Source organism: Scleropages formosus, chromosome 6 (assembly GCF_900964775.1).
Source record: "Scleropages formosus chromosome 6, fSclFor1.1, whole genome shotgun sequence".
NCBI lineage: Eukaryota > Metazoa > Chordata > Actinopteri > Osteoglossiformes > Osteoglossidae > Scleropages > Scleropages formosus.
Genome location: NC_041811.1, coordinates 13,752,419 through 13,889,925, shown reverse-complemented (window position 1 = coordinate 13,889,925; position 137,507 = coordinate 13,752,419). Strand labels below are relative to the sequence as shown.

Genomic DNA, 137,507 nt, shown 5'->3' with positions numbered 1-137,507 from the left:
CTGTGGGCTCATATCTCTGTGCTCCTTTAGCTGCTCTCCTCAATTATAGCAGCAGCAAAGTGGGCTGCTGCGCACACCTTGTGTGAGTTTAGTCCGTGAATACCAGCAGTCATGATTAAATTTGAAATGCAAATTCACCAAAGTTCCTCACCAGCTCTTATGTTCCTGAAGTACAGTGGTTGGCAAAATGTAAATTAATGCTTAATACAGGACTGAAGAGTTCAGATTTTGACATATGTCAGTGAGTGCAGGTTTTGCAGCTCTTTAAACTAATCCTAGCTGTAGTGCTGAGAGTGAAGGTGAAATTCTCTTAATCTGAGAAGTAATTTGTCATAACGTGTATATAAATGCTTTGCTAGAACAGATACGTGCATATAAATGAGCTCTACCGGACTGGGAAATTTTCCAGAGTCAACTGACTGGTCCTTTACTGATGTGCGAAATACTGTTTTCTGTACAAATATTTAAATAGCATTTTAAAAAGATAATTTTAAAAGATCACTAGGGGTTGCTAGCAGTACACTTTTTACACATTTATTTAGGGAGCGTGGCAGAGAATTCATGCAAATTGGACGTGCACCATATTCAGCACCTACAAATGGTTTATTGCTGCACTACGAAACTGAAATCCCCACATTGCTGCTTTTTCAAACAACGGTGACGCTATATGTTATTTTGTTGTTTTTTGCTTTTGCCCAAAGAAACTTAAAATTTTACCCATGTATACATCTGGGTATTTCATTTTTGCAGTTCAGGTGAAGTACTGTGCATTGCTTGAGGGTATGGTGGCAGAACCAAATGTATACAACTACAGGGACAAGGCAAAACATATCCTTATATTAAATTACAGTATTTACATTTCTCCCCATATTTAATTATTCATAGGCACTCCTTCCTCTCAGCTGGGGGGAGAAAGTGATATTTTGCAGCAAATTGGATAAATGCAATAAACCACTCATATGGTAGTTATTAATGCTGAAAATGAATCCTTGTTAAAAACACAGGAAATACTCATGCTAGGTAATAACCCTGAAAATGGATCTTTGTTTTAAAAATTAAGTACAGTGGTACCATCTAATTTTTTTCATGGGTGTATTCTTGAACAGTAATGAGGCACAACATGCGCAGATCCCAGCCCACTCTAACTGCGAGCCCACAGAAAGGATCCAGCTGGTGGCATACGGTGGAGGGCAGCAGTCAGAGAGCTCTGGGGCTGCATCCTGCTCCGGTGTTGCTCTCACAGAAGGAGGACCGTGGCAGAACCATCGCCCATAGGCTGCATCTTGCTGCTGCAGGTTGGCAGTGAATAAACTGTGTTTGACATAGAGTGCGGCAGCCATACAGCTATGAGGCTGTGAAAGCCTGGCTGGCTGAGAGGGTGGGGTTTAACCGTCGCTGCTCCTGCAGAGCACATTCTTTGCTAGCCGTCACATCGCTCACGGCCAACGGGCAAAGAGTGGTGCCGCAGAGGGGGATCGGCTGCCGTTTGAAGTGTCGCGCGCCAGATGGGTGCGAATGTGTGACTGAACCTGGTTTGAAGCTCAGCCAGAGGCCTGTACAGGTTTTGCTGAGGCCTCCCTCCTAGAGCGCCATCTCCTGACTCAACCCAGATGTCTGAGGTCCTCTGCCACCTGATGTCTCTGGGCTGCTTCTCTTCCAGAGAAAGTAAGACGTCATCTGGTTGGAGGACGATTGGCTGGAAATGACAGACCCCATCGGCCTGGAGGGCATTTCTCAGATCCTTCACCCCCATGAGGAGGAACGAAAGAGACAGAAAGACTGTTGGAAGAGTGAAAAAAATGCTTTAGTGGAAATTCTCCTGCATCTCTCCCCTGCTTTTGCTAGTGCGGTGAATTGGAGATGGCTCTTCCTGCTGGCGCATGGAAGGCCCGCGGCATGCTGGAACTCCACATGGAGGCATCGAGGACTTTGAATAGACGTGCCCCAAGTGAGAGGAGCCTCTCCCCTGCTTCCTGCTGTGAGAGAGACAGTGCATGGAGCAGAACCAACCTGTACCTCTTGCCTTTCTAGATTAACCCTCTATGTGATAATAGTTACTTTTATAACATGTCTCACATAAAACACTGAGATTTTTGCTGCTGAGTATGGGAAGCAAAGCCAACATTTCACACTTGACCAACTCCTGAAAGGCAGCTCTCCAGGAAGGAGTTGAGGTGTTGAGGACATGTGGTCTTAAGGCTCCTTCTGTAAGGCCAGGGCTGGAGGAGTAGGTGAAGGAGGACATAAGGGCAATACTGTCTTACTATGGCCCCAGTCTGCTAATGCAGCTAAGGTCACAGGATGGTAAACATTTGTACCATGTGCAGGAGGTCCACAATCGAAACCAGAAGATTCTCAGTTCAGACTCACTTGTGATGGAATGAACTCCCTCTCCCACTCAGAACTGCTGAATCCCTGTCAATATTCAAGAAAATCTCAAAATTCATTGGTTCTGGACCCACTTCTCTCCTTAAACCTGTACTACATCACAGTATCTATTTAAACACTTTTGTTTTCCTTACAGAGCTGGGGTGGGATGGGTGGGGAGGCCCAGAATTCATAAGTACACTTCTGATTCCCCATCAATTGTACAGTATATGCAGCTACTCATGTAATGTTTGTTGCTTTTGGATTCACTGACTGTATTTCAAGAATTGCGTTGTAACTGTATCTCTCTGTTGGTTCACGTGCACGTTTGTTTACGTCGAGTTGTACATCGCTTTGGAGAAAAGCTTCAGCTAAATAAATGTAAATGTAATTTTTAACTTTTTTTTGCTTTCAGGCTATTTGTGGCCTATGAAGCTCCTGCTGTGGCTCTCCCATGTGTGACGTGCGGTGGCGCCCGTGGTCTTGGTGCGACTCTTCTCTGCCTGGAGGGCTTTGCAGCGAGTGGGTGGCACACACTTCTGTAGAGGCTGCTCTGGGGCCTCCTGCGTGGTACGGGGCTGGGGTGTGGGAGGCCTCGAAAAGAGCCCTCGAGCGATAGCTGAAGGTCGGTACTCAACCATTCGGAGATGTGCCCGTTTCGTCTTGTACCCATCCACTGTTTACAGTAGTATTAGAACTGCGATGATGACAACAACAACCACATCAACAAGGCTATAACAGACATTCTATTAGCATCACACCACACAAAAAAAGGCTATTATTCACTCACTGACTCACTGTCAATAACTAGTTGTTTAAGTCAGGGTCCCGGTGGTCCGGAACCTATCCCAGAGCAGACATGGTTCCACCATGGATGCGACGCCAGTCCAATACACTGCTATTATTATATTTTCTTTATTCTGGCCATCTAATTTGTGGTGAGGGAGGTGCGGTGGCGCAGCAGGTTTGGTCGGGTCCTGCTCTCTGGCGGGTCTGGGGTTCGAGTCCTGCTTGGGGTGCCTTGTGATGGACTGGCGTCCCGTCCTGGGTGTGTCCCCTCCCCCTCCAGCCTTACGCCCTGTGTTGCCGGGTTAGGCTCCGGTTCGCCACGCCCCCGCTTGGGATAAGCAGTTTCAGCCAATGGGGGTGTGTAAGTCTGTGGTGATAGGTCCTTCATAGTTCATGTTAAAAAGCAACAATTCCAAGATAATGAACATTTTGAAAGCATGTACACAGAAGTGTCGTATTGTCATGCTTCATATCCTCATCAGAACCTTTTTTGCTTTTTTGTGAGATCTTTAAGTAGTGTAAGAGAAGCTATCTGGCAGCTTTATAAAAACTTTGAAAAGATGAATATCCCCAAGGTTCTCAGGGCAGCACTGGGGCCAGTTCTGTTTTGAGCTCAAGAGGTGTGAAACGTAGGTGGACCATTGGTAACAGGTACTTGGTCCTGATGCTTCTACTGGACACTAAACTACTGGATGCTAGTGTGTCCCTGGGGGTCATTCCTCACCCTTTCTTATCTTTAGGGCTTCTGGTAAGGGGTGTCTCACAGGTAAATACAAATCGCAGAGGTGAGGACAAGAACCCGGGTTCTGGATCTCAGCTGGTAGCTGCGTGCCGACTGCAACGTCTTATGTTAGAAATATTCGGCACTGTCCACTTGGCCTTGACCTCCTCTGTACACATTTTGGTTAGCTGTACTTTGGCCATCTCTTGCTATTGGCAAAAAAAGAGAAGGAAAGAAGACATATGCTTTGTAAGTAAGTGTTTGCTGAGTCGGATGTAGACATGATTGTGTCCCCGCTGATAGCGAATTACGTTTTAATCTTCTGCGGGCGTAAAGTCCTGTCAAAACTGACAAGACTACTTACTTATCACACATCCACTCATGAATGAGATTAAGTTCCCAGCAAAGTTAAAACTTATCTTTCAATATTTGCAGTCACTGTCCAGCTGTTTATTATAAACGAACTTGGAAAAAATGTCCCTGTCTAACGTAAGATAAAGAAGAACTGATGTAAAACAGCATGGTGGAGGTGTAAGATACCCTGTCCTGTGTCACTTTTCGTGCTTTATTCTGCGCACCCCGATTTTTTTGTTTGCCAGGGAGGAGAGTCAGGGTTCCAGGAAGGAAACCAAAGGAGGATTTAGTCAGTAACGTGCTAAAACAACGAAGAAAAGTGGGTAAAGGGAGAGAAAGTTGCACCCTCGGTTCAATACGCCGTTACAGTGTTGCAGGAGTTTTCTTAACCTCAGGGTGGGACCGCATAGCTTGAACACGGAATAAATGAACCCTGACGACACCGTCAGCTGGCCGCCGCGTGCGTGCGTTAATGTGTGACCTTGCCCTCACTGCGGCTGCCGGGTCACCCCGGCTTTTCTGCCCCCTCCAAGTCCAGGGTGAGGTGAATAAATACCTGCTTTCTGCTGCCTGAAAAGCCAAGAGCTACACTGTGGGTGGTTTTTATTATCATTCTGAACTTGTAACTTCCAGAACTTGTACTCTTAAGGAGTGTTGTTCACTTTACTCTGACCTTTCTGCAGTCAGCCTGCTTCCTGTTGGTGTTTTCTAAATCTTTGTGGGTGGGCAAATATTCAGAGGTCAAACAAGCTTTCATCACAGAAATGTGAAACTTGCCAGAATGAAACACCACGGTTTGGAAATTCATTTAAAAAATGATGCGTGCTATTACCGATAGAGCCATCCATCCATTCATCGATTCATCCATCTGTCCATCCATCCATCCGTAGGGAGACAGTGCAAACCCTTGCTGGTATGTCGATCCATCACACAGTGATGTCACACACTCATTCACTCTCACACACACACACACACACACACACTAGAGGCAATTCGGAGTCACCAGTATATCTGAAACTCATCTTTGGACTGTGGCGGAAAATGCATGCGAGCGTGAGGAGGACATGCAGACTCCACCCAGGCTGAGCCTGATTCGAACCCACATCCAATCCCATGGCCCAGGCACTGTGTGCCTGTCCTACAGAGTGCCGGACACTTAACTGGCACAGGATTCGAGAAATGGTTCGCATCTAGCGTATATGCGTAGTACATATACGCGCTGCTCTTGGAATTCAACACAAAGAAAGGCACCGATAGTTCCGGATAAGAGTATTTTTCATATCATCTTCACTCTTGGTACGTTTTGCCTTGATATTAAGGATTAGAAATAGAATACATCAGCATAAATATTGCGTCTTATACAGGGAGTCTATTTCGAAGCAAGTGACAGAGAGTGACAGTAAACACAAGGTGCTGATTAGTCTATCTACGGTAAATTACTGAAATCATTGCCCTTTTCTCAAATTTGAGCGTAATTTTCATTTCGAACATGCACTCAGGTGTATGATTAACCTGATCATTATTGTCTATAACCTTTAAATTGGCAACGACACTATTTTAAACCCAGCTTTTTTTCCCTAACCTGCTATATTATCGAATTTTCCCCGAAATATAGGCTCCATGAACACTCAGATGAAAGGCAGGAATATACCGTATATTATTTGGAATTTGATGATATGTAATATTTTCTATCAGTTTCACCACATTCATGTGCTTCATTTACATACAAATCTACCAAGTCTCAATGACCACTGAGTCTTGGCTGATTCAAAATGAAAACTTACCTAATGCATTTTTTAATGCCCTAAAAAATAGAAAAAAAGTTAAAAATTAATGCATCCGTAAAGTACTCGTACATGTAGCGTCTACTTTTGGGAAATATTTAATCCATCAAAATGTAGTCTTCATGGAAAAGCTTTAATAACTGCACTTGACGCTAAAATTAGGATGATACATAATTTGTGGAGACCACCTGGGTCCTCATCAGATGACTGTGTTTCGTACTTTTCGGCCCCCAGCCCGGAGCAAAGGGCAAACGGAAGCGCCGGTTAATGGGGGGTGCGTTAAATGCAACGTTTCATAGTCTCTGTCCCAGCAGACCATTAAAACCGCCCTTTTTGACAAGTCTCTCGACGTAAACTTACAGCGTACATATTTAGCAATGGTTTCTGCCCTACCCGCACCGGCGGCCACTGAGGGGGCTGCAAATGGGCGACTTTTTACATGAATACGTTGTACAGTGCTCTCCAAATTGCTGCGCGCTGTGCATTTTTTATACAGGGAAAAAAAAAGGCACAGGGAAGGGAAATTTCGCGACGAAAAGCGCGTCCGAAAAAGCTTGCGTTCGGACCTCCTCAAGCCCTAGTGCTCGACGGGATCCTCTGAAATACCTTCCAAATGAGAGTGCAGCTAAATATTTCGTTGATCATTTTCCCCTTCAGAGGGGGGCGCGGAGGCGCAGTGGGTTGGACTGGGTCCTGCTCTCCGGTGGGTCTGGGGTTCGAGTCCTGCTTGGGGTGCCTTGTGATGGACTGGCGTCCCGTCCTGGGTGTGTCCCCTCCCCCTCCGGCCTTACGCCCTGTGTTGCCGGGTTAGGCTCCGGCTCCCCGCGACCCTGTATGGGACAAGCGGTTCAGACAGTGTGTGTGTGTGTATTTTCCCCTTTAAAGTGCACTGCACACTATAACTGCATTTTTCCAAGGCTCCCTTGTGCAGCGGACAGGTTCCAGATGTTCCCCATTGTTTTCGCAGGACGTTCTGGATCCGCTGGAGAACCTCAGCTCTTCTCGGCGCTAAATCAGCCGCACCTCGGAGCACCGGCTACCCCCAGTCGCCCTCGTGTCTCAGCCGCCCTTAGGGGTTTGGTTTTAAACAAGCTTTCAACTCCTCTTACTCCGTGGAGGGTAGAGCAGGGTATGGCGGCCAAGGCCTCGGACTTTCAAGAGGCTCAATCTTCAGACGGAGCTGCCGTTTTGCGCCACAGCTGGACATGTGCTCGGGATTCCTTCGAACAAACACCCCGCGTGTAAAGAGACAGGTGTAAATTCATGTGCTCTGCAGCTCACTTTAGCTTGGAGTGTCAGAAGAAATATTGCTTCCAATAAAACCTGAAAACATTTTCTTTCCGCAAGACCCATTTGCAGTCCGCGTGCAATCGGTCCCTTTTATTGCGCCCACAGCAGCTCTCAGGTCCCGGGCAATATGCTAAAGCACTGCGTACTAAATTAAGCAATTTTTTACACATTAAACCCAAAACAATATGCAACTATCGAGCAGCCGTGCTGCATTGCAGTGCTCCAGCCTGCAGGTACCACCTCAGCGGCTGGCAGAGCTTCTTATTATTATCGCAAATATTATGGAACAGAGGCCACGGATCAGAATGTGTTTATGCTTCACGTATTCTGCTAAGCTGACATCCTGCTTTATATTTTATACTCATCTGCCGGTAATCCGTTTGTCTCCTGAGTAAATCCCAAGCGTTCAGCCTCATCTGCGCAGAAGTTTGCGCTCTCGCCCATTCTGAGCCCCGGATTACATCATCTCTGCGTTTCTGCTGCGATTCGGAACCTACCGCTCTTCCGCCTTAGCGCTGACGATTTCGCTGAGGGTGGGGAGTGGCGTGCGGAGGCGAGGTGACAGCTTCAGCTGAAGCGCCTGTAGACACACGGGGACTCGAAGTGGAAGTGTTGCCTGGCAGCGTGGTGGCACAACGAGTAGCGTTGCTATGTCACAGCGCATGGGTGGTGTGAGAAAATGTGGGTTCGGTCCCTGCTCAGTCTGTATGGAGTTTGCATGTTCTCCCTGCCTCTGTGAGGATTTCCTCCGGGTGCTCTGCTTTCCTCCCACATTCCAAAGATATGCTGTTCAGGTTCCCATGTAGTCTGAGTGACACAGAGAGAGTGTGTTTCACTGATGTATGGATGAGTGACCCAGTGTAAGTAGGGTATCTAGCAGTGTAAGTCACTGTGGTGAATAAGGTGTGTGGGCTCATAACACTATAGTGTTAACTGAGAGTTGCTTTGGAGAAGAGTGTCTGCTAAATGAAGTAATGTAGGAGGATGTGATGAGTAAGAGGGTGGGGCCCTGGCTGCTCGTGAGGTCTAAACCTGAGCACTAACCAACTGGGTGCAACTACCTGCCCTTGGTACCTGAGCAGCAGGTGGTGTAGCGGTTAAAGCTGTGGACTTGTGATCACAGGGTAGTGGGTTTGAGCTCTTACTGATACCGTAGTACTGTTGATCAGAGTAATTACCTTGAATTGCTCTCATGAAAATGCCCAAGTGTGTACATGAGCTATAAGTCACATTGGACACAGGCATCAACTGTGAATATGAAATATGTAAATATTTTATATGAATATGTAAATAAAGAATGCCTGCAGTGCTAGTTACATGTCCAGCCACTGCTCTGGTCAGGATTAGCAGTGTGTGTCAGACTTCTGCAGCAGTTTTACCGACCGATACTCTGAGTTATCTTACCGGAGCTTTGAAATTAAGAAGACACCGACGCGTCTGATTGCGTGGATCCAGATTCGTGAGACGAATGGTCCCAACTCGAGTCCAAAGTGAGGCCCCCGAAAAGGTGCGATAACTTTCAGTAAAATCTCAGAGCTCTTTTCGCTCTTCGAAGCACCAGCTGTCATCTTCCAAGTGTGTATGGTCTCTAAAAAAGACAGACATTGAACCATTTGCAGACAGGCAGGCTTACAGCTACTTCATAATACATCGTATTCGATTCGAATAATTTTCTCTACACTTGGCTTTTATTGTTAGAAATAAAAACAAATTCCATGCCGTGCAGCACTCGTCCGTTTGCAGGAACTCAGCGCTCCGTGCTCTCTTCTCCGAAGCACGTGTGGAAATATGAACATCAGCACAATAAATAATCTGTTTGTAACAGAGATTCGTGCTCTTATTTGAACGGCTGATTAACCGCTGTTACAGCTGCGGTGCCATTTGGACTAAGTCCACATTCATCCGATTTCAACAACTGCAGTAGCTTCACAGCTTACGCAAAGGTCACATTTTGGCTTTGTCCCTAATCAATAAGATACATATTTGGGAGAAGTGAGCCATATACACACACACGGCTGCTCCAGTAGCTCGGCATTTGAGTCAAACAAACTACTTGGAGGGATACAGCAGCACTTCCGTTTCTTATATTTAGCTGATGCTTTTCTCCAAAGCAGCTTACAGTTATTTAACCATCAGAACATCTGGGTTACATTACTAGAGCAAGTCAGGGTAAGTACCTTGCTCAAGGGTACAACAGCCAAAGGTGGGGATCAAACCTGCAACCTTTGGGTCCAAAGGCAGTAGCTCCAACCACTGCACTACCAGCTGTTTTCTTAGGGTATGAACACGACAAAAGTCTTGAATGCATAATGTGGAACACAGGGCTCATAATGAATAGGGACTTGTTCCCGAGGTTAAACTGCAGAGAAGGAGAAGCCACATTTTCAGCCATCGCACCACATGTACTTCCTGTTGCTCTCATACAGTTTTTCAGGCCTTTCAGTGTCTGAGCCACTGACTCAGCGATCAGCGATCGGCAGTCAGCGGTCAGCATAGCATAGCATAATAAAAACATCCTCATAATAAAAACTTGCCCAGTTCCTCGCTTTCTCTGTGCCTCGTTGCATTTAAAACCCTCCATCAGGGGCGGTGATAACGTGCACACGCTCTTATATTCAACAGCTCTTCCTAAAGTAGCGAGAGGCAAATTTCCATTTTTCCAGAAAGTTCCATCGCTTTCCTCACTGAGGACAGTGGGTTATCATCAAGAGGGAGCGCTCCGAGGACCTGCGGTCACATTACCGTGAGCGCCCTGCCGGCACATCCCAAGCCCTTGCGCTGCTGCTCGCTCGAACGGGTGTCGCACACCTAGGGAGATGCCGCCTGGGGGAGCACTTAGAGCGTATTTATTTTAAAGTCACTTGCTACATAAAGCCATATGCAAATTAATTTGCCACGAGAAGGCCGTCATGTGCTGATTGAATTAAAGCTGCATTAATATTCTGCTTCTGAAGCGGTTCATCGTCCCGCAGCCACTTTGCTTCCGAATGGCTGTTGCCCGCGTGCCAGGAGGCTCTACCCCACGAAGCACTTAAACTGTCTTCCCTAACAAACGGCCGCCAGCTAATGAGACATTCTGCCGTGCTGCGGATGATGGACTTCGCGGTGCCGAACGCCTTCGGAACATTCCTCCGAATATCGCTGAATTAAAGGGCGGTTGAGGTTTTTGGATTTTGTCGAGTGACCTGTCACAACAACAAGATGTGGACGAAGATCTCACCCCCTCCCCCCGCCGGAGGTGTCGCATTTGCGGTGTTTTTGTTCACTTATCTATGCTAGGGCAAACTACAAAAAAGTAGTGAATGCAAGTTATGGAGTAACGAAATCTTAAGCAGAGCTACGGAATAATATATGCTTTCCCAAGCGACAGCGGAGAAAAAGCAGCACGAATGACGTGATTTCTATTTTTCTACTTAGAGCTTCAATTTATTTCCAGCTAAAATAAGTGCAGCAACTACTGTAGGAATAAATCCTTCAGCATTTCGAAAAAAATGTAGACTTTCTGCAATGTACTCTCTGTACGGAACTCTGCTGTCACGTCGGTACTCTTCAGACCGAAGCGAGTCCCACATTTATCGTTAGGGCATTTTAAGAACATAATTCATTATCTTTAAGATGGACAGTTTTCATACCTTCCTTTTTCTCTAGTGAAAACCTTAACTAAAATTATAGGGGTTTTTGTCTTCCAGTAAAACTGCCCGTGGAATAAAACCTGGAGCATCCGTACTACGGGGAAAAAAGAACACAGCTAAAAAGGCAGAAAGAAAAAAAGAGATTAAGTGCAAAGTATGTCCAGTTTCTCTGAGAATAATTCAATGGATGGGAAATTACCAGTAAGGTATAGGACAGTGAGAAAAAAATCCTAGTCTTCACTGGTACAAACACAGTATTCTCTATATTACAGGTTTGCTAATTACTTCCTTTCCTTTGCCACTTCCCAGGCATGAAGTTGAAAACATTTAGGATTCTGGCATCCCAGCCAGTGGTTATGTTTTGTTGTGAAACACCGGAGTTAAACATTATTTTTTTGTACGTCTTATGTTTTTGAATTTAAATAAATTGCACACTGTGCTTTTGGTGGAGGGTGGCTCAGTGGGTTTGAATGGGTCCTGCTCTCCAGTGGGTCTGGAGTTCAAGTCCCGCTTGGGGTGTCTTGCAATGGACTGGCGTCCCGTCCTGGGTGTGTCCCCTCCGGCCCTACACCCTGTGTTGCTGGGTTAGGCTCTGGCTCCCTGTGACCCCGTACGGGACGAGCGGTTTCAGATGATGTCTTCAGATATGACCGTGCTTTTGCAGCTTGGGACTGAAATGTGTCCCGTCCATGTTGCAGTCAATTACTTCTGCTAATCGGGCTGCCACTCAGCTAATGAACTCGATCCTGCCAGAAGAAATGTGCTGTGATGCAAGTGCTGGGGAAGGTTGTTGAGAAGCCCAGCGTCATTCAGCGGATTTTTTTTGTTTTTACGTAGTTCACGCCGACCCGTCACACTTTCAGAAGTGAGGGCCTCCACTGCACTCCGCACTCAGATGGGCACCGATCCCTGGACAGACCGTTTGCGCCGTATTGCCTCTCTCCTTTCGTTTATCACTGCAAGTCTGGGTTTTATAACTGGCGCCAATAATGTATATTTCAGAAGACTCACTTTTCTGATGTTATTGAAATGAGGACTTTGTGCACAAAATCAAACATCATTCTAGCTGCTGCGATTAGTATCGATGTTGAAATCTTCCCGTAAGAAATTAAAAGGGACCAATTCGTTATTAATTAGAAGCAGCAACAATTTTCAGCACAATTTCAACATTTGTAACAATGGAGACAATCTGAGAAGAAATGACAGCTTTAAACAGGATAAACTCATCAAAGGCTGCATCCTTGTCTTATAAAGAATGGGTATGGATCAGTACGTCTCGGGAGTTGGGATTTGTTGGTAAGGGATGTGGGGGTGGTTCTCTGCCTCGGGACATTTTCTCTTTCAGTGGGTAGAGCAGTGCTGGGACACCAATGGTGGATTTGTGTGGACACGACACACACACACACACACACACACACACACACATTGACTGAAACTGCTTGTCCCGAGCAGGGTCGCGGTGAGCCGGAGCCTAACCCAGCAACACAGGGCATAAGGCTGGGGGGGAGGGGGGACATCCATCACAGGACACCCCAAGCAGGACTTGAACCCCAGACCCACCGGAGAGCATGCACAGGCCCAACCCGCCGCATCACCGCACCCCCCATGGACATTACAAGAGTGACTTTTTTTTTTTGGAGGTTGTGCACAAGGGAGTCATATTTCAATGCTATGTTAACTATGTTGTTAGCAGTTTGGTTATTATGAGCTTTGGAATAAACACCTGTCTCTATGCACTCTGCACTCTGCAGTTGCGCTTCAACGCGTAAAACTTTTACTCAGATCCAACATCGAACCGGCACCGAACGGCTCCTCTCCCGATGTTATTAAATGATACTGACTGCAGCAACTCCTTTTTAAAATGGGACATGCTTAACAAAATAAAGCACCGATGAATGCGGTAAGCAACACTGCTCTCGGCGATGCGCGGCAGTTACAGGGACCATTCGGGAAGCTCCAAGCTGGAAAAATTGATAGAGAACAATAGAAAAAGCTGCGTGCTGCAAAACGCCGTGCTCCTTGTAAGTGCCGCTTGACATAAAGTCGTTGAACGTCATTAAGCACATCGAAGTTGAGCCGAAGCTCCGGTAAATTACGCTTACGACTTAAGGTAACGTTGAGGTAGAGCCGTTGAGGGCGAGCGCAAGGCGACGCTAAGACACACGTGCGAGTCGAGAGCTCCCGCGATGGATTGGTAGACTGTCAAGCGCGAGCGTGTAATACCGTGAACGGAATTTGCCCGGCCGGGCCGTCGAGACTTTATTTATATATTTTCGTCCAGAGCGCAGAGGACAGCTGCGCTTATAGGGCATAAATTTAACAGATGGGCCTGACAAGGACGCAGGTTTTACAATTCATGTGAGCTTTCGCTGTGAGCCGCTGCTCGACTTGGAGCTAATCTCATTTGCCGTTTGTGCTGCGGAGACAGGAACGCATTAGGTCAAAGAACGAATTGTGGCTCGGCGACTGATTGCCAAGACCTCGGCGTGACATGAAATACATACTGTCACAGGGAAAAGTGAAATAATAGCTCCCGAACACTGACTTATGCTGACTTCATAAGAAGAAAGTAATTATTTTGAAGCGAGGAAGAAACAAACGGGGGGGGGGGGGAAATAACCCTTTGCGTTGCTTCGAAATGATCTTTGAAAAGTCTTCCCGCAAATAAGTTCGTTTGCTCGTGAAAGATGCTCCTCTTCGTTTTTTTTTTTTTCTAGTTTCAAAGGCCGTCTTATAGGCCGTTCGAAGAGATGAAAACCCACAAGGCAAAACGACGACTCCCTTTAAAGGTCAATCTTAAATTGCGTTTGCAGCAGGCTCATTTAAACGGCACCGTCGGATTGCGCGTCGACGCTCGCCTGCTTTCTATTTGTCGTGCATTTATGCGTTTTGCCGAGAACTTTCCCGTAGACTCCTTGTACGGCGTTTGAACCGTTGGGGCAATTTAAGCTCTGTGTTTACAGTGGTCCGTGGAAGTGTGTCTTATAGGCCTGGCCCATTTGCTAATGGTATTAAATATTCAAAGAAGCAAGGCAGCCTAACAGCTCCTCCCAGTTGTGCTTTTTTTATGTTCTTAATAACGCGCTTCAAATAATGTGAGTGGAACGAACTTGAAAGGTATTACGAGAAAACTACCGAAAAGGAATAATGGAAAGGATAACACGCTCTTCCGTACTGGGGATCCTGTAATCCCCATATCCCTCCTAGTCATACGCAGATGCTCTAAGGATTAAGGACTTGGCGTCTTACACGTTCTGACTTTGCACTAAAGCGCAGTTGGAATCTCGTCTGGCGCTGAGCGCAACGCAGCTGCGTTAAAACAATGGCAAATGTAATTCTTCAAGACGAAAACACCTTCATAATATCGCATTACACCAGGCTATGCCTCTTCAGATGCTTTCAATAGTTCATGTCTCAAAACTCAGATCTAGTTTTAACTGAACACAGAATTAACATAATGAGATCCTGCACAACAGCAACAACATTAATAATAATAATAATAATAATAATAATAACAAATTTTGTCAAGTGGCACCGCTGAAACGGAAGATAAACACAGATGGTTCCGTTTTACTGTAAAAGACTGTGTTCACTATTTACTGTCTGTAAAGATTCTCCTAGTCTTTTCTGGATAAAAGCCACTAACTGTGCTTTGAAACAAACCTGAAATAGGCAATAATTGGTAAAATGTTATATTAAAATGCAGCTGCTTCACAGTTTTTAGTACTTGATCATAAGCCATATGCGTTTAAAAGCTCAAGAGACATACACTCTGACACACAACGCTTGGAAACTGTTTTAGATGCATAACGGATCCTGCTGTGGAATAAACTCGTGGCCTTTTCTGTATTTAAATGCTTTTCTGAATGTATCTATCACAGCAATCAACTACATTGTTCGCGAAAGACACTTAGCGCAGTCGCATATATAGGGCTCTTTTATAACGGTCATAAAACAAATGAATTCGTGGAACAATGTTTATGTTCAGAATGGGATGTTTTGCTGAGAAAAATATGCTATGAAAATGATATTTTGGCACAGTTTATTTCTGACAAATTCAAGTGGCAGGATTTACTACTGAGACAAGGGAAATAACAAATAATGAAGAGACTTCAGTGTTAACCGGAGTGATTATGGACCAAAGAGGAATTGCCTTGCATATGGCTTTTGGTCAAACCCTGATCAGGCAGTCAATTATACTTAGGAAAGCTGATAATTTCTTTGTAAAAGCTTGACCTTGTTATCAGTAAGTTGATTCTTTCCTCCGGTTGTTTTTTGTTGAATCCCGATAATCGTGTCAAGTCCTTGCTTGGTCTCCGCAGTATTTCATCCCGGCCTCTCACCTGATTACTCTGCAGTACCCTTACACTCACTTTCCTGCTGTACGAAGCAAATAATTTGGACTGAGGAGTTAAATAAATAGCTGTCTTAATAAAAATGGTTTTACCGTACAAAGACAAACAAAAGCAAAAAACAGCACAGTAGTTTTAGGAGTAAATCTGCAACCACATCAGATAATTAAAATAATAATATAAGAAAATAATAATAATAACACAGCATTACCAGAGAGTTCTTTTTATTATGAAACTGGATAGCATTTAACAAGGAGGCTGGACCTTCACTTAAGGACTAGAGGAACAGGTGACAGTGAGAATAATATTAAGGGTTGAAAATGGAAAAAAGGATGATTGCAGAGACTTGTGTGGTCAAAAGTGACTAAGATGACTTGAATCTCAGTTAAATGTGGTTCATAATGTTTCATTACGTTGAGGTAGAAAAAACAGTCGAAACATTCTAAAGACACATATTATACTCTGTTATTAAGTTTGTGGTTGACTAATTAAAATCAGGGACAACTTGTCGAAGTACAGCAGAGCGCTGATACTGTAGCAGTATTAGTAGTCAAAAACATTGCTCATGTTCTCGAAAGATCTGTTAAAAAGGGCCTGATAAGACTTTGGTGACTAATAAAGCGTTCGATAGGAAACGCTTGGCTGGAGATGGGAGGTTGGCAGCTCGCCACCAATCCATTGCAATCTCTCCTATTAGTGAAAGGTCAACTTGGGGTGGGCAAAGTGGCTTGCTCATAAAATGTATGGTTCCTTGTCTGCCCAACCCGTGGCAATGCAGTAGTGATGCCAAGTTGTGGACACACATTCTGTTCAATGACAAAAGTAGGTTTACTTTGTCCAACAGTTTTTAGGAATGTAACAGCACACGGTTGGCATGTTCACGTGTCAGATCTGCAGATCAACGGATGTGACAATACTAACGGCATGAGGTATTGAGGCAAGTCTGGAAAAATAACCATCAAGTCTTTGTAGCACAGAACAAGAGGGAGGAGACACACCCGGTTAACACACACACACACCTAGTTACAGTAAACAAACATCTAGTCGCCGTACCTCCCAGTTGCCTATTTAAAACCCTGCTTTACAGTGAGGAGATGCAGAGTAAGAAAGAGAGGAAGAAAGAAGCATTGACTACAGTTCTGATGTGTTCAGTCTGTACTGCCTGTTTGTGATTTGCCTTTTTCCATGAACCCTGTGCCAGACCTCTGCTCTCGAAAAGAAAAACCCTGCACAACAATTATCTTCCATCATCTTATTGGAAAAAATCAGGGAAGTGTCACACTTCTAATTGTGTCCGCGTTTGTTTCGGCTACTTATTCGGGGGAAAATAATCTGTGTAAACTTGGGAAAAAATAGTAATAACAAATGATAATTTCACCAAGCAGGCAGTGAAATGAGTTCCAGTAAAGATTAGGATACACACAGCTGGTAGGATGTCAATTTGAGTTTATGGAACAGCATTGACTTAGAGCACAGCAGCAAAATAGCACCGATTCTCACTTTAATAAATGATTCCTAATCCAACCTCAACAAAACGTGTTTCTACACCTCTCAGAAATTTCCACCAAGGTTACAGAGAACCACGGGTGCACCTTCGAGATTGCAAATGTGGCTGTCGAACCTTGACGGCTTTCCTTTTCCTCAGATTGCAGCCCGGGACATGGAGTACAGTTGAAAGATCATGAACCATTAATGCTGATGATTTCCTTCAACGCATCAACACCCAGTGCCCACCAAAGGCATCTAGTAATTGGCATCAACATGTAACCAAATTTTTATGCAGTGCAAAGTCAGAAAAACACACTAAAAACACTTTTTTCGAGTTTTGATGCATAAGGTGCACTTTAAAACTTTACATATAGATCCCCCAAACTATGGTGTGGTGGGTTCACCTGTGGGGTGTGGTGGCACAGTGGGTTGGACCACAGTCCTGCTCTCTGGTGGGTCTGGGGTTCAAGTCCTGCTTGGGGTGCCTTGTGATGGACTGGTGTCCTGTCCTGGGTGTGTCCCCTCCCCTTCCAGCCTTATGCCCTGAGTTGCTGGGTTGGGCTCTGGTTCCCTGTGACCCTGTATGGGACAAGTGGTTCTGAATGTGTGTGTGTGGGTGGGTGGGTTCACCTGCTGTGTGGTGGGTCTGAGGTTCAAGCCCTGCTTGGGGTACCTTGCAATGGACTGGCATTCTGTCTGGGGTGTGTCCCTTGTGCCCTGTGTTGCCAGGTTAGGCTGCGACCCTGCTTGGAACAAGTGGTTGTTGACGATGGGTGACTGGCATATACCCCAGAATAATGGTTAGTATTAATGTATAGAAAGATCAGGTAGTGGAGTGGACTGTCAAGACACAACTTTGTAAGCTCAGAGTTTTTGGGTTAAGTCCCAAGAGGTGTCCTGATGTTATATCCTTGAGCCAGATATCTAGTCTGAATTTCTCCACTAAAATATGTCGCTGCATGAACATAGGTAGTAAGTTGCTGTGAACAAGCTGTGTTTTGGGGGCTTTCAAAGTCTGATATTTCCACGAATTTCCCTTTCGGTTCAGTAACAACACCTGAATGAGTGGAGCGTCATGCAGCTCTGAATTAAAAAAGCATTAACGTCTCCAATCAAGCCAACTATAGTCTGATTTGTCAATACATGCAATCAAATTACCTAATTTTATTAGGTCGATAGTTTTCTAGGAGAAGAACATTGACTCTGCTCCTCATTACATTTGGGGAGGGAGGGGGGGTCCCACTCAATATATCCATCTGACTCGAGCCTCCTCGGTGAGATAGGGCTATACGAAGGGACAGGATGCCCCGAACACGGAGCTCTGTAAAACCCCATGCTGGAATAATGTGCCGTCTGCGAGCGAAATAAATAAATAAAAAAGCAAATTTAATATCAAAACCCCTGCAAGTCAGGCCCTTTGAATCTCATTAGGAGCTCAGGAACTACTCAGAGAAAGAAAATTAAGTTTGGAATAGAGGCTCATATAAAACCGACTCATTACAGATGCTTCCTTCTACTGTTCGTGTGTTATTAATATAGCGTTCCACATTTTTTCAGCGGAGAAGTTATTCCGAGCTCTTCAAACTTAATATTACATGGGTTAAGAGACTTTTTGTAGGCATGTTTTATATAACATATGATTATGCAGCATATAAGGAGAAAACGTACTTGAACGCATGCATTTAACCTGGTAGAAGACATGTTCACAGCACAGATTTTGAGTGAGGTTTTACATTTGTTGACTTGTGAGCGTAAAACCTTCGGGACTCGTGGACCGGTCTTTTAAAATTAGCTGCCCCCCTTTCAATTTGGGGAGGGTTGGAAATGAAGGTTCACAACATGACCTGTGGAGCAGACAAGAGGAGATGACGCAGGTGGGCTGGAGACACAGACAGTCCGGGGTTTATGATTTGGCGCCAGTTGGGCGTTCGGGATCCAGTGACTGCAGAGCCCTGGAGCGGGACCATGAATCAGCAGGGCTGGCGGGACTCCACGACTCGTCGCTTGTGCGCTTCTGGCGGCCACGATCTGGCATGATGCCGTGGACTCGGGAGCACCCCCGCTTCTCCACAGCTTCCTGCTGGAGAGGAGCCGGATGGGCAGGAAGTACAACACGCACACACAAGAAACGAAACAAAAAGCCACATCGATGGTCTTTGGTTGTCTTTTACAAAGCTAGAAGCATAAAAGCAAAACTATATAACAGAAGCAAAAGCATAGAGCTGTTAAAATGAGGGACTCTGGCTGTTGCACATTTACCCTCTGCAGAAGTACGGTTATTAACTGATCTGACACCTTCTGATACCTTCCTCCAAAACCACTTAAAATGTTTTACCTGTTCATACAGCTGGCTGATTTTTAAAAACTTTTCTTTAACCGGTTAAGTATACCTTGGTCAAGGGTTCTGCAGTAGGTGGGATTTGAACCCAGCTCCTTTGAGTGTAAAGCCACAACCGAAACCACTTCAGCATCTTCTGTCACTTTGTGGTCTCTCACCTACGTAGCAGAGGAGGTAAAATGATGGTTAGGGGCACAGATTTGCAACCAGACGGTTATGGGTTGATCAGAAGTCCTGGGAGAAGCTGTGTTGTGGAGCCCATGAGAATGGCAAGTGACTTGAATTTGTTCTATATAGCATGGCTCCGTTTAAATTATGCCAGGGTAGCTACACACAGAGCAACAACATGATATTCAGCTACCACATGACATTAGAACGATTCTAACATTTTCAACAAATTCTCTTAGTGCATTAAAATCGCAGAATCGAGAAGTCAGTCAGGTTGTTACACCATGATGTGTGCATTTATTGCTTCAATTCTATGTCAGCGTAGATAATGAAGTGCAGATTCATTTCTCTAATGGGCTCCCTCACGCATACCCTAATTGAAATCCATCAGCATGCGTGTAGACATACTTGAGCGCTACTCTCAAAAGGGCACACAATGCTGTCCCGACGAGAACGGAAAATTAGATCTAGCCACACAGCCCATGTTCTTTCTGACATTTCCTATACGGTCATGAAATGAATACAAAATAGACACTAAATCATCACAGGCCAGCGTGCTCATTATGAATTTATGATTAATTCTGTAAGTAGCCAGTGTTTCTATGGGACAATAAATCAGCGCCCATCACGGACGCATTGACAACACTGAAATAAATGAATGGCGGTATTGATGCAGAAAGCATGTGTCCTGGAAGGAGAAATAATATGAACTCGCTGCCTTATCAGCATGGATATCAGGGCCGCGAAGCAGGCTGGGCTGCGGAAACGCTTCTGCTAAAATGACGGTTAATGAGGGATGTAATTAAGCCTTTGTTATTGACCTTGGGTAACAAGCGCCAGAGTCCGTATCGGGGGTGGGGGACGCTTTTGCTCGAGAGCAAATTGCCTCCCTCGCGCTCTGATTTACAGACCGTTCGGAAAGGCTCCTCTCCAGGGTCATGTTGAGTTGACAGGACCCCCTCAAAATGCCAGTAAATTTCCCCTGCAGAATTCAGTGGCAAAATTGACACCTTGTGGTCTTTATCCGTGAGCTTTGCCAGAGATTCCCTTAAGCTGAAATCCCTCCCAAGCTGAAAAAAACAAACCCACCATTTAGGATTAAACCCCAGCAGTAATGAAGAGTGAATGCTGAATGATTACAGCGAATTCTCCAGTTCATAAAGTCGCATTACGTTTACGATGAAAGCCAGTAAGGAACATTGCAGATGACGCTGCAAGGGATTTTCACAAGGGGGCAGTACAATGTGTCAGCTGCAGGAAATTCAACCTTCAGGTCAGGGCGATACTCCATAAATTAATAAACATGTCGCTCCATATCGTCGGCTTGATATGGGTGACATCGGTCGTCGCGCATCAAAACAACAGTATTCGAGGGCTCGTATCTGTTACCATGACAACTCCTCCGGGTACCTGCTCTTCGCATATTTCGAGCGCCGAGCTTACGTACGTGGAGTTCCGGACCCTTTCCGTCATCGGATCCGTGCCCTCCTGGGAATATGCGGCACTTCAGCCCCGCGCAGAATGATATTTTATTGCTGTGGTTTCAATTTTCTGGCCACTATTATCATCTGTATTTTGCAAAGATAAATTTTGCCTCCTTTTCCCTTCTCAAGTTAGCAGCGGCCAGTTACGCTCGATCCTGACGTACGCACCGGCTGAAAAGGGCTGAACGCAGGCACGCGGATTCTCCGGCGTACGTGTGGGTGGTCGGCTGCGGTGCCCCGATTCCAGCCGTAGCGGTACGGGAAGAAGAGCCGAACCCCGGCCGTCTCACCGACCCGGTGGATCGTGGGTCGGAACACGCTCCCTTACCTTCCGTGCCACAGGGGGCTGGTGTGGTATGCTGAACCGCTGCTGACGATCGCCTTTCTGATACTTACTGGAGCCCCTGGATCTCTCATTGTCATCCTCACAGCGGAGGACTGGAGAGGCCATGTGCGGAGTGAACGAGCACTCAAACGTCCTCCTTCATCCAAACACACTAGGACATTTTGACATTTTGGGGTGGGAGTAAAAAAAAAAAAAAAACAGTGTAATTGCTGCTTCTTGCATGACCTTGCCTGCTTTTATGCTAAAGACGTGAGGGTGGTTATTTCATATTCTTTTTGTTCTCCAGGGTTTTTTTTTTTTTTTTAAATATTCAGTGACATGCCAGCGTCAGTCCTGTAGAGTGCGAAGGAGTGGCAGGCCACGGGTTCTCATCATTAAACTTCGATGCGGCTCCTGCTCCCTAACGCCGACTTCAGGGAAGAAAGAAGCGTCTGGGTAGTGCAAGAGGATGTGGGTTTGATCCCCACTCAGTCTGTGTACAGGTTGCATGTTCTCCTCGTGTATGCTTGGGTTTCCTGCGGGTGCTCTGGTTTCTTCCCACAATCCAAAGACCTGCTGTTCAGGTTCACCCATAGTGTGAGTGACTGAGAGAGTGTGTTCCACTGATGTATGGATGAGTGACCCAGTGTAGGTAGTGTATCTAGCAGTGTAAGTCACCCTGGTGAATAAGGTGTGTGGGCTGGTAACACTACATAGAGTTCATTGGAAGTCGCTCTGGAGAAAAGTGTCTGCTAAATAAATACCGTAAATGTAAAAGAGGAAAGGGTAACAACAACGCCGTAAAGAATCCTTGAAAAACGACTTTCACATGTTCACTTTTCACTACCTCCAGGTGACCTCTCAGAGACAAAAGCTCCACAACAACTAATTGCTTCGCCATGGCTCGGCCTTCAGCGTAACGCTACTGGAAAACGCCACTCAATTCTCCTCGCGCGATCTATTCGCGGAACAAAACATAAACAACGCAGCCGTCAGCCTGTATACTTAAATAATTAGAGGAAGAGCTCATTTATTTGGCAGCCCGATAATCACCGTATGCGACATCCATGCAATCGGGTACCCGTCCAGTCCCGCGCTAAGGACAAGTACGGCACATTCTCTTTGTATTTGTTCGTGTCGCTTCTCCGCCGTCGTCATAGTTGCGCGTATCGATTTGAACTGCGTAACTCGGGATTTTATCAAACCCGCTTCATGGCTGCTGCAGACTCATTAACCAGTCCAGGCACAAGTGTCACCTATAAAATGTATAAGGCTGTCATTATATAGAATAGAACAGGTGAAGGGAAGGTGCCCTTTGCTCAGTATCTCAACCCAAAGGACAACAGGTACCATAAGGCGTGTCGTTATGGCGGGTTTTCGGAGATGACATTTTTGAAACGGCCCATCTATTATTAATGCGATACACGCTGGTTTTCACATGTTCCCCAGTTCCATAATGTGGGTGGACAAATTTTCCGATTTTTTTTTTTTCCCATTTACATGTATTCACGCAGATGTGTGATTCTCAAGTACGGTTAGTTTGTTTCTTTCCACCGTACGAACCGACGTTCCTCACACGAGCAGTTGCGTAAAGGCAAATCCGAATATCGACGATTCCTGATCGCATTCCTAATTAATATATTATTTCGATCAAACATTTACGTTACATGAGTAGCTGTGTGAAAGTTTATCCGTCATTCAGCAGTTATGACCTCAAAGTTAAAGCGCGTGAACATTTACACGTTACGTGAACTTCGGAGGTCGTGGCAGAAGGGATTCCGGAAAAGGTCAGTTTTTTCTTGAGCTCTAGACGTATTTGTGGCGTGTGCTTTTGGTGTACGGTAACATTAGCTCTTACTGCGGTACAACGTTCCTGACCTCAGCTCTCCTGGGCCCTTTGAAAAGGTTATGGGACACGCAGATGTTCAAATCATTCTACGGCCGAAGCCGTGTCCTTGGGGCTATCCTAGGGCTAATCCTACGGCTGTTCATGGCGTCACTTTATTAGCTGTTGCACGACTCAGATCCAAGCGAGGCCTGGCGAATTGCACAAGCCCAGCGAACACAAATCGGCTCCTTTTCTTCGAGCTACGCTCCCAGCATCCGTCATGTCAGCCGCCGCAATGCCTCACGCTGTTCTCCTGCGGTCTCATCCTCGATAGTTCGGTGAAAGTTCACTTTAAGGAAGGCAAACAGTTACTCCAGTATGATAAACAGACTCCTCTTACCATTTGATGTCTCTGCTAGAAAAAGCACAGGTCGAATAAATGTGCTGAGAAAAGTCACACGGGCCCCGAAGAAGATTTTCTTTATTTTTCATACCCTCAGAAATCCTATTTTTTTCAGTGAACCATGGATGAAAAGAACCATAACCAATTAAACTTGGTTACAATATACATCTCTGTACACAGGTCACAAAATCAGTGCAGAAGGAAATGAAAAATGAAAAAGCCTGCTGTTACATTAATCAAATGACATATTTCAAACAAAGCACTTCTTGAGCAGCACAGGTTAGGGAATGCCTTGTTTGACCAATTAATACTAACAATAAGAATTTTCATTTTTCAGCTCGTTTATCCGGCGCCCTCGGTGCCATTAAACGAGAATTACAAACTGCCGTTGGTTACTGGAGCCAGAAATAGACATTACGAAGTAAATGGCCAGAACCCACTTGGTTTCTTTGGACGCTTTCCTCCGCGCGGTTAGCAGGTGTTTCAGATAACCGTACAAATTATGACATGCGTATTTAACTGTGGCATCACGACAGTGGTTGTGTCCTGCTTTGTGCCCCGAGTCAACAGTTATGCCATGGAGTGCCTGTTCATTAAAACTTCATAAATGTAGGGCCGTGCAGCACAGCGGGAGGCACTCGTGCATCACGGGCCTCGAGCCGAGGGTTTGGACGTGCGTTTGAGTCTGCCTCGCTCTATGTGGACTTCGGATGTGTTCTCCGCGTTCATGCGGGTGTGCTCTGGTTTCCTCCCACAGTCCAAAGACAGGTCTTTCAGGTAAACTGGTGACTCTGAACTGTTCTGAGAGAGTGTATATGCGTGATTGACTGTGTGAAATTGCCCTGCGATGGACTGATCTCCCATCCACATTATATTCTGCCCCATGCCTTACACCTCCAGGATAGTCTCTGGACCACTGGACCATTGGACAAGCACTTTTTGCTAATGGATGGATGGAAATCTAGGGCTCGTCAACAGACAAATAGCGTGAATCCAGTAATAGATGTCTCTATATCCAGCTGTCATTACATATTGCAATAACAAAAGGGTCAAAAAGATGCTTAACGTGGCCAGCAGTCCAATATTTAGAGGCAGCATCTTTTCTGCCTTCAAAATAACTGCCTCTCGGTTCCATCGCCTCTAGTAACCTGAAGTAATCTCAGGGTAGAACTACGATGCTCCACAGTGCTGAAGTGTCTTGGCACAAACGATTCATTTAATATACCTGAACCCTGAGGGGCTCTGCCGCCCAAGGTAAGCGCTTTGGCTGACCAAAGCACATTTAATCCTTTGGATTTCAAATTAATTTGAATCCTGTTGACAGATTTTTTTTTTAAGATCCTCGATCGCTCTGGGCCTCTGTGAAAAGCAAGGCTTCGGCAAGCGCGCATTCCCGGGTAACCTAAACAGCAGGGAGGCGTAAAACAAGGGCAAAGGCAAGCTATCCATTACAGCGCTCTCACACTCCGCACGAGTGAAGTGCTGCACCGCTGCATGCCTGGCACTGATAACGGCGCGGCGACCCGGGCGATCGCTTCGCTGAAACGAGGGCGTAATGACCAATACGCCTCTGATTTGTTACCGAACCGGATTGTGCGCACACTCCTCCGAGAGCCCCCCAAATGTTATTAGCACCCCATCGCTGGAGGTGTCGGCAGATGAATTCTTCTCCATTGGAGGAACGGCCAGCGTCATCCATCACCAAGGGCATCTGGAATTACCTGGAATCAATTTGCTTTACAAGTCTTGCTGCAACCTCAGGTTGGGTGAACAAATGCTGCCCCGCATTTCATTTCGTTTCGCACACCTGCCGTCCTTATGTCCTTTTACATGGAGACGATGTAAATGGTGCCTCCAGCAATGACCCTTGCCAAACTCAGCTTGTTGCCTTTGCAAATCTTTGTTTTTTTAAAGGATTTCATTTTGCAAAAAAAAGCCCTGCTCTTCTAGTGGCCTTGTTGTACCCCCTCGTCCCGCAGGAGAACAATTTTCTCCACGCACGCTTTTTGTCTTGATATAGGACAAGCGTACAGCCTTCAGAATTGCCCTGCTCTGTGAATTGCAGTATGATTTAGTTTTGTTCTTCACATGCATTGCTGTGCTATCATCGATAAATTGAAAATATGCTGCAAACCTAATTTTATCCACCGCTGGAACATTGTCCTGGCCTCTAGACTATTCTGGCTGAGCCCCCCACTGCCCAGGAGCAGGTCCGGATGAAGGCCTCGGATGCATTTATGCAACGCCTTTGACGTCAGTCACGGCTTCTTGCGAGAGGGTGCTTGATGTAATCAGAAGCCAAGAGAACAATGGTAGGTTCTATAAATACCATCTGTCTACAAGGCCAGAAAGACGCACAGCGGGGGGCTGCCGGAGGGGAGGAATGTGGAGTGAAATTCGGTAAAGGTGTGTCACTGTTCCCCATCATGGACTGTTGAGTTAATCGGTAATTTTAGTGACAGGACAACTTGAGGGGAAATTCTGAAGTGGGGTGTGTTTAATTTAGGTTTCTGGTGGGCGTCCAGGAGCGCTACAGAAGGTACACGCTTTACCCTCATGCTTTGATTTCGGTATTTCAAGTTCAGGGTCAAGTTGTTTTTATTGTCGTTCCTCTATATGCTGTAGCTTGTATAGAGTGGAACGAAATGTCGTTTCTCCGGAGACCACGGTGTTCCGGAAGACAATGGTGTAAGAAGGCGCGAACGTGTCCAGTAATTCTTGAAGCAAGTCTAATTCGTCCCCACCCCCAGCCCAATATTTGCGCACAACTCCTTTGAGTTCTGCTGAAAATATTTTTTGCTCCTTCAAGTACCTGACGAGTTGTGACGCACCTGCTGGAAGGCACCCATTTCCCGCATGGGAGAAGTTCTGCAGATGATTGCACAGGAAGGTGAAGTATCAAACTGAATTAAGTCTACCTTCTGATGGAGCACGTGAACCTTGACTATGGCTGAAAGTATGTCTTACCCATGCTGTTCTAACATCAGCGGAAACATTAAACTGAAGCAGACCCCTCCAGGTTATGGATTTCTTCCTGTTGTCATCCCATATGAACACATCCATTTGTTGAGAACACAGATAATGACAGTGTGTCAAAGCGATCTAAACTTCTCCTAGTCAGAAGTCCAAATTCCAGGGTGGGCCGCACACTCACCTGCTTGTGGTATGCATTCCATCGAGTGTGCTTCAGACCTTTCATTGACAGAAGATGCTCACGAGTCCTGTTGAAGTCTGGCGGCCGTCGCTCTTGCGTTTCACATTGCGGCCTACGCTTTGGCCCGTACCCTGCTGTACCCTTCCGTACCCTGCTGTTTTGGAAGATGTGTTTCTGCTTCGCTGCTCTTCGGTGATGAAGAAGTCCTATCTCCAAGGGTCCTGGGATGACATTGCCTGCTTAAACACAACGATACACAGAACACAAGAGGACTGCTGGAAGGAGATTAGTGCATTTGCGGCGACGTATTGTGCAGTCACGTTGTAATCTGCACGCAAGCTGCATTGCTTTTTCTGTCTTCTATCAGGAGCAGCTACAGCCTTTCAGGCATAACTGTGCCTTTGAAGTGCAGTAAAACTGACAGTCTTTTCTCCTTGCACCTTGTTTCTGAAGCTGTGCGTGCGCTCTGCCTCATCGACTTATATTGAAGCAGAGCTCCGCTCGCAAAGCCTCGCTAACAAAGATAACCTGGCAACGATCCCCTCGATCCCAGTCGTTCCGAAGTTGGAACGAACTCAAAACGCAGAACGGGTGGTCTCGCCGGGCACCTTCATCGACGAGACCTGCTCCTCATCATCCCGCATTCCTGAAAAAATACCGACATGTCATTCGGAAAGATGAGCTGCACGCGCAGGACTTCTCTGATAGCTCTTTTAAATATCGGCCGATTTAATGGAGCGCTCGGTGAATCCTGCACTGCAGAGGGATATTTCAGCATCCCCTTCTGCTCTGGCACTCCACAAGCAGCCCATCTCCTGAGAGCGATGCCATTACCAAAACCTCTGCTATCAGATGTAATCCAATATTTCTTTCATTTCTCCTTCCTTGCCTTTTGACCCAGGCCGGCCAACCCGGCAGAATCAGTCAAGGCAAACTACTCTAGAATTTAATCTTGCAAAAAAAAAAAAAAAAAAAAACGAAAAGAAAAAGCCAGCACCACGACCCATAAAGAAATAGTTTTATTAGAAGTGAAAAAGAGCAATAAATCAAAAATAAAATATGAGTGCAGTATACGGCGAAAAACACGTCACTTGGGGCAGTTCGCTTATATGTAATCGAAGAGCGAATGACTCAATTTTGCAACATAGAGAGTAATGCGTGCCGTGTGCAGCAGGGGAGAGACAATACAAAGACGAATTTATGGCTCTCTCTCTACTGTCAATTCAAGTCAAATCCAATTCAAAAATGCTCCCATCTCTCTTCTACCCCCGCAGACCATGGAAACGGGAGAAAAACGACCCTGGAGCAGCTACTTGCCTTCACACGCCTCAATGCGGGGTTCGCTGCCTGCCCTTTGAGGTCAATGACGCTGATTAATACAGCCATCTTATTGTGACAGCGCGAGCGGCAGGTGCTGTGATGTTCGCAGGAGGCAAATTCACGCCCAGCGTTCGACGCTAAACCAAGCACTTCTGAAATCGCGAGATCAACCGTCCTAATTTGTGAGAAATCAGCTGAGGATCTTCACAAACGAGCCACCGACATAGCTGAAGGGAAAAGTATTATGTGTATCATTAACATCCCAACACTTATTATTGAATTTTTCCATCTGTGGCAAATGAAATGAGCGCCGAGAGCCATTAAGTGCTGATTATTCACGCCCGGATATTGTGCCATACATGCAAACGGACACAGCGCACAGAAGAACACGCGGCAAAACTCAATTTGACATCTGAAGGCTGTCGAGAGACATCTTTGACGTTGTTATTGGGTTTAAACGACAGCGGCTGTTACTCGTTGCGATTTCCTTTTGGCCTCAGTTGACCAGTCACTTCACGGCGTGATCTTTCGTAAGGTTTGCAGCTTACCGATGTCTGTATTATTAGCTCATCGCTGGACGTTACCAAAGGCCATTCTGCAAGAGCTACGCTCACAGCCCTGCCCCGGCCTTCTCGCATTCGCTACATTAATTTTTGTAAAACTTACCTTTTCACTGAGTACTTTTGCACTTTCCACGTTCAGGAAGATGGTGCAGCTATTTCCTACGTACTGTTCCTCCTTCCCACAGCTGAGGTCATACAGACTGAACTTATGGCTTGAACGTATGTCTCTGTACGTGGACCAAAAATTAACCCTCTTTACCAGGATAAAGATGTGGAAGCTATTTTGAAAAGTCCAATATCTAACATCCAAACCATCCACAGCAGAGTGTAATGTGGGTTTTGATGGATTTCATGCTAAAAAAGGAGGGTAAAAGCAATTGTGCTGCATAATTTAGCACACTATTTGGTAGACGTTGTCATCCTCTCTGCTGGCACTCAAAATGAAGAAATGATGAATAGAGGGTTCTGACATTTATACTAATCACCTCCTCTCGTCAGATGAGTACAGTATAAAATGCATCAAAAATTTTACTTTCGTCATTAGACATTTAACAAGAAGGATGGCTAGGCTGTGATGAATGCGCAAGATGTAGTTTGGATTAGATGTCAATTAAATCGATTAAAACTAAATCAGGTGTTTAACTCACTGTATGTAAAACAGGTTTGCACCATAAAATTACCATTTAGGGATGGCTACAAAGGTTCTTTCTGAGTGCAGTTTGGTTATAGGCCAACAGGCTATGTTATAGTTAGACCTGCCCCTTGCAAACGGAGCACCCGGATTCCAATCCCACTCCTGTTGTAACCCTGAGCAAGGTACTTACTCTGAAAAGAATTACCCTGGTGTAAAAATGGGCAAATCATTGGTGCCTTGCCCAGTAAACTAATCTAACATTTTATTTTGTTCAGAGTGAAGCGTCAGCTAAATCAACAAATAATAATTTTTCTATACATTTCCCCATGAACTGGATGTCTGATTGGTTACAACCCAGTGCTCTCTTGATTTGTATTGCTTTCAAAACACATCTATGACTTCATGATGTTCGAATTGTATTTAAACCCTGGTGGGCCGATGCACGAAAGGTCCGCAATCGAAAGCGGAAATGTTTTTGGTTATGGCTCCGATGTGGCGGAACGACCTCCATCTCTCACTCAGAACTGCTGAATCTCTCTCAGCATTCAAGAAGGGTTTTAAAATTAGCCTCTTTGGGATTCACTTCTCTTCTGATCTCCTTTGTGCTTGATAAATGTGTACTATGTTGTACTATGATAAAAACCCGACATGCACCCACTTGTGTGATGTATACCGGTTCTTCCAGTGATATGTGACAAATGAGCTGTACTCAATAATCATGTCTGCAGTCAAATCTCTCCTTCTGTTAGTGTAAAGCACTCTTCTGTATTGATCTCAGGCATGTACATCGTTTTGGAGAAAAGAATCTAAATTAATAAATTAAATGCAAATGTGAAATAATAAGATTATTATTTTGTGGATTTATTGAATACCTCATGCTGATTTGTTGATGATCACTTGTTATTACTGAACAATGGCCATTGCTTCTACCCTAATCACATCATTTCACAGAAACTTTACGGTGGGAACAGCGAATAATATGAATGCAGCAGAAACCGCAAATCACATGAGCAAACTGCAGGATTAATGAAAACATCTAATAGAATTTTTACAAATAACTTCATAAGATCATTTAGAACACTGTTCCGTGAATGATAATTTCTTTGGGATCTATCCAGACTTGCTAGCAGTTGCTGGAGCGATCAAATTGTTTTTCAGGTTATTGTAGCTAGGACTTTAGAAACAGGAAAGGTTTAAAAATCATAGTTTCATGCAGGATAAATAATCTAATTTACTAGAATTCATGTAATAGCTGAGGTAATGCACAAATCAGTGACTGTTTAAAAATGAATCCTTTTAGGGTGAAAAGGACCTTTGTGCTTTGTTTCAGTGTTATCAGCCTTATGGGCCTCTTTTTTTCTATTGATCAGCACACTTTATTTTATCTCGCTTTGATGCAATATTCGAAAATTTCACTAATAAATACATAATAATAAGACAAACTGTTGATTAAAATGGAAAAAAAAAACATAGCTTTTTAAAAAACATTTTATGCATTTTAAAATTTTTATTATAAATAACCCTTTGTAATATAACTTTGTTGTTCTCGCCAACAAACTCAACAACTTGGAGTCACAACGCTGAAATAAACAAACAAACAAACCTTCTCCACTGAATCATGGTCACAAAACAGAATGAAATCTTGTGGACTTTTTTGCATCAGAAATAATATTAATGCGACAGCAGACATTGGACGGTATCCAGTACCTTTTACATCATGGAAACATTTCTACCAAAAATAAAGATACAATCATCAAAATTATTCCCACATTTTAAAAAATTCTGCAGATGAAGAAAGTTATGTTAACGTATTCCTTTGTATAAATTAGAAAACTATCTTACAGTCCCTTCACCTCTGGAAGCTTTAAAGCACATTTGTGATACTTTCAGCATATTATATTATTGTTCTCATTATTTTATTGTTATTATTATATCATTATTATTATTTTCATGTTTCACTGATTCAGCTGTCAGCCATTGTCATGTTGAGTTCAGCAATGCTAGCAAAGACCCACAAAGAGCACAACTCTTTCCATCCACTATAAGGAAAAGCTGCACAGCACACATTCATAGAAAGTGGCCACAGTAAAAAGATGTGCTCCTGAGAATACTCACGGATCTTCAGACGACTGAAAAGGTCTGATTTAAAAAAAAAATCAAAGAAAAAAGAAAAAAACAGCACGGCAGGTTTGGTAAAACAACCGCAACTTAAGCTTGTGAATGGAAAGGCCTTTGGAAGACGCTGACGAAAAACGAAAAAGAACCAATAAGCGAGGAAGATTAAAGAGAGAACGTATAACGAAAAAAGGAAAAAAAATTGCACAAAGGTGACCCGGGAAAAAAGTCAAGCGTACCCTAGGATTGGCACACGTGCGCCACTGCCCGCCGCTCTCATGCAGAAATTGAGGTAAACTCCATAGGAGGAGGAGGAGAGCAGAGATGTCAGGAAGAAGTTCTGTTGTACCCTACGCCCAAGTGTTTCTCCAGCCACAGTTCGGCCAGCTGCATCGTGGATGCGTAAGTACTTGCTTTTGACCCTAGGCACATTTTGTATTGCTTGGGCTCTAAGTTAGCGTCACAGTGAACGGGATGGTAGATGTGGATAATCCCGGTTTCTTGACTCCGAAATGCCTTCAGTCCAGAGTTTATGACTTTTGTGAAGAGGTCCACGTCCTCCAGGCCCCAGCCTTGGATGGACGTATCGAATCCACCGGCTTTCAGCAAATCGCTTTTGTATATGCAAGTGATCCCATAGCCATAGTCCCTCCAGAAACCACTTTTCTTCGTGAAGACAAAATTGTTGTCTTCTGGTGGACTTCCCGAGTAGACAATTTTGGGGTCGTACTGGCTGAAGATAATAGGAAAGTAGGCCTGTTTGCCCTGGACTGTGTTGTCTCGGCAACGTTGCAGAAAATCACCACTGAAGACAAGGTCCACATCGCAGAAGAACAACAGGGTGTTGTTCTCCAGCTGCAAAGAACCCATTTCCAGAGCCAGCCCCCTGGAGAAATCACCTGTCATTGGAATGACCGACAGGTCAGCCTTTGGATATTTGTTGTGATACTCCTTGATGAGCTCCACATGCTTCTCTTTGTCCTGATTGCTGTCATTATCGACCAAGATGACAGCCAGCTTGATATTCTGGTTTGGGATGAGACAGATCTTCTCAAAGTTCTCCATGAAGCGAACAAAGACGTCAAACCTGCCGGTCAGTGGGACGAGGAAATGGATTTTCTTCTGGATGCGCTCGCGCATCTCTTTGGCGGACTCTGCAGACTGGAAGGGTGAAAAGATCTTCAGGGAGCTGGACAGGAAGGAGAATGATTTTGAATCGGTATTGATGGCCTCCACAAGCTCGGCAACGTCCAGCTCCTCAGCCTCCATGAAGAAAGGGCGGCTGAAGGACTGCTGCAGATAGGCATGCCGCCGGACTGGTACCGTCACTTTCCGACCCTTGTGCTTCTTGTACAGGAGCAGAAGGTCCAGGATGTACTCTGCCCCGTGGAGCGGGTCCACACGGCGGTAGCCATACTGGATCTCCTTGAAGTCGATGACTCGCCCACGTGCCTTGGAGTTCTCGTTGATCATCTCCATTACCTGAAGCACGGTGTCATCAAGTGCAGCCCGCAATGCACTCCCCAGGCCTTGCCGGGGAAGCTGCTTCTCTCCTGTAGAGTAGATGTGTCTGCCTGTCAGGAAGTCCCACTCAAGTACTTCTGCACGCTCAGCTGGCTGGAAACGACTGTAGGAGGGCATGGCTCCGAGTTGCTGGTCCTCACGTTGAGCCTCTGTGCCACTCAGCCGGCTCATGGTGGCCCCCTCTCGGTGCAGCTGAATGGTGCGGTACCGAAGCTCGGACATCTGCCGGCTCAACATGTAGCTATGCAGCCGGTACTGGTAGGCTGGCTGCTTGTTGGGGTGCAGGGTGATGGCGTTGTGGATCTTGCTGCTGTGGAGCTCCTGGATGAAGCCCTTCTTGTTGTGTTCATAATTTTCATAGAAAAGCTGCTGCATCTGTAACAGGAGAGCACAGAAATTGATAGGTGTGAGCAATACATCCATGTGTTTTTGAGCATGTGACATATAAGGCATTTCAGTAGTATCTATTCAGTTGTGGTCTACGATTCAGGGGAACGATTAATGTATTTCTGGGATGGCACCTACTAGTGAGGATGTTGAGAGCCCGACTTGGACATCTTTGTCAGAAGATAAAAGGTGATGGGGTGGTGGTGAGGAGGTAACTAAGAACCACAATATTTGAGAAATGTTGAACAGTTTATTTGCAACGTGTGGATTGTTGCTAAGAGCAGCAAACAGTTTAATACTAATACTACCCTGAACTTCTGTTCTTAATTTCACATAAGGAATATTACATATAGGTTTATATTAGTTACTATCCATCCATCCATCCGTAGACCAAATCTTACCCTTGAAAGAGTGTGAGGCAGGTACAGCCTGGGCATGACACCAGTTGTTAAGATTGCTATCCGTCCTCATACAAGTTTAAATGAAGATATGCTAACCAAGGATTTTTCACTGCATATTTCTTTAAAAAATCATTCAGGAAAAATTAAAATAAATTTGACAGACGTTCATTTACAGACATTTGGTTTAAGTAATGAGAGCATTTCATTTTAATTTTAATTCCTACTTTTCATTCACGCTGTCATTATCATCAACATTAATGATGGGAACTGCCTGAAAAGAAAGTCTTCAGAAAAGGGGCTTGGATTTGAAAAAAATCAGCAAAATAACATTTTTCATAACAACAGTTTTATGAACTGTTTAGTCAACATTATGAGTGCCCCATGAAGCTCCGTGAACAAACCACTACAGATGCACTCTGAGAGACGTCCTTGGCCTTTGAGCAGAGTGTTCATTAAAACGAGCAGAAAATTACCCACAAGATTTGAAGCGAGAAAGATTTTGGTTAGTGAAAAGATAATTGTGTTCAGATCAGGGCAATTGCCAAATGGAGGTAAATAAGGAGTTGCTTTTTGTGACTCGGAAACCAATTACTTCCCCGAGGTATTTAGCCCTTGTCTTAATTATTTAAATTAAGTGAATAACAGCAGACCTCATTATTGAAAAAGTTTACTCAAAAAAAAGGGAAACTAAACAACATTTTTTGAGGAAAAAATGTTAAAAAAAAAAAAAAAAAAAAGGTATCTGCAAGCTCAATACTTGATTAATTTTTACTTATTTTCCTTATTTCCCTCAAAAAAAGGAACAGAAAATACATTAAGGTACCTTCTATACACTGACACTGGATGCCTAACAGCACATCTGATGCTTTTATCTGCCTGTGTTATGAGTTGTTATTCTTCAACAAAAGGCTAATTTAAGTGCACAGAAAATAAAGAAGTAATTAAGGCAAAACATGAAAGCAAAGGTTTACTGTGAACAAGCTGTCAAATCAAGCTGTACCTGTTCAGATGCAGTAGCGCACGGAAATCAATGTCAATGTGTTACGGTAAGCAAATTCAGTCCGGCAGGGCTAATTATACTTCAAATAGCTGTAATAACAACATTTTTAAGTGAAGAAGAATTTAGACCTGGATGTCTTTCACAAGGTGTATACGAGCAGTATGTCTTTTCCTAATGGGAGAAATGAACATATTGAGATGTAAAAGGCTGAGTAACTTCAGCTATGAAACCGTTTAATAAAGCCACCTTCAAAATGTCATGTCCGCTTATTTAGCCACTGTCGTAACCTTCACGCTCCTTAAATGTGTTTAATTTTATGTCGCTGCATTTACATAACGCCAGCCGCTGAGCAGTGCCGACAGCTCGGTGAGAGCCGGCGACCGTCTATCCGCCCTCGTCTCAGTGTGTCCATGTCAGCTCCAGTGTGCGACCGGCGCTCGAGGCTTGGCCGGGTCCCGCCGCTCTGGTTCTGATGTAACTCGGACTCGTTGAGCCGGAGCATAACGGCTCCTTATGCGTCTTTTCCTGTTTTCCCTCCACTTTTCACAGGGCTCAGCCATTCCTTCTGTGGGCCTACAGCGGCAGCTCTGTGTGATGGTGACTCAGTTGTGAACGCTGACTCTGAAATGACCGTGCCGGTCAAACACGGCAAAACAGAACACAAACCCGCGTGTGTTATCGTAAATCCCCGATGACTCATCATTTTCCGAAACTCCTTCCTCGCTGGTTTTATAATCTCCTCAAGCAAGGAGTTACACAACGGTACAGTATTATTATTCACTTTTTATCTGACGCTTTTATTCGAAGCAATTTTCAGCGTTAGGCTTGTACGTGAAGCTACTTACAGCGAGTTACCAATTGATACAGTTGGATCATTTTTACTGCGTCAAGTCAGGGTACGTGCAACGAACACGGGTACTGCAGTGGGAGGTCAAGTCGTCCAATATTTGACACGGCTGTTACAAAATCAAATGATGACAAGCCGTGGGGGGCAGATGAAGTGGTCCCGGATAGTCAGAGAAAGTGTGATGAAGATGACTATAAATAATATCCTGCCTTGGGCAGGAGAGCATTCATTGTGTGAAGTGAATGTATCTAATGGTACATCCAAACTCAGTGATCATAACAGCATTGATTAAGCACAAACTATGTCACAGTAGTACAAAAATGCTGATATAGATCTGTCATCCAGTGCAGGGATCCAACTATAAAACTATATATTTTACGCTGCAATGCTCACAACCGGCAAGAGTTTCTCCATATGTTCGCTGAAACAGAGCCAAGAGAAAATAAAAAATGTACCCATCATCCTATTTATTCCTTTGGTTGTAAATACAGTATAATAAAGGTAATGTTAAGACCCTGCTGTATGAAACAGTGGCTGAGTCTGTACTGCAGGAGGTAGATTTACTGAAGCTTTGCTCCACCTGCCTTCACACCAGGGCTCCAGACATTACCATGAAAGCTTCATGCCAGATTTGCGCACGGCGTCCAGTCTGCCTGACCAGAGTCCATAACCAAGGGAAAAATGCGCTCGGCCAGACTAACAAACGCTTCGGTCTGGAATTCGCTACACAAAGCCGGCCTTTAACGTCACCTGTCCAGCATGAGACGCATAGTGACTGCCATTGTTGAGAGAAGCACTCGGACTGTGCCAGTAAACGTTGTGCCTCTGCCTAATGGCAGAAACGGAAAAAGTGACAGTGGATTTTAAAAAGCACGGCACAGACTGAAAAACAGCTTTATGTGCTACACTGGCTAAGAAGCCCAAAAGTGAACGGAAGGTTTCGAGTTCAAATCCCAGAGGGGGGTTGTGTGGTATCCTGGAGCGGAGCACTAAATCTAAGTAGCTTCATTAAAATGTATGCACGTATGACTAGGCAGAACTATAAAGTCACACACATTAAAATACGTGAAATATGTAGCACTGAAAACTCAAGAGTTGCAGCAGAGCCCATATCATAAGCGGACCGTGTGCCTTTGTCAGAAAGAAAGGACACCATGAAGACCGGATTCATTACAGATCACCGTTTGTCCGAAAGCAGGACCCAGAGCCTCTCCTAAAATCTTTGGGAGTGAGGTAGGGTACGGTGTGGACAGGATACCAGTCCACCACAGGACAATCAATCACACGTGCTGAAGGGCAAATTACAGTGACCAGTTCACTTGAAACACATCTCTGGACTATGGGAAGAAACTGGGGGACCTGGAGTAAACCCACCCACACAGGAGCAACGCACAACAACCACAAAGACTGATCCATATTTAAACAGACATCGACGTGGATAATATATGTACGGTATAATTTATCATAATGCAAGATCCAGAAATGACAGGGAAAGATGTATGTAAGTCACATGACAAAAATACACTAATTAGTTGTTCCCAAGAACTGTTCCAACGCAAGACTTTGACTCGATTGTAAATAAAACAGAACCTTTGAGAGCATGATTGCCAACCACACCGTAAACACAAACTGTAAATGAAACCTAACCCTAACCCTACTGAGAGTACAGCACCACTGGAAATATATTCTCAGTCCAGTACAACCTTATTTAAGTACCAAACATCCAACTGGTAGAGACCGACCAGTCCATTTAAAGTGAGGACTTCAAGGTGTTCAGCCTTCAATCGGCTCTTTCCATCCGGAGATGCTTGTCTGCCGCAGACTTGGGAGAGCAAGGGAAGCGGTATGGATGACGGCACCCCGGGCACGGCCCCCCGTCCTGCCAGCTGGCTGCCATTAGCCGGGCACACGCTGTGGCGGTGGTGCACCACGCGAAGAGTGCTGCCAGCATGAACATAAAGTAAAGCCTTTCCAAAACTTGTAGCTGGGCTTGTCAACAGCCATGCTGCACTTTAAAAGCTCCAAATACATTTCCATGTGGCTGCAGCATTAGAGGCATAAGACACAGTATAGTCTTTTCATAAGATTTATTACTTATTCAACCGCAGGCAGGGACTTTGATCGATAATGACCTGAACAGATTTCCTTCCCCCGATTAGTTCACGGAGAACCAACTCAAGTCCAGCACCTTTTCAAGGGGACAACACCTGTGGTTCTTTCTGGGCTTGAGCCCATAACCTTCTGACCCTCTACACGACCTGCTGTACTGCTATTAGTTAAACTCTGAGAAACAGCACGGCCCAACTGTTTCTATTCTCTTTTCACTCTGTTCCTCACATAGAGGAACATGGACTTCAGGAGACTTACCACAGCCTGCACTTACTGCAGTGGTCCAGCCCCTTACCCTGGCTCCTAGAACATTCAAAGTATTTCAGTTCCATCTGGGTTTGACCGGGTCCTGCTCTCCGGTGGGTCTGGGGCTCGAGTCCCGCTTGGGATGCCTTGCAATGGACTGGCGTCCCGTCCTGGGTGTGTCCCCTAGCCTTAAGCCCTGTGTTGCCAGGTTAGGCTCTGGCTCCCCATGACCCTGCATGGGACGGGCGGGTTCAGACAATGTGTGTGTGTGACTTCCATTTGGGTAACAAAAGGATAATCACATTTTGGAAGGAACTTTGAGCCACCCTTACATTGCTAAAATTGAGGTGCATAATACCATTGCGGCTGGCTAAAAAAGGTACGGTAAGTATGACCTCTGTGTGTTCAAATGTGCAATTTACAGTAAGCCGTAGCCGCTCCTCTCTGGAGAGGCTGGACGTGTTTGTTCGACAGAAGGAACCGAGACTGAGAGCAGATGGGAAACAAGCGAGCTGCTGTTGTTCTTTTCTTTTTCTGTTTCCTCTCCCTGTCATCGCAGCATATGGCTGCTTTTACAGTGACGGAGCCCAGCAGGGGCCAGTCTCCCAGAATCCTTTTCAGCTCCCATCCTTTGTTTTCTCCTCCGCAAGACAGCCAGACCGCTTGTAGCCACACGCTGTCGAACATTACAGGAACAATAAGCATTCTGCAGTATGATTAGTACGCATGAAGAAAGAAAGGAAATTAAAATTTACTATGATAAAACTTTATGGGTTCATTCGCCACAGAAAGAAGGCACAAGAACACGTTCTTGAAAGAATTCCTTATAACTACACAATAATCATGATATTAACTTATTTCACATGCTTATATATACACACATCCCTCAATTTAAAAAAACTGTCTTTATCCAAAATTCTGATATAACAACTCTTGGCTTTTGATACCCAGTTTTCAGTTTAAGGACCAAAGAAAATCAGTACAACTAAATTTATCCGAAGTTTGCGTTGTTGAGTGAAGCGGAAGTGCAGTAATGTACTGTACAGAAATTCTGACGTCCACGCCGTTTTCAAGAATGGATTAACACTTGTAAATCGAGGGATTCCCGTACTTACCAAACATACCAGTAAGAACTCTAAATGTGGATAGCACAGCACAAACATTGCGCTGCTGAAAAAGGTAACCTTTCGGGACATTTGTATTAGATAACTGATGCATCAATCGATTATCACTAACATGAGTGGAAGTGATATGGAGTCTATTTCAAAGGAACAGGGCACGAGTCAGGGTGCGGCAGGGTGCGGCAGGGTACAGCCCGGACGGGATGCCAGTCCATCACAATAAATGAATTAAGTCTATTAACGGTCATTTTTTATGCCTTTGTCCAAGGGACTTGGTGTTGGGATTTGTACGACCAGCTACAGCTTCTGCACCGCTATTTCTAACCCAGCTTTTGTTGCATCATTTCCCAGTATCACAAAGGCAGCAGAGAGGTGGAAAGGTCCAAGAGCGAGTCCACTTGTTCCTCGAACCCCGGGGGACCTAAGCCATGGGCAAAGAGACAGAAATGATTTTCAAAGGCAGTGTTTCAAAGCGGATCTCTGGCTCGTCTGGGACTCCTGCTCTCGGTCAGCAACTGGTCCTGCAAAGCAGTTACCTATAGCCTCCCTTTCCATTCTGCCGTTTCTCACCGTTTTTATGTGTGAATCAAACGGTTTGGTAAAGGGGACTGTGTGGGCAGATGGGGATCTGCCCTGACAGTCGGCCCCCGGAGCACAAAGCCCTTTGAAGGGCCCGATGGAGCGACGCGTGGTCCTGCCTGAAATTACACACGGCTCGTGGAGACGTGCACGTCAAAGCCGCACGCTTCTGGCTGCGCCCGCTCTTGGAGCGGGATATTGTTCCGCTGTCTGGAGTACCACATCAAAAGGGGAATTAAAATGCCTGGTTTCTTAGCGGGAAAGCCGACAGATAAATAAAGGAGCAGGAGAGCTGGCAGACGAATAAATAAATAAAGCTGCAGGTTTCTTGCAGTGATGGAGATGAACGAAATGCCAAGGTTTCAGCAGACTTTGCGCAACAGCTCATGCAATATCAAGTGACACGTTGAGTGTTTCAGTTTCGCCGGAATAACACTGGGTATCGGACACCGGCGTCTCCGGAGCAGCTCAGACCTTTATGGCTTCCTTGTTGTTGTCCTCTAGAGGCTGAACTCAGCATTTGATGATACCTCATCATCTCATAACTGCACTTCCTTTGCCTAGAGTGGCATATATATAGGTACATATAAAGGTGCTTTACTGGAAGTGTAGGGTTTAATGACTTGGGTTTGAATGGCTGCACATGGATTTCTATGCCCCAGATGATAGTCAACACTACGGATCCTGTCTTACATGGCCCTGCAAATGAAAAACGTTACTGCAGGAAGACTAATTTAGAACTCCCAACTCTTCTCTCTTGTCATCGTCTTCTCTCCCCATAATCCCTGGCAGGCTTCTTTCAGCCGCAGTGGCTGCAGGTGTCATTTTTCATTGCAGTGCTCCCTGTACTTCTCATTTTTTCTGCACATGACAACGTGTGATCTGGAGACTTGATTCACTGATGATGGTCTTTTCCCTCTTCAGCCCTTATCCTTTGCTGGAGGGATCCATAGACAGCAGTAAGTTTTGAGCATAGCTAAGTAAAACTTGACAGTTTAGTCTTTTTAACATCCATTATTAACAACAAAATAACTCATTTATATAGTGACACGTGTGTCTGGGGACAGCTGGTGGTGTAGTGATTAGAACTGCTGCCTTTGGACCAAAAGGTTGCAGGTTCAGATACCACCTCCAGCTGTAGTAGCCTTGAGCAAGGTACTTGCCTCAAATTGTTCCAGTAAAATCTACCCTGCTGTGTAAATGTGCAAATAATTGTAACTAGTTTAACATTGTAAGGTTTGGAGAGAAGTGTCAGTGAAATGAGTAAATCCAAGCGATCCAAGTGTAGTGCTTTGCTCAAGGGGTTTTACAACAGTGCCCTTGCTGGTATTTAAACCTTTCACCTGAAGGTTAAAAAAGTTATCGTTTTTCAAATCATAATTTTGAGTGCAATGCTTTTACAGGGTCTCTCGTTACACCGATTGTTTGCTTTTTGCCCCATACAAAAACGTAGTCTGCATTCACTTTTGCTCTTTCGTGGTCTTCGAACACTTCAGCTGTAATCCCCATGGGAGATTTTTCTCCATGCACAGTTCCTGCCAGAAAGACTCTTTCTCAGCACGGATATCAGCTAAACGGGCTGTTAAATGCGCAGTGTTTCGAGTCGGCTGCACCCTCCAGTGCTCGCCGGGGCGGGCGCTTGGGTGTATCCGACAGGCCTCTCCAGGACCCCCTGCTGCAAGCTTCCTCTTCACTGGCGGTCTGGCTCCTTCAAAGCCTTGCTTTGTCTTAGCCCTGCTAAGGAGGTGTGTGTTGAAAGCCTAATACCCGTCGTAAAACACATTGCAATATCAGCAGCTGCTGTTCGGAGATGACACATGAAAATTTTATTTAAGGAAAAAAAAAACAGATTATGAAGAAAATGTTTTCACATAAATTCCCTTGACTAAAGACATAAAGAAGAATGAATATTTAAAAATGCTTATATTTTTCCCTTGTTAAATGTTCTGCACAAAACATTGTCATAACAAATCAAAGATCTGAAGGCAAACTGCCACTTTCTATCCGCTTATAAAAACTAACCTAGACGGACACTTGCTGCCTGTTTTGTGCATTTTTTCAGCTTTTTTGTTTTATCTTCATATTTGAACCAAGTACACTTTATCTTCCAGAACTGGAAACTGTGCAAATTTTCACAGCGACTGCTCTTCTACTCACAAAACATCTTCTACTTCGCACTGAGTTTTTTGCCCTCCATGTGACACCTACTATTTCCTGTGACTACAGCCTACTTTCAAAGGTCCTTTCTGCCGCCTCCGATATCACGTTGCACGGAGCTCCTTTGTCTCGATGAAGTTTCGCTGCTGACGGTCAAAATATCTACATTAGGATCCCCGAAAGCATTAGAATAAAACAATCCTGGGAAAAAAAGGCAGCTGCTGAATTAGATGGTTTCACCAATAAATGTCGATTTTTTTCCAGGTTTGCTTTTGTTAGGTGTTTACTAAGAAGGCATTCATGTTTCTGCCTTCTCCGCTGGTCTGAAGCATTTCTCATGTTCTCTCACACACAAGTTTCTGCCGTTTTCCCCCATTGATTTGCTCTTCTCTTTTCCCATGCTCTGTGTTTATTACGCGTACACCACCGTTTCCATTACTGGCGGCTGCACCTACAGCGGTGTACATGGAGCGGGGCTCATCGGCACCTGCCTCGCTCCTGCCGAGGACAAAACCAAAGGCTTTTATGGAAATGATACTGCTTCTTCTGAGCAATCTCACCCTCATCTTCATTATTTAAAGCATCCCTCGTAATTGTGTCTTAGATTAGCATATAATAGGGTTTGCAATGCTGCTATGACTTCCTGCATTAGTCTCTGTGTCTGTCGTGCTGCAGTTTATTGATTATCCTGGATTCTGCGTATGTTTGTCCCCCGTTGTGCCTTTAGCCAAACATCTAACATGCACTCTGTTTTTTCAGTCTTCTGCTTCTTGCAATGAGCAACAGGCTACCGCTCTTCCCGTTTCAGCTTTCAAGTTTTAACAGGCACCACGATGCTGACATTTCTCTCTCTTATGCCGTACAATATGATATATCACCATATGCATCTGTTAATCTTTGGATTCGTGATGGATTAGTTAGATGCCACAGCAAGGACACTTGACTATTTTCAGAAGGCCACAGAGTGCACAGCTTTTATTCAAACCACAGTGCATGCAAACTACTAATCGGCTAATATCAAATTGCACCAAAAAAAAAAATGCTGAGATGGTCACAGTGTCAGATTTCAGTTGACTGCACTTTTTTGACGTAAAGAAAAAAGCAACCAAAGCTAGCACTCCAAGGTAACACTGGAATGGCATTCAGTGCATGCAAATCACTTCCCAGTCTTTCTGGAACATGGAAGGATGTCACACGCACACCCTCGAGCCAAACGACCGCACCTACCCTGAATCAGAGCCACAGAGTATAAAGGATGCCGTCCTGGTTCACCTGGTCGAGGAACCTCATTGAGTCAAACCGCTTCTCCTGCGAAAGCCAGAAGAACCCCACTTACCTCCTAGTCCATCCGGTCCTTCTTCACCCTTTGTCCTTCGTTCCCTGTTTGCTGCCTTCCCAGTTTCAGACCTCCTGCCTCGCCTGATCAACTTAGATTCCTGTCTTGTCCCAAGAACAACATCTGTGCAGCAATGAACGAGCTCGTGATTGGGTCCACACCAACTCCTCGGCCATCCGCCCTCATCCCTGTGACAAAGGGTATATTCCAAACCCAAAACTAGTCCATTTCGGGGCATTCAGGTAGAGCAAGAGGCAAAACTCTACCAGGAAAAGCCACTGAGACACAAACTAGGTATGGAAAGCCTACGCAAAAAGAGCTGAGGCCTGGTTCAGTCCCTGGAGCTCCAAGGAAAGAGAGCGCTGTTACTCGGCCTCTCCCTGTAGCGTTCCACCCATATTCCCATTTCTTGGTAGCTGATGCCATGGCAGTGTGCAACCTTACCAACATTTCCTCAACACTGTGTTCCATTCTTTCTCAGACTGTGATAGATTGTTTAATATCTGCAGCCACATGAATGTTAATAAATCACTCCACCAACATTACAGTAATGCAATTCTGACGGATTTTACAAAGCCGAGAAGCAGCAAGTGCAGGTATCAAACGGTTCGCCTAAGGGCTTTAATATCACAACGGAATGGAGAATAAAAAGACATCTGCAAGCGATAGCTGGCACACAGCTGAACATTGGTCCTATATTTAGAGATGTGAAGGTTGTTATACCTCTCTATTACTAGAATCCTCTCTTTCAACAGAGAATGTAGCAGGTGCTGGCAGTATTATGACGAGTTAAGGTAATGGGGACTATTACCAGCTTTCTCTCAATGATAGAGAAAAAAATGTAATGCAATCCAGGAGTCATTAACTCAGCAGTCATTAGTACACTGCCTGCTGAGTGTATAAATTATTCAGAATATGGCTTCACAGTAGCTTTGTCATAAACATGATCACGTACTGAAATGGATTCATGGCGAGTCCAGCAACTAATACAGACAGTACTAGTTATAGTTGCCAAATTCATTTTGGAAGGGCCTGGGTTCAAATCCTTGCTCCTGTTGTGTTACTCTTGATCATGGTACTTACCCTGAATTTCACCAGTAAAAACCTGCTGTATAATAGGGTAAATCATTGTATATAGAATAGCGTGTATGAGTGTGTATCTATGTGCATGTCTGCGTTAGCAGCCGGTTACTGGTTGAAGTCAAAGGGAAAACCCTGTTACAGGGAAGGATGGCAAGGGGTCTTTGCTGCCTGTTTATCCTAAAACATCTATTAAAATATGTTGTTAATACAAACATTTAAATCTGAACATGTACAATTACATAATGTTTAATGATAGGCTGAATTTTTTTTTTCGCTTATCTGTTTTTTTCATTTATTACCTATTTGTCCTCACGCCATAATATTGTTTGGCCTCTATTGTACGATTGCTATCTTTGTAATGAAATTGTGACAGAAGCCTATTAATCTGGCACTATAAGCCTTTCGCAGTTTGTGGCTCTGCAGATGCCCGTTGTGTTACTATGCCTCTCTCCAAACAAATGGGTTTGCCTACAGTCTCACCGCCAGCGCCCCGAAAAACCCCAAAGCCGTGCTGAATGCCTCTCCGGGACACACCTGTCCAGAGTTCTGGTATTTCTTGGATGCACAAAGTCAATCTGCCAAAACACCCCCCCGAATTAAGGCCTCCTGAGTCAAACTAGGAAGAGTAAAATCCAATTGGAAATCAATAGTGCCAGACTGGCCCTGACTTTCTTCTCCTGAAGAGTACAAGATGAAAGTACACTGCAGTTCACTTGGGCTTCTCGGTGTACTGTCTGGGCTTCCCAACTCTGAATATGAATGAGGAAACTGCACTGCAAATAACCTCTTCAAGAGAATTAAGCGCCAAAGAAAACATAATCCATCTTGGATAATACTGTAGCATCTCTGCCAGCAAGACTTCTGAGAAAGCGATACTAAGTACGTGTACAGGACCACAGTGGGTTCAGAGGTGCAGCACAGATTGGTCGAATCTTTGGGCAAAGACGGGGGGCAGGTTAGATTTTGAAAAAGTTTAAGACAAACATGTTCTCACAAAGGGCAATAAAGCAACACAGAGCAATACAAATCAGCACAACACAGACTACATAAAGCATAATAAACAATATAATTATTAACCACCAGGCACACACACACATACACACAGTCTGGCAAACCAGAGCCTAACCTGGCAACACAGGGCACAAGACTTAGGGGGGAGGGGACACACCCAGGACGGGATGCCAGTCCACCGCAGGGCCCCCCGAGCAGGACTCGAACCCCAGACCCACCAGAGAGCAGGACTTGGCCAGGCCCGCTGCGTCACCGCAACCCCCACCACCACCAGGCTAACTACACATTTTTCCATATAAATACTGTAGCCTTATAGGTAAATAGTTTCCACAATATTGAGTTTGTCTGTCATCAGTAGATCTCTCACTTCCAGGGGCTCTTGAGAACATTTTAATTAGAATCAGATTAAAATCTGTAACTCATAGATGATTTGACTACAGATGCAAATGATATCTGTGAAGAAGTAATTAAGACCTAAGGTGGTGAAAACATTGAAGGTGCAGGAATAGAGTTGATTCAAATTCATTTAAAAGTACTTTATATGAATAAAAGTTATAATAACAGCATTTGATTATCTTGCCAAAAGCTGTCTATCTTTGCATGTCAGTGTCAGTGAGTGATGACTGACTTGTTACATGTCTGATATGTCCTATAGAGTGGCACCCGTATACCCAGAGTAAATGACTGATTATATGTAAGTAAATATTGTAGTGAAACAGAATTCAGAAAGTGACAACAGTGCTAATACAGTTGGTCCCAGACTTACAAACGTTTGAGTAAGAAACCTTTCGCCAATACAGCATACCAGTTCAAATCACCTGATGTGCCAACAGACAGCAGCAGCAAACAATACGCGCTGCCTTAACTTTTTCAAAAAAGTGAAGAAAACATAAAAGAAGCAAACAAAATGCGAAAAAGATTTAGATGATCCTCTGCCTTCTATATCTACCAGTTTTGAACTGTTAGTCAAGTGCCACCTCTCCATGTGATTTGCAGTTGTCCTCTGCACTTCAAGGTCTATAATGTTTTTTTCAATGCTTTATAATTATGCTTTTATTTCTTATTATTATGTTTGTACTGGATGTTCGTCGATTTGTCTGTAAACTAACCCCCGGATTAGCTTTGAGCAGGGTTTTTGTTGAGGTTTCTTATTTACACTATGTCGTAAATACCCCTGCCGAGGGATTCAAATTACACAGGAAAATGCAGGAGGCATCCCGGTCACCAGAGGGAGGAGCTACCCACTCCCGTGACCCACCTCCTGCAATCTGCACAATGGGAGAAAGACAGAAACTGTTTGCTGTGATGCCCTATTGCCTGAAGTACCCAGCTGATGCCTCCTTGCCTACAGTGCTCTCCGGGTTGACATTGACATTGTTGATGTACATTTATTCACTAAAAAGACCTTTTTCTCCAAACCGAAGCACAACTCAGAGTTTAACAAAAGTTCATTTCCCAACAGATGAAAAGACAAAGATGCACACATGCAATTCTCGCAGCAGAGCCAGTTCGTCCACTACCACTGTTTTTGCTGTCTCACGGTACACAAGCATCTATATGGTGAACTGAGATGACAATGACCTGGCCTATTCCACATCCAACTTACAAACTCTTAGGGTAATAAACAAACCCTCAGTGCCAATTCAATTTGTAAGTAGGGGTCCAACTGTAGACTTCTGTAACCAGATAATATTCATGAGGTTATGATTAAAGGCATATTCCATTACAATATACCTTAGAGGGATATTGTAAGGAAGTGTAACACATTTTTTTATACATAAAGTTCCTGTGTGTCTTCCTGGCCTAGTAAAGAAGGAAGCGTTTTGTCACAAACTGCATGTCCTCGATAGAATCTGTAATGTAGGTAAGTAGAGCAACGATGCAGCTCTGTCCCTCGGGCGAAGTTTGTGCTACGCTGGACCACTCAGCATCTCCGCAGCTCCCCACCAGCTATTCCCGCTGTACCACTGAAGACCAATTAACACCAACACATGCGCCCATATTCACAAGAGCGCCTCCAACGTGGGATGTGTGAACTTGATGAAGGACCTACAACAATAACACAGTGTGCTCTGTGTGTGTGTGTGTGTGCGCCTGTGCCTTGTGGGAGGCACCAACAGCGGTGCAAGATGTGTGCCAGGTCACTCTGAGCCTGAAGAAGATCCCCAACCTGGTGGTGACCTACAAATTGGGGCCTGGCTGTGCCCATTGGGACCACTTGCCTCCTGCCTCCACGTCTGACACTTTGCCTCCACCCAGGCCCACCTGACCATGCAAGGGGCCGAGATCATCCTCATCTTCAGTCTCATCACTACTGTTCAAAGGTCTACCGATGACAGAGATGGGTGGTTGCGTGTTTGAATCTAAACAACACAAGCCCAAGAACTGAAACGGAAAAAAAAAAATTCTCACACATTCTGTTCATCTCCCAAAGGCTTTTGATGGAGGTGATGGAGTGTTATGTAAATTCTCCAAAAATTTAAGCTGGCTGTATAGGAAAACAATGGTAACATTGTGTCCTCTGAGTGAATTTCAGAAGACAATGCTGGAATACAGTTTCTAACTGACATAACACCGACACAACAAATAAATAAATATAACCTTCAGCTTTTGGAGAATGATTCATTTAACTGCAGTGACTCATGATTGCTGAGAGAGAGAGAGAGAGAGAGAGAGAGAGAGACAGAGTGGGTGTGTGTGTGTGTGTGTGTGTGTGTGTGTGTATTTGTTTATACTTGGGTAAGGTGGGTACATCTTCCAAGTCTTTGGCGTCAGAAAGAAGGCGAAAGTGTTTGCTGCACGACTGACCGTCGGCCCAATGGAATGGACACTGCTGAGTAGATATCCATTTCACACCTCAGAGCAGGAAATTGTTTGAGCCGAGACTCGCCAGTGTTTACAACAAAACACATCCACTATCGCTGACAAATGGAAAAATCATTAAAAACCACAGGTGGAACAAATGAATAATGCTAACTGAGATTGTCTGTATTTTGCATACGATTTAGAGCCACAGAAAACAGAATTATTTCAACAGATGCTCGGAGAAGGGATGCTATGTTAGTAATACTAATGCTGTTATTATTACTGCCAAAAGAAATGCCATTATAATCACGGTTTGATGGCATTAATGAACTACATGAATGGGCTGGTATATACGAATGTATTCACTAATTCCTATGCATACTCCAGCATCACATTCTTCACGTGAAAAATGATGTAAATATGACATTTATGTGATATAACAAGACAGGGGAATGATTTCTCAATTTAATAATTACATTAAGTGTGTTGCATGCTGAAACTGTAACAGATGTGACGGGTGTTGGGACAAGCAGCAACACTGGAAAATAACAGGAACACAAGTTCGCTTCAGTTTCGAAATGGTCATTTGTAATTTACAGGTAGATAATCAGTGAATTTTAAAGTGCATTTTACTGGGCAAGATCAGATCTGTTTTCTGCTCAACGGAGGACAATGCATGCAAAAGAGCACAAGCTGCCCTGGCCGCTACCCTGGATGCATGCAGAAAATAAAGACCTGTGTTCTTATAGTCAGTTTTTTCATACTGTTTTTCATAAAAAGATGTCGCAAACAATATCCTTTGTGTTTTGCCTTGTCAAGAACACAATAGCATGATGCATTAGTGATATAAAAAACAATATGGAAATACAGACAGCTAACAGGGTTTTCAATAACGACATGAGAAGCAACCAACTTCGTGAATTGGCACAGATTGTTACAAAGGGAGCTCGGACATTGCCATGGCAACCTCACAAAGCAAAGTTGCATGTAAATCGTCCGATGGTTGCCACTTTTTTTTTTTTTTTACTTTTAATAGTAACTCCATCAGCCCCTTACAAAGTAAACAAAATAGCTCATCGGTGCTACCATTTTATTTATATTGCTGAGATATACAGTACAGCCAGCTTGGTCATTATAGTGACAAGAAATATTTATGGTTTAATCATCATCTGTTTTGACACTGTGGTTTACTGTTAAAACCTGGTATGCCATTTCATCCCATTTAAGAGAAATAGTAAAAATAATCATTAAAAACAAATAAAATTGAACAGATGCTTTTTTTTATCTTTAGGGTTGGCTGTTGCTATTCCTGAATGATGTGATGTAATGTATTGTAATGGAACAACATTATGTCAAACGGATTCCTTTTCACAGCTTTTTAGGCTCCTGAAGTGATGATTTCCTGACAAACATTAGCAAAAGATTTATAGATTCTGGAGCTACTGTAGTACAGCAGTATTCATACTCCAGTAGCTCAAGTCTAACCATCCAACCATGTTCTGTTACGCATTTGTGTAACCCCTCTTTCAGAGCCAACAATGACTCTTGATAAGAGAAAGATCCACAAAAATGGCGCACACTACTGACTTTTAAAGGAATGCAACGACACACCTCAAAACTATAAAAAACAAACTGTTCCACGTTCGTCACTAATGCAACATGGCCTTCATTTTCCTCCTCGATCACAGTTAAAGCGGTTACTCGACACCTGATTCATGTTTCACCCAATACAAATTGTATTGCTCTATAGACCTTCTTCTGAGAAACTTTCCTTTTCTTCCAGATATATTATTATTTATTAATAAAGCTGACGCTTTCTTCACAGCAACTTACAGTGTGAGACTTATATACCAAGCTATTCATAATTATTTGTCCATTTTCTACAGGTGGACTATTTTTACTGTATCAGTAAGTGTTCTGCTCAAGGGCGCTACAACAGTACTGGACTTGAACCTGGGTCCTTCAGCTAGAAACTGATGACACCAATCACTGCAGTGCCTGTTGCTACTAACATAAACAGATTTTACACATTATTTTACGAGTTCACAGTACCGTCATCCCCCAAGATACACAGATGTAAGTTATGAGAATCCAACTTAATAAGCAGTCTCATTTTATACCCCAGTTTGGTTTTTGAAGCACTTCTCCACATTTACAAGGATCGAATTTGGACTTCGCCTCCCGATAGCTGAGTGGCACAACACCTGAGCCGCCATGTGGTCTTCTTCACTTTTATAGATGGCTCCCGCTACATTATATCTTGAACCTCCATTGCCATGTGTTTGCTAGTTTCACCATTTATAAACTCAGCCACCATGGCTCACATATGGAATATCCAAACCATGTTAACTTGTTCAGTTGAGGACATCTAATAACATTGTGGTTGAAGATACTGCCTTTGCACCCTAGGATGCAGGTTTGAATCCCTAACCTTCAGTTAGTACCCTTGTGCAAAGTATCCTAAATTGTTACAGCAAAATTTTCCAGCGGTATGAATGGGTAAATAATTGAAAGTAGCAAATACTGTAATCATCGGCAAATGTAAAAAATTTCCCAATGTAATTAATGGGTATTACATTTTTAGTATTGAGACTCCACATCACAAAGGATTTTACAGAAAACCTTGACCTTCATAAGGTGGGACAAGGATGCACTTGTACATTATGGAGAAAAAAATGATGTGATACTTCAGTGTCTTTCAGTCATAAAATGGTACACACTATATTACTGGATTATGGCAAAAAAGATGGATTTGTATGGAACACACAGCTGTGTACAGTGCAACTCCTAAATAATAGTGTATAGAGAAGAATAGTCTTCATTCACGTTCCATAGTCCCACTCTGCTGAGCTCATTTAATAACACCTGCTGGAACTGTTGATGGGATCCTGACAAAGATTTGTCACATCCATTTTTGCAGTTTTTCCATCAGCAGTACATACTGTTAATACATATTTGCCTTGGAAATATAGAAAGAACATAGAAACAGCAATGATAGGTCTATATTTTCAGTAAGATTTCACACTTTCTTGGGGGATAGGTGCTGTAATTTCCATCGGTGTGATATCATGAAAAGCAGAAGCAGCTTACATGGAACCACGCAGGACCACCTACTGTAGGACTCTGGTGGGAAAACTTTTACTGACAACCTCTATAACTGAACTGAACTGACACAGTTGCTACTTGATTGTTCGAAAACACTAGGAACAGTTCTCATGTCTTTCAAGAGAGACTTCAATATACGTATGCAATGTTTACACATCAGGTCTCACTTCAACCTGCTCAGATCCGCAGAGTTGCTGAAAAGTACAAAAATATTTTGAATATAGGTTTCCAGAAATGTATACCTCCCACCGATTTGTAATGTTTTGAAGATCAGAACAAATGCTGTCTAACAATGCCTGCTGTTTCAAATGAATCGGATTCTCAAATTTTGGCCCGAAAAACGTTAGTCTAAAAGTGGTTGTCCATAAATATAAGCTTTATGGAAATGGATTTTGACAGTTAAAACTTTATTGTAACCAGTTATTTTCTACTGTAAACATACATCCAGTCTTTGTTCATTGTAAACAGTAGAGAACCTCAGAGTAAATCAACACGCATCTACTCGACATTTTTTTTTTATTTTTAAATAATTGCTTGATTCTCTACATTTGGGCTATGCAAATTCATGAGAAACATCAGAAAAAATGGCCTCGAGATAAAAGGTTAGGGGAAATATGAGCGATAAATCCTTGAATGACTCATGGTCTTGCCGGCAGAGACAGTTTTCAAAGAAACACCTTGTTAGAGGCCTGTAGAGGAGCATTTACGATTTATAGAGGCTCACGAAGCGAAAGGCGAGATGTTCGAAGGGAGCGTGCCGGGCTTCGAGAACGTCGGGACGGGCGGTCGGGAGGTAAGGATGAAGGTCTGGAGAGCAAGGGCGGAGCACGGCCGGCCGACAGACAGACAGCCCCCAGCGGCGGGGCGAGGGAGAGCGTACGTGATATCTATCAGGTGCTCATTACCGTGATGGAGAGAGACTTTTCAAAGGCGCACACTTGCCAATACACACTCTTCACGCTGGGAATTCTTCCACAGAAGTTGCCGCTTCAAGCTAAATGATTAAACATGTGAAATGTCTTTGATGTCTCGATACGGCGCCACGAGTCCCACCAGTTCCGTGTTTCCTTCACAACGTAAACGCGCGCTTTCGACGTCCCGCTTATTTATTTATTTTGCACGCGCTACAACTTGTGTGTGTGTGTGTGTGTCCCCACCGCCACCATCTGTTGTATTCTGCTGGCTTCACCGGGGGGGTGTGTGACATCAAAGCTGTGGAATATTCAGTTTTTCCTTCTTAAAACTGAAATGAAAATTTGTGTCTGACTCTTGAGACGCTACCAGGGATGCTTTATTTCCTTTACAGAAGCACTGTGACTCCGGCAACTTCTGAGTGAGCTGCTGTCACCTGTTACCTGCTTGCTCAGTGACGCTGAGGGTGTTGGCAAACCGCTGCTTTAGTGCCTCTCATGAAATATGGAAAAAGGGCTTCGCGGTGTTCCGCACAAAAACACCTGCAGACATGCTGTTCTTTCAGAAAGTATTCGGACCCCTGTGGCATGTCCAAGAATTAGACAGAACCTAATAAACAGAGGGCCTTTTGTATTATTAAGCTTTTATTGACTCTGACTTAGTGGTAAAATTGATTTTGAATTTATAAAACAAAATGATTTACAAACAACACTTCCGCTACCAGTTGTGCTCATAAGGCAGAGCACCTTTGTTTACTGTTGCATATCTCCATAAAACCGCCGCTGCTCCCTTTCCTGATGTGGGCGCCTGGTAAAGGTTTCAGGTTTGAATCCCACCTCCAGCTGTAGTACCTTTGAGCAAGGAACTTATCCTCAGTTGCTCCAATAAAATTGCCCAGCTGTATAAATGGATAAATAGTCGCAAGTTTCTTAACGTTGCAAGTCATTTTGGAGAAAAGCGTCAGCTGAATTAATAAATGTAATTGGATCGGGGAGCGAGAGGCAGACGCTCGGTGTTTCCCAACGAGCAACGCAACAAATCCGCTGCTATTGACTCAGACTCCTGCTGGACACTGGCTACTCTGTGTCAACAGGACTGCTGGGACTCAGCTTTCGCACGCCTCTCTGGCCCTCAATGAATTGACTGGCTCATTTAGAAAGATTAGAACCAGGATGTTTCATGACTGGTGGGGATAGGTTTGGAACAGAATCAACTGGCTAAATCCATGGTGGATCAGAACCAAGAGTCTGGTCCCACAGAGGATCAGAACCAGCTGTGCTGGGACCTAATCTCTCTCCCGCTCTCTCTCTGCAGCTCTCCCAGTGCAGCAAACACATGACATCTTTGCACACTCCAGGAAATCACATCTTCCTGTCCCTGAGCTGCAGAACAGCGTGAGTCACACAATGCGCTCGTCCATTTGCAGGGTGTCAGTACAGCGTCAAACCCACAGGACAGAAAGAACAGAACCAACGCAGACACTGAAGCTGTGCTTGAATGTAAAAAAAAAAAAAAATCCATGTACAAAGCTTACAGCAACATTTCAAAAGATAAAAATAAACTAAAAAAGCTAACAAGGAGGCTGCACTGCAAGTCAGATAATAAAGACAAATGACAGCACTAGTCAAGAGCAACACAGCTGTATGAGGGGTCACACAGACACAAAAGAGTCCAGCAACAGACAATAAATCTGTGAGCCTGGAAGTGAATTTCAAATGTCTAAGGATTTCTGACCCTGATCCCTGAATCCCTTGCTCTCTCCAAGGAAACACTTTGAAGCCATCTCTCTCCAGGCAGCAGTGCACCCTGTTTATAACCTTGGTTACTTTCATGCACTGACTGTATCTGTGTGCTCTTTATTGGTATGTAAAAAGAAGTGCTGCTAAATGAACAAAAGGGAAAGTAACAATGAGTTGTGACGCAAGAAAGGGGTCATTCAGAAAACATCTCACTTTCCTGGTGTGCTGTTAAGAGCCATCCGTAAGGACGGCCGCCGCTGACCAGAGAAGAGTCTGTAAAAAATGCAGTGGGACTGTGGCACCAAAGAAACACTGGTTCCATTACTTGGACAAGTGGCAGCGGTGGTAGGCTAAGCTAAGGGTAAAACGTAGCCATGGTGATGAATACCCATGCTTCTCACTGCTTGTTGCCTTTTCCTCTTCTCCTTTCCCCTTTCCTTTGTTTCATTTCGCAGTCCTCCCAACCCTCAACTCACCAGGATGAGCAACTTGTCAGTAAACTGGTTTCCCTTTTGTTCTCATTTCACCGGGCCCTTGCTTGAAATGCATTTCGATGAGCTGATGAGAGGAGGCTGAATGGAGCCACAACTCATCTAGAAGCTTCCAGTCTACCATTTCTACAGCCAACGCTGCAGATGTTGGCTCCACACGATGTCGACACAAACCCACTCAACTCCCACAACCTTCTAGTATGATCTACGAGTGACATAGGTGGACAGTGCCTCTAACTTCAGCATCAGTTTCTCACCAGGAAAAGGCCTCCGTCTTCTTTGTGGCTTCTAGCAACTGAGCTTACAAGGCTTCCCTAATGAAATTTCCACCAGTTTTTGAAGGACTGATTACAGTCACTTTTATTTCTGACAGAGAAAAACACACGGCAGATTATAATTTCATATAAGGAGATGGTTCGTCTGCTACTGAAGCATCACCACCGATCTGCCACCAGTTTTTAAATGGTGTCCTTTTGATTTTCACAGATGGTCCAACAAATTAGCATGTGTGTTGTGAAATCAAGCGCCTAATAACCTTCAGATCTTGGTTACTGCAGTTTTTCTTTTTGAAGATTAATGCTGCTAATGACAAAAGCAGATTTATGTCTAAACCAAATAGCTTTTATAGAAAAGAACTAGTTATATGTTCACATGCTGAACTCAGCACACTACATTATATATATGCATCACATGAAAAGAAAACAATCTGAAGTCACGCGATAACCTGAGCAAATGAAAATTATGTTTACACATCGCTTGCTACAAGGTTTTTCAGTTATCGCACTGTGTTCTCAGTCAGTATTATCTCTGTTATCCTGTTACAATACAATACACACATTGATATTCAACACCTTGAGCATAACATATTTGAATGGCCTGCTGCATTCTTACAGTGTGCACTATTCTTGCATATAAATATGATTTCAATGGAATTTCTAACACTCATTGAAAATATGAAGGCTTATAAAAAGTGCATCACTATTTTCAGTGTCTACCTGCATGCCTTAGTGTACCCAACAATTTTAAGTCATTGTTCTTCAGACACGGAGGGTGTCTGTTTTGGTGGCCGCGAGATCTCGTCTCTGCTTTTCACAGACGATGTGGTCCTGCTGGCTTCATCAAGTCAAGACTTGCAGCTTGCACTGGGGAGGTTTGCAGCCGAGTGCGAAGCGACGGGGATGAGAATCAGCACCTCCAAATCCGAGGCCATGGTTCTCAGTCGGAAAAAGGTGGATTGCCCCCTCCGGGTTAAGGGGGAGCCGCTCCCTCAAGTGGAGGAGTTTAAGTATCTCGGGGTCTTGTTCACGAGTGAGGGAAAAATGGAGCGGCAGGTTGACGGACGGATCGGTGCGGCGTCCGCAGTAATGCGGTCATTGTACCGGTCTGTTGTGGTGAAGAGGGAGCTGAGCCGTAAGGCGAAGCTCTCAATTTACCGGTCGATCTACCTTCCTACCCTCACCTATGGTCATGAACTCTGGATCATGACCGAAAGAATGAGATCGCAGATACAAGCGGCAGAAATGAGTTTCCTCCGCAGAGTGGCTGGGCGCACCCTTAGGGATAGGGTGAGGAGCTCGGTCACCCGGGAGGAGCTCGGAGTAGAGCCGCTGCTCCTCCGCATCGAGAGGAGCCAGTTGAGGTGGCTCGGGCATCTGTTCCGGATGCCTTCTGGACGCCTCCCTGGGGAGGTGTTCCGGGCTTGTCCCACTGGGAGGAGGCCTCGGGGCAGACCCAGGACACGTTGGAGAGACTATGTCTCCCAGCTGGCCTGGGAACGCCTTGGGATTTCCCCAGAGGAACTGGAGGAGGTGTGCGGGGAGAGGAAAGTCTGGAGGACTCTGCTCGGACTGCTGCCCCCGCGACCCGGCCCCGGATAGCGGAGGAAGATGAATGAATGAATGAATGTTCTTCAGTTTCCGAGCAGTGTGACTAGTTCAAAATGCTCTTTGTGTGATTTCTGTAGGAAACCTGTGAAGACCATTTCAGTGAGGTTCAGACCCTCTTGAGGTGTGGGCGACCCTGCTGTCTCCAACAGCACTGAACTCAGATCTTCCTTCTCCCTTGCCGTTGTGACTACGTGATGAGTCTGAGCATGATCATGAGATGACTATGCAATGCTTATGACTGCCCAGGATGATGTCCTCAGTCAAGTACAACCATAACCTTATACAACCCTACTCCATCTTTTATAAACGCCATACCATTTCCTGTAATTCAGGTAATGGTTAGAGTGGTCATTTTGTATTCTGAGGGTTTCTGGTTCAAACCCCGATCCTTCTGTTGTACCCTCGATCAAGGTACTTACCCTGAATTGATACTGCAAGAACTTCCTGCAGTATAAGTTGGTAAATCAATATGACGCTGATTATCTAACGTCGTAAAGGTTTCTTCAACAAAAGCGTTGGCTAAATAAAGGTTAATAATTCAAAGCCTGGTCTTCATGTCAGTTCATAGCTGTGACTCTTAACACTGCAACTGCAAACAGTCCATTCTGATATGAAGGTGTGAGGACACGTTGCTCTTGTTCCACAAACCTGACACAACAGGATGCTTTTCACAATAAATTAATTCGCTGACAGCAGCACGCCTTTTTTCTATAATACATACTTTTGAGGACCAGATTTTCATCTAAACTTCATAAGGATGCAGCTGCAGGGACCTAAACTTTTATATTTTCTAAACACTTATGTTGCTTGCAGATATCACCAGAAACAATGGATTTCAGAATACGTTGGGTCTTATGGGGGAAGAATGAAACATTCTCTTAAAGATGTCGAAAATATTGCGCGTGCAAACTGCACACACAATCTTTATAGTATTAGCCTAAACGTACCTTCTTTGTTCGCATTTACAGAAGGTCTTTTGTCCTAAGTAGTGCAGCATCAGTTTTGGGTTAAGCTGATATAGCAGAGCAGAGTTTCCAGAGCAGAATGTCACAATAAGTTTATAGCCTGCAACTTTCTTAAAATCAAAATGTCGATCAAGAGCCGCATGGTGAGAGAACGGTGCAATTTTCCACTCCAGGCACTCAACCGCAGTGCAGAGAACATGATAAAGAGGATTTTGCAGAAAACACAGGTGGATGCTGGGCCAGGGCAAGGTAACAAACTCCTTACCGAAGCCCTTCCTCGGTGAATATTAACAATAGACCCCTTGAAAACATCCCCAGACAGATTTTACTGCGAGAGAACGTCCTCACAGTGGACTTGTATGAAGGCTGTTATTTAACAGTGACGTGTGAGTTATTATCCTGGCGTGCTGTACCGCAGTCCGCCCCATTTATTTTCATTTTGGGATTCATCCAGCATGGCTTAATCCCTCAAGGAGAATCACGCGCTTGATCCATAAACAAGTGTCGGACCCCGGGGCATCTTTTCAGTACTTCTCCTTCGGCTTGACTTGGTTGTACCGCGTTAAGTGCACCCTGCCTTCTGCCTACCCATTGTAACGGACAGGACGAGCAAACACACCGCCGGCGCAATGAGAATTTGCTACCGGCAGAAATAATGAAAAGTTTTACCTTAAAAAAATCAACAAAACAGACAGCAAAACCACAGTGCTTTTCTTCTTTGAAACCGAAGGGTCATTTGATATTCCCTTTTAAATGTCAAGAGTGTTGAACTGACTGGTGTATAAACATCCAGAGAGAGAGTGTGAGAGAAAGAGAGAGAGAGAGAGAGAGAGGGGGGTGCAATGCGGTGTGTTTACTGGATGTGCCCGCAGAGGAAGACAGATGTGGTAGCGAGAGGAGAACAACTAAACATGACTCAAGAACTGGACAGCTCATCCGGGAGGGGGCTGAGGGCGGCCGTGGAGGGGTGAAAGGGTCATCCAAGATTATCCGTCCCAGCGAGTGCCTGGGCCCGACAGAATCAGGTGCGTTCCATCCCACAGAACCATGCTGTTCTCGGAATGGCCTGTTCACCCTCAGCACGGAGGGGACTGAGCTGTTTATCTCCAGATAATCTGCATGAGTTTATACTGCTGTTTATTCTTCAGCACAAGGCAAACTCTTGTTTTCTTCCAGCGTGACTTGTGAAGATTTGATATTATGTCTGACAGGGGAAAACTGCTCAGTGTTAGACCGAAAATTCATAAGCACCGTGTGCAATGCTGTTCTGTGGCGTGGTTCAGCAGCGAGAACGTCCATCTGCATAATGACAAATGTGTGAAGGCAGGGGGTGTATAGATCCTGGTGGCAGGGCAATGTTTCACAGTGATTTTGGGCGCGCTTTCTGCAGTATCAGAGCAAGCAGCGTGCCATAAATATTGAACATTGCACACAAGAGGCACAGATAATCCCCGATTGCAGGTCTTTCCATCCACAGGGAGCAGTCTACATGCAGGAAGGTGGAGCTAGAAGCAAAGATTATGCTGGCAATGAACACAGTTATTAAGGTTAGGGATAGCAAAATGACACGACGGTTGGTTTCCACATTCACATCCACAGCTTGAATTGACCTTATTTCAATTTCCAAGTTTTCTTTTACTTTCACACTTTCTGCAGCTGATCAAAACTACTTAAATCAAAGAGGACTGAGCCTAATAATTATGCTTACTGTATTTTGGCCTCGCTGCATGGCTTTCAGCTACATATGTCCCACTTCATGTCAACACTCACATATAGAAAAAACAGTCACAAAGCCTCAAAGCAAGTATCAAAAAATGTAACTGGAGATATTGCATTCCATCAGCAAAACACATGTATTTCTGTTATTTCAAGTTAATGGAGAAATAATACCGTAACAGATTCTTGCAAATAACATAAGCAGAGGATGCTTTAAATTTATCTAAACTATTATGATCCGAGCTACTATGTGCATGTTATAAAACACAAACGCACACTGTCTACAACCGCCTGTCCCGAGTGGGGCTGCGGTGAACCGGAGCCTAACCCGGCAACACAGAGTGCAAGGCTGAAGGGGGAAGGGATAGACCCCAGACAGGATGCCAGTGCGCTACAAGGCACCCCAAGCAGGACTTGAACCCCAGATCCACCACACCGTGCCACCCCCTTGTTATAAAACACACACACACACACACACACACACACACACACACACACACATTTTCTGAACCGCTTGTCCCATACAGGGTCGCGGGGAACCGGAGCCTACCCGGTAACACAGGGCGTAAGGCTGGAGGGGGAGGGGACACACCCAGGACGGGACGCCAGTCCGCCGCAAGGCACCCCAAGCGGGACTCGAACCCCAGACCCACTGGAGAGCAGGACCCGGTCCAACCCACTGCTCCACCGCGCCCCCTCTGTTATAAAACATCTTGGCATTAATTTTGTTTATAAGAACAGAAGTGACGCAGCACAGATTTTCATAACATAATCAGTTTTGCTCTTTACAACTGGTTAAACTTCAGTAATGCTCCGAGAAATTGCAACTCTGTGGCTTTTCCAAATGTTGTACACATTGTATGAAATTTGTTCACAGTTAATATTGAACATGGACCAGGTTGCTGGGTATTGCAAGCACAAAACCACTGCACAGAAAAAGTTCTAATAAATTATCCAAATGCTGTCATGTCAAGCCTGCTTGTCTCCTCCGTTATACTACATCATTGTCTTATGTTCAAGTTCTGAATTTTTGTTAGTTATTAATATTCAATTGTATTTTTGTCTCACCCATACAGAGCAGGGACATGGGACCAGATTCATTTCCATTCCACAGTCCTTACTGCTTGTGTCTGGTGATCAATACAAGAATAAAAAGTAGTGTGCTTTTTGGGGATGAATCAGTCAAAAACATGCATTTTAAACATGAATTTGTCATTATGAATTAGTTTTAGTATTAATACAGGTCAAAGTCAATAAATGTTTTAAAAAGTCTTACAGTCTATTTTTACCTGTTATAGCAATATCCAAGACTTTTACGGAAACTTACCAACAAAGAAATTGAGGTATGCCTCTCTTATTAGGTACGACTGATGAACGACTGATGAAAACACAATTTAAAAAAAAAAAAATTCATTATAGTTTTATCAGAGTTTTTTATAGACCCTAGGTGAATGGGATGTCTGTATTATTAAAACTTTTATTGACTGATATTGTGGTTGGATTTATGAACAAACTTAGTTAATTGCACAGACTCCCTCTCTAAGCTGTATTCATAAATTGAGAACCCAGTGCAGTCTTTGCAAGTAGGTTATACATTACAGCACACACCAGCTTTAGGGGCTTGATGATGTTATCTGCTAAGGAAATAAAAAACGATAGCAAAACCCGCTGTGTCTGTCTGAATGCATCAGAATGCATGTTTGGTAAGGGCATGGGATGAATTTAACATGCATCCCTTGAGTAACAGAGATCTGTCAGTCCTGGGCACATGAATGGCTAAACCTGGTTCACACCAAGGGCAAATGTGCCAGCCAAAGACACGGTCCGAGATTGATGGCACAGCCCTGGAACAACCTACTGATTGGTCTCTGGAATGAAGACAGGGGACTGGACAGGAAGTCTATTGCACCCATTCACTTAACCTGCCGTGTTTATCTTAATAGAATAGGTGCAGATAAAGCACTACTTAAATAACTAGTATCACTACAAACAGATTCATTAATGACGACCTTATGCAATCGAAAAAAGCCACACCTAAATCTGTGGTTCAAATTTAAGGAATTATCGTATGGCAGACCATCTAAATCAGCTCCCACATCGCTGCTTTTTTGTTTGTCTGATGCTATTTTTTGTTTATTTATCCTACCACGTCCAGACAGACAGCCATATCCTCCAGGTGGCCATATAATGAGTCATCTATGTCTTCCACCTTCAGATATCCCAACTCCTAGGCCTCTGCCTGGCAGACTGCAGACGAGCTCTGACTGCTCCCCGAAGGCCACATTCTCACGTCCTGCATACTAATGTATGTTTCGGCACAAAGAGCAGCGCTGGCAGGAAATCTTGGTATAGGATGTCTTCTTACACCATAGCCTTGATTAGCCTCAAAGAGATGGGTTACTACTACTCTAGTATTACACCTTCACATATACTTATCAGTAAATATAAATTTAATGATATTTATATGAGCAAATCAAATTCTGAACTGTAATTCAAACAGGTAATTTCAGCGTTAGGCCAAAATTTGCGAACTGTTTGTTATTTTCCACTGAATGTAATGGACTTGGCTTTTATTTAGCTCGTAAATGCAAAGAAGCAATGGCAGCCAGTTAAGAAATGTTGAGATAATTATCTCGTAAGCCTCATACAACAATAGGCCCAAAATGCATTTTAATGAATAACTTCGGAACAAAACCACAGTTAATACTCAACGACGATCCAGTAATTACCGAATTCAGCAGAGACGACTACTTGAAACGCGGTAATAGAAAAGCTGTGTTATTTTTCTGCAATTTGAAGTGGGTTTACACCATGGCAAGTGTGCGGAGGCCATCTGGTAAGTCCCTGGCTGGGCTCCTAAGCAACCAACCTGGCCGTGGCTTCATCGAGAGACTCAAGGAAAACAGGACAGCGATGGAGACTCGGCACTGCCAGCTGTAAGTCTGCCAGCCGTAATGGCACAGTACGTCTCTATCCATCTGCCGTTGAGCTGCTGAATGTCCCATGTCCCTCCCAGTGCCGTCTTCTCTCGCCATCAAACTTTCACTTTATTGATTTCACCTTAATAACTTTGTTCAGACTTCTGTTCTGAATAACATATCGTTTTAACACTTTGCCTATTTATACAGCTGATTTGTTTTCAGAGCTGGATCCGGTGGTGTCCTTCAGGGTGAGTGCTGCAATTGTATAGTGGTGCGATGGCAGGGCTCACATCTTACCCTCCTACACACATCCTCATCTCAAGTACAGATTACAGTGTCAACCTGAGCCTGGCTACCGGTGTCTGCGTGTCTGCTATCGTTTTTCATCTCAAAACTCATGGTGGCAGGGACTAGCTACCCATCATGAAGAGCTGAGTCATACACACTCTCTAATCAAATCCCGAAAATCTATCCTTTTGGATCTTTTCTTAAACATTACCTAAACCTGTACTTTTTGGGACCTGAAAAGTGGTCCCCTGCCCACTAAAGCAGGTGTTGTGTCGATTATGGCTTTAACTGAGGATCTGCTGTTGGAAATTGGTCAGTCTGGGGTCAGGTCATCTCGTGGGGGGGCAGTGTCACCTCGATCTGTGTGCAAGGCTAATCTAGAACTTAGACCTTCACTCAAGGTCCCATAACACAGCAGTGTTTCGTGGCAGGATGCTCGTGCATCATACATGCTCGTGGTCAGGGATACCGATTTAGGGTGAGCTTTACTCATTTGACATGGGGCAGCCTATAAGACGGAGAACCTACCCCAGCTGCAGTCGGTGTAAATTGTCCATTCAGGACTGCGTCTGAGCAATGAGGCATCTCCATGACACCAGCTATGTGACAGTACGGTAACAGTGACAGGTTAATGTATCTTTTTTGTTTCCAGCTGGTTAACTCAGTAAACCCTGCCACGCTGTTGGTGTTCGGGAAGACAGTGATTGCTGCTCACCCCCGGCGGCGTGCAGTTGGCTGAACCTGTGCGATACGCATGCTCGACTTTGAGAAGTGCCGCCGGGTTACAGAGGTGCATCCACAGCATGGAGCACGCTGAGACTACAAAACAGGACACCTGTCCTGTACCTGCTTAATCTGCGTGGTCATGTCGAGTTATTCTGTCTGTTTCTTAAATCAATCTACATAAAATACATTTATCAGAATACTAGTGTAAATGACTGCACTGTCACAAATTCAGACACTCACCTAAACGGCAGCAGGAGAATCCACATCAGCAATGCAGCGGACAGGACCATGAAGAGAAACAAAAGAAAAACTCAAATTAGACAAGAGCGCGATGGACGTACAATAACACGCACCTAAGCCCCATGAAATTTCAATAAATATTTATTTAAGGTGGTAATTATTTAGTCATGAGTTTCTTCAAAAGGCAACAATACTCAAGACATTTCAGGAAAAAATACTTGCCATTAACTGCTTTATTTCAAAATGTGAAGCTAAGTATTGAAATGCGCTGAAAAGGGCTAAAAATCACATTACTGAAGTACGAAAGCACTATGGCAATTTCATGAAAACCCGAGGCCTTACATGTGCCTGACACACAGCCAAAACCAGCTGCGGCATTAATTTAAAACTGTGCTTATTATAACAATCCAAGATCCTTTTATGTGTCGTATGTACATGTTCTAGAGAAGTTCATGTTAAAAGCTCTTGGCAGAGAAGCCAACAAGAGCTTACAATGTAAAGCATTTGCACAAAGGACAAGTGTCCCGTTTGAATTGAGGCGGAATGCAGTACTTCTTTGTTTGGATCTCCCCAACAAAATCAACCACTGAATTTTTAGGATGCATACACTCAGTTTGTTATAGAACACACTGGCTTCAATGTCTAAGTATGTATAAGTATACAAGTATGTATAAGTCCCGTCCTGGGTGTGTCCCCTCCCCCTCCGGCCTTACGCCCTGTGTTACCGGGTAGACTCCGGTTCCCCGCGACCCCGTATGGGATAAGCGGTTCTGAAAATGTGTGTGTGTGTGTGTGTGTGTGTGTGTATGTATAAGTACAAAGTGCAAGTACTTTACTTTACGGTATCATTTGTCAAAATACATATACTTGTTAAATTGCAGAGACAGCTGGTAGTGTAGTGGTTAGAGCTACTGCCTTCGGCTCTAAAGGGTGCAGGTTTAATCCCCACCTTCAAATTGCTCCAGTAACATTACCCCGCTGTATAAATGGGTAAATAATTGTAAGCTTGTGATAAGTGTAACCTTAACATTGTAACTGGCTTTGGAGAAAAGCGTCAGCTAAATGAATAAATGTAAACCATGACTCAGTGTTTTTTACTTAGATGTCAACATAAAACTCATGAAAGGACAAAAATATTACTGACCTTTACCTATATTGTAATATATCACATGGAAGACATAAATAAAATACATTACTGAGCAAACTGTGGTGGCTTTACATTGTGTAGTATTCAGGTAAACACATGGTGAGAAGCATTTTATCCCATCCAAAGTACATGAGGAGCAAACATCGAATATGTGTATGAACTGTGCAAACTGAGCACACAGAGGAAATATTGCTTTTTCCAGCATGTTAATTTAAAATTTAATTTAAAACTTAATTTAATTTTATTCTTGACAGGCTATATTGGTAATGTGACCAATATGTTTAGCTCAGATGACAATCAGCTAACTGTCAGACAGCATTAGCAAAAAGACAGGGAGGACAGAATATGTTTTTTGCAAGTTCTTGGATAATTTTCTTGTATTCTCACCATGGTTCCAAATCAGCAGTGCACAGAGAAAGGGTACCACCAAGTGATGTCTTGTTAATTAAAAAAATACACTCATCCTTTATATAAGGGGCTCCTGTACAAAGAAAAACTGCTACAAAAAACAGTGAATGAAAATATTTAGTAAATTTCAGACAACAGCCTTTTTATTTAATGCAATGCTATTTTTTCCATTATGCAGTGATTTTCTTTGGTATTTTATTCTGTGAAGTGGCTTGTATGAGATGATTGTATTAAACACATTAGGACAGAGGTACACACTGTTTTCTCAAACTCAAAAGGTTTTGTCCCTCACTTGTGTCAGTCTGGTTATTTTCTGCCTAAATCTAGTGTAATAACCTCAAAATTACCCTTAAAACAACAGCAATTAGCATATATACGACATTAAGGTATTGATCCGAAGAAGATAATCTAATCTTAAACAGTTGTTAGTAATGGGTCGCAGCACATCTTATGGCATGGTGTCCATATTCTCAGCAGAGTGAAGGACTTAGGCAGTGATCTCATGAACTTTATTTCTTTATATTGCAGCACCACAGTGAGGAGAACCCCTCCCATCATCCCTTGCAGCATAGTGTGTTTGTGTTATTTAATCAGGTTTTATTAGTATCTTGGTGACATTCCACATTCTTAGAGCCAGTTTCCATTGCCAGGGTCCAGTCCATCTAGGTCCGTACTGCTTATGCCTGCCAGCTGGCTGACACTGCACCCAACCCACCCTTAACTTTACGGTGGGGGAGCGGTCACAAGGTGACGGACTGCATTATGTGGGATGGCCGGCCACCAGGTGCTCACAAGGGAATACCACTCCCAGTCTAGCCCCAGGGGTGGGTCCCAGTAACCCTAATCCAGGGAGGGTACAATTAGTTTCTTCATGTGTACTCAGAAGGGGTCTTTATGGACCTTACTTTGCCAAGACTCTTCCCTCAGACCTGTTTGCCAGGGAGACCCCACCAGGAGAACAAGCCTCTAGATGACATAGCTCTGAAGGTCAGTGAGATGCACAAGACCCACCACCGTGCCAAGGTGTGGTGTGTTGTTTTAATGTTTTCCATGTATTGTTGAGTTACTGGAGTGGGTTTTGTATACATTTGCAGTATTCAGTTGTCCATCAGTATCACTTTTGTTGAATGTCATGTCCTCCCACAGTTTGTGTTGGTTCTCATTTGATGCAGAATGTCTGTCCTGCTCTTTGTGGAGCATGAAATAAAAGAGCATGGTGTGAGCTGAGTCAAATAAGGAAAATATCTTCCAAAAAAGGTTGAACAGAAAGTGTAAGGATGCATAGAAAAAGGCTGCTATGACAGAGAAAGAAAAAACTAAAAAGAAAAAAAATGAAAAGATAAGTTAGAAATAAGATTTTTAATCTGGAAACCTTTTTTTCTCCCCCATCAGAAACATTGGTAATTCAACCTTCTCACAATAGAAATTTTCCTAGCAAGGTGATTTCATGGAATGAATTAGTCAGAGACGGGCAGTTATAAAACAACATAGTTCTCAATATAATATGTGAATACACTAAACACCTGTGTGCAGACCTAATACAACAAACCTCTAAATTAAATCACATACATTAGTACTTTACCAGCAATTTACCAGCTTTCTTGATGTATTTTAATGTTTTAATGTTTTACCGTATATTGTGATTTTTGTGTGATTATGGTGGAATGTGTTTTGGAGAGTAATCTGAGTGGCCAACCATCCAAAATTGTTTCATATATCACTCATCTATTTATTTTTGTATTATTTCTATTATTTACACAGTACTGTAGAAAAAGTTTTAGGCACTTGGCTAGGGAAAAAAGCTGTAAAGTGAGAATGCTTCCAAAAATAATGCTCTTAATTAATAAACTTCCTACAACATTTAGTAACCATCCATCGCCAACAACCGCTTGTCTCGAGCGGGGTTGCGTTGGGTTTGGCCGGGTCCCGTCTGGGGGTCGATTCCTGCCGGGGGTGCCTTGAGATGGACTGGCGTCCCGTTCCCTCCCCCTCCGGCCTTGCGCGTCATGTCATGTACCTGTCTGTATTATACAGAAGAACTACTGTACTAATTAAACTAAATTACAACTTTTTTGCAATATAGAGTAGCTGTCATTACAACAAGTTTAAAGTAAGCAGGCTAATGTGCTTTTTGTGAAGCTTAAAGAACACTAACTGAATAATGAACCAAAAAAAAATGGATAGCATTAGTTGTTATGGGACTTGACAAAATTGATTCAGATTTGCCTAAATTAATTAGCCAAAACAAAACTGCCAAGCACTTTCAGCATATTAAAGCCAAGAGAATTAAAAGCTCCAGCAACATAGACTATACGCATTTCATTTCCCCAAGAGAATCTGGCCCATGGCACAATCCAATCGATAGTCAACATCTTTGACAATTATGGGAAGTTTAATTGGCTTCCAAACACTCGTGTGAAATTAGGACCCCGCATTAATAAAATTACTCTCAAACTTGTGCAGTGCAAATCAGACCCATGCCAACAAAAATAAGCAATAATTTCCAGGTAACAGCATTATTCCTTTCGATTTCATCTGATCACTGGGCAGCTGCTGCCATTACGGCTACGTGGATTAGTTCGACAAATCAAATTGTCACTTTGAAGCTTCAGGCAATGGAAGTTATAACAATAAAGTGGGACCAGCCTCTGATTCATTTAGTAGCTCTCATCCCGTCCGTGAGGATTCTCAGCAAGCTGGTTAAGGATCCCTTCACAAGGCCAGGAAATTGCTTGCATTCGTTTGGAGTGCCATAATTACAGCGCACTCAGTACTCTTATGTTTTGGTTAAGGACATGGGTCTGCAATCTGAAAGTTACCCATTCAAGTTCCAGAAGGAACGAGCAAGACACTCAGTCGGCAGTTCTCCAGTAAAAAAATATAACCAGATATACAGATGCGAAAATTAAGTGACTTTGAATAAAAGGTTGGACTCAGCAACATTATGATAACAATCAGAGTCGATATTTTTTCATTCCTATATGACATGGCTACCTTTACTTACAAATAAAAATGTCAAAGAAACAAAAAAAAAATCATTATAGCTATTACTGAAGACTTTTGATGGATGCAGCGGTGTTGCACTTATTTTTAGAGCATTTCTTTGGCATGTATTCAAATAAAACCACACACACGCAGTAGCATAAATTATTTTGCCTCTGCTGATCAAGTTGTGTATCAATTTGTACATACAGAAACGACTCATTTGCATTCTGCTGTTCTAGTAGTATGAGGAATTATTTGTGAGTCAGGCTTTTCCCGATATAAAAGAATGCCCTTTTTAATATAACTCCAAATTGTGAATTATTTATCAACAGAATGTTTATTAATAGCATTCTAAACTTCAACTGTGCTGCCACTGCAGTTCAGATACACAGTGGATGATTGTATCTGTAGGAGAATTATGCCCTCACTAATGAATGATTATGCCTTCAAAAAACATGGTTATTCTCGGTTTATATCAAGTATATACACTGTTGCTGCACTGCTGTGCTGCATATTACAGGATTTGTTTCTGTATAAACTGTGCGGCGGTTTGAATATGTTACAATGTAGGACATGCATGAATTTTCAGCGGTTCTAAAGCTTAAAATAAAGAACAACAGCAGAAGCACAAACAAGACCTCAGGAAGAACATGAGTTCGAGAAGACGGAGACGGTCGAAGAAAGCCGTGACATTTGACTCTACCCAGCAGACCAATTATAGGGAGGCTTTCCGGCGCCCAGCCTTCTGCCCCAAGTGCTGACAGATGAACTCAGCTTAATTATCCCGAGCCGTGACTCTGACCCTACGCTCATGCTGGGCGAGCAACCATGACAGCAGGCAGCTCTGTCGGGTTGCCAGTGCTTTTTACTGCTCCGACGCTGTTTGTTGGTGTTGACGTGGGTCTCGACTGCCACACATCCATTTCAGTGCAATGACAGAGATAAAATGGCCAGCTTGCCTGCTGCCCAGAGCAGGACTTTCGTCTACATAATTTGTATTGTTTTCCAAACATGGAAAGACTATAATGACGAGTTCATTGCTTAGCCAACACTGCTGTCCAAAACCACTTAAAATGTATTTCTCTTTATACATTGGGAAAAGGGCTTGGTGGCACAGTGGGTAATGCTGGTACCTTACAGCTCCTGGACTGTGGTTTTGGATCTGGGGACAAAACCATCTTCGTCTCTGAGGAGTTGACACGTTTTCCCCATGTCCGTGTGGGTTTCTACCCACAGTCCGAAGACATGCACTGAAGAAGGCAATGGTGAACCTCTTCCCTTCTGTTCCTTATCAGGAAATCCACAACAGTGGTCATAAAGAGGCCACACTGATGGCAGTTGCCCTATACAATTGGGGTTTTTTTTAAAGCCACTGGACTGATTCAGGTAAAGTACACAGCTCAGAAGCACCTCCAGTACCTTGCATAAAAAAACTATCACAAATCCCTGACTTTAACCACTGCTGCTGCCTCTAGGTCTTAGAATCTCGGAAAATGATCCATGTTTAAAATGGACCGACGCCACAATAACAGATGACATCACTAGCTAAAACTGAAACAATACTGCACTTAAGTGCGTGGGTGCCAATCATCAGAGAAATGAGACAGCCAAAGGAATAACAAACTCCAAACAAATGTTCTCCAGAATGAGGCCCTTCCCAGAGGCCAGCAGGAAATAGCTTTGCCCCTGGTAATCCACTAGTCTGCTGCCCATTGGAGTTGTGCAACACAAGGGAGGCTGAGGAATATGTGCCAGACCCAAAACTGCTTTGACCTCATGACAGCCACACAAGTTTTTTTTTTTTTTCCAGAATTCACAAGTGTCACATTGATGAGGGATGTAAACTTATATTATAACTGCAGATTTTTAAAACATTTTTTTCTAAAAAAAAACCCAGAAATTTTGTAATGTAAGGAGTGTGACAGAACACTGTTAGGTTCTTAGAAACTAGATGTGTGCTTCAAAGAACTAAAGATTCAGGCACAATCCCATTACAGATGAAGAGACTGATTTGTGTCCTGAAGACTGCTGGCTTAAGTCTCTTCAAAGCCCTGGTGCAGTATTGTTGAAAACAGCACCAGCCTTATATTACTTAAGAATAACACACAGTACTTTGGACAAAGGTGTCAACTAAGCCACATAGTAATAACAATAATAAAAGCATCATGCAAAATCTTTGTGTGGTGCTCTTGAGACCAGCTGTCGAGGGTGTGAAGATTGCTCCTCATTAAGTGAGGCTCTGTGTTCCGGATCGGAAAGCCTCTATGCTGTTGATCTCATTATTTGCGGGAGGAAGGAGGGACACGACCAAACAAAGTGCCACCCACCTGCCAAGGAGACACCTTCATATTAAAGCAAATAACTCAGCTTGTTTAGTCTCTGACAGGAGGACAATGCTCAGTGTATTGCTGTGGTTCTTGCTTGGCCCACATGTGGTGGTTGTTTGCTCCTTCTCGCAGCTCATTCCACCCTCTTGTTTACCAGAGTTACTGGCGTTTCTTAAAAATGACAAAACAAAAAAATTTTGTTTACCAATTTCTGTTCTTGGTGTCCATGTGCGCAAATAGTAACTGCTCAGCCAACTGGAATCGTAATGATCTGGAAGATGCCTTGTGTTTGAGGTGTTGTGGAATACAGCTGATTTCACAGTATTTTTTTCTTACCCTCGTTTCTTCACTTATTTAAGTTTTATCGTTGCACAGATTTGGGGTACTTTAGGTAAAGTATCAATGAATGAATGGATGAATGAATGAATGAATGAATGAATGAAGTACAGCCTTACTGTGTATTACTGATTATGTATTACTGTGTTCAGAAAGTAGTATTTACCATGTTACGTGACCTGCATCTTACTTTCCCCAAAAGTTTAATTAATTAGCTAAATTGTGCAGCTAATATTTGCCAAACACCACTTCAACTAAGAATTTATCTCTCCCACTGGATACAGATCTTGATCATTACCCATTTAATTACAGCAGGAGTGCAGCAGAGAGTTGCCGCCATTAAAACATGACCTCCGGATTCGTGTCCTAGCTTTTCCGTCATCAAAGACCCTTTAACTGGTCCGTTTCTTCAGGAATGGAGCTGTGGCAGTTGGGAACATACTCAGCTAAATGTTTTCCCCTGTGTTGGCTGTGCCGTGTGTTTGAACATTTCCACTACCACCGCCGGCTCCATCGTCTTCAGTGTTCTCGTGAGACAGGCCTGCCACGCTTCCCAGAAGGCAGCACCCAAACCCTTTTCAATAGGGGCTGGCATTTACCACAATGTACTTTACATTTGTGGACTTCAGTTATTTCCACAGCTTCCTCTGAGGCACAGAGAGAGAGAATGCAGACCAGCAAAGCATTATCAGATCAGTTAAGCAGGTTGAAAAGAGAATACCGTAGAGTTAATAAATGAAGTGAAAGGTAACTTCTCCATTGGTGACAAATGTCAAGCTATAGGATAGTAGACTGAGGTCATAAAGCAGCTAAAGCGGGTGGTAAACTAGTGCTCCAAGAACCATGATCTAACACTTCAAATGAGTATTTCATACACTTTTTGTATGGCTTCCCCTCTTAATGCACCTGGAGAGGAGTGAGGCGACTTTCCCATTGAAATAGAGCAAAATCATAGCTGGGTTTAGCAAAGCATCAAGCAGCATCGGCAATGCCTTATGTGACCAGGTCTGGAAAAGCAAGGTCTTTGAAATATTTTAGCACACGCTGACTCGGAACACTTCATGAAAAATAAATACAGGTCCGAAGAAGCAAAATCATATATTCCTCTTCCCCTTTTGCCACGTATGATTCAACAAAAAGACATGCTATTCTTTTTACAAAAAGTCAATAAATAGTGTCTGGTGTGGTTACATTACCAAATTAAGAGCAACAACAAAAAGACTGGTTGCTACACCCTGTTGATATACTCTATTACTTTGGGACCTAACGATTTTCAAGCAAAATTAAATCAGCAATTTGTCCTTCTTGTTTAGACACAGCAATAGTAATTAAGCTAATGTTCATACTCCCAAGGGAAATGACGTTTAAAAAAGACTTATTACATATTACAGGTGGTTCAACAACCACTGGAGCCTGTGGGCCTTGCTCACCAACCATTCAACCTTTCAAGTGGTGGTTCTTGTCATAATAATAATAATAATAATAATAATAATAATAATAATAATAATAATAATAATAAAGAATGGTACAATTTATAATAGTTTCAATTTAACTTACTACTATTATTATTATTATTATTATTATTATTATTAATCTGATGGTAATATTACACTTTTATCTACAATGACATTCAAAGTTGCCCATTCATATGACTGGATATTTTAGCTTGATTACAAAAGCATATTTTTCAAGTGTACAAGAATAAGGTCCCTCCCAGGAATCAAATCAGCAGCCTCAAGGACAAAAGTTGCTGACTTGAACAGAAGTGGTATCCACTGGCCCTGACCAGGTCCTTCTCTTATCATGACTAGATGGCCGATCGCTGCTGACATGTCTCCATTCCTGTGCCAACAATGGATCCAATGGGTCTACAAGAATGTACCTGGTCTTCAAAATTTCTCTACTCACGCCAATCCCATCCTCACTCTGTGTGTCCCATTACAGGCTACCTATCACAGTCTGCGAGAGATTTAAACCACTGGCCTACAGGACAATTATCCAAAATCCATAACAGCTTCCTATAAATCTGTCCCACACATCCTCTCAACCTTGCATCCTTTCCACAACCCACAACCTATGGTCTCCGCTGGGGTGGAACGAGCTCTGATCGTTATAGGAACTGCAGAACTACCCTCACTTTTGTGAGGAATGGAACTTTAGTTCAGTACTTTGAGCTCAGGTACATGCACATCTCCTATTGCTTCTGCTGCAGACTAGTCGAGGCTTTCTAGAATGTATTGCGGAGCATTTCTGCTGGTGCACCTTCATCAATAACACTCAAACACAAAGCATCAGCCAAATAATGAATAAAGAATCATTTTAGTAATGCAGACAGTGCAAGATCAAACTGGTTCCATTTTAATGTGATCCCACATCGTTAATGTTTCTGTCATCGGTCAGAGTTTGGAAATTTTTTGTAGTTAATTGCCATAATAATTCCATGTAACACAAAACAGATCTATTTTGTGCAGAATTGTGAAAGGGAACAAATGTTTAATGAAATGGCATACCGGCACAATAAAGTTTATAGGATCTTTCCAGAAAACAAACGACTTTGCCCTTTGAAAATGATGAGCCATTTTCATACGTGACCTTTCAGTCACACTTTCAAATGTAGCAGAAATGGTGACACAAAGCATGGGTGAACTGTCAAAGATATATATGACACGCTTGAACGCATGCATGCATAAAGATGTGCTGTTCAGAATAACATGCATCAAGGGCAGCTGTGCATCAGAGTTTGTCTATGAAAAAACTAAATATGAGGGAAAAACTGAATAGCAGGAAAAAACAAGAGAGCAACTTTGGAGAAAGTGTGGTCAAGGCTCACTGTTGGCATTTAAAAGAGAACAAGCAGCAGGATGTGTCATGGTTAACGACAGATTTTTAACATGAAAGTTACTAGTTCAAGTCACAGGAGTAGCCCACCCTAGGGAACGGTACCACAGGAGCGATACCCTAGAGCAAGGTAACTGAAGTACTGTACAGTAACTGTAAAAATTTTGAGTATACACTACTTTTTTCATAACAATGTTGTATCATTAGTTTGAGTCATCCCTCAGTTTCGTTCTTGGCCAGACAACTTGTGCAAATTTGAGGTATGTTTCGGGTCTTTATTTTACTGAAGAATAAAAGGCTGCCCAACTAGCCATAACCCTGATGGTTTGACAGGCCTCTCAAGTGCACTCTGATAGCCATGCCGCTTGAGATTCTGTCCCCAACAACGCAGCCCCGTATCATCACCTTGCCCCCTCCATGCTGGACTTTGGGAGCCACACAAACACAACTCATGTACTCATCCCCTTTGAGCCCTAGAAATACAGTCCTTGGCAACTCCACATATTTCAGATTTTCACTCATTGGTTCCATAAAACAAACTTCCACTTTTCAAATCTCCAATTTCTGTTTTTGTGGCTCCAGACAAGCCAGGTTTTCAGTCAAATTGCAGTGTGATGCTCCAGTACAAAACCCGTCCAGCCACCGTCAACAACCGCGTGTCCCAAGTGGGGTCGCGACGAACCAGAGCCTAACCCAGTAACACAGGGCGCAAGACCGAAGGGGGAGGGGACACTCCCAAGACGGGATGCCAGCCCGTCGCAAGGCACCCCAAGAAAGACTCAAACCCCAGACCTGCCACACGGCAGGCACCGGTTGTACCTGCTGCGCTCCCCCCCGCTACAATACCCAGTTGTATAAATGCAAAACATGGTCAACTTCTTTGGAAATCAGTGTTATTCAAACAATATTAAAATAATTCTGTTTAGAAAAACAAATAGACCTATTATTGCACTCTCTCCCTCTACAAAATCTACACCAAAGAGAAACTGCTCACTGATGATCATATTCTTTCTTTCCCTGGCCTTGAAACACACTCTTAAACAAGTACTTAACCAGGCTTTTTATATTACTGATAAATTAATATCATATTCATGTTGCATCGCAGCACATTTCGACTGAGTCTGCAGCTTGTGGTCTACAGCACTGTAGACCAGGTAACACTGAGCTTCTTTACCTAACATCTCAAAACAAAGAGAGAGAGTTGGAGACCATGGAAAGCAGATGAAATATTGATAATGCTATACAATTCCTCCTTTTTTTTATTCCTCTCATTCCATGCTGAATGCATTGAACACAACAGAAATAAGAACAACAACAGACTGGTGCTGAAACCGACAAGAGGGAAAACACTCTTAGTCAATGCAGCACACGAAAAACACAGACATAAAATGATGAAATGTGGAGATTAGACAAAGATGACAATGACAAGTTCAAAACAGAATCAAGTTTTTGTGAAGTTCATAAAATAAAGTTATACAGTGGGATTTAAGAAGCAGTTTCCAAGTGTGCAAAAGCTCTCAGGTCCTGTTCCAGTGTGCCTGCCACGAGATTACTGCACCTGCATCAGTCTTCGTTACCGTAGCCGATTCCTTATTTTCCACGCACACTGTAGCGTAGCTTGCTTCCAGAGTGCCTCTTTAAATTGCTAGAAGAGTTCAGTTATTTCAGTTAGGTCAACGATTAACGGAATGCGGCCTAAAAATGAGTTGTAGGAAAAAACAAGAACAGGGTACAACAACTGGTCCAAACACCCAGATTAAATTATTAGATGAGAGCTGCACCCATTTTTGTCATTATTGCAGAAAACCTTTGTGACGCTTCAGTGCAGAATGCGACTCCGGTAAGAGGTAGCCCGGGGCCATGTTCTACTACGGTTAAAAGGTTGCAAGGTCAAAACGGTCTAATATACACTCACTGGCCACTTTATTAGGTACACCTTGTTAGCACCGGGTTGGACCCCCTTTTGCCTTCAGAACTGTCTTAATTCTTCATGGCATAGATTCAACAAGGTGCTGGAAACATTCCTCAGAGATTTTGGTCCATATTGACATGATAGCATCACGTGGTTGCTGCAGATTTGTCGGCTGCACACCCATGATGCAAATCTCCCGTTCCACCACATCCGAAAGGTGCTCTATTGGATTGAGATCTGGTGACTGTGGAGGCCATTTGAGTATAGTGAACTCATTGTCATGTTCAAGATACCAGTTTGAGATTATCTGAGCTTTGTGACATGGTGCATTATCCTGCTGGAAGTAGCCATTAGAAGGTGGGTACACTATGGTCATAAAGGGATGGACACGGTCAGCAACAATACTCAGGTAGGCTGTGGCATTTAAACAATGCTCAACTGGTACTAAGGGGCCCAAAGTGTGTCAGGAATAGATACAAGGCAGGATGGAGCCATGCTTTCATTTTGTTTACGCAAAATTCTGACCCTACCATCTGAATGTCACAGCAAAAATCGAGACTCATCAGACCAGGCAACATTTTTCCACTCTTCTATTGTCCAATTTTGGTAAGCCTGTGTGAACTGTAGCCTCAGTTTCATTTTCTTAGCTGACAGGAGTGGCACCCGGTGTGGTCTTCTGCTGAAATACTCTTCTGCATACCCCAGTTGTAACGAGTGGTTATTTGAGTTACTGTTGCCTTTCTATCAGCTCAAAGCAGTCTGGCTATTCTCCTCTGACCTCTGGCATCAACAAGGCATTTTCGCCCACAGAACTGCCGCTCACTGGATATCTTCTCTTTTTCTGACCGTTCTCTGTAAACCCTAGAGATGGTTGTGCATGAAAATCCCAGTAGATCAGCAGTTTCTGAAATACTCAGACCAGCCAGTCTAGCACAAACAATCACGCCACGTTCAAAGTCACTTAAATCACCTTTCTTCCTCATTCTGATGCTCAGTTTGAACTTCAGCAGATCATCTTGACCATGTCTACATGCCTAAATGCATTGAGATGTTGCCATGTGATTGGCTGATTAGATATTTGCGTTAACAAGCAGTTGAACAGGTGTACCTAATAAAGTGGCCGGTGAGTGTAAATTAAACATTAGTAATGACATGTAAACTCCACCATGGATGGTCCCAAGCCTGGCTGAGAAAGGAGGAGGATTGGGTGTGGGGCTAGCTACCCCGCACTGTAAAAACCTTGCCAGCTACAGAAATGCCAACAAGGAAACTTTATGACTTCTTAGCTCTTAGGGATGCCTGGAGAGCCCTTGTTGGTGGCCTATGCCCCAAGAGGGGTGGAAGGCATAAGAAGAAGAATGACATGTAGGATGCACTTACAATAGAGGGTATCCACTGATTTAATATATTTCTGGAAGCTACGAGAGACGATGAGTGACGCAGGCCTGCAAGCCTTAGCAAAGTGCCGCTTTAATTTGATCTGCTCTGGGTGTTCGTGGTGCCTGAGCACGCACTGAGTCTCGGAAGTACTCTACTTCAGCTGTATGCAGGGAAGTGGGTCATGGCTTCTTAATGGCGCTGAGGTTTGATTGACAGCTGTTTAAAAGGAAAAGGATGTTACCTGCTTTTCAGAGAAACCTGCCAACTGTTTCATTACTGCAAAATAAAAGATCACAGCTATTGCAAAATAAATTGTCTATGTATTGTACATGTATGCATTGCATGTATTGCTAAATTACAGATCATAGCTAAAATACGTATCCCTTGCAGATGAATCAGGCACCCAGAGCGGAAGAGGACCTTTAGAGCCGCAGCAGCGATGGTGAGGTGATGCGAACTCAGGTTTGCCTGCAAAAACCTGGTTATAGCATACACAGGAGGGCAGTTCAAATCATGGTCAAGGTGCACAAAGGCCAGCAAATCTCCAGCTCTTCTAACATCACAGAGAGCTCAGAAAAGGAGTTAAAAGGCTTCCATCACAGAGTTGAACAACCTTTATCTGTTGCATTCACAAAAATCATGTGGAGATCTATCAATTCATAATGGCAGGATACTGACACGTTCAGCTTTAGGCAGAATGGACCACCTTACCTGTCATATCACATGGCAAAGAACATGGAAAAATAACATGTAAAACTCACCATTAACCACAGTTTAGCCAAAGGCAACTTACAAGTTCATTTACCCTTTTATAAAGCAGGGTATGGCAGCAGGAGTGGGATTCAAACCGTGAACCTTTACATTAGCAGCAGCTCCAACCACTATGCTTATCTGCTTTTTTAATGCTACAAAACAACACCTGGAATTTGTGGTATGCTAAAGCATAATATTCTCCTGTGGAATTGAAAAGGTGTTACATCACTGAAAATGCTGTTCTTTTTTATCGTGCAGCTTGGTTGTTTCATTGGTATATTTTCTCAGGAAAAAACGAACACACACTCATCCAGCCCTTAAAATGAAAAACAGTGTTTTTAGAACAGACAGGGTAATGAAATTCGACATTAGTGTGCTTTTAAGGTACTCTGGGCAGGCAGGGCCCACGTCTCATTACCACAGTGTGCTCATGTAGAGGCTGACAGTCACTGAAATTATGGTAAATTATGTTCGAGGCATGCACTTATCATACAGCCGGGATGGAATAATTCACTCCGTCGAACTCACTCTTTCTAATCTGGTTTTTCAATGCCATAAAAATGTCCAAGTATATATTTTCTGACAGTTATTGTTGTGTATATGATGTAAGTGCAAAGTCATAGCCTGTGACATGGAAAAATATTATTATTATTCAAATAGCTGTCAAAGACAAAACATTAAATATTAATTATTTATTAGCAGAGAGCACATGCGTGCATTAGAGGACAAGAGTCATGGATTAATGTATTCAGATTAACAACTAACAGATAAAAAGGAAATATATTCTAGTTGCCCAGGAAGTACTGCAATTACCTTTTTTTTAACTTTCAAGTAGATAGATGCATTATCACAAAATGGATCCGATGGACGATCTGTCAGATGTAAAGAAAAGGCCAGTCAAAAAAGATTTAAGGACGGTTTGAAAGCATCTCCACAAAGACCTCCTGGCGCTGTAAGCGCTCGCCCAGAGAGCTGAATCAGCCATTATTTTAGCCGGACGTCCTGTAAGCTTTGTGAAATAGCTAATGAGCCAAGCGGGCCCATATCAGTAAGTCGATGTTCTCTGGAATCCAACTGCTACGCGAACATCAAGTTTTTGAGATGCTAAAGCTTAAACGAAGCATTCCATTCAACAACGCTACAAAAGAATACTTCTCATGATGTTTTAACGTTAAATTCAAGTAATAAAATAATTTCTCCTCTGATCGATTAAATCAGGACTTTTACAATAGTTATGCCAGAATTTCAGCCCTTTGTGTGAAAAGAATTACACATTACTTTAAAAATCAGAATTAACGTCATTCTTCACAATATGTCATTAATTAATGTATCTTATTCATTATCTATACATTTACATATATGTATAAATAAGTAAACTTATTACTAAAAGAACTGTGATCGGTCATAGGATGGTTGTATTAGTTAACTAAGAGGTGTTCTAAAATATTCAGTGCAGTCTGTGGGCTTCCAGCTGACCGAATGCATATGTATGTGCCATGCTCCTCAGCATGATGAGAAACGGCTTTTGGCTGCGGAATTTTACAAAAGGGATTTAATCGGACACAAGTGTGCTCTCTGCGACACTTCAGCCATTCCGCGCTGGAGAATATCGAGGCTCCAAAACTAAACTCAAAATAAGGAGAGCCTTTTATTTGTGCTACTGTGGAGCTGTTTTTAATAGAGTATTAGAGCGATTTTATGTTGCGAGAGTTCCTGAATAAATGAATATATTACCGCTTGGTGTGAGGAACATAATTAAGGGGGAGGAACGGAATCAAAATTAAACTGCAGCATTATGCTTATTTAGCTTCTATAATGAGAGGGTGTTGTTAAACTCCTCTGCCCTTCTTCTGGAGTCAAGGCCATAAACCTTTAAATGATCACAACAAGGGGCTTTTTTTCTCCTTGATTAAATACTGACTGACAATGACAGACACATATTTCACGATCTGCTCTATGCAGCCTTTTTCTGTGAGAAAAGTGCTGTGCTGGGATGTTGGACTGAATAAGTATGGAACAGTCCGACAGCAAGTCTGCCTTGACCATCATAAACCGTAATGAGTCAAGTTGAACCAAAACTTATTATTATAGATTATTACACTTTTATCTTTTATTGTTATAGCTGCTTTAAAATGACTTACAGTTTTAACCAGCAACCTTCAGATTACAATCCATGTCCTTAAATACCATACCAGGCTTTTTCAAAGATTATCACCACAAGCCATTTTTGTATCTAGAATCTCTTCCTACCTCAGAAATTAAGGGTTTGATTTAATCAACTCATTTCCAAATGTAACAAATTTAGATTTCTTTCCCAGAACTAAGATTGCTAGCTGTTAAATAAAGCGCTGGAATATATGAAATATTCATATGTATTCACTTGTCTGCCATAATAAGATTTGAGGAACCCTTGCATGATACCATCCCCTGCCAGGTTAATCTGGTGCACATTCAAGATATTTCATTTGAAATTTGGAACGGAAAAAAAAAAAATCAGAAGAGATGCTGTCAAAATCAACCTATCACCCGCTAGCAAGTGGTAACAGATGTTGTTCATGGTGTTGAGCTTTATCTCACAGTGTATGATTATGTATAACCCTTTCTGGTATTCGCAAGATGAAAAGCATGTCTGTTTCATGAGCACATACCCAAAAATCTGGCGATGTATAACCGGAACATCTAAGCATGAGCATTATGGAGTATTTATCCACCCATCAGTTATTAATAAGTGATCGTCCAAGTCAGTGTCGTGGTGGTCCAGAGCCTGTTCTGGAAGCAAGGGAAAGAAGGAAGGGTGGGACACCAGTCCATGACAGAGCACTCACAGTCACTGATATACTGTATACAAAAACGTGCAAGTAAACAGGAACTTGGCTGATATGGTCACTCAGTTCGGTCAATGTGATGACTTTGGAAAACTACTGGTCGCGCATTTGTTTTCTTTGTGGTTTAACAGCACTTTATACCTCTGTACTTTCTGAATCAGTTCTCAGTGCAACTGCGTTGCCTGAACATCTTAGTCCACCTGATACACACAGAGACAAGGAGGCGAGATTGAGTCTGACAAGGTTCTGCAGCAGGCCTTATGACATGTTATCCTGCAGTCCCTGAGGGTCACTGTGCTATTTGGAAATGGCACTACCCACCCAAAAAAGGAAGTTAGTATTTCATACACAGAACCTGTTCCACCCAGGAGTGCAGTGCCAAAGAAAATGATGCCTGACTGAGAGACTAAGGGCTGATAAATCAGGAGCTGAAACATGGTAAAATGTGTCATGTTCCAGCCGTTCCAGTTGTCTCGCTGTGCCAAATTCTGCAAACTTCATCCTTTAAATGAATGAAAGATGTAACATTGAGGGTTTATGGGTCATATGATTGAATCAACCAAAATTAAAAACCATACTTATGCGATGTACAAAACTCCAAGAGCACTAAGGGGCCTGACCCTGATGACTGTAAGTACTCCTGGTGAACTGAAGTGAATGTCAGCATCACTCCAAAGGTATACATTTTATTCTCAGATATGTGGTACGGACATGTAACACAGAGATAATAAGGAATTTGCTTACATGCTGCCGAATCCTGCTTATAAAGCTGGACACCAGTTACAGTCGCTTGAAGCAGGATGTCACGTGTTCTTCATTGGTGGACAGACTGGAAGATCACTGTTTACATGGACAGTGACCAAGTAGTGGGGGTCTGAGATTTTCTACCAAAGCGCATTCCAGTCTACAAAAGCGGGTTTCTGGGAACTCTACAAGGATGGAAGGACTTCAGGCTTCTTTGCCTGGCAAGAGCAGCTGACTTCTTTCAAGGACACATAGGCATCACACTGCCCGCTACGGGAGAACTCATGCACACTAATGTCACGTGGAATTGGAAAGTAAGGCTTTTGTAGGTATCAACAGGGAGAAGAAATGTGTTGTGATTTGGATTGATCAAAAGAAGCATTGATGGTAATGAGAGCTGGGAACGGGAGAGAAGAGTACTTTTTATTTTAACTGCTCTGGGCCATTGAACCGCATTTATGCCATCAGGGCTTTTCATAATGTGTTTTAATAGCATCGTTACCCTAATCTGTTTACCTGCTCAAGGAATATTGCTACAAAGCAAATATGAACAATGGGAAAATAACTGCAAAAAGGCTATCTCAATTAGGCTACGCAATATGACAAATAATAGGTCAATTTTGGGTGTAAAGCATTTTATGGCGATCCTAAGTCATGGTCTTCATGGGCTCATTTCAACCATGCACAACACTGATGGATCTCACATACTTGTGTACGTACTGAACCAAAGCAGGTTAATAAGTTGTAGCACGCTGGGGCGGTCTGAAGGGGGGGGCGGAGCCCGGGATGGAACAACAGCAGCGGAACCTAATCAAGGCCTCTATTTCTTCCCTTGGTCCGACCAGTGAGAGAGAGAGAGAGAGAGAGAGAGAGAGAGAGAGAGAGAGAGAGAGCGAGTGACAAACTGACGCCGGAGACAACGCCGAGACGTCAGGAAGAGAGAGCACGAGCCCGCACGCATCCCCGACCCCGATCACAGCCCCTCCTCCCGAGCACGCCCTCCAGACATCAGTTCCCTGTGCCTCCTTTTCCCCCCGACCCTTGTGTCTGCTGACCGATCCCCCCTTGAATAAACCCCCCTCCTTTCTAGCATCCCAAGTGGCTGTCGACCCTTCTTGCTACATAAGTCTAGTCAGGCAGTGTTATGAATGGTAATCAGTAAGATGTGTGTCATCGAGGGCTGTGATTGAGGAGCATTAGTAGGTGGAGATGCTGTGTAGATTTAGTGTAGATTCCATTCGTCTCTGGTGTGGGACTGCATTCAAGTAATTAAGGAAACAGAGCAAAGATGCTTCCGTAAAGCTTCTTCAATCCTACTGTCAGGTGCCAATACAAAAAAATTCCAAAATGCACGTTGTATATATTGCACCAGTCAAAAATATGAGTACACTTGGTAGAAAGTTTGTTTTTTGATCATAACGGGCAATTTTCTGTTACGTTTACTTTGGGGAACTGTTACGTTGAAATGTTCAAAAATTTTAAAGTTTACATTTTTATATACAAATGGAGTCTAACAGCTTCATGATCATAAGCTTTCACGGGGAACCCAGGACGCGGGGGCGGCTGGACCCAAGTGCAGGATCAGTCGTCAGGAACCAAGGGATCAGGCAAGTTGTCGTCGGAGACGGGCGAAGAGTCGGTCGATCGACAGTCAGAGCGAGAGCGAGGATCCAAGGAAGTGGTCAGGGGATGAAGCGAAGGGTCGAAAGCCGGGAAACAGAGACAGGAAACAAGGGACCAGGAAGAACTAGACAGCGCAGGAGGGACGGTTGTCTCAGCGAGATTCCGCGATTGTACGGGAGTTGAGAAGGGTCTTTTAAAGGCGAGCGCTCAGTCAGGTGTTTGACTGGTGTCAGGTGCTGTTGACTGTGGTGCGGACGTGGACATGACATAAGCCTGGTTCCAAGCAGGGGTACTCAAACTTTTGTCTAGTATTGTACTGGTCACATATTTGTAGACACACACAAATAACTTTCCAGTATAACTGTGTATTAGGTTCACACATGTGTAGATACACAGTTTTTCGTTGAGCTGTTTACAGTCTATGAGATTTAGCATGAAACCCATCACTGCTTTAAGTTTTCACTGTGGAGCACCGCTAGCAAGGCCATTAATCAATACTATTAACTGCACTCACATACTTAATGGGCATCCCAATAAAGACTCACTTTTTTAAGGATGAAACCTCTTTAACCGAAAATGAATTCCTAATGATTACATAAATATCACACAGATCGACAAACAGTTGTTAATGCGTGTTATTTTTTTCTAAACCTTTTTTCTTACAAGACTAATTGCTCTGATTATTACTGCACTCCAACTTTCCATTTCAGATTTCGTACTGTATTTTTTAAAAACTTTGTTAATCAAAAAAAGACAAAAGAAAGGAAAAAATACGGTTGAATAAATAATGTCTTCCTTCCTCTGTTAAAATAAAGAAAATTTATTCCTGGTGAGCTTTTATTGTCAGTGAAAGAAGTAGGATTAATAAAGGAGAAATTTTCACTTTTACATCTTGGACAAATGCCATTTTCTACAGTTTATTTCTGAGTTAAGAGATGAAAGCGCCTCTGAAAAATTATTCAGACGTGTTTAGTAACCAGTCTGTCAGACACCTGAATCTCAATAAGAAACTGTCATCAAACACCACCTTTCATCCGTGGAACTGAAGCGGGAAGGTGTGCTGCCTTTGTGATGAAATTCCCACCACAGATCAGTAATGGTGCAGAAGAATTGATTACACGGCCAATTAAACAGCGGGGCGAGCAGATGGCCAGCAAGTCGACAAACAGGAGACAGAAAAGGTCCAAAATCCTAAAAACCACAAAAGTAGCCATCAAACCCCCAGTCTGAGTGAACAGGGTGTGTGTAAACAGGCTGATGTAATGGCTTCAATGACTGATGTAAGACGGCTTCTTCTGAGCACCTCACAGACAGAGCCCCCACGAATGGCACCACGATCGCCGCAGGACACGGCGGTCACGGCGCTCCATCTGGGAGGAGGAGGACGAGGAGCTCTTTTCTAAAGCCCTCATTATAAGGACACAGGAAAATTTCGATGGACCGAATTCCTTGATCATTCGAATAGGGTAGCATGCACAAGTGGGGTGAAAAGCACAGCAACACTCAATTCCATTTCAGGTTTAATCCACTTGCAAGGAACTCTACAGTCTACAGATTTATTGAATTCCCATGCTTTGGGGGAACCCGAGCGGTTCAGTGACAACTTCTTTCTTTTATTGCCGCCTTCACAGGCTTTCTGTTTCATCATGTGAGGAGAGCTGGCCGGGGAATTTGAGAGAAAAGCGTCTCATCAAAAACTCCAGAGTGTCAGCAAGGGCAGTGGATTGAAGTGGAGGAAAGGCAGGGCCGGAAAAGCTGTAATTAACACATGCGGTCCACGGTAAAGCCAGGGTCAACGGCCGTTGAGGGAGACACTCAACACGCACCAGCGGGCAGCCGGGAGCCAGGTACACAGAGGTGTCTCACATACCTGAAAACCCTTGGGTCCTGTCCCTCCAACACATTTCAGTCTTTGACTAATTATTCTTGGTTAAAAAAGGGTATCTGAAAAAGTTTTGCACCCGTCTTTCCTGAAGGTCCCATTTCAGCATGATGATGAAGTACAGCTAGTAGAGAACGGACCTTAAATGTGCTTCTTTGCAATAAATGACGCTGTCGTAGTTAGGGATTTGTCTGCCATTTGTCTCCTGAGACTCAGTTCAACCACTTGCCCTTGTGCCAAGCCTGTCCCGGGATTACTGTGTGGTAGGCTAGGAAGGCACACCCTGGATGTGCCACCAGTCTATCACGGAGTAGCCACACACATACACACGTACACGCGCTCCGGGCAATTTCGAGTTACCAGTTCATGTGAAACACATGTCTTTGGACTGTGGGAGGAAACCAGAGCACTCAAACATGTGAAAAACATGTAAACTCCACAAAGAATGAGCTGGATTCAAACCTACACCCAAACTGCCTAGGAACCACCACCCTCTGAGCCATTGTGGCGCTGGTAGTTCCAAGAGTTTCTAAAATATCTTTTTGGCATTTTATTAATTTAGCCGATGCCTCTATTTTGAAGCATCCCATCTCTTCTGACTGCAAGGCAACGGTTCCACTACAGTACCTGCTAACCTGCAGTGACACCATTGACATTAGAAGCACAGCGTAGATTAAACAAAACACATCTTGAGAAAATAACACGGTGCTTACGATCGACTTGGCCGCTCACCTCTAAACAGCCCGGCTTCAGGCAACAGTGGGGTATCTGAGAGGTGCTTGCCACTGAAGATCGCATCAAACGTAATCATGGAGAAAATAAGGCAGGTTAAATGCAGCGAGATGTGTTCCCTGCCAAATCCACCGCCCCCTGGCCCGGCACATGCCTGTTGGGTCCCCTTATAAAGTCCCCTCTGAGGGATAGTAATGAATGCAAGCATGGGGACCTGTAATTAAATTCCTAACTTCTGAGGAATGATTGGAAGCCCATTTCATTAGAATTCTCAAATACTCTTGTCAGATTTTCATGCATTCCCCCAACAGAAATGGAGTTCCTAAATCCTATGAGTATTTAACACATTTAATCAATAAAACAATTACCTTGCCAATTTTTTTTTTGCTCTCAAACCATTTGGCATAGCCTTCTGAATAATTCATAAGGTTAAGCAGATGTTTAAATTATCAACAAAATGCTCAAGCACACTTTGAAATTAACTTCTCAAGATAATTGACAGCTGGGGGGTGCTGGCCTAAAAGAAACAATTTTTGAGTTTTAATGTCAGACATCTGCTTACAGCTGCTGGGGACTCTGAGCTTTGCCAAGAAAATAGGCAATATACTGGAACACAAAATGTTTTTTTTTTTTTTTTCACTTAGAGTATAGCACAGATGACAGAATTATTCTTCTTGTCTTCAAGAACCTACTAGGAATTTCATGATAAAGCCAACTGAATTATTTTATTCCATTGTATCAGAAATTTTCCAGCCATCGGGAGGACAGGTTTTATGAAGGACTTAATTTGTGCATTGAACGGAAGATGTCCTGAAGACACATTTGCTATCCGTCCCTTCACCATCTCTGCACATTTACTCATTTATCTGACACTTTTCTCAGAGGTGACTTACAATGATTATACACTACGTAACTTGGAACGTTTTATGCACTTACCCATTTACACAGCTGGCTATTTTTCACTTTATAAGTTCAAGGTAAGTACCTTGATCAGTGTTATTAAAGTAGGAGTGGAGATTTAAACCCAAGTCCTTTGGTTACGGCACTAAGCACTATGCCACCTGCTGACCCTACGCATGTTCTAGTCTAGTAGGAATCCTCCACTGCTCGGCAATGAATATGTCAGAGTTCTGCTCTTAGGTTAAAGGTCTAATGTCTCAGACAACCTTTTAGATCAAATAAATAATCTGCCACTCTTTTATGTGACTTAAACGGATGCAGAGTCTGAATAATATTCAGACAATCTTCAGCTTGAAAGCAGCATATAACCATACATTTTATTTTCCTGGATGGTCACCTAATGTGCTATCCATCTTTCATACATGAGTATTACTCACAGTTTTGCAAGAATAGTGGTTAGAGCTGCTGCCTCCTGATCCAAAGGTTGGCTGTTCAAATCCCACATTCTGCTGTAGTACCTCCGATCAAGGTGTTTATCCTGAATTGCTCCGGCAAAAATGACAGAACTGTATAAATAGATAAACCAATTTAGATGAACGCTGTAAGTCATTTGGGGAAAAGCATCAGATAAATGTAAGCAGATGTTTTTATTTTTCGCCTTGTGACAGATTTGTAAACACACATTGCCTTGTGAACGTTGTGTGTCTCTGGGACCAGGGGCAGTTACAAGCATGAGAAGGTATGCATGGTGAGCAAGCTGCCTGGGGAGTGTTTTATGGTGGGTTAATCCAGAGAGGCTGTACAATGCAATACATTATTTCACTGACACGTTCTCAGGAAAAAAAAAAAAAAAACTACACTGGAAAATCACGTAGTTGGAGAAATCGATGACTCTGAACCGCAACAGTCATTTCTACATTTGCTCCGATCCCGACGGCATGCGTCAGGCGAAGTTTCCCCCATCCCCTGGCCTCCTGGTCCTATTACAGTATCGCTTGTCGCACCTTCCACAGTGTCCGCCGCCTGCCAGCGAAATGTTATTGCAAGGTCCGGTGCCTGAAAACGGGCTCACGTCCAGAGCCACACAGCCTGAACATTCATGACCAAACCAGGGTCCATCTGTGTGGTTTCCCAGATCGTTTCTGTGGGAGTGTCCACGTTCCTGTCAGCTGGGCTGCTACCCCATCCAAAAAAAAAAAAAAAAGAGACACATTCTTTCCACTACAGTGTACTCACTGTGCAACAGAGCCTGTTTTCTCTGGCAAACGTTCCCCCCCGCCGTCCTTCTCCGAAGGCGAAAGCGCAAAACGGCTTCAGCAGGAAAAATCAGTGCGAGGCCCACATGTCCAAAGTTGGAACTTTCTATGGGGTTACATTTGCATACGTTTGCTGTTTAAGAATGCATTCCGCTGCTGATGGAAAGTGATCACTGGGACACTCAGGGCTCAGGATGATTAGCAGTAGATGTATGGTATACCGTGTTCTGGAACACTGGTTTTCAGTCGTTTTCGGAGTAAAGAAAAATCCTCTTAGTGACTATTTTGGCAGTTGGGGAACTTCAACATGGACTGCTGTTTTCTTTACACTTTGTTGAGCCACCACGGTCCAGCGAAATTTAAAAACAAAATCACTTGTCTGAAAAGGCTACTACAAAATTAAGGTAATTTTAAACAAGTGGTTGGCCCACTGCCCCCATAAACGGTGTACAAATAGAAATTGCACGTCCTACACTTAATTTACTCTGTTTCCTGCCCCCTGGTTCTTCCAACAAAGTGCCCATTGCTCACAAGTGTAACTCAGATGAAACCATTACTAAGAAAAATAATTTTTGTGGGCCTTTTTGTAATGTTATTTCTTATTCATTTAGCTGACACCTTTGTCCAAAGCAAGTTCCGATGGTAGACACGCACGCACACACATTTTCAGAACCGCTTGTCCCATACGGGGTCGCGGGGAACCGGAGCCTACCCGGTAACATAGGGCGAAGGCCGGAGGGGGAGGGGACACACCCAGGACGGGACGCCAGTCCGCCGCAAGGCACCCCAAGCGGGACTCGAACCCCAGACCCACCGGAGAGCAGGACCCGGTCCAACCCACCACGCCACCGATGGTAGACTCCTACAATAAATTACTTACAGTAATTTTTCCATTCAAAGAGCTGGCTCATTTCTACAGCATCTTCTCAAGTGTGAGGACCTGGATCGCATGTACTACTGCAGGAGGGCGATTGAACTCACGTCCCCTGGAGCTACAAGCTACACTCAGCCCCATGGGCTAATCAGCCGAGTTGTTTCCCTTCTTCAGACCTCCACACTAGGTCCAAGTGGCTTGTGACCAGGAGAACTAGAACTGCATCGGGCATTAGCCCTTTAGGTTTGAGACCAAGCCCAGAGCGGGAAGGGGACAGTTTTAAAAAGTACGCTCCATGAGCTGCTCATCTGTTGTAATTATGCCACTCTGACCTCGAATCGCAAACTTGGCTTTGCCTCCTAATTTAATTAAATGTCACATGTTATGGTGTTACTTGAAATTAATTAAGACATTCCTTTGTCTTCTCGCTCAGCACAGACGGTGTCCTTCGTGAGCCGCGCCGCGCCGCCTGGCATTCGTCCGACTGCTTGCGCTGCTTCAGGTCTCTCAAGGAAATGTTTATACGGCGTTCAGCATCCAAGTATTCTACTAGTGGCACGTCCAGCACCACACACACGTCATACACGCTCAGAAAGGAAAACTGGGCAGTTTTGCTGCAAACGGTCGATTTGCACAAATGGATATTTTAAGAGTCATTCAGACGATTCTCTCAACAGCGGGATCTCAGTGAGGGACCTCAACCACCAACCTGGTCGTGATATGTCTCTGGTCCCAATGCTGTGAATCGCCCTCCACAGAAACTGCCCAGAGCTCTTTCTGGATAGCGCTGCGGTGCAGGGAGGCGTTCGCCCAAGGGCCGGCCGCTCCGCCCCGGATGGTCTATGTTTACCCTGCTGAACAATACGCTGCCTGTTGGGAGGTGGTGCTGCTGCGTGTCTGTGTGTGCGTACATGCGTACGTGAGTGAGCGAGTGTGTGTCAGGACGTACGTGAGGCAGCTGTATGAGTGTTTGAGAGCCTGAATATATGGACTTGCTTGCGGGTGTGCGAATTTGCAGGCTCATTAATGTTTTTCAGTGTATGTGAACGTGTGCTTGAAGATACCGTACGTGTGTGAATGTGTGTGTCCGCCTGTCACTGGAGAACTGTTCCATCCTTCACGTGACCTATCCAGAACTCAAATTTCACAAAACATCTTGATATCTAAATCATGTATCCATCTGAAACCTATTGTGTCTTCAAGGAGCTTTGACCAAATGACCGTTTCAGCACTTAGTTTTCAGCGTAAAGTCCATGATCTCTATCAAAACTGGGGAATTATTCATTCTTAACTACATTAAGGAACAGACCAGTTGAGTCTGCTGTAACACGGAGCATCCTTCACTGTGATGAGCAGGTCTTTGTTATCTTTTCCTTCTCACTGATTCCAGGTGACATGAACTCTGGTGAGATCGAGGCTGAAGTGATCCAGACCTGAAGGACACCAAATTACAAGGAAAACCATTTCTGCAGACGTTCCACGCTCTTAATTTGTGAGCCGCATGCCGGGGACCACAGTCGATTTTTCAGTGTCGGCCTATTTCATAAAATGTTCAAAAAACGTTGATGCCTAGAAAATGACTGAATTACCTGATGCTATCAACTCCAGAAGCAAAAAAAAAACAGAAAAAGTTTTTTTGAGCTTTATCATCTGGTACGCTGTCATCTTTGTAGTGGTTTTGTGCTGTAATGATCCCTTGTGTTGTGCTGATGGGGGAGAAAATATCTGCAGTGAACTGAAACAATTTTTAGTGGCATCTTTCTATTTTAAAAGGATTGTCCCTATGACTTCAGCAGAAAATGAGCCTACACAGAGATAAGCCACAGTTCTCCGGGAGTCGGCCAGTTGTGTCACTAGAAAAGAGTGAAGTGCTCAGGTTCAGATGACAGTGAAAAGCCCATATTTTATACAGAACTTCTCCAAAATGAAAATAATTAACCAGTTTGTCACGTACACAAATATAACAACTCTACCAATTTGACACTGCTCCTGCACAATGTGAAATTGGGGAAAATAAGGCAAGGAGCAAATACACAGAGCAGTGACACAACAAAGGACGTTGCTGCCAAAAATAAAAATGTCTTTCTTCCCTGCTACTGCAATCCTCATATCCCAAAAATGAAGTGCTTTCAGCTGCTGAGAAGGTAAATGACCGAATTTTATCAGCGATAGAATTAAAAGGCCGGCATGCGACTTCATAGCAAACGCCACGGTGCGTCAAAAGCAGACTCTGTAAAAAGAAGCCTTAAAGTGCACCGTGGAAAGGCAGCCGGCATCAGCTGACATCAAGAAAGCAATTCGCTTTGCCGTGACCTTCGGCAATATGCGATAAATTTCAAAATGAATTTATGAAAACCAGCTCATAAAAACAAACAGTGCAAAATACAATGCCCACACATGCCCCTGTTGTGTATATGAAAGGCCCGATCATTAGTATGCTCTGAAAGTTTGCTCTGAAAATGCAGCGGAAAGGTGTGGTGCACATGGACTGCATGTCTAACCACTGAAAACGTGCTGTGTGACCGATAAGAATGTGCTGCCACGACTGTGTGCCCAAGCAGTCAGTGGATGCTGTCATCACTATGTGCATAAAGAAGTACTAACTAGTGACCAACTACAATGTGCTGCAGTCTCCACATTACCTAATAAATCAGAATGTGCTGCAACCACAATGTTTAACCGATTGGAACGAACTGTGACAACGATAAGCCTAATCAATTTCAACATGCTGCACTCTCTACATGCCAAATCGTTGCTGAATGTGCTGCAATGACAATTAAACAGTTAGAAGGTATCATGACCGCTATACGCCGAGCAAATTACCAATTAAGAGCTGAACCCATGTTCGGTATACGGACCGACTGCTCCCGGTATCACATACTTTTTTTCCAGTGTTTAAGGAACAGTTTTTCCCAATGATGGAGAAGTCGTGAGCCAATGAGGCACAGGCTTTCCACAATGTATGAAAACCTCTTCTTAATTTTGCATTATTTTTCAAAATGTTTTATCACAGTTTTGAGAAATGTTTTCCCTTTATTTTTTGATAAGTTTTTTTGTTCACGTACCTCTCTACATTTAAAAGCGGTATCAAAACATACCTCTTTCAGACTCACTTCTCCACAGATAAGTGCTTGATAAACACATACATGTTTGTTATGCTTATTCATTTTTAAGAAAAATTTCTTTAATAAGCCCACATGCAGTTGCAATGTATACAGGTTTATATGGTGAAATGTGACAAATTGACTCTACTCTAGAAGCACATGTCTGCATGCAAATCTCTCCTGTTGATGTAATGCACTGTGTTGTTTTCTGAGATGTACGTCGTTGTAGAGAACACACACACACACAGTCTGAATTGCGTGTCCCATAAAGAGTCGCAGGGAGCTGGAGCCTAACCCAGCAACACAGGGTACAAGGCTGGAGGGGACACACCCAGGACAGGACACCAGTCCATCACAAGGCACCCCAAGCAGGACTCGAACCCCAGACCCACTGGGGAGCAGGACCCAGTCCAACCCGCTGCGCCACTGCATCCCCCTGCTTTGGAGAAAAGCATCTGCTAAATGAATAAATGTAAATGTAAGACTGTTTTAATTGCTTGGAGGGTGTTTGTAGAATGGGGGGCATGGAGGCACAGTGGGTTTGGCAGGGTCCCACTCTCTGGTGGTCTGGGGTTCAAGTCTTGCTTGGGGTGCCTTGCAATGGACTGACATCCCATCCCGGGTGTGTCTCCTCCTCTTCCAGCAACCCCGCTCGGGACAAGAGGATGTTGTGTGCGTGCATGTGTGTGTGTGTGTGTGTGTGGAAATAGTTGGGCATGTCTGTAAAGTCTGTCCATCCATCGTCAGCAAGCGCTTGTCCCAAGCGGGGTCGCAGTGAACCAGAGCCTTACCCAGCAACACAGGGCGCAAGGCCGAAGGGGGAGGGGACACAGCCAGGATGGGATGCTGTAAAATCTGGGAGTGCATAAATTTTCCCTTACTTAAAATACTGGGAAAGGACACACTCTCGATATATGGATTCTTTCCTTAACAAATTAGGTTAGTAACAAGGGATATGTATACAAGAAGCTACAGTCTTTTTGAGCCTAACCAATCAGAATGCACTGTGGTCTCTGTGTGACTAACCAATCAGAATGGTCTGTGGCCATTATGTGCCCAACCAATTAGAATGTGCTGTCATTATTCGGTGCCAAACCAATCAGAACGTATTCTGAATGCTATGTCTCTAATCGCTCAGAACGTTCTATTGTCTCTATGTGCCTAACAGATCAGACTGTGCTGTGAATGTATTCAACGGGTGCCTGATCTCAATTCATGTTTGAATTACGTAATAATTTCCACCTTGGAGTGAAGGAAGAGAAGTTTACCCAGCATGACTCACTGATGCTTACAGGACGTAAACATTCACAAACGGGGTACAGCGAGAGCACACAACTCAGTACGGGGTAACCTTGCCGATGCCTGTAAGCGTCTGCTTGACAGCACATTCAATATATTGTGGCTCACATATAATACGCATGTTCATTAACAGCGGCTGCTTTGCATTTAAATCGAATTTTAAAGCCACAACTTTGTGTGGCGCACCTAATTCTTATTACATTCGTCAGAGCCGCGCTGAAGCCCCAGCGCGTGGACTGCTTTAAAGAAAAACTGCAGTTTATTGTTCTTGGTGTTGCAGTCAGTCTTTCTGGCAAAACGTCACAGTCTGACAGTACGTTTAAGGCTACATATTGGTATGTCTTTGTCTGTCAGTCATGAAAATGTCCCAGGTGGAAGGATTTGGTGGATTTCTTAACCATTTCTGGAAGTGATTTTGATATACAGTATAAGAATGCCACAGACACTCATAACTCTTGACTTTTTGGTGCTTTTGCAAGGTTGCTAATCTAAGCTCTCATAGTCAGTGATTTGGCTTTAATTCACTGAAAATTCTGTGAAAATCTGACATCTAAATGACTCATCAGCACCTCATCTGCTAAAGAAGATATTCATATAATTCTGTGTGAATGTAGAACTAATTAGAGGAATTCCTGAAAATGCATGGAAAGATACCACTTTCCACACTTCAGGGTAAATAGCCTACAGACTACATAAAGAGTTATATGAGTGCTAGTATTACTGATATATGAATACATCATCAAGATATGCATACACAGATGCACCATGCATTGCAAGAGGTGTCATCAATACTACCCGTGCATTATAATGTTGCTTACGTTAATTATGCTGTGAATTAAGTGCTTAAACAGATACAATACATGTTTATGTATTACATACATGTAGATATAAAAAATATAAAATCAAAAGAACTTCAAAGTTTACATTTCAGTTTATATTATTCACCAAGAAAAAGACTTCTGTGAAACCTGACAAAATTTCTGTCATAGATTTTAACAACCTTCGATATCCAATAGAAAGTCATTCTCCGTCAGTGGTTATTTCTACAGGGATGGCCCTGATGCTGCTGTATCTTAGATACCATGGTGTGGGGGACACCTAGGGTCATTCTGCCTCATGGTGAGGCGGCCAGCAGCTGGTGTAATGGCACACAAGGATAGGCCTCTACAGCAAAAATGCTCCTCTACTGCAACGTTACTGCAATGTTCAGCAAGGCTTCAGCATTAAAAATACATACATACATACACACATACACACCTTCCAAACCGCTCATCCCATACGGGGTCGCGGGGAACCGGAGCCTATACGGTAACACAGGGCGTATGGCCAGAAGGGGAGGGGACACACCCAGGACAGGACGCTAGTCCACCACAAGGCACCCCAAGCGGGACTCGAACCCCAGACCCACCAGAGAGCAGGACCCGGTCCAACCCACTGCGCCACTGCGCCACCGCGCCCCCCGCATTAAAAATAATGTAAAAAAATTCTTATTATTATTACTACTACTAGTGTACAGCTGATGCATTTGTCTAAGGCAATTTGCAATGCTAGACAGAATAATAAGCTCGCGGCAGCCCATTACTCATTCTCACAGTGATTTTACACATATATGAGCAATGTAGAGTCACAAATTAACCTGAAACACAAATGTGGACTGTGGGAGGAAACCAGAGCATGTGGAGGAAACCCACATGACCATTGGAACAACATGCAAACTCCATGCTGACTGAGCACATGTTCAAACCCACGGCCCAGACATTGAGACACCAGCACTATGTAAAAAACTGAAAACGAAATAACAGAAGACTAAGTTATCAAAATACTTCAGCTAGCTTTGGACAACATCTGTAAAACAGCAGGAGAGCAATAACACTGCATACATCACAGAGTGAAAGGACAAGTTGAGGGGATCTAGTGTTACACCAATGGCTACGATGCAAACACAACCCAAATGTGCATGTACAAGTGGCTGTCACGTCCACGCCCACACCACAATCAACAGCATCTGATGCCGATCAAGCACCGGATGACAGTCAGTGCACTCGCCTTTAAAAGAGCCTCCTCAGCCCCTTCACTCTAGCAGAATCTCACTGAGACAACCATTCCCCTTTGCACTCATGTCCCGATCTCCTTTGTTCCTAGCCTCAACTCTTTGTTCCCCGGCTTCAGACCATTCGCCTCGTCTCCTGACTACGTCCATGGGTCCTCGGTCCCACTCTGACCGCCGATCGACCAACTCTTTGTCTGTCCCCCATAACGAGAACTCTCCCGACCCCTTGGTTCCTGGCAAACAATCCTACACTTGGTCCCAGCCATCCCCACGTCCTCTGTTCCACGTGACAATGGCAAGGTGCTCTGCTGAAAACATTTAAACAGGCAGCCCCGACCGTACCGCCACAGGACGCGATGTCTGCATCCACACATCCAGGATATCTGAAATCCTACATTCCTTCTTCAAGCGATAGGAAACACAAATCCCAGGTTCCCCAAAACTGCTATTCTTGTAAACAGCACATTTTAACCTAGAAAGCAAAAGTCAAGAAATGGTCCCTGATGAAATTCTTGAATTAATATTGGATGACTCATTTCGTCTAGAAGGCAAACCTAAATAAATAAATAAATAAGCTCTCGGTACGTTCACAATTGTGCTTTTACTATTTCTTTAGCCCTTGGTCTTCATTAACAAGTTAGATTGCACATTTTCTTTTTATCTGCTGCTCTGAGCACATCTAACATGGTGAGCTGAGTGAAAACAGCAATCTCTAAACCCTTCCCCAAATGCATCAGATCTCCTCAGTAGTTTACAATTGCTGCAAAGTCGTCTGACAGGGTTTATATTTATGGGCCGAGCATTGTCTCTGCTGTGAGCTGATGATCTGGGGGTCAGGGCTCTGCTCCTCCTAGCATGCACCACCATGCAGATGAAACACATCTCAAGGTATGTATCTGAAATGTTTCCAAACTTCGGTTGGATCACACCTGCTTGTAACCTTACAAAATCGTATGTTAAGTGCACATTACCAGACAGAACCAGAACAGTACCACAAGAAAGACATACAAAGAAAAATTTTAAAAACAGCATTCTGTTTTGTACTTATCCCTACACAATTTTGATGCAATTTTACAAATTTATGAAACAGAGGACCTTCTGCCACACTGTTTTGTCCCTTTAACCACAGCTCAACTTTGGCCCTAATCAGCTAGACTAATCTGTCACCAGGTTGACTCAGCACAACGGCCGTCTGCACACCACAGCATCGTTTTCACATGCAAGCCAGAGATAAGGGTATCAGGATTTGTCTGTCCTGTGTTTTATGCACCTACTTGAACTATGAACCTCGGTGCAGCAAGTGGTAGGTAACAAACTAGGTTTGCTTGAGACTTTCATGTCTGCAGCTACGTCTCTGTCTCTTAATGTAATGCATAAATTGTAATTTTCCTGAGATGTACGTCGCTTTGGACAAAAGCGTCTGCTAAATGAATAAATTTAAATGTAAATGAAGATCCCATGAAAGAACGGCGGTTAACTTGGGTGAAGAGGGCCGCTCACTGCACGCATTATCCTGCGGGTGACGTCACACCCCTGGAGTCATGGTAGTTTGACAGCTTGACCTAATTAACGTGCTCCTGATCTCAATTTTGATTATGCTTGCTGAAGGAAAATCAAACAATCTGTAGGGGTGTCCATATACGGATATCCCACATATTGCAGAAGAGCTTCAGAGCTTTTTTCTCTCAGTTGCTGAATAAGCCCAAAACTGTAGAGTCATCCTGTTCCAGGACTGCCCCAAATCCAAATTTTCTTGGCTTCTCTAAGAAGTAAAATAACCAGCCTCATAGTCAAATGCTACAGTTTTTCTAGTTTCTGCACACTGTTACATAATTAGGGGTTGAGATAAAAGTAAAAAAGAAAAAAAATCGCTGGAGCTTCCTGCACTCTGGGATCAGGTTTTCCCTCTGTTGTTTCACTGACTGGAGACATGGACTAACATTTGGAAGAGTTTCATCATATGAATCCAACATGAGCTCCTTTAAGAATATCTCCACCTCGCTTCTTTCCGAGCAGCCACTCGAGCTCCGAACCCAGTGACCTCACGGCACTCAGCTGCTGGCTGCTTTTACCATTACTGCTTCTTTTCCTGAAAGTCTACACCAAGGCCGGTGACACACAGAAACTTGTGAGAATGTGCTAGAAACATAAAACCGACACATCGCAACCGAGTGTATGGCTGAAGGGAAGTGGGAGGGTGATCCGGGTGGGGTGGACTCCTGTCAAGGTGTACGAAGAACACGGTACTCCAGGAACGCTCTGTCTCCTCCGGGAACTCCTGAGAGCACTTTGCCAACACTGCCCAGCTTGTTCTCGTTGCGGCCTGCTACAGCATGCTCCCGCACACCACCCTCTGTTTGCTCACCGCCTGGGGTTGCGCCACCTGACAATATGGCCCTTTATTTTACACCGACACAAGAGAAGGAGATGGATGGCCCTCAAGCAACAGCTATCATAGAACAAAAAAACTAGCCTTAGTTTGTTGTGTCCAAGAGTCGTGACCGTACAGTGTAAAGCTATATTTTAAGTAACAAAATGAGCATGTCATATTGGCCTATAAACCTCAGAAGGAAGGCAATTTACTACCGCAGTCGACTCATCCCCAGCAGATGGGGATGCATTGAGGTAAAAAAAAAAACAAGATGCAAGCATCTGGTCTCATGTTCCACGGATATGTTGACATAAACAGGGTATGAGGAGTTCTGCCGTAATAGACCCAATTAACCACAGAAGATGATTTAGGATACCCCTGATAATGCATTCCAGACCCACGGAAGTCTGGGACAGGGAGGAGGCATCTGCAGATCAGCACACCCGATTTGTAACTCTCGGATGGATGAGGGAAGAAGGAAAGTGTGACTCATGAATGAAGGAACGGCAATCACGGTCTCGCAGCATAGGGAAACCGGCTATGTCAAACACATTTGAGGGCAGTCAGTGACCTCCGAGTCATTCCTGGCTACACTGACTGCTCAATAATTTTACACATCCATACATAAGAAATTACTCTACAGGATATGAGAGTAATTAACAGTGTTAGGACTCAGCACAGCTCAAAGAAAACATACATTTTAAGTGCATGTGTTGTGCCCACAAAATGTGTTGTAACAGTGCAAAAAGAAGGATTGTCTTGTGTTTGAGGAGCAGAGGAACACTTTGTAGAGTGCGCATGAGCAGAAGACAGAGAAGGAAGGCAGTGGAAAGTGTGGAGGTAAGTGCTGGTGGTCTACTGCATGTGTTTGGACTTCTGCAAAATTGTTGGTTCCCCAGATCCTACTGTGTCAGTTGAGTCTCTTTCCTGCTGAGCGATAGTTTGTTACTGGTGCCACTAGATCATCACAGTACATTAAGTTATCCTCATAAATGTGCCATTGGTCTGAAGGCCATAAATGGTCTACCTAGAAGAGAGGTCATGTCATTTAACAGTTGCTCTTTCCACATGATTTTGAGAGATGCACGGCAGTCAACGCACCGCTTACTTGTCTATCTCAAGTGAGGGAGGTTACTTTGTTTGGCGAAACACTAGACGACCATTAAGTAGGAATCAGAATCTTATCCAGGCATCACCAGGCCCTTAGCGACTAGTAATTTGGGAAATACCACAATGACAGCGAAGCCATGACTATGACTTAGTGTCAAACCCAAAAGGCTGATGAGTTCTGCATAAGCCACAGACAACCCCTGTCAGTCCCTAAGAAAAGAAAAAAGATTCAAGTGTCTGCGGCAATATGTACCTTACACAGAAGTGTAAAAGTGTAATGATTGTAAGTCAACTGTACATGCATTAATAGAGGTCCACAATCCCTTATTCAAAACTCTTAGGGCGAGATGCGTTTCGGACTTTGGAATTCTTCAGATTCTGGTAACCATAAAGCATCAATTCTACATTCACAAAGGTCCACAATCCATTATCTGCAATTGCAAAGTCTGAAAAGCTTGGAAAGTTAGGTACCAAACCTGTAAAAACAAAACCTGATGATAGAATTGATGCTTTTTGTGTGACGTGTTTTCCAGTGTCTACTGTGTGCGCGCGTGTGTGTGAGTGTGTTTGAAAAGCACTTTGTGGTAAGCAACATGGATGCAGCAATCAGCGATCGGGCTCTCCTCCCCCCCGTTGTGGAAGCTAGAAAGAGGAAATTGCAATTTGGGCAACAAGCTTGATGTAGAGCATCGTGGAGGAGACATACAAACATTGAACCATCACGGTCTGCAGCCCTTTGCCTCGTCTCCCTCCTACCCGAAAGTCCCCATGGCAGAGCCATGCAAGACTCAGTTATGACCTGTCGCTTGTGCAACCAACTCTGTCTCAACAACTGACATAGGAGGTGGTTTAGAGTATGTGAGTTGCAAACACAAGCATCCTGGCGTTGTTGGCTAAGACACACAGAGGAAAGTCCAGCTTCGCTGGTCTGTTCTTATTACTGCATTCTCCACTATTATGGAGTGTGAACAGCTTCACGTTGCGTGCTTAAACAGAGAATACAAACGAATGAAACAAACAAGAATAACATGAAAAGTAAATTATTTTATCCATCACCTAGTAGGTTCATCTGGTTTAACTTTTAATTTAATATTTTAAGGTATATACAGATCATTAACAGCCTAAACCCTCTATTTTTATTAATAAAGTGAATAATGTGAATAAAAACTTACCATAAATTGATCAAGTTAAAGAGTTTTTAACATACAGTACACACTCAGCACTTGGATTTGTTAAATGGTATTTATGGTGAAAAAAGCACAAAAAATATATATAAAAAGCACATTCTGACACTTCGAGTGAGTTGCACCTGACATAGCTTCAAACTTTCAGTAATTGAAAGTGAAACTAAAGAAGCCTTTGCTTCGTATCTCTAAGCACCCATATTTTGTAAGTTAACATGTCTCGGAAAGCACATCCATGTGGTCAAGTGAGGCTCTGCCTTTTAGTAATTTTTTCTTTATTCTGCTAAATAAACCCATTATTTGCTCAGGGTGTCAGATATACACACATTTATGACTAAAACAAGAATCTGCCATTGAATATCCAACCCCTGCTTCTAGCTAAAAGGTGTTACTCGTGTCTAAATTTGTCTTCCTCTTCTTTAATGTCATCTTCTTGATGTGGCTTCGATGCTTTAATTGAGAATAAGAATAAACATAAAATGGCTGGATGAATATTAATGTGTCCCACTTCCTTCCTGAGAATGCATCCAAGAGCATGTTGAAGCCACTATTAACTGACTCTGTTATGCGAGATGAGGCTACAATTGCAACATAAATATTGTAAGTGAGTAATAGAATTCATGATATCCCATAGAGGAGCTTTGTATCCAGACCACAGATGCCTGATGGTCTGCCAGGTAAGACAGGCCAAATAGGACTCTTCAGAGAGTCACTGAGCATCAGTGATGGAGCTTCAGGTACGTCTGGGGACTTAATATTCCTCAACCAAGTGTGACAGATTAAAATCCATCCTTTAATAGCCTACCTGACTGCTTACCAGCCAATGATGTGGCTGTAGTAAAAACAGCTTGCTATGCTGAAAGATTTTCTTGCAGATGGAGTTGGAGCTGTTAAATGTTTTCCAGGCACGGAAACTAAGGAATGAGGCAGGACCCAAGAACAAGAGAAGTCCCTGTGGAAGTCAGGAAGCAGGAAAGGCCAGGCCCTCACCACTGTCTCCTGGCAGTTGCACCCGAGTCTAAGCTGCTTGCCTGTATCACACCAAGGTCTGGCTACATTAAGGGAAGATGAAGTCCTGCTTTGGGCTGGGAGGAGGACAGGACTTCTCACCCAACCAAGGACATGGTTTCTGTGGCTAAAAAAGGAGAGCTGGTCCTAAATGAAAACGTTAAAGAAAAAGTACACTTTAGCGAAAGTCATCTCCTCACTGGAAACTTTTGAGTTTTTCCATAATGTTCTCCGATGCACCTGCTATGCCCTACGATGTGCAGTTTTGTTTTAAACTCCTCCTCCAGCTTCCCACACCTGATCACCAGTGGTGTGCCACTGTGGCACCACCTAAGACATGCGCTTACGCTTCAAAATGTTGAACTGTGCAACACACACCCCCACATGCAGCAAGAAATCGATACATCGATCGCCCCCAAATCGAGCAACGTCCGATCTTCTACAGCTGAAGCGGTTGGAGCCAAGCATCGTGACGACGGAAGCTGCTGAATGGAAAACACCGCAGGCACAGTTTATTCAAGTCGCAATACAAGCCTACACATTGTTCCACATTGTCAGCTAAGACGTGACCGTGAAAAAGTGAAGTAAAAGAGGGAACCTCAGATATATCGGCAACGGTATGAGCTAGGATAGAGGAGGTGAGGTGTCTAATAGACTGATGCAATTTGTTTTCTATTTGGAAATACCAAGGGCAAGGGGGGTGCGGTGGCACAGTGGGTTGGATGGGGTCCTGCTCTCTGGTGGGTCCTGCTCGGGGTGCCTTGCGACGGACTGGCGTCCCGTCCTGGGTATGTTCCCTCCCCCTCCGGCCCTACGCCCTGTGTTGCCGGGTTAGGCTCCGGCTCCCCGCAACCCCGTATGGGATAAGCGGTTTCAGACGATGTGTGTGTGTGTGTGTGTGTGTGTGTGTGTGAATACCAAGGGCTAGTGAAAAAAACCATCCTCTGATTCACCTCAAGAGAAAAAAAGTCAGATATGAACAGAATATATCAGTTGAAAATATGACATTTTTCGGTATGAAAAACAAAATATCATTTCAAACCACTTGAACTGCAATAATATTATGTTGGGGTCATCTGCTGAGCTGTGGTATAAGTCAACCTCAGACCATGCATTTGGTCATGACACTAACTTGGACTTTATACGTTACAAAAAAAAGTGCTTATAGGTAACTAGAAAGATCCTGATCAATCCACCAGTGGGATCATGACATCGATCAAAGAGACATCTTATTCTTTCACACCAAGAGTTGCTGCATGCCTATATACATTAAATTTTTACTATTGCATTTACAGAATTGTGTTTTTACAGTATTAACCTTAATGTATGAAAACAGGACTTTTTATACATAAGTTAACACAAATCTTTGATTACTATACTTTACTATACTTACTTCTATGGTTGATGGTGCTGTAGTGATGGCTACATGGGCAGGATAGATGCAACGGGACCCCAGGTTTCCCAAACAAAAAGACTATATTTTTCCAAAAACATTGATCCAAACCAAAACGGTTGCACTTTACATTGACCAATGCCATGGAGTCTTCTTGTTCCTTCACTGCTCTCTCCCTAACCCTGTCATGGCCAGCTGCTTAAATGTTTTCAGCGACAGCCCGTCAATCATTGGCAACTGGTCATTAATTCCTTAAGTTTGCATAAGGCAGGCAGTGCAGAGCTCCCTTCCTCTGCCCTATGTCTTGTCTCCACTGCTTGCCAGCTGTCAGTACGCGAATCTGCTCTTTTACACAAAAAATTATGGTTGCTTGATGTAGTGACAAAAGTGCTAGGTAGTAATGCAAAAAATTGGTGTTATGGATTAAAAAAAAGAGTTCTTGATAAAGGCGCCACTTTCAGTGTGAAACATACCTAATATACGTACACGGAGCTCTCCAACAATGAACTCTGTTATGTTACATGAGTATGTAAGCCACATGATTTATTCATTTATTCTATTTCTACTCTGGAAAGTTATTAATAACATTGGGGTGCCATATTTCTTTGCATCATTGCAACAAGTACACAAAGTGTTATGTCAAAGTAGGACACAAACTGTCATTAAGAGTAACTGGTGCAGTTTGTTGTTTGCAACCTTAAAAATGTAGATTGAGTCGATCTACCATATCTTAGAATGACTAATGCGAGTGAAAAATCCAAATGACTCAGAGCATAGGACACGGTGCATTTTGATCTTGACCAATGTCAAATCACTCAGTGTACATCACCTAGAGCGCATTTCTCAGAGAAGACAGACAGACAAATAGTCGAGGCTCAAGTCGAGTCCTCAAAGCTGTCGGTATGGGGACACGTAAGAATCCAGAAGCCATATGTCAGCTGTCGGGGTGAAAGGAGCTGGTCGCACTTGGCTCCGAGCCTGAGGACAGCCTTCCCTTGGCTTTGACCAGTGCATCAAGGAACAGCCATTTTGGTGACTTTCCAGTGTCTGGAATTAAGTTAAATATTGATGATGCTACATTTGTCTGGTGTTCAAGCTGGAGTTCTCCTTCCTTTGTCCTCGACTTTCTGTGTTTAGCTGAATGAAACTTTAATTCATAGCTCTTCTTCATTTCTCCCTTCTCTGCCCTACTACTCCTCGGGGTCATTTGAAATCCTATCATTTGACTCTGGGAGATTCACTGACATACCTGGTTTGCCTCATTTATCCCTCTATCTGTGGAACACCCTCTGGGTTTTCATCTTCCCAGATTCTTTGAACTAAGTTTAGCTTGACGAAAATGTCTAATTTTGTCTTGCATGTTTAATCCACTGCTGTCACGGTACTGGGTCCTTTGTTAAACCATAATAATAGTTTTTCCACAATGACAGTTTCTCCAATGTTCTCAAACTTTTTTGACCATTTGAGAAATGTCAAAATGCACTGGCACTGGTGAAGGCACTTCACTAGGAAAGAAATGGACCGGCTAATGGTATTAAAACAGGTTGAGAGATTTCACTGTCATATCCTCTGACAAAACATATTCTCCCCAAATATTTATGCTTCCAAAGAGTGGAGTGTTTTTTCTCAACCCCAAACTGTTCTTCCTTGAAAAACTGAATTATGTAGCTGAACTTCACTATTTACACGTCCAGCAGTTTCATCCAGGGCACATTTGAACAGTCTGCCAGCTGTACATTTTTCCATTATACAGATGGATGTTTCCAGAAGCAGTCTGAGTTAGAGTTGGTTATCAGTTCCTTAACCACAAGACTCTCCTCAATCCATACCTGCCTGTCCTGCTTTCTCTCCTGCAGGAACAAATGTCATTTATTAGATATGCTGCTATTAAAGTCAAAAGAAAAATCTACATTTTTACATGCCATTACTAATAATGATGCTATACTATACTTTGAAACGACCATAAATGTTCAACAAATACACACACACACATTTTCAGAACCGCTTGTCCCATACGGGGTCACGGGGAACCGGAGCCTACCTGGCAACACAGGGCGTAAGGCTGGAGGGGGAGGGGACACACCCAGGACGGGACGCCAGTCCATCGCAAGGCACCCCAAGCGGGACTCGAACCCCAGACCCACCGGAGAGCAGGACTGTGGTTCAACCCACCGCCCCACCGCACCCCCTTGTTTGACAAATACACACACACACACACACACACATTTTCAGAACCGCTTGTCCCATACGGGGTCACGGGGAACCGGAGCCTACCCGGTAACACAGGGCGTAAGGCCGAAAGGGGAGGGGGACACACCCAGGACGGGACGCCAGTCCGCCACAAGGCACCCCAAGCGGGACTCGAACCCCAGACCCACCGGAGAGCAGGACTGTGGTTCAACCCACCGCCCCACCGCACCCCCTTGTTTGACAAATATTAATGGTCATTTTCGAAATACAGCAATTGACGCATCATAGTGAAGTCCACTGAAGAATTACATATAATTATATTTCAGGCTGTTAACTGGGTAATAAAAAGCTTGTTTTTGGCTGTCATTAGGTGATTTCAGTGCCAATGATTAAACCAAATGTGGGACACCATTGTTGTAAAAAGCGGTGAAAGCGACATGACTTGGATTGCCTTGGTGCGACTGATGGCATAATTCCTTCCTGGAATGTGTAGGCGTTATCGTCAGGTGGCCGTACCAATAAAAAGTAATTGCCCGCTTTGATTTTCCCCGTGTTCTCCAAGTGTTCGAGGAGGATTGAAATTTTCTGTGTCTGAAAGCGAAATGTTCTCTGTCTGCAGCTCACCCAGGGGGAATGGCGTAATGATGGAAACGAGGCACCGCAATGCTCGCCGGGCAACGAGCACCCTGCACCACCCTCACACAAGTTGGTGCAAAATGGGGCTTAGCGACGGGAGGCTGATGTGAGCAGGATCAGCACCTGCAACCTGAAAAATTGTGACCATTATAGGGAAAAACTCAATTGGTAGGAATTTGGCGCAAACTATGAAACTTTTTCCCATAGAGTTTAAATGCACCATTGCCCTGATGATATTCTCTTTGATGTTACATGTTTAATATGAGGTCACTCATTAAAACTGCCACTTCAGAGGGGTTCTGGCCTTCTTTAAGGTTTGAGAGGTGTTGGGCGTTTGCAGGGTATAAATGCATCTTGAGCTTCGGCAGGGGTTGAGAGGGTTCATGGGCTTCTGCTTGGATCTCAAAAAGCCAGAACACTGACGTGATGTGACACTGCGCCGTGAGCAAAATAGCTTCTCCTGAGCAGATGAAACTGATGTCTCCTTTAACACAGTTTATTTATTAAATTTAATAAATTTCCATCAATTTCCACTGACCACTTGTCCTGATATTAGGGTGTCAAAAAGCTGGGGAGTACACCCTGGATGGGACATCAGTCCATCACATGCACACATCATCTGAAACCACTTGTCCCATACAGGGTCGCGGGGAGCCGGAGCTTAACCCGGCAACACAGGGCGTAAGGCTGGAGGGGGAGGGGGGACACCCAGGACGGGATGCCAGTCTGTTGCAAGGCACCCCAAGCGGAACTCGAACCCCAGACCCACCGGAGAGCAGGACCTGGCTCAACCCGCTGCACCTCCGCGCCCCCTGTCCATCATATGGTATTTAATAAATATTAGTTGATTATTACAAAGTCTACTATGTTTAAGTTTAGCACATTTAAGTTGGAACCACCAGCATACCTATTAATGCAATAGAAAGTTAATTGCTTTAAAACCATTTGAAACTGTATGTTGTGTGGAATATCACGGCACTTCCAATGAGCCATAATTAACACTTAACTTCAGTTAAACTGGAACAAATATCCGAGGTAGAAGAAACTAAGAATCTTTCACAGTAAACAGTTTTCTGAGCTAACTCTCCCTAAGGACAAAAACATCCTATATATTGCATGTTTTTCCACACCCACATTAGAACAGGTAGAAAGGTAGGTAAAAAAGACGGCCTGTCTGATTGTAAAAAGAAACTCTTCTGCTCTGCAACAGTCACGGTTATGTTATGGATTTAAGAAAGCCTTGAGCAACAGGGACGGTGTCAGAGTGACGACATTTGCTGTAAGAACAGGGATTCCAGCCCTTCTGGTTTCTTGTCATAACCTCAGCATATAAAGCAAGGAGGTGACCGAATGTTCGAGTAACAAAGCAATTCCCGACACAGGGCACTGCAGATGCAGCCTTGGGCATGGCAGCTGGTTTCTATCACCTAAATAAAATAAGAATGCGACAAAATACACTTTCCCACAGTGGCTTTTTCAGCTCTCAGTACTGATTTTTCCCTTTTCACTTCTTTGTATCCACTCTCTATTTTTGCTGTATTCATTGTCTTTTTACACAATTTTTTACTCCTGTTTTTTACACTGTCTTCTGCCTGTACTTGTATGATACTGCAGCTGCAGAAACAATAACTCTATTATTAGTATTATTATCTTCTTCAGAACCGCCTGTCCCATACGGGGTCGCGGAGAACCGGAGCCTACCCAGTAACATAGGGCGTAAGGCGGGAGGGGGAGGGGACACACCCAGGACGGGACGCCAGTCTGTTGCAAGGCACCCCAAGCGGGACTCGAACCCCAGGCCCACCGGAGAGCAGGACTGTGGTCCAACCCACCGCCCCACCGCACCCCCTGCTATTATTATTATTATTATTATTATTATTATTATTATTATTATCCCATCAGCACAATCTTCTGAACTTTGGTTGCATTTGCTTGGTTGGCCTGGGAGCATACCCATGTTGTTACAGAAGCCCTTCTTGAGCATTCCTAATACTCCCTCAAACACAGCGAAAGAATATGCAAAGCTATTACAACACTTTGCAAATGCTTTAAATGAACTGGGTTGAAATAATTCAGATCCCTGTTTTTAATCCCAAAAATCCAGCTAAAGAACCTTACTGAAGGCAAAATAACAATGTCACACTGACTGGTCAGTTAATGACCCTGTTGTCGAGAGTCCGAAGTCCAGTTAATGTGGAGGGAATCCTGATTATTACAGTCCCGTGAGGTGCAAGGAGCCCGGGACCCTGTGGGAGGTCCAGGTGTCCACTGTTTTACTCCATGCCACATGCCCATGCTGTGCTGCTCTCTGACATACAATGTGCTATTAGTGCTTCAGAGAGGAAACGATGACCTAACCAGAGCTCCCTGCCAATTAGAAATGGCAGAAGTCTGAAGCTGGCCACTCCCGCCTTACTGCCAGGAACCGAACAGCGAGCATCCTGTGCAGGACGCAAACCCACCGCTTCAGTTACAAAACTGAGTACATATATAGCCCTGATCGTGATTTGTGGCCAACCGGGTCTCAAGAGCATTGCAGTTTCCTCAAAGCAGCGCCAAGGAGGGCGAATTCAAACATTATTTTCTGTTGAGATCTTTTTCCTTTATTTCAGATGAACACTGGACTGTGATTTTATTAATTAAGTAATGTGTTCTCCTTTATGGGAAGAACACACCATTTGGCTTCTGTTCAGGCTCATCAAGACGTTTATATAGCCTGTTTCATCGTATCGCTCAATGGGGAATGAAATACAACTATGGGGCCATTATCGCTGCTTCATAAGATCCATAAAATTACAAGCACTAATGGAACACTGCAGATGCAGGAATGAAAAGAAGGGTTAGATAGATAGATGGATAGATAGATAGATAGATAGATAGATAGATAGATAGATAGATAGATAGAAGTATTGTACTGTGGTTTTCAGGGTAAACACAACACCATTGATCATAAGCACTGTTCAAAATTGGGTCACTCAAGTATAAGTTCACTTTTCTGGTTCTGAAAATATCAGAAAAAAATGTTTACAAACAACAGCAATGATTTGGGCAACTGAAACGAAAATCAATGCATTCACAAAGGTTCTTTCTTACAGTTTCAGAACAAAGTTTCTTACAGTTTCTTTCAGTTACAGTTTCTTAGAGCTTCAAACAAAACCGCACAAATATCAAAATGCCATAAAGGTGAACTTTAAATGATAATGGGTTTAAGTCATCAGCTGACCTCTCCCCACCAATATCTTCTGCCAGCCCCCACATCCCACACAGCGCCCGCAGCCATCATCATCTTCCTCTTCCCCAGCTCCCCTCTCCAGACGGTTTGCCTGTGATTCATCGCCGCATAATAATGAGCCAAGGTCCTCGACTAATTGCTACCACATCTAAATGTTTAAAGTCAGCGGTCGGCGCACGCTAGTTCCTCCTCGGAGACACAACGGCAGCTTGCATCTGCTTGCAGTTCATGGCTCGCAGAAATGGGAAAGAAACGCTAACAGCCCACATGACACATAAGAACGGTTTTTCTTCTCTGCTGCTGGATTGAGCTAAGAAGCTGTTTCTACTGGCTGTGTACACATCAGCTGAATAGCAGTTTGTGTTTAATGAAATATTAAACAGCTCAACTTCCCAAATGTTTGCAAAGTTTTCAACTTCTTGGTTGATTTATTGCCCTGTCAAGTGTGTACCCTGACTTAAGCGCTATGATTCCAGAATAGGCTCTGAACCACGGTTACCCTGTGCTGGACAAGTGGTTATCGATGATGCATGGATGGATAGATGGATGGATGGATGGATGGATGGATGGATGGCAACTGACATCAAATGACTAGGTAAATGATCAAGAGAAACCAAAAGACTGCCTTATATCCACAGGGTCAAAATCTAGTATCTTCTTAAGTTCTTCCACTTTCCAAACTATCTTCTGAAGAAGAAGTAAGCCACACAGTCAACGAGGAATATGTCAGTGTCACTCACATCGTCTCCTTAATCTTTAATCTATGTGTAAATACAGTGTGGGAATTAAGTGGGTAGATATTCAGAGGGAGGAGATTATGCAGCAGAGAAAGGGCACACTGCAGCATTTTCAAATACGTGGTGCAACAAGCATTTGGGGCTTTTCTTTTCTTGGAAGAAATCATATGGGGTGTGTCGAAGTGGACAGGACCCACAGAAAGCGACCCACAGCGGCGATGTTTTCCCATTGCACCCTTTTTGCTCCAATTCTCTCAACCCTCCCCGATCACCTTGAACATTCCACTGTTAGAACAAAACGCAAAAATGACATCACGCACACTGGAGATCTCTGATGTCTACACCATTCAGCCACTCTTTTAAAATGGTATCATGCACAGTTTTCCCTGTGTGCAACTAACCAACATTCGGCAAAGGCCCAGTGTATGCAAAAAAACTGATTTTCAGCCAAACCCAAATAGAGGATCAGGCTTTTCCCATAATAAATCCAAGATTTCCACAGTAAAACAGAGGCAGTTGCCATTACTTGCAGTTTCCTTTAGACAGTAAACCTTCACTGTTACTGAATTTATAGAAAAAGACAGACTATATAAGCTGCCATCTGCCATGACAGAAGGTCACTGATTCATTGGATGGGTCTTCCTTAAAGATGCTGAGCAGAACTCAGTACGGTCAGTTACAAACACCTAACAACACAGTGACTCAAAGTTTCAGATTCAAAGCTTCAAAACTCAAAGTTTCTCCAGAAACTGCAGTTCTACTATGGAAAAAAAAGAACTGTCCGCAATACTAATTGTCCACTAAATGTCCCTACTTCATTGCCTCCCATTGGTGTGCAGTTCGCGCTAGAGAGCATCTTGTGGGCTTAGCAGGCGGCACTCAACGGTGTGCCCCATGCTCTACCTGCCCACTCCCTTACCCACAATGCCCCTCAGAGCACGGACCAGGCTGAAGCACAAGCAGCACCTTGAGGATGGTATTCACTCAGGTAAAACTGCTGAACTATACAGAGGTAAATTACTTCTCGCCAGGGTCACCATGTTCCGTAGTTAGCCATAAAATGAGTGTGAGAAGTCTAAATTAGAGAAGGGCCAGACAGCAAGAAGGGGAGCAGGAGGGCAAAGATTGCCATTCGGAGTGAAGTGCACAGCTTGCATAAAGAGAGCGAAGTCTGCACCAGGTCTTTCCTTACCACGGCAGTATCTTTGGGAAATCTTGGGTCTCTACTGGGTATAAAGGACATGTGAAGATCATGTAAAGTCAGCATTATGGAACACACGGGTGAAGGTCATTTAGAGGCACAAGTAAAGAATTATGGGAGATAACGGAGATGGTAAATGACGTGATTAGCTCAAAAATGGCTAAGTTGGCCCAAGGGGAATGGATATGTAGAATTGGGAAGACACACACACACACACACACACACACACACACACACACACACACAGATCATCTGAACCGCTTGTCCCATATGGGGAGCCAGAGTCTAACCCAGCAACACAGGGCGAAAGGCTGGAGGGGGAGGGGACACAACCAGGACAGGATGCCAGCCCGTTGCAAGGCACCGCAAGTGGGACTCGACCCCCAGACCCACCGGAGAGCAGGACCTGGTCCAACCCACTGTGCCACCGCCCCCCTCGAACTGGGAACATAGTATGCGTATTTTTTTACCTCGCCCCCAAAGTATTTGCTTTCATATTCATTTTATGGTCAAATAAACTTTCTTTTATCAATCATGTATATGTTCAGTGTAAAACCTGGAAAAAATGAAGCACCCAGAAGATATGGGTTTGGATGTACTTCCCTTGAGTTGATAATGTAAAAATTACCCATACGTATGGGTACACGATAGAAAAGAAGTTATTGAACAATCTGGCCTGTAAGTTGCTTTGGGCAAAGGTGTCTGCTCAAAAAGGTTAGTAATGAAAATGTTTGTAAGTCTCTATCTAGTTGCCTATGGGTGTGCAGATGTGCATATCATTTGCTCAAAGGTACATAAATAAGCTGTACACACACTGACCGTTTCTTTATTAGCCCTTGGCCAACAATATGAACTGCACCCAACTATAATTAACCAAGTTTAACAGCCAATCAGGAGATATTTCCAGGAACAACTTAAATGGAGTTTTGAGAGCAGTATGGTATTGCTTCAGTGACTCTTAAAATAAACACAGACTGACCCATTCTCTCACATATGGGACCAAATAACGCAAAAAGTGCGGAGGTGTTTTCTTTTTTTTCTTTTTTTTTTTTTTTTTATGAGAAACGGAAATCGATGATGCCCGTTATTGCAAACCACGTGAGAGCAATAACCAACCTGTATCTCACTTAAGACTCGCCATGATCGTTCAAGTATGTAATTCAGTTGTCATTATTTGGTAAAGTGCAGTCTGCTGATGCTGCCTGGTGAGCCGAGATAAAAAGCACATTTCAGAAACATGCAGTTTATGGCGTACGACAAGCCCCCAAACAGTGCATGACACATCTGCTCCCCTTACCGAACACTAGATTGCAGGATGCCACACCCACCCACCCCCCACCCCCCCAACACCATACATTAACCTGTGCTTTCCGCTTTCCCACAACGCTTGTAGGGGGGCAGCTCGAGTCATTTTTTTAATGATCCGTTTAAATTCCGACCTTTTGCCGCAACACTGCTGCTGTTCTCTGCCGTGCAGCCATGGGTTTTACCCTGTAGTGAGTTTAATGCTGGTGGACTTGAGCAGCAATCCTCAGTGGCAGAGTAGTGATGCGCAATTTAAATAATGCAAGGCAACAAACCGAGGCTGGATATCAGCTGCGTCTTGCTTGTCCCTCATCTTTTCCTTACCCCAGATGCTTATCTGTCCTTCTGCCTTCTGCTGCTTTCCATTAAGACGTTCTTAACATACCAGAAGTTTGCGAGGAGCTGCAAAGACCCTCTCACCCATACCTTCCAACAGTGAACATGTGCATTCCTCTGCGTGCTCTGGGGCCAATTTAAAGAGTGATTAAAGACTGATTTAAAGAGCAGTAAGTGTCAGCAGATATGTTCTTATGTAAGACAGGATATGTTCGTAAACTGCGGCCATACATTTCATCTTGCTGGGGTTCGGAAAGGTGAGCCCAACCGCCTCGAGTTGATGCACAAATTAAAATAGAGCTGTGTCAGTACCCTTGAAGGTCCGTGACTTTGCGCTCCTGAGTGGAATGACAAGCAAGTCCTGGCTGCGGCGCCATGGTGAGGTCGTCCTGAATGAAGCGGTCCCACAAGGCCCCGCGGTCTGCTTCGGAAATGCTGTGGTCATCAAGACTCTGCACGGTTAAGGCCTGCGCTTGCAGAATTCCAGCTAATTTGTTATATGTAAATTCCAGAGGCCGATTTACCGATCTCCCACTTCAAAGGAAATCCGTTACACTTCAGGAAGCTTCGGGACTGGGTGCAGGTACAAGGGAAGAAGACGATGCCACGAAGCGTGAAAAAGTACAACATGTTTTGCAGAACAAGCAAACCAACAAAAAGAAGCGAACAGACCTCTTTGCAGATTATGAGCCACCATTTATCTGACACCTTTCTACAAGGCTACACACAACGCTTTGTATGTACTCTAAGCTGTGTACAATTATTTAACCATTTATACAGATGGGTAAATTTTACTGTATCAGTTCAGGGTAAGTGCCTTGATCAAGGGTACTAGAGCAGCAGATGGGCTAAAAACCCAGGTTGTTCAGCTGCAAGGATGCTATCCTCCAGATGCATTCAACTTTTACAGTTTGTTATGAAAAATTAAGCTATTAATTCACCTCAACTCAACCCCCTAAAATAAATCAAATTCTTGCTTCAACTCTTGTGTCAGTTTAAAAAACCATATGCACCACGCTGCTGACATGGGACAGGCTAGATGCAATCCACCTCTATATTTAGGCATGCGAATGACAGGGGATTGAAAATGAGCTAGAGTTTCATGCCGCAGGTGTAATCCACATCCAGCGACACCAGACCGACCGTTACACCACTTCTGTGTCAAAGTTGCTGACAAGCACTGGAACCGAACCACTGGAAGAGTACGCTGACCTCCAGCCGCACTGCTGAATAGCTGGGAAATTACTACTGTGGGCCCTTTAACATCACAGTGGAGGAACAAAGGCAAGATCGACACATTCCAAATACAAGACGGTGCACTCGGTGAACTGGAACAAGGTTTATTAAAAGAATTTATAGGAAGGTATAATACAAAAAATATTAAATCTAAATCAGTATCAAAGATCATATGGCAAGACAAAAAAAAATTCCTCTCCTGAAGAATTTCCCGATGTTTTAGTCCAAAAAGTCTACATTAATAGGTGATCTGCTGTCATTGAAGTTGCCAGGAGTTTTACAGCCTTAACTGAACAGTCTTATAGAACTATTTTACACCGGTATTACATTGTTAAAAAATTAATAGACTTTCGTTTGGTTTCAGCACATTTAAAAGCACTGTTAGAAAATAAATCACATTGGTGATTTCTGTGCTGGCATGATTCTTTTGCAGTGGAAATCAGATTCTCATGATCTAATCCAGCAGCATTAGCAAAAATGCACAATTCACTGTGAATTTTCAACACAGAAAGGCTAAGGACCAACATTTTAAATTTATGTGACACTTTTCTCCAAAGCAATTTACAATGTTAAGCTACTTACATTTACTTAACTTAAATTTACCCATTTAAATAGCTGTGGAACTTTTTACTGGAGCAATTCAGGGTAAGCATCTTGCTGAACGGTACCACAGTCGCAGGTGGGATCCACACCCGTAACCTTTGTGTCCAAAGGCAGCAGCTCTGAACACTACATTACCTGTCTGTTTTGGGATGTCACTGCAGCAGTATGAAATAAGTGACGCTGTAAGGAAATATATAATAATGTATTTTAAATTTAATGAAAATTTCTGCCATGTCAGCAAGCTCCAACAGGAGACTGGCAGTCTGCAGGTGGTATTATTATAACCCAAATTTTGAATAATGGACAGGTCTGGGCATCGCATGAAAATTGGTTTTCCTCTGGTTATGAGTGGTGATAGGCACTGCAGTGGACATGGATTAGATTTGTACACCTGAAATACATCCCTGCGGTTTGTCGTGTGTCTCTGGCCCACAATCTGTGTTTCATTAATCCGGATGCCAGCCATACAAAGCTGAAAAGGCATTGCCAAGCTAGGGATCCTAATGGAGAAACAGCATGTCTCTTGCAAGTGCATCTGCCCTGTGCTCACCGCTTCAGGAAGGAAAAAATATTAAGGGAGATCCAAACACCCAAGGCTGAGGGTTTGGGTATGAGTCCATGCTTCCTGCTGGAGCAATTCAAATTAGACCCGGTATCATGAGGGTCCAGGGGAACAGAGGTGAACGAAATGAAAATGGTCAACCTGCACTTGGGGTAGGAAGGGAAGAGATCAAATGTTCCCGAGGGTGTGTCTGCTGCCCCTGCCGAGTGTCTCATTAACATGCACCCCCAGTGCCCCCTTGCTCACTCCAGACAGTGCCATAAATCATAACGCTGACCTACCCCTCTAAATAAATCTACAGTCCCATTCACAACACGCCATGCACTCAATGACCAGAAAATCTCTGCAGCCTCCAGAAATGTAGTTTTTTCGGCACTGGCAGGAGCCACATGATGCATGTGATGGAGAGGTACTAATGCTTGAATTTCTGAGGTGGACAGGACCACAGACTATTCCACAATGCATACCACTCTATTCTCTGTTTATAATAAAATATTACATAAGAAAAACCCTGTGAAGCCGAATGTAGGTGGTCTGCATTATACAGTTTGTGCTCATATTTTTTCCAGGCAATGACAAGTTCCTGAAATATACCTGACAGCATACCACATTTGAGTACAAGAATTTGAAAAAAAAAAAGAAAAAAAAAGACAAAGTAGTCATATTGTGGTGGTCTCCTGGAAACCGAAGTGGTGGATTAAAATGCACCTTGTGGCGTACTTTGTTCTGTGTACATCACTCAGTTTGACACATTGACGGGGGTGACTCAGAACGGAAAGCCATGCCTGCTGTCACTGAGTTTACATGGGACGGAAAAACAAAGTACGTGTTCAGGATCCCAAGGACCTCACCTCAGGACCTCCACTCAGATGATGCAGATACTTTCCCTCTGACCCAAGCCTGCCAGGGAGCTTCAAAAAAAGAAACAAAAGTACAGAACAATAAATTTTTCTGTCATGCATCCAAGTACAAATCAACTCTACAACAGCTTTTACCGTTTATTTGCCAAGTGTTACCAGATTTGGTACTTTTCAGCCAAGCTTCCACCTGTGCCATCTACCTATCTATTGCATACCACACACACACATTTTCAGAACCGCTTGTCCCGTACGGGGTCACGGGGAACCGGAGCCTACCCGGCAACACAGGGCGTAAGGCCGGAGAGGGAAGGGGACACACCCAGGACGGGACGCCAGTCCGCCGCAAGGCACCCCAAGCGGGACTTGAACCCCAGACCCACCAGAGAGCAGGACTGCGGTCCAACCCACTGCGCCACCGCACCCCCTATTGCATACCAGAAAATACCAAATATGGCAAAATGTGAGAAACTGGAAATGACCCCTTTTCCCTTGCAAATAATGTAAATGAGCAAGAATGCTGAAAATGATGTGCTCAAACTAATAGGATTATGTAAATTTTAGAAACATGTATAAAAATGGTGGGTAAACCCAGATGATCGTGGCCAGGGGCTGGTGATCAGGTTTTTGGAGGCAGGCCATTGACTGCAGGCCAGAAGAGCACAGGAAACAGGACCAGTTAAGGCATCAGATCCATCACTGGATGGGTGTGTGACCATGGTATTTCTCACCCTCCGATCTGAGCAAGAGACAAGCATTCCCGTTCATACTTTCATAGTTTTCTGGCACTGCATTAAACACATGTGACATGGTAAATAGAAACACATGCCATCTTCCATTTTCTTACTTAAATTTGGAAGTCAGGTCAATAAGATGCATTATACATAAAACACAAATATTGCTTTTAATAATCGGGCTATTTTCCATTGATTCATATGTTGTGCCCTGTACATGTGCGGTGGATACTTTTTAAGCAGGCTACTGAGATTCTTTCGAGCCTGCATAATGAGTTCATGTGCAACTGTATAAGATCAATACATTGTGTGAACACAGAGTTCATTGACTGAAACACTGTATTCTCTAGAGTCAGTACATAATGTCAATATTAGCATTAACACTTTTAAACGAAGCCCACCCACTTAGAAAGATGACAAATTCAGCCATGTTATTATTAATGCAATGCACTAAGAGAGAAATGTTAATTAACACTCTATTGCATTGACATAAAAAAAATGCACAAGGTCCACAGAAGAACAATAAAATATGTCTGTGCAGTATCCATTCATGTTCATTATTTCTAGAGGAGTGAATATGAATTAAATTAGACTAATGTGTAAAATGATGACGATAAGGTCAAGTGTGTATAATTCTTCCAAGAACAGCCTGAGGTGTCCTTTGATACCGCAAGGAACCGTGGCATTAAAACCAGTAATTAACATGGTACCATGTCGTCCTTATTTGAAATAATGAAAAAAAGGAATTTCTAGAGGCTAACTGTAAGAAAGTCACAAGGCCATACCCATTCACATATCATAAATCCATCTTCAAAAGAGAATTAGTTTCATATAAAGACTCCTTAATTTTTCATGCACTAAGAGTGAACAAAGTTGATCTTTCAATACCTTGAGGTGGGACTCTTCAACTTGCCTTGATTTAAATGGCTTCCTGACCTTTGCAAGCATCATATGTGTCCGACAGCGGGGGATTGATTAATAGGCATTATAAACAACATTGCCGCAGACAGTCATGAAATTCAAAGGTGTCCTTGATGGTCCAGTCAGGACAGGGTGCCTTCCACAACATAGTTTGCGCTCTGCATCTTGGGTCATAGCTCCTATCTGAAATGCATCTGTTGCTTGTTCACCTGTGTCATCTCATAAAGCTGGACAGCATGGGTGCTCAAAGGTCAAATGTGTGATCATGCAGGAGGGCATGAGCTGTCTTGTGCCATATAATGTACGGAAGAGGTTTAGAAGCTTGCTGGCTACATGGGGGGCATGACGAAAAAAAAATTCTTTTTTTACCAAATGGAAAGCCGGTTTTAATTCTGATCATGCCATGGTGCTGCTGTGGCAGCAAATGAACTAAAACTCAAAGGACCTGTGTTTGAATCTCCACTCACGCAGCTGAACCCTCAGTCAAAATAAACACTCTCAACTGATACAGTATGAATTGGTAAGTCACTTTCAGCAGCTTAGAAGAAAAACCACACATGGAGAAACACATCAGAAAAATTAATAAATAGCAACAGATATCTCTGAAGCACCCTGCAGTGTTCAGCTACTTTATTTACCCATCTACACCACAGGATATCTCATTGTATCAATTCAGGGTAAGTACCTTCATCAAGGAAACAACAGCAGGAGGTGGGTTTAAAACCTTCAATCTCCACATCCAGGAGTAGCGGCCCCAACCACTATGACACCTGCTGACCAACCAGTGGTGAAAATTTTGAGTCAACTTGCTGAAAATAATTTTTTCTCCATGTGGCACCTGGGTAACAAGTTTGGTCAGGAAATGAGGAAATGTCTTCCCAGCTCTTCGTTAGCAGTTCCCATATGACAGCAGATTTTTGTGTTGCTTTCCTCTGTCCAGTTCGTCCCATACAAGTATTGACCAGGTTATCCAGATCTACTCACGCTTCAGACTCGGCACTGCATGGCGTCTAGTTCCTTGGCTGAAAACACTGACTCGCCATGCCCAAGGTGTGTACCAGACATACCATTTGATTGCATCGCCTTTAGAGATGTTTCATCAGTTACAAAAAATCAAATTGTTAAAAAAACGAGTGATCCAGTTAATTGCAATGACAGGATTGTTGAACATTAAAATCTAGGATTATTTAATTTGAGTCTTAAATCATTGAATCTCTGGGTGCCTCAATTCATACATTTTGAAAGGCAGTGGATCGCAGAAAGCCCATGCATGATGTCTGAGTTCCACCTAAAATGCCCATTGATATTATTTCACAAGTGCTTAAACCATTATAGCTACATGTCACACTATAACTGTCAATAAATCTGACCACAAAAAGGGAACTTTTTAATGAAGTGTATTGCTGAGCCTCGGTAAGGTGTTCATAATCCGCAGGGAACTTTATTTGTTTGTATCCAGAACTGATTTGCAAGAGATATAAATGAAACACAAATAAAGTGTGTGCACAATGTCAAGTTCCAGCCATGTGCAAGGGCTGACGATACGGAAGGCTGTTTCTCGAAACACAATGGCGGGTGTCCTGTATCAGTGTCCTCAGCAATGTAGGGTCAGTGCTCACGGAGCTTCAGGATGAATTCACATTCTGCTCAATTTTTGGGTGAGGAGCTCTTTGCAGAACCCTGGGCCGACAGGAATTGAGGAGGCGGGAGGAGGCTGTCGGATGGCGCCAGAGCTCTCATCAAAGCCCTCGGCTTGCAAGAAGTCCTGCTGGTTTTGCTGTGCAGGATAATCAGGGTCCCATGGGGGCTCCACTCACGCTTTGGGAACGGTAGATTGAACCCCCAAAGGGGATTTAACCACTTTCAGCAGCACACTTCAAATGAATGTAGTGACCTTTATACACTGTGATCTGGCAGACAAAAACTGAAGCAATAGAACTCAGGCTGTTGTCTGTATTTCAAAACTCACAATTGAAATACGGAAGTCACACTGATTGAGAAAAATTATGTTAATCTATTATGTTTGAACACCATGGTGATCCAGAGCCTATTCTGGATGCATAGGTGTCAGGCAGGGTACCCTGAACAGTTTTCCATTCCATCACAAGGCAATTGCACACTCATTCACTTACACACACACACAAACACACACACACACACAATGGGCAATTTACAGTCACCAATCCACCCTAAACGCATGGTTTTGGATGTACGAAGAAACATACACAAACACAAGGAGGACATGCAAACTCCACACAGACTGAGCTGGATTCAAACCCTTGTCTGAAACCACAGCCCGGGAGCTGTTTGGCACCAATGCTTCCTGTCGTGCTTCCTAAAAATTATATCACTGATTAACTGTTCTACACAATAAGTTGCAATAAACACATAAAAATAAACATGGATTCTTATGCTCATCTTAAGTTTAACACATGAAATGGATGGCAAAAAAGTATTTTCAAACACATCCTGGCAAATATATAGGCATTCAGTGTGACCATCTATTCAAGTAGTAGCTTACCCATGTAATACTGTGCACCTCATTTCTGAGATTTTTCCCTTATCTTTTCACACTTCAGCTGACAATCCATTATACCCACCTATACAGCACTGACAAAGAGATAACAAAGAAGAATATATATCATGATGCTATGGAACACTGCCTCGTTACTACTGATCTCTGATATAGGCCTTAAGAGATTTCACTGAAGATCAGAAATAGACCAGAAAGACACATTCTGGTGTTATACAGTCAATAAAACAAGATAATGTTTTCATTTTCACAGCTACAAATACAACAACACAAGGGATCTCAAAATCTGGAAACAAATACAGTTACTGATCATTTTCCAATAGGCTTTCCAATAAACATATAGTTACAAATTTTCATTAAATGCTAAAAAAATGCCCCGCTTTTTATTGATTGCCTAACCTGATTATTCTCCTCAAAAACATTATCTACCCTCAAATTCATAGGCGTTCCCTGAACTGAATCCAAAAAAAATATTTCATTAAATAATGGGACATTTCCACATAGTCCAAGAAGTTTGATTTGTGTGCCGCATCTAGTCAGACTATATAAAAAAGAGAGGGGAAGATGAATCATTCGCTGAAGGCATCAGTTGCACTGTGTGTGTGTGCATTTCTAAGGCTAGCCTTCTACTGAAGAAGCGCTATTCTGAAAGCCATAACAATAAAGTCTCATTTAGCAGGATTATTGCAGTAGAATCAAACATATACAGCAACTGTGCACTTGAGAGAATGACTAAATCACCTACATTTTTCAACATGAAAAAGTTGAAAGTTACAGTGATCTGGACCTGGTTCCACTGGGCACAGGGCAGAAGGCAGGATGTTGTAAGACCCTTGATGTAAGTACATACTCTGAGTTGATATGGTAAAATTGCTCAGCTGTATGAAAGGGTAAATAGCTTAATACTGAAAGCGTTAAAAGTGTTAGCATGATGAATAAATAATAACATGCTAGCCAGACCATCGTCTATCACACCACATGCTCACACACTGATGATAACAGGGAGACCAGAGTAAACCCAAAAAGTGTGTCTTCCTTGGAGAACAGGCAGTTATGTCTGTAGAGCTGTGGGGGGTAATCCATCTGCAGCAATCTTGTGTAAAATCCAAGCAGAACCTTAAATCGCTCAAAAAAGTGTGATTGTAGAGTCATTGATGACTATCATCATTCATCATGAGTTAGGAACTTCCAAATAGTGGATTTTTCCTACAGCTCAACTTACCAAAAAAGATCTCACACTTCCATCGCATAGGTTTTTACCACCCAGCAAACTCAATGCGCTAGACAGCCTTCTTTAATGGAAATCCACTCGATTACACGACGAAATCTGTATTTACATTATTTATCTGCTTGGCTGATGGCTCAATGTGAAGTAACTTACAAGTAGCTTACATGTTCACAGTTTATGTAAATATATACCTTATTTACTGAGGTGACAGAGGTTAAGTACAAAAGCGGTTCCCATCCCGGGATTTAAACCAGAATTGTTCAGGGAACAAATCCGAACCCCTAACTGCTACAACAAACGCTGCCCATGTCGCTGCTGGTTTCATTTTTTCTGAATCTGACATCTCAGCTTATAATTCAATATAAATCATTCAAAGTTTCCAAACGCAACATGTTTATGCATGAATAAGCTACGCATGATAATGGTTTGCCTGAATTGTTCAGCAAGCCAGTCTGTTCCACCTGAAGCCAATAACTTGGCATATAATATACAAAAAAGAACAATACAGCGCTTACTTCATCACAGCTGCTTAACATTTAACACAAATTTTAGGTTATATACGGGGGAAAGTTTTTTAATTTACAGCTAGTAGTGCACAATCACAGCTGTATCACTGTCAGGCAGGAGAATGACTTTAATTATATATGGTTAGGTTTCTTTAGAGCGCCTTTCTGGCCACCTGACGAACAAAGTTTCCTGTTGGCTTTCAAAGCACGGCAGATTTACACAGGGGACACATGGCAGCATAGAATGGTGGTTACAACTATCACCTTGTCATGAAACAACCTTGGTTCAAATCCTGCTTCTTTGCACCCTTGACCATGGTTTTCACCACGAATTGATACAGTGCAAATCACCTTGTTTTATAAATGTGTAAATAATGTTAAACAAACTTTTGCTCTTAGGCAGCAGCTGATGTAATTTTCTGCATCTGTACTTTAATCATATTTTCATAATACATATAATCTAACAATTATAAGTTTTATATTACACTAAAGACGTTGAGAATGTTGTCTTGCAGTATGAATATAGGGGGTTCTAATCCCACTCCAGCTCTGTTAACCTTACTTACCTTAAGTTACTAAAAAATGACCCAACTGTAAAAACTGGTAAATCAACATAAGAAGCATAGTGTAGAAACTTACTCTGAGTCAATCTGGAGAAAACAGTCATATTACTCATTCAAGCAATAATAATAATAATAATAATAATAATAATAATAATAATGACGATGGGTCTGCACGGAGGGTGATGTCACACATGATCAGCTCTTCTTGCAGGAGCACCAAAAAGGTCTATATTACAGCAAGCAAGACATGATGTTTGAGGCAAACAAGGAGAGCCGTCTGTAGGAAGTACTGTAACTTCTTCCGTACTGGAGGTTTCCTGTCTCGCTAGATGTGCAGATAAGAAGCCACTTTAAAATGTTAATGCACATTTCAAGGTGGACTCAAAACTCAGTCTTGCATCGATAAAATGCAGACAATTGAAATTTCAAAGTGGAGCGTACAGTACCTTACAATTAATCCACTGCCTAAATGTTCACCTGTGATGTGGCGCAGAGAAATACAGTACGTCACGAGTTGCGCTTCACAGTCAGAGACGCATCTCTACTCAACTGTGAAACCGGCAGAGTTCATTTCGAAACTCCCAAGGATTTCAGAAAACAATTTCGATGCGTACGAGTTGCTCCGACCCCATTTCCACCGCGATCTGAATGACACGTCATTACAAGATACACCCATTGCTCCCACATTTCCAGTCTGACAATGCACGGTGAGTAAGAATGGAGTTACATACAACAGAGTTACACACAGGCCAACAGGAAAGGAGAGGATGGCTAAAATATACAGAGTACATCTCAGGACACCATGGGGGAAATGTACTTCATTATCACAATTTTACAAGTGACATCTTTTTGAATATTTCACAGGGCACTTTTAGAGGTTACTTAAAAAGTTTCTGCTGTAAAAGACTTAGGCCACATCACAGCTAGTGTGGGGGGAGGGGGGGAATATCTCAGTGATGAAAACGACTCATTTTAACAGGTTCCTTTTCCCATCAGAGTGGCTGAATGAATTAAACATCACAGATATGCATGTGGATGCACTCATTACAGTGGAGGGGGAAAAAAATGGACAAACCAACACAAAAGTTGAGCTCCTTACCAGAAATGTGAAAGTGTACAGGGCTGCCTTGGGGAAGCTGATGCTGTTTCTGTTTAATCAATATGCAGATGAAGTGTTGCAGAGCATGAAAGTAATTTTATTTTTGGAAGCTCTAGCAAATTCAAATAATGCCATAATATGTATCGAAATTAAAAACTGACCGAAAATGATTTTTTTCTCTTCCTGTCAAATCTTTAAACCTGAGTTTCAAAGAAGGCCACGGATTATAGCTGATGAGGCTAAAAAAGTGCACAAAGAAAGCGTCAGAGTGTAAAATTTCTACTGAATACTGCAGCAGAGCTCCGATAAGAGATCGTATTCACACTGCACCAGAAGCAGGGATGCAGCGGATTCCACTAAGGCTGCAGGTACCACGTGAGCCAAGAAGGCTTGACCTCGTACTCCTGACGGTGGAAGCTCAAGGGCAGCAGGTAGCACAATGGTTAAAGGCACACGCTTGTAGAGGGTTGCTGGGTCTCGTCCCCAGAAAAGCCCTAAAGCGGGAGCCTTCAGCAGTGCAGTCTCTCTTAATATTCATTATCAACAACCAGTTGTCTGCTGCAGAAACACAGGGCACACCATGGAAAGCACATTTGTCCATCACAGGATAATCACACACACAAACCAAGTGCAATTTAGAGTCACCAGTTCAGCTGAACCACATGTCTGTGGACTGGGAGAGGAAACCAGAGCACCTGGAGGTAACCCATGAGAACACAGAATGACATGCAAACTCCTCACAAACTGAGCTGGATTCAAACCCACATCCAAATGCACAAGTCAGGAGCTGTGAGGCACCAGCACTACTCGTTGTGCTACACTTAATAACATCAGGAAAATATCCAACTGTTTAAAAAGGTTAAAAAAGTTTTTGGGGAAAAGCATTTATAAATGATGGTAAGAGCTTTATAACAGTAACACCCATATTTTAGAAACACTTAGAGGAAAACATTTATGACCGTTCATTGGCAATTCTCATAATAATTATATAAAAGCAATAAGCGGTATGCGGAAAAAAGAGAACATTTAAAAAAAGGCAACTCATTCGATTAAAAGTAGCACAGACAGCAAAATGATGAAATGCACAGAAGAATCAGGGGGTGGAAATGTGCTTTTCGTGGCACTTCTGTACACGCTGTAGATGCCTAGGAAAATAGCAAAAAGCACCAACTGCCACCTAAGTGAGACGTTTCACTGAAAAGAGGAGGAAGTGGCGATCAAGGCGATCTCGGCAGCTGCAGTACGTGTAATTTTCTTTAAGACTCATTAAACTTTTGAAAACATGAAATAAACTATTTCCATTGTGAATTCCCCTTCAAGATTCAACGTGACTCAATGAAGCTTGGAATTTAAAAGAATCTCCACTTAATCCGACAAGTTTATGTAAATGGGCTAGGGTTCGGGCACGGAATGGTAAATAATGGAAGCCTAAAAAGTCAACATGAACTACCCTGCCTGCCATGCAAAAATCGAAAAGAACATTTGGTGAATGCAACTATTTTAAATATAATGGATTATTTTGAATGAAAAAAGACTTATTCAATCATAATAAAATTTTATCACTGATTCTAAAAAGATTTGTGCCTGATTCTAGAAAAAGAGAACATTTCTGAGGAACTGCTGGTATTCTCAATGAGGTTTTAAAAAATGAAACCTACAGTTGGATATAAATAGCAGCTGAAACCTTTTGATGTGGGGATTTTGGAGGGGAAGCTTTACCGTGGTGGAAAGAGAGCAACAGGTAGGATATAGCTGGAGGGTTCAGACACCTGAAGGATATAGGTTTAAATCCCAGTAGCAACCCTTTGCATAGTATCCTCAACCTAGCTACCTAACTGCAGTTTCTCTAGTGAAATGCTCGACTGTATGGACAGGTGGAAAAACTGTAGGCTATTTTCAGAAACAAATGCTAACAATGAAACTAAAGAATAATAAAAATGCGGTCTGACATTGTGTGGGGGCACAGTTAACAGTTTCAGGATATGTGTCACAAAGTGCCAGCGCTATTACGCTGAAAGAATAAGGAGAACAAGGTGATTTACAGTGATTTCATACTTCAGTTTTTAGCCAATAATATTTTGTCCTCTTGAACAGTTGACACAGACTCATGATGCATAAGGTACTAGTACAGTAAAACTTCACTATACTACTAGAGTACCACAAGAAAGAGTAGTTCACAGTCTTCATAAGCATCAACCCTGTGTTATCGCTGAATTTACCAAAGTACAATTAAAATTAGTTTCCAGACAAGCATTTAAAATTAATAAGAGATGAAACCCATTCAGTTAATAAACCAAACATGTCTGACGTGTCATTTAGTGCATGTAAATGCAGGTCAGCAGGGACGGCTTCTGCCACGGCTTTTTACGTACAGTCCCCAGAAAAGAAAAAAAAAAAAATTCAAACAGCACAGGAGTACACTTGCAATTCTGTACGCATGCTGGTATGCTCAGAAATTGAAATTCCATGCGCTGCTTAAGAATATCAATGAGGTTATTTTAAGAGAGCTCCAGGACAAGCAGCCCAGTGAGTGATTTGCCCAATAATGAACCATACATGCTGGCTGAAGGGAGCCCCTGTACTGTACCGTGCTTCTCCAATTAACGCATCCGTGTGCATTTCAGCACACTTGCTAAGTAATGTTGCGCAGGTTTGTTGGGATGCTCTTGGGGCTCAGTACAAGCAGGTTGTTATTGCCTTCTAAAACAGATGCTTTTGTATTGGAATTTAACTCCATGCTAACACATATTGTTATACCTGACATTTAGGTAATACATATTCATTTATGGGACATAATTCAATTTTCTCATAAAATATATGTGATTTCTAGTGGAATATAATTTTATCACAGGTAAAAAAAACTGGTTACAAAATCCTAATTGACAGAAAAAGAACAAAATATCCATTCACCATCAATAACCATTTATTAAATGCATCGTCATTGGTGCTCCAGAGCCTATCCCAGAAGCGTAGAGTGTGCAGGATACAACCTGGTCAGGACACCAATCCATCACAAGGCAATTACACACACACCTTTCAAGATCTCTCTCCACACACACACACACACACACACACACACGCACACACACACACACACACACTGTCTGAAACCGCTTGTCCCAAGTGGGGTCACAGTGAACCGGAGCCTAACCCAGCAACACAGGGCACAAGGCTGGAGGGAGAGGGGACACACAAAGGATGGGACACCAGTCCATCACAAGGCACCCCAAGGAGGGCTCAAACCCCAGATTCACTAGAGAGCAGGACCCAGCCAAACCCACTGCATCACCATGCCCCTGCACCCCCCACCAAACTACTCTGTGAAATAGTAAATACTACTCCAGTGTGGTAATTGTTGGTGACATTCAATTAAGGCAGTTTAAGTCACGGAATACAGAGAGGAAAAAGAGGAAAATGCAGTTTTCAAACATCCTAAAAGCATGTCTTTCCATGTTGTCCAGGTACTATGCAATTAGCTAATGTTTCTGATAGGAATTTGTGACAAACATCCACTGCGTGACCCTTGTCAATGCTCCCAATGGCCTTTGGCCGTGAGCCGTGCATGTGGAAGGTGGACGGCCCCCCCCCCCCCGTCCCTGGTGCTGTTGCTTCTGTGCCATTTCTCGCGAGCTCAAATGAAAAGTACCTCCAAATCTGGACAGGTGCCATTGCTTACATTTACATTTATTAGCTTAGTGGACTCTCTTTTACCCAGAGTGACTCAGACAGTTTACAATATTACCTTTTCTTATTTAAAGAACAGGAAATTGAAGGAGGTTAAGGACCTGCTCAAGGGTACAAGGGAAGGTCTCCTTGAGAGATTTAAACTGAGTGCAACAGAGACTGAACACAGAAAGCAGCAGGCGACACTTAAGGCTATTACCTCGTATCCCAGGAGGACCCACTTAAAGGCCTTTACTACAGTAACTACCCAGCTGTATGGATTTGTTTCATTTAGAGTCAGTGCTTTGATGAAAGGATCAGTCAAACAATGAGAAAACAATATCAATAAGACTGATCGACATGCAATGCCACATTGCTAGATTATTGTAAATCCTTCAGAATTCAACAGTAAGTCACTGTAGAACTTGGGCTCAACTGAGGATAACCTTCTTCAGTAGACTGGTAAATTTCGTTTTACATTAATTTTATCATCCATCCATCCATATAATGTATATGAATAGCTATTTGTCCAGTGCAGGGTTGCAGTGATCAGGACCCTATTCCTGAAATGGTTAAAGCATTATTATTATTAAGGTTTAAGTAATTCAAAATAATATAGTGTTGCCATACCCAGCAGCAAGTAATCATTATCCATATCTAACTCCCTTCTGTAATGTGTTACCCCCTGAAAATCTGAAACATGTCTTAAAACCTTCCACTTGCCTTAAGCCATTAAAATTATGAAAGCCTTAGGTAGCCGTGCAGGAAATAAATGAAATGTGTAACATACCGTATCTACTTTACATTCACAGCTCTCAATGGAATTAGCAGCTTGGACATGAAGGCACTGATGGATAGGGGATTTTACAACAATTTCCACTGAAAATTGTTAAGTTCTGTTATAAATTTTATTGGAATGTGTACCCATCGACTGTGAAATGTTCTCCTTTACAGCAACAAATTAACAACAAATTTACAAACGTGCAACATGCCTCAATAGTTTACACCATTAAACAAGTGGATTTTAAAGGCATTATGACACAGTGATAGTTTAATGAAAAGCCATAGTTCAGAAAGAGAGGGTTATAGTCTTTCAATCTGTGTCATGATGTGAATCATTTCTTAATTTCTTGTTTTAAAATATTCCCCATTTTAATTATTACTCAGGTATGCTATTCACGGAGGTTCGGTTGACTACTAAAAATGTTGAAAAATGATTAAAAAAAAAAAACTGCCCATTAGGATACAAACCATATGACATAGGACTCCTAATAGCATAGTGGTGAGGGCTGCTGCTTAAGAATCCACAGTTCATAGGTTCAGTCCCTCCCTCCAGCTGTAGTACCCTTGAGCAAGGCATGTGCCCTGAATTGCTCCAGTAAAAATTTACCCAGCCTGTATAAATGGGTAAATGATTGTAAGCTTGCAACTCCTTCTGGAGAAAAGTGTCAGCTAAATGAAGAAATGTAAATGTTGTTCATCTACTGCACGTGCATAAATATGGTCGTAGCATGCCGAGGGGGTGGAGACGGGGGCAAAACAGCCACAGCTGGGGCTGATTACACTCCCTATTTCTTCCCCGGTGCCCAGCAGTAGAGAGAAGAAAACGAGACAGAGTCGAACCCGATCCCGGAGATGGCGCCCGCGTCCCGACTGACCGACCCAACTCTCCCAGCCCCCCTGACCTGCACAAAACCTCATCCTACCTGGTCCCCCTTTTCCATCCCCTTCCTTCTCCCTGCTCTAAGGGCAAATAAAAGCCTTCATCAACAGGCAACTGCAGCTCTTGTCTCCTGCTTCATCTCTTACAATGGTGCTTATGTACATGGGGCGCCTATGGGAAGTCTCACCTCAGGTGTCTGAAATTGATTATTATTGACTCCCAAAATCATCAGTATATGATAAGGTTAACTGAAAGCTGATTTAACAGAACATGGGATTTGACAGAACATGAATACATCTGTCACGGGACGACGGCACACAAAAAACAAACACACGTTCGGAAACAAGCGACGGTGATTCAGCAGGTTTGATAATCCAAGAAAGATGCATTAGCACACACGCACTGCAGGTGTCCACTCCTGTCTAGGAATCTGCTATAGATACAATCCGCTTAACAGATGGTATTTCCTAAAATAAAAAAAACTAGTGCTGCTTCTGTCTCCTCCAATCAACTCCATGATTTGCCAGTGATAATAAAAATATTCTCCAGATAACAGCTCCAAACAATCTGGGGAAATGTTTTGCCGCCTTAGTGATTAAGACCAAAATTACGATGACACCAGTACATTTTCAAAATATGTCAAAAAAAAGAACATCTGAAAACAATAAAGGGGGTTAAATGCTGATGATTATGGTTAATAGCTTTGAGGTGACGTGCCAGAGCATGATTCAGGAAGCAACCTGTCCTGCAGCAGCAGCAGTGAGAGGTCAAACAGGTTCTATTCTTTTTATGTCTGTTTTATCAGAAACCTAAAAATACAGACACAGTGGGAACTGAAAGAGTGAAAGAAAAGAAAAGGAGAAAGGGAGAAAGAGTCTCTATTGCGGTAAGAGGCCGCACCTGGTACTCATTCACCCTCAGGGAGTCCCACCCTACACGTGCAGCTGTGAGTCGAAGGCGTGTTTTTTTCCCACGCAGGAGAGGAACAGAGAGTATTTTGACAGAATGGAGACGTCACAAGATCCGAGAGAAATGAGAACGACGTGGGTTATGTGAGGGTGAAAAGGAAAGAAACTTCTACAGCAGGTGCCGAACGCACGCACGCACGCACGCACGCACGCACGCTGTATGAAATCGAGTCCCTGCGGGCTGCAGACCTTGTATCGGTTTACTGTTTCAGTGTCACACTGATCAATGGACTGAGTCACTCCTCTCCGCTAAAGGACAGAAACTTTCTGCGGAGTTTGTGGACTTTGGAAAACTGGACACTGCAACCAGACTGCATTTAGGACATCAGGAAAATAAATTTAAAATACTGCAAAATTTCAAATTTACAATTATTACATTTTTAGGGGCCCAAAGTCTCTTCTAAAGAACATTTCATCCGTTCATCCATCAGTCTGTCCATCCAGTCAATATCAATAACTGCTTGCGCAATGCAGGATAACAGTGGACCAGGTATTTTATAAAATGCGTATTTCACCATTTTACGAAACTATCCTTTGTTTTTTCCAGGTGCTCCCAAAATCAGGGATTTAAACACATTTCCTTTGAGTGCTTCACTACGTGCTTGAGCGTACCCACCCAGAAGCCTCTTACCTCATAGGACCAGACGCACTGGGTCCCGCCGAACCTGCGCACGCAGCGGCCCACCTCCACGTCCTCGTGGGTGGTGTACATCTCCCGCAGGCAGGTCCCGATGTGAGGTACCATCCGGCGCAGCACCTCCCTGCTGAAGATCATCCCCGGGCCACCCATGCAGAAGTTCTCCCCAGGTTCGAGGGCCAGTTTGCCAAGCTCCTCCGTGGTGCCCAGGCCCGTCTGGCCCAGGTACAGCGGCTTGCTGCTGTTCAGGGAGCGCAGAAAGGACTCCAGCTTGTCACCTGCATGCAGGGAACACACATACACCACACTCCTCAACTGTGGTTGTGTTTATTTACATTCATTCATTTATCTGATGCTTTTCGCCAAAGAGACTTATAATGTTAAGCTACCTACAATTATTTACACAGCTGGGTAATTTTAGAGTAAGTACCTTGCTCAAGGGTACTACAGCTAGAAATCAAACCTGCAACCTTTGGACCCAAAGGCAGCAGCTCTAACCACTACACTACCAGTTATGCATTTTATAGCTACTAACAATTTCATAGGTATATACTGCAGTTGATACCTTCTACAAAGGCGCTGTGAAAGAAAGAAGCTGCTCGTAAAGGACACGTTTTGTGAAACATGTCCTGAGACAAACAGTAAGAACACCAAACTCAAAACAGCAGCTATTTTCTACTTTTCTTCAGACTCCTAAATTGATGTGCTCCCAGCTGTTTCCTCGTCTTGCCCAGAAGTATATTTAAATGGCCAAAAGACTGCCTGTGTGTATGAAACACACACTGAACAAACAATGCAGCGGACGGAAACAGCCCTGCGCAGGCAGGGGCAGCCGCTCGGGGAGACTGACAACACTGAGAAAGTCCTGCGAACAAGCTGCTTCAACATTACAAAAAAGACAAGATACAGGGAAAATGATCAATGGCATTTTAAAAGAAAATGTTTTTCGGTGGGAACAATGAGAGGAAAAAATACTTCAGACACTTTAAGTTTAACCCGAAATAAAAATGTAAATCCAGTCATGTATCACTGCTCCCGTATGTATTGAACATCCCTTTTTTCACAGGGCTGATGAAGGTAAAAAATCTGTAAATACCACATATTAAACCAGTAAGACAGACTGGCAATTTTACATTTATCCATTTAGCTGACACTTTTCTCCAAAGTAACTTACAGTGTTCAGCTCCTTCCACTTATTTACCCTGTAATACACACACTGTCTACAGCTACTTGTCCCAAGCAGGGTCACGGTGGACCGGAGCCTAACCCAGCAACACAGGGCGCAAGGCTGGAGGGGGAGGGGACACACCCAGGAGGGGATGCAGTCGCCGCAAGGCACCCCAAGCAAGACTCAAACCCCAGACCCACCCAAACCCACTGCACCACGCTGTGTCACTGCACCCCCTTACCCTTTCATAGAGCTGGGTAATTTTATAGAGCAATTTAGGGTAAGAATCTTGCTCAAGGGTACTACAGCTGGAGGTGGGATTGAACCTATGGGTCCGAAGGCAACAGCAGCTCTACGCACTTTGAGATCCTTCCCCACATTAACTTTGAGTGTGAGAGGTGTGACCCCTGGGAGAGCCGGTGACCTGCTGCGATGCGCTTATCCACATCACACAATGGCGTTTAAAGTTTAAATGTGCCACTGACCCCCAACGAAGCGGCCCGATGAAGCCATTAGAGCTGCAGGATGAGTGCTAATGATGGCAGAGCTCAGCGCTCCCAGTGTACAGACCGTCCTTCTGACACACACCGCGCCCCCCACACACTTGAAAAGAGAAAATGTGTAACGCGGCACTCGGTCGAGCACAAAATGATCATTTCTAAGGCATAATAAATATAAATAAATACTGTTCTGCTACGGTAAACGGGCTTCGCTGTAATCACAGCACCAGTGAGTGTGATTTAGACGGTTTAACTAGAGCCTGTTCTTCGCGTGCCTCAGAAACGAAAGCAGAGAAAGTGAAAAGGGCTGTCCTGTCCACTAAGAATTAATAAATAAATGTCCTAGAAAGAAGGCGGCAACCGATGACATGTGCGCTGGAACTATGAGAACTTTCTCGTCTCGGTCACAAGTTGAAGTGACGGACCCTTTCGTCGCGGTGGAGAAAGTAAGGAGTTTAGCTGACCGGGCTGCGGCAAGAATGGTGGATCATATGCTGCGCGCCACCGAAGCAGGTCGAACCCGCTTCAAATCAAACTATCGGCATGATTTAACCGGGCTGTAGCACCGCTCCGCACGCGCGGACAAAACTAACTTCAACTTGTTATACGAGAAAATCGTAATGTCCCGCTGTGCCTGTGGCACCCCGCCTCGCCGGACGGAAAGGGGGTGGAAAGGCTCTGAGGTGAAATGGCAGGTCGTCGCGAGCTCGACGAACTAAGCAACTTCCGCGGAGCTCAGCGAGCGGGAGAATCACATCACGGCAGTGAGTGAGGCGCAGCGAAAGGCGCGCGCGACCGACGCGGGCTCCGCGAGCCTCGGCCGGGGCGGCGGGCAGCCGTTCAATCACCTCGGATGTACACGTCGTCGTCCGCCCTCATGAACCACTCGTACTTGTGCAGGTAGTGGTCGTGCATGTACTTGAGCATCATGAAGGACTTCTTCTGCGGCGGGTACGCGTCGTCCACGCCGGGCAGCGACACCACGGGCACGGCGGCGGGCAGCGGCAGCGCGCCCGAGCCCTCGCTCGAGAAGAACTCCACCTTGCCCGGGATGGAGCGCGTCCACGTGCGGTGCGCGGCCACGGCCCGCGAGTCCAGGTACTTCTTGGCGGTCATCACGCCCACGTAGAGGAAATTCCTGGGCCGGGGGAAGGGCGGCGGGGGCGGCCCTCCGTGGCCGCGGGCGCTGCGGTTGCCCGCCGTCCTCTCCTCGTCCTCGTCGTCCTGCTCCTCCTGGTCGTCGTCGCCGGCCTCGTCCGCGTCGGCACGCCACGCGTCGCCGCCCGCCGTGCCCCCCGCGCTCTCGTGCCCCCTGCCGAGGCCCCCCGCGTGGCCGTAATAGGCGCACGCCGTGGACTTGCGCCGCTTGGCTCCGATCTCGAGCACCGTGGGCACGATGAGCCAGGAGGCGGCGGTGAAGCCCAGGACGACCCCCAGCAGCACGCTCACCCAGGGTCTCCGGGACCTCAGGGCCATGGCGCCGAGCACACAGCGCCTCTGATCATAGAACGCGCGGAATACACGGAGCAGCCCTCCCCGCCGGTCTCCCTCCGCGTGCCACCGCTCGCGCGCCTGCCCGTGTCGTGCGCGTGTCTCTGCTGTGTGTGTGTGTGTGTGTGTGTGTGTGTGTGTGTTGTTCTTATGCTTGTTGTTGTTCTTCTTTGCCTTGTTTATCCCGAGCGGCGCTCACGCATGACCGCTCATCTCTGTGTCACCGGCGCGGGGAAGCGACACGTCTCGCGTTCGCATTCACGGACAGCCGCGACCGCTCTTCGGGCGCGCGCTCACACCGGATCCCGGACCGTTACACGCCTAACCGACTGCCATGTTGCAGTTGCGGGGGAAGGAAATCATAAACAAAAACAAAACAACAAGTGTGTCCATATTTCCGCGGCAGCTTTATCCCCTCTTCTTTTCTTTTCTTTTCTTTTCTTTTCTTTTCTCAGTGCGCGATGTCCGCGGGAGAAGTTCCGCCCGCTCGGAGCCGGTCGCTGCAGAGCCGAGATCCTCTCAAAAGTTCACTCGGCTACACTGGCGTCCGCAGGACCGTCTCGTCGCGCCCTTTCCTCTCCGCCCATCAGTCCCCGAGCGAAGGTGCGGCGACCCGACCGTCACAGAGTGCCGGGGCTGCGCGCCGGAGCCCGCTGTTCTCCCGCCCTCCTCGCCATCTTGCGCGCTCACAGCCCGTTCTCCTGCTGGACAAGTTCGCACTCGCGCGGCTCGGCGGCGCGCGGACGGACCCTCATCGCCGAGTGGAGTCGCTCGCGGGACGGAGCGGGAAGAGGAGGAGGAGGAAGAGGAGGAGGCCGAAGGGCGGAGGGCGGAAGGCGGAGCGACGCCGCCAGCAGCGCAGCGCAGCGCATCGCAGCGCAGCGCGCACCGGACTCGAGCCTCAAGAGTTCCTGCGGCCTCACGCGTGTGGCTGAGGGAGGACCACGGACCGCGTGGACATGGAAGCACTGGCTGCGACTTGGTTACTCGTTAATTTGCAGTACATCTGACACAAGCAGCACTTAGAAGATCATTTGTGGACTCGATGCCCTAGGCTTTCCAATTCCTCCACACTCACAGTGAGTCTGCCGTCGAGGTCCTTCAGGAGCAGGTGGACGTGGGACCACTGGACTATGGTTTAAATCAGAGCACGTCTTTATGTACAAATCTTTACATGACCAGTATATAAAAGCTACGTATAATGGATGTCTAGCGGTTATTGAAATTGGATGGGTGGATAATGGATGTCCTCCCCCCCTCCGGAATGTGTCTCTCTGAGTGAGGTACTTTGGGAGGAGACGGACATCTGAACGATTTTTTTAAAATACAAGTGAACCTCAAAATGCTTTTAAAGCTCTATACATTAGACGTCGTTCCCCTTGCACAGCTGTCTCTCTGACTCCTCGAGTGAGGTTCTCAAGGGGCATGTGGACATGGCATCACGAGGGCTACCTTACTGAATTCAGAGCTGATCTTCAGTGGTTTGAAAGCTGTAGATCCCAGCAACCCTTCCTGGTCCATGACTGAATCCCAGATTCCCCCTCTCCCCAACTGAAGGATCCTTCAAGAGGAGCCTCTAAGTTGTTAAAACGCAGTATGTTGCCAAGATATCACTGAGACCCCTTTTCTGAATTCAGAGGAGACCCCCAAAGGGTCAATTAAATCTGACTGCAGTCGACACCCTTGATCTTCTTTAGCTGGTGCTCTGAGATCCTTCAAGAGGAGACACATACAGTGCATTATTAGAACTAGTCTGGTGGATTTGGAGGAGCTCCCACATGGTTTCAAGGATGGCTATAGCCAAGACATACAGATTCCACAGGTCTGGGATGTTTCAGGAGGTGATGGACATTGTATCATTAGGTCTAATGTGATGATCTCAGAGGAGATCTTGAGTGATTTTGGTAGATCTTCAGCTCTACGTGGTACACGCCACTGGCGAAGAGAAGCTGTCCAATGAAATGTGAAGCTTGGGCCGGGTAAATAAGTAACTATATTAACAAGATGAGTTTGACAATGAAAGTTCAAGCTCACATTTTCCACTTTTCACACACACACACACACACACACACACACACACACACACACACACACACATTTTCTGAACCGCTTGTCCCATACAGGATCACGGTGAACCGGAGCCTACCCGGCAACACAGGGCATGAGGGGGAGGGGACACACCCAGGACGGGGCGCCAGTCCGTCGCAAGGCACCCCAAGCGGGACTCGAACCCCAGACCTACTGGAGAGCAGGACCCGGTCCAACCCACTGCGTCACCGCATCCCCCTTGCACTTTTCACCTGTCATCAAATCATAGGCACAAGGTGGAAGACAGAGGGATGCGACCCCAAAGCCAATGTTCAAGGAAATGGTACTTCATCCTCTTCAGTATCTGAGTATAACTCCATAGAGCATAACTACTAATATTTCTTTGCACCCCAGTACCTCATTCAAGTACACATTTAAGGACAGATTACCAGTATTCATTAATGTCTTCATGGGTTCTGTCTTTGGAAGACTGGCTTAATCTGAACAACAACAACAACAAAACAACAATAATATAATAATAATATAATAACAATAATGCTAGTGATAATAAACTTTAACGTAATTTCTAAAATATGATACAGGTCAGGCAAGTGGATGAAAATCCCAAGCTAGGTGCTTGTGCCAAAGACTGGGAGACCACTGGTAACTGACGATGAAATGATTTTCAGCGCAAATACAATAATCAGAAACAAAAGAAATGAAACGCACTCACTTGACTTCATGTATACCGTTTTAATTTAGATGTGAACATTTTGCAGAGCAGTCTGAGGCTCCTGTCTCCCACAAATGATCCTTTTCCACGCATGTAAGAATGAGCTGACGTGGATTTGCGAACACACTGGGTTTTATCAAATATGTAGCACTTGCACTTTGATTTCCTTACTGTACGCATTAATTTTTAACATCACACCCACGAGGCGAAGTAAAGAACTCGAACAGGGAACTTTCCATGATTTTGCACAGCTGTAATCAGCCCACCAGCTGTCTCCATTAGCAAAGAAAACCCTGAGCTCTGGAGCTGCAAGGGCCAAACGGTGGGCCTGCTGTGCACAGTGCCACCCTGCCCTGCAATCTGCCCATTTCCAATAACCGCTTTCCCACCGCAGGGTCACAGCGGTTCAGAGTCTATTCCGGAAGCAAAGTGCATAGGACTGAGTACACCGTGGACAGGAGGCCACTCCATTACATGACAGTCGCACACATTGCAGGCAATTTAGAGCCACTTGAAACACGTCTCTTTGGACTGTGGGAGGAAACCAGAGGAATCCCACATGAACACAGGGAGAACATGCAAACTCTACACAGGCTGAGCCGCGTTCGAACCCAGAACCGAACCGACAGCCTAAACCGAGAGCCGTGAGGCACCAGCACCGCCCGCTGTGCCGCCGTTCCGATCACGTAAACGTCACAGAAGGACCCCCCATGTGCTCGAGCCGTATCTGACATCCAACAAACCCGTGTGCATCCCCACTTAAATACAGTTACCTGGGAACCTTACTTTGTTTGAGCAGCTATAGCAGGATTTACAAATTAAGCTCACAAATTCAGCAAATACACATGAGCTTACCAAAAAAAAAAGTTTCTAACTATTATTCAGTAAATATACGGCAGCATGGGATAAAAAAAAGTAACAAAGTGGGCCTGCAGAGCAGTAAAAGGCAGGCACTTCATCAGCATCAGTGAGCAGCTGGAATTGCCTAAGAATCATCGCGGTCTCCCCCAGATGAAATGAAAAATGGAAATTTGGCATAGGCTATTCTTCGGCATTCCAACAAACACTTTAGAATGTCTTGAAAAGGGCTGTGAAAGAGAACTGGGCAGGCATGGAGGGTGGACCATTGTGGAGCTAATCAAATTTCACCCTGTGCTACGCCGCCCCCTAGTGGTGGAGCTGCATAGTACCTCCACCGTGAACTCAATGTGCCACCCTAACACTGCTTTGGGTTATAGGCTGAAATCACTGCTGTATAAATAAACACATAATATAATATATATATACTTAAATAAGGGAATGGAGCCTATATGCATATAAGTTATAATATAAAATTGCCACATTCCTTCCTTCCATTTAAAACGCTTTGAAGCTGTTAGTTTGTAATGTTGTCAGTAGCAGCAGAGTTCTGTTATAAGTCCATCATAGGCCATAGAACATGAGACGCAGGTCCATGTGGAGGAGAGAGGGCCGGATGGCGTTGTGATTACTGAGCAGCTCTCGAGGTATTTTCAGTGTCCAGAGGTAATACGTCATGGCGGAACGCCGCTCTCTGCGCCGAGGAGCGGCTGTAGCCCGAGGAGGCCTTCGAGCACTCCGTTATAGACTTGCGGCTGAGGACGCCACTTCCATCGATGCTGCCCTACTTTGTGCTGAATCCATGTTCAACCACTGGCTTTAACTTTCAATTAGTCGTTCGTACCAACCCTTCTGGGATTCCAAGTCAGAAATACACTTAATTGTCCATATTCTTAAATGATACAGGAGGACCTGCTTATTTTAGCCCCTTGAAGATCAGACTCAAAACATCGTTGTTAAATCTGCAAAATTATGAACATGCAGCATCAGTATTTTAATTTGACTTTATCGTGCAATCCAGCGTTTTATGTGATCATGCATTATTTGAAGGGAAATTAAATTTTTTTAAAATTCACCCAAGGAACGCACAACATGAACACCGCGCTGATTTTACTTCCTATGTAGTATGAGCAAATACACATTTTCCTCGTAAAAGAATTGTTCCGACAAGCACAGTGCCGATCTGCACCAGGGAGGCTTCAGAATCAAGTTGTGTGAATCTGATTTTTTAAATTTGGAAGAATGCCAGCGTCATAACTTCTCAGCAGCAACAAAACAAATAGAACATCTGTAATTGCACACACTTCATCATAACAATCATTGTTATTTCAGAGCAATACGGAGCTATTTAAAGCTACAGAAAATGCAGAACAGTCCTGGTAAAAAAAATAAAACACTTCCTTCCTTTGTGGAAATCAGTTTTTATTGTTTGTAGCAACAATTGGCACAACAATGATGACAATAAGGGCAACAGTGAGCAGTATAACATAGGACACAATTTTACACAGCTTGTTTCTTCTCTGTTCAGCTTCTTTCTTCTTCAGCAGGGAGTCGAAGCCTGGGTGTAGAGATCCTCCAGCCAGAAGTTCAGATCCCTGGGGTCCTCCTACGCAAGAACGAGATGCTGTGTTGTTGGGAAAATACCACACAAGATCTTCGTTGACTTTGCGTTGGGTCCTAAAGGACAGATCCATCGTCATCCTCCATCTCACACACACACACACACACGCAATGTCTACAACCGCTTGTCTCGAACGGGGTTGCAGCGAACCGGAGCCTAACCCGGCAACACAGGCCGTAAGGCTGGAGGGGGAGGGGAGACACCCAGGACGGGACGCCAGTCCATCGCAAGGCACCCCAAGCAGGACTCGAACCCCAGACCCACCACACAGTGAGCCCCGGCCAAACCCACTCCTCCTCCATCATCATCATCATCATCAGATCACAACAATTATTATCATCATAAACCTTTATTTAACCATCTCCTTTGTGCAGGATGACTTATGACATTAGATAATTAGCATCACAGCAATGCACCCATTTATACGGCAGGATACTGTTAGTGTATCAATTCACGCTGAGTGCTTTGATCAGCAGCACTATAGCAGCAGTGGGAGCTGAACCTGTGACCACCTGGTTGCAGTTTGCCAGGCCTAACAGGACATGACCTGCAT

The 137,507-nt window shown here is 43.9% G+C and overlaps 3 protein-coding genes across 3 annotated transcripts in view; 1 reads left to right on the top strand and 2 right to left on the bottom strand.

Moving 5' to 3' along the window:
- Window positions 1-30,520: 30,520 nt before the first annotated feature.
- On the bottom strand, window positions 30,521-132,170 carry LOC108929877 (chondroitin sulfate synthase 3-like). The gene is made up of 3 exons (XM_029252894.1): window positions 131,072-132,170; window positions 128,550-128,833; window positions 30,521-33,008 (listed from the first exon to the last, which is right to left on the bottom strand). Exons 1-3 carry the CDS (start codon window positions 131,697-131,699, stop codon window positions 31,437-31,439), a joined length of 2,484 nt encoding a protein of 827 aa, XP_029108727.1. The 5' UTR covers window positions 131,700-132,170; the 3' UTR covers window positions 30,521-31,436.
- Window positions 131,250-132,753, top strand: LOC114910714 (uncharacterized). The gene is made up of 2 exons (XM_029252896.1): window positions 131,250-131,321; window positions 132,170-132,753. Exons 1-2 carry the CDS (start codon window positions 131,275-131,277, stop codon window positions 132,738-132,740), a joined length of 618 nt encoding a protein of 205 aa, XP_029108729.1. The 5' UTR covers window positions 131,250-131,274; the 3' UTR covers window positions 132,741-132,753.
- Window positions 132,754-136,748: 3,995 nt separating this feature from the next.
- LOC114910705 (major intrinsically disordered NOTCH2-binding receptor 1-like) overlaps window positions 136,749-137,507 on the bottom strand; it is a 4,648-nt gene continuing 3,889 nt past the window's right edge. Inside the window, 2 exon segments of the mRNA XM_029252853.1 lie at window positions 136,749-136,897; window positions 136,900-136,939. Coding sequence (XP_029108686.1) covers window positions 136,749-136,897; window positions 136,900-136,939 — 189 coding nt within the window.

Excerpts from the sequence above, each read along its gene's own strand:
- LOC108929877 (XM_029252894.1), bottom strand. The coding sequence starts at position 131,699 with ATGGCCCTGAGGTCCCGGAGACCCTGGGTGAGCGTGCTGCTGGGGGTC. Across the intron at positions 128,834-131,071 it reads CGACGACGTGTACATCCGAG|GTGACAAGCTGGAGTCCTTT; the intron begins GTGATTGAACGG and ends CCCTGCATGCAG. Across the intron at positions 33,009-128,549 it reads AGTGCGTCTGGTCCTATGAG|ATGCAGCAGCTTTTCTATGA; the intron begins GTAAGAGGCTTC and ends CTCCTGTTACAG.
- LOC114910714 (XM_029252896.1), top strand. The coding sequence starts at position 131,275 with ATGGAGCGCGTCCACGTGCGGTGCGCGGCCACGGCCCGCGAGTCCAG. Across the intron at positions 131,322-132,169 it reads GCCACGGCCCGCGAGTCCAG|TGCGCGATGTCCGCGGGAGA; the intron begins GTACTTCTTGGC and ends TTCTTTTCTCAG.